Source organism: Nomascus leucogenys, chromosome 15, assembly GCF_006542625.1.
Source record: "Nomascus leucogenys isolate Asia chromosome 15, Asia_NLE_v1, whole genome shotgun sequence".
Classification (NCBI taxonomy): domain Eukaryota; kingdom Metazoa; phylum Chordata; class Mammalia; order Primates; family Hylobatidae; genus Nomascus; species Nomascus leucogenys.
In genome coordinates, this window is record NC_044395.1 from 41335349 (window position 1) to 41479144 (window position 143796).

General features: G+C 42.8%; 1 protein-coding gene and 1 pseudogene across 3 annotated transcripts; one reads left to right on the forward strand and one right to left on the reverse strand.

The window, feature by feature from the left end:
* Positions 1-34023: 34023 nt before the first annotated feature.
* SMCO4 (single-pass membrane protein with coiled-coil domains 4) lies at positions 34024-105173 on the forward strand. Of its 2 annotated transcripts, XM_003252990.2 has the most exons (3): positions 34024-34133; positions 84293-84369; positions 104386-105173. In XM_003252990.2, exon 3 carries the CDS (start codon positions 104467-104469, stop codon positions 104644-104646), a length of 180 nt encoding a protein of 59 aa, XP_003253038.2. In that variant the 5' UTR covers positions 34024-34133; positions 84293-84369; positions 104386-104466; the 3' UTR covers positions 104647-105173. The 2 variants fall into 2 exon arrangements, with proteins under 2 accessions (XP_003253038.2, XP_030685175.1); XM_030829315.1 differs by lacking the exons at positions 34024-34133; positions 84293-84369 and adding an exon at positions 104235-104285.
* Positions 41546-42310, reverse strand: LOC100589642 (annotated as a pseudogene). Its single transcript, XR_001113257.2, has one exon. The product of XR_001113257.2 is annotated as a signal recognition particle 14 kDa protein pseudogene (transcript).
* Positions 105174-143796: the final 38623 nt, after the last annotated feature.

The window sequence follows — 143796 nt, forward strand, 5'->3', positions numbered from 1 at the left end:
CTTCCACGCTGGAGTGCAGTGGTGTGATCTCAGCTTACTGCAACCTCTGCCTCCCAGGTTCAAGTGACTCTTATGACTCAGCCTCCTGGGTAGCTGGGATTACAGGCATGCAGCACCATGTCTGGCTAATTTTTCTATTTTTAGTAGAGATGGAATTTCACCATGTTGGCCACGCTGGTCTCCAACTCCTGACCTCAATTGATCTGCCTGACTCAACCTCGCAAAGTGCTGGGATTACAGGCATGAGCCACCACACCCAGCCTCATAGCAGCTTTATTTGTAATAGCCCCATATTGGAACCAACTAAAATATCCATCAGCAGGTGAATAAATAAATTAAACATGGCATATACACAAAAGGGAACATTACTTGGCAATACAAAGGCACAAACTACTGATAAAGACCAAAAAATTGATGAATTTCAAAAATATTATGCAGACATAATATTTTAACATAAAGGAAGGCAGACAAAAGGGTTCATACTGTACAATTCTATTTTTATGAAATTTTTATGAAATTTCAAAAAAGAAAAAAACTAAGTTATAATGACAGAAAACACATTAGTGGCTATCTGAATTTGGCAGAGTCAGAGAGTGGTTTACTGACTATAGAAGTCCTAGGATAACTTTTTGGATGATGGAAATATTCTGTATCTTGGTTGTGCTTACATGAATATATACATTTGCCCAAACTTACTGAACTGTATACTTAAAATAGGTGCATTTTTATTTTATGTAAAGTATATCTTTATAAAATTGATTTATCTGGCCAACTGGGATTTTAAAATGCGTTCAACTTTCTCCTTTTTGTTACTCCCTGCAACTAATCAATTATGAAATCTGCTTACTCGACTTCAAACATTTATCTCCAGTGAGTTTCTCTTGTCACCCTCTCAACTGCTCAGTGTTAGTTTAGGTCCCCAGCCCCTCTCCACTGTACCAGTCTGAGAACCTCTGGTCTTGCTCCCCTCCCCTACTCAACTCCAGCCAACATCTTCCTTCTCACCATTTCTATTCATACTCCCTTAATGAAATACTTCCATTGGCTGCCTTTTGTCCCTAGGTTGAGATACAGATTCCTTCCTTCAACAAATACTTGTTGGAAAGAGGCAGGCATTTGGCACATCGAGAAGAACCATTTCATAAATTGGTCCCTTTCAAGGCTCATCGTTAGTTACATTGAATTTTCACAACTCCTCATCTCTTATATGCTGTCTCTGTCACTGGTTTTACCTTTCTGTCTCTCTCTTCCCATTTATTTCTTTAGGTCTAGCTGAGATATTTCCTTCTCTGTGAAGATTTTACCAAGGACCCAGGCAGACATAGGGATCTCAGAACCTTTCATGTAACCCTAACATAGCATTGGTTGGTTATTGCTTCATTGTGTCTGTGAAGTCTGTTTCCTTTGTAGACTGTGTATGATTTGATGTTATGGACTCTGCCATGGTCATACCTGTGCCTCTAACAACTAATATGTTGGGGCTTAAAAATCTTTATTGAATTATGAGAATCAGACACATACATTGGCCATATTTCTATTGACGATGAAGTTAGCAATATAAATTCTCCTGTTAGAATTGTTTTCCTCTCCTATGCTCCCATATCTTTTATCAATGCCTCTCTTGTATCACTTATTATTCTTCCACTAGATTGTGAACCTAAGTTTTTTTTTGAAATATTTTAAGCACCTAGAAAAGTACTGTATAGGGAATAAAAAAAAAAAAAAACCTCCTAGGTACTCTCATTTTTGTCAAATCTTAGCATTTTTGCTTTGTTTGTTTCAGATGTTTTAAAAAAGTAAATGTAACATTTGTTTATACAGTGGAAGCCTCTTGGCACCCTTTCCCAATGCCATTCCCTTCCTCCCTTTTGAAGGCAAATCACTCTCCTAAGTTTGGTGTTTTTCATTTATTTGCATATTTTTATACCATGTATGTATGAATTCATAAACAATTCATGGTATTGCTTTATATATTTTAAAACTTCATACAAATAATATAATGCTGCAGATATTCTGCAATTTGATTTTTGTTTTGGCTCGACATTATATTTTTAGATTTATCCACGTTGATAGTTGTAACTATAATTTTTTTAAAATTTCAAGTTCCGGGGTATATATGCAGGATGTGAGAGTTAAATGTGTGCCATGGTGGTTTGCTTCACCTATCAATCGATCACCTAGGTATTAAGCCTAGCATGCATTAGCTATTTTTCCTGATGTTCTTCCTCCCCCATCCCTCCACCAACAGGCCCCTGTGTGTGTTGTCCCCCTCCCTGTGTCCATGTGTTCACATTGACTTGCAATTATGATTTAATGAGTAAGTTACAGCATGTACGCATGTATGAATATTCAACTAGATGTAGTCTGACTGTAAGCAGAGAACATGTTATGTAATGCAGTCAGGATTATTATAATTTGCCTGTCATAATACATGACATTCTTTTTTTGGCTACTGTGCAGAAGACCATGCCACAATATAGTACAGATGTTCCTGAAGTGACAATTCACTAAGAATCAGGGCTGGAAAACATTTTCAATAAGCTAGAGAGATGGACCAAATCTATGAATTTGAAATTTTACATGGACAAACATAAAACATGGCATTTGGGTACAAAAAATGTTCAATGTTACAAATATAGGATGGGGGAGACATGGCTTGCAAGCAGAACATGGGCCAGCCTCAGTGGCTCATGCCTGGAATCTCAGCACTTTGGGAGACTAGGATGCTTGTTTGAAGCCAGAAATTCGAGCCTGTAGTGAGCCATGATTGCCCCACTGCAGTCCAGCCTGGGTGACAGAGTGACACTCTGTCTCTAAAATAAAATAAAATAAAAAAGAAGCAGAACATGAACAGAAAGTGGACAAGATGGCAAGGATGGGAAAGGAAGCTCCCGTGGAGAGCCACTGGGATGGCGTCTCTAGAACCAAGATGTTGGGCTGTAGAGTGCGCTCCTCCAGGCTGCTTGGACTACGTCTGGGAGAGAGCCTTCAGTTTCTGAGTGTGGAGCTTGTTCACAGGAAAGTAATGAGAATGGTAGAAGAAAAAGGTAATGGTTCACTTCAGGAAGGGAGGTTGAGGCCAGTGGGATCGTGATGGTTGATTTCCATGACTGGAAGGGAATTCTCTGTGGCCCCAAGAGATATTGGACCAATCTTGCTCGTCTTCCTGAATTCCTTCCTCAGCAGCACATCCACTCTGTCCCACAAGCTGGAAGCCTGGGAGGGGTCCTCAACTCTCACTCATGTTCTTGTCTCCTACCTACCTGATGGTTTTTAAGTCCTGTGAGATCCACATTCTAAACATCATCTTACTTCACTCAGCAGCCTTTCTACAGTTCCTCCTACCATGAAAACTCTCTTCTGTTGATTTTGTGTGTTGCACGTTTCCCTAAGTTTCCCCCTACATCTAAGAATGCCAGGGCATGAGCGGATTTTTGGAGCTTGAAGTGTTTTTATTTTGGGAGGCTATCTTTAAAGGAACACAAAATTATAAATAAAAGGCCTTGGATGGGACTCATACAAGGTAGAGAATTATTTCGCAGCAAATCCACCTCAGGCTTTCTTTTCTTTCTTTCTTCTTTTTTTTTTTTAATGCCCATCTTCTTTTCCATTGCCATGGGGTGGAATTTCCTAAAGATACATCAAAGCCCTTTTCTCTTTGATGCTATATACTCCCGTGGCTTTGAAGATTTCCTTCCCATCTTACATGGCCATGACTGAGTGATGACTCCTGAGTCTGTATCTCAAGCTCCGGCCTCTTTGTCTTGTGCTTAGACAGTCATCTCCACTTGAGTATTGCAAAGGCACTGCAAACTTCCTGTGGCTTAGGCTGAATCATTTTCTTTCCCTTCACCTTCCGGTCCCTTTGTAGGGTTCTCATCTCACCAAATGACATCAGCATCTACCCAGTTCCAAAAGCTGGGCACCTGGGCACCATCCTTAACACCTCATCCTCCCCCGTGCTTATATCCAACTTATCTTCAGCCTTGTCACATTTACCTTAAATACCCCTTCTCATCATCTTCATTGTCACCATCCCTGGCCAAAGTAATGTCATATCTTGGCTAGACCACCACAATAGTCTTATTCCTTTTTTTTTTTTCCTTAAAGGTGTTGCTGTTAAAATCTTAATGTTTTAGTGACATTTTGGGTTCACAGCAAAATTGAGAGGAAGGTACAGGGAGTTCCCATATACCCCCAGTCCTTATACATGCGCATCTTCCCTATTATCAACATCCCCCACCAGAGTGCTACATTCGTTATAACTGATAAACCTACAATTGACTCATAATCTCCCAAGGTACATATTTATATTAGGATTCGTCCTTGCTGTGGTACATTCTACGGTTTGAGTGATATGTATCCACCTTATAGTATCATACTGGGTATTTTTACTGCCCTAAAAATCTTTTATGCTCTGCCTGTTCATCCCTTCCCTCTGACCTCAACCCTGATCTTTTTACTTTCTCTATAGTTTTGCCTTTTTCAGAATGTCATATAGCTGTAACCATCTAGTATACAGCCCTTCTAGATTAGTTTCTTTTTCTTAGTAATATGCATTTAAGTTCCTCCATGTCTTTTTTTTGGCTCGATAGCTTATTTTGATTTAGTGCTGAATAATGTTCCCTTGTCCAGATGCACCATAATTTGTTTATCCATTCACCTACTGAAAGACAATTTGGTTACTTCCAAGTTTTGGCAATTAAGAATAAAGCTGCTATAGATATCTGCAGACTGGTTTTTGTGTGGACATACGAATTCCACTCCTTCAGGTAGATACTAAGGCAGATACTCAGGTAGATACTTATCTCCTAGGTAGATAATATCTTAGGTAGTTAGTATCTCTTAGGTAGTAAGTAAGTAGATAGTATCTCTTATCTCTTAGGTAGATAGTATCACCTTACCTTAGGTAGATACTAAGGCCAGGAGTACAATTGCTGCATCATGTGATAAGAGTGTTTTAGTTTTATAAAGAACTACCAAACTGTAGTGGCTGCACCATTTTGCATTCCCACCAGCAATGAATGAGTTCTTTTTGTTCCACTTCCTCTCCAGCCTTTCATGTGGTCAGTCCCAATAATCTCCTAATTGGTCTTCCTACCAATATTATCTGACAGCGTCCCCTACCCATTCTCTTCTCTACATTGCTGTCAGACCATCTTTCCAAAAGGCATATCTGGTCACATCATCCCCTGCTTAGGACCCTCCAAAGCCTCTTATCATTCTTAAGACAAGGATCAAATCCTCAACTAGGCCTTTAAGGTCCTGCCTGATGTGGCTTGCCTGGCTCTCAACTGCCCTTTTACCATGCCACCTCTGCTCTCCAGCCACACCACCTCCTGTCCGTCCCTTCTGCAGCCCAGCCTTTGCCTGGAAATCTCTTCCTCAGCTGCCTCACTCCTGAGTCCTCGGTCTAGGTCAGGTTCCTTTATTATTCACTTTTTTTTTTTTTTTTTTTTTTTAAAAAGACGGAGTCTTGCTGTGTCTCCCAGGCTGGAGTGCAGTGGCGCAATCTCTGCTCACTGCAACCTCTGCCTCCTGGGTTCGAGCGATTCTCCTGCCTCAGCCTCCCCCCACCACACTCGGATAATTTTTTGTATTTTTTTTTTAGTAGAGATGGGGTTTCACTGTGTTAACCAGGATGGAGTCGATCTCCTGGCCTCGTGATCTACCTGCCTCAGCCTCCCAAAGTGCTGGCATTATAAGCATAAGCCACCGTGCCTGGCCTGTTCACTCTTAAAGAACCTTATTTCCCTCCTAAGTCTATTTATCCCTATTCAGTATTACCCATTCACTAGTGTCATTGATTTGATGGATTAATGGCTGGCTCTCAACTTGACTCTGAGTTTCATACAGGCTTGAACCATGCATACATGTCTCTGCTTGCTTTTCCATGTATCTGGACCTTGCTCATAGCAAATCCTCAATAAATATTTGTTAAAGAGTAAATGGACCCTTAGGAAATGGATTAATAAAAAAAAATCTATAAAACGATGCAAGCCTAGCCTCTAAGTCTTGGGTCAGAGAATCATTTACTTTGAGTGAATGAGATTCAAGGACACTATAAATTGCAGAGGCATTTGCCCTGTTAGGCCAGGAAACATATCTCTCTCTAAAGATTTTGACTTGCCAATTCCCAATACCCTATGTCGAAAGCCAGCTGGCTGCCCACACTTTTGAAAACACAGTGAGACATTAACCCTCAAAGGCAAAGTCCAAGGGCACAATTTTGCTGCAAGGGCTACCTGCCTGACTGCAGCTTTAATAGCTGATTCTCCAAATATTCACTGACGTCAGTGAGAGTTCTCTGTGCTCAGCGTGTCTGACTCAGCCTCCACAGTGCAATTTGGAGGGAAGAGTTTGACCTGAAGACATTTCACCTGCTACTTGTTTTAGGGTTTAAAGTGAAATGCAGCCTTTATGCCACCCCTCCAGCCTGCCCTGGTATGATTTAACTTTCATTTGCTAGTGGATTTGTATTTCCTTGTATTTTATTATTTAAGAACTATTAGATAAAAATCAGAATGCAGAGCTGAGGCTAGATCAGCTGAAAAATCAAGCTGAATCAAGTTCTTTTTAGTCTTTAGGCATAGTTAAAGACACAAGGAGAAATGTTTTGTTACTTTGAGATACAACAGAAGCTGGAGGATTTAGTGTTTTATGTTTTTTTTGTGTGTGTGTTTGTTATTAAAAATCCTTTCTAACTTTAAAAATAAAATGTGGGGCTGGGTGTGATTGCTCATGCTTCTAATGCCAGCACTTTGACAGGCTGAGGTGGGAGGATCACTTGAGGCCAGGAGTTCGAGACCGGCCTGGGCAATGTAGCAAGACCCTGTCGCTACTAAAAAATAATGTGTTAGTCTACAAGATGCCAGAAAATTCTCACCAATTTAACTAATCAGGGCATCATATAATGCAAAAACATGTTAATGGAAAAGATTTTCCTGCCAAGTGTTCATAAAAAGCAGTCAAGTGAAATCCAAAGTTTCACATGGGATTCTTTAAATATGATATAGCAAGATATTATGATGTTGTCAGAAGTGTTTGCAAAAGCCTCAGAATTAATTTTTCCCTTCTTAGTGCTCTCAAAGTGCCTTAGACACACCTCACTATAGTGCTTATTTGGGCATGACAATAAATTGTTGAGAGTCTCTGCTGAGATTGTGAGCCTTTGAGGACAGGGCACGTTTCTTAGCTATCTGTGATAGGTCTAGCTTTTATTATGGTGTGTGGCACATGGTAGTTGCAAAGAGAAAGGGAGCTAGAATCAGAGCTCTGCGCTCCGATCCTGCCCTCATATTTTCAAACTGTGGAAACCTCTGCAAGTTCCATTATTCTGTAAAAGGGGAATCACACTTCCTCACAGGGCCGCTGAGGGAGTGAAATGAGATATGTGTCCTGTATGTAGTAGGTACTAATAAATGTGATTGTCAAGGAATTAAGAACTACACCCTGAGATTGCATCCAGGTTCCACATTTGCTAGCTGTGTGACCTTGGGCAAGTCACCTAACCTCTCTGAGCCTTGGCTTCTTATCTATATAATAGGAATAATAACATCTATATCGCAGAGTTGTGGTGAGAAACAGATTTCAGACTTTTGTATTTAATGCATCCAAACCAAAGTCTAGTACTAACCTTTTATTTTTTTCAAGTAAGAATGTTCCAGAAAAGAAACTATCATCTACTATCACCATAAAAGAAAGAGTATCTAACACCAAAAAGTGAGAAAGATAAATTTCCTTAAACAGAAATATCTTTATAAAGAAAAATACTTTCCAATGTCTTTATTTTAGGCTGGTGAAAACTTTAGTCTTACACCAGCACCATCTGTGTCCAGACTCTTGAATCCATTAATAATGAAGATGAAATGAGATAATATATATAAATAGCTGAGTGTAGAACCTGGCACGCAGAAAACACTCAATAAATGTTAACTGCTACTATTTAATATTATTTTTGTCACGATTGCGTTGGTTAATTTTATGTGTCAACTTGTCTGGGCTAAGGGATGCCCAGATAGCTGGTAAAACATTATTTCTGAGTGTGTCTGATATGGTGTTTCTGGAAGAGAATAGTATTTTAATTAGTAGACTGAGTAAAGGAGATCGACCTTACCAACGCAGGAGGGCATTCTCCAATCTGTTGAGGGCCTGAAGAGAATATAAAAGTGGAGGAAGGACAGATTTGTTTTCTCTGCTTAGGTTGGGACATCCATCTTCTCCTGCCCTGGACATTGGCACTTCTGGTTCTTTGGCCTTTGGGCTGGAATTGACACCATTACCCCCTTATCTCAGTCCAAAGGCTGAAGTGCCAATGTACACTAAATTATACCACTGGCTTTCTTGGTTCTCCAGCTTATAGATGGCAGACTGTGGGACTTCTCAGCCTCCATAATCACATAAGTCAATTCCTGTAAATTTCCTATATATGTCCTATATATAGGATAGCTCTCTATATATCCTGGAGAATCCTAAATAATACAATCATCATAAGTTAAAATACTTAAATTTTCTATTAGAAAGTTTGATAAATGAATGAATGAAATGCCTGTTATATTTGTACTCAGTAGAGCTAAAGAATGAAAAGAGGTAACGATATGCATAACTGATCAGAGGTTTTGGGAATAACAATGTTACTGGCAAATATTCAAAACCAAATACAAGTGTTCACTGAGAACTTCCTGTATTTCAGGTGCTCCTCTTAGTATTTTACATAAATAATTTTATTTGTGCTTCATGAAAACTCCATTTATCCCATTTTTACAGATGAGGCAACTGAGGCACAGAGAGGTCATATAACTTACTCTAGGTTACCCATTAGTAAGTGTTGTGGCTGGGATTCCAACCCAGGCAATCAGACTCTATCACTTGGACTTCAATACCATGATATTCTGTCTCCTTATAGTAAAGATAAAATATATAATAAATTCTAATTTAAATGAATATATTATGTAAATAGGAAGAAGAAACAATAGACAATTGACAGGAAGGGCAATGGGTTGCCTCATTGAACTAGATTTGGGGCAACCTTAGAAAGGAGTCCCATAATCATATTCCTTTTTATGTAAAAATTTCATGCTCTAGAAATGTGTCAGCATTTAAGCGCAGTTGAAGAATTTGATGTGTCAAGGGTTGAGCACCTTGGCACATCACCTTTATTTTCTGCTTGGCTTCTCTTGTTTGGTTTTCTGAAGTGCAACATACTTTTGATAGTTTGGAAAGGGTGGGTGAAGGATGGGACTGAGGGGAAGAATGATGGTTTGGCTCTGAGCCTTGTTTTCAGCATTTTGAATTCATGCTATTGCAAAGACAGCAAGGGAAAACTGCTGGGTGGGCACCATATTCCAGCTGGAGTAGGGGTGACAGGCCAGGCAGGCAGCATTAGCTTTCTTGACACTAACTCACTTGGGTGGAGCCTAGGCTAATGAATCACTCGCTCCAGAAAGCAGCCACTGCTTCCTTGCTGTGCACCAGCTCCATGGTGCAGGCCAAAATCCAGCTCTGGCAATGAGCCTGTGCAGAATATAGTAAAATAAGAGGTCACATTTTCCCAGACTTCGCTGCCAAAACGTGCAAGTGCCCAGCTGAAATTGGCAGTAGTGGCCACCCAAACCTCCCTCCAGCCAAAAGCAGAGAAGCTGGCTTCTTGGAGATGGTTCAGCCACAGCCATGCCCTGGATCATTCCCAAGCCAACACTTCACAGCAGGGTCCCAGGAGGACCCGCCAAGGTCCTGGTGTCGCAGCAGGGGCTGCCAATGTGAGTTGCTCTTTTGAAGACCGGAGACCTCTCAGCTGGGTTGAGGCTAAGCCTCCGAGATTCACAGGATGCCAAATCACACAGGCCTTCCGTCTTCTCATTATTAATCTTGTTTCTTATTAACCCAAACAAATATTTTGGCCTTGGCTTCAGTGTTATTCAGGACAAAAATGATTATCCTTTTTGGGGTTCAAATTGATAGCATTTTCTTTGTTTCAGGTGCTGCCCCTAAGCTCTTTTTGTGAATTATCTGTCTCTCACAAGCACCCTTTGCAGGAAAAGACATGAAAGTGAAGAGAGATGAAATAACTCACCGAAGAGCACACAGTGAGCACACACATTGAGACCCCAGGTTAACTCCAAAGTCTAAGAGCTTTCACCACATATTGGTGCCTCTGTCTTGTGAGGGTTGTGAAAAGAATTATTATTTAAGTGTTCATGTCTCTATTTTCTTCCCAAATGGTTTCTATTAGGTTGGTGCAGAAGTAATGGTTTTGCCATTACTTTCAATGGCAAAAACCACAATTACTTCAATAGCTTCTTGAGGGAAAGGACCTAGCTCTAAAATAAATTAATGCCAGCCTGGCTCTAAAATCAATCAATCAATAAATAGTCACCCAGGCGGGAGTGCAGTGGTGTGGGACCATTTCTACTGTGGTGTTTCCATAGTATTCATTCATGCATTTGGGAAATATTTATTGAGCACTTATTATGTGCCAGGGACTATGCCAAGCATTTGCCAATGAAAAGGCAAAAAATCATTGGGCCTGCTCTTTGGGAGCTAGTAATCGTATGCAGGGTAATACCCAGGGAAGTCAATGAGTTATTACAAAATAACAAGGTCAACCCCACATAGGGTATGCCATTCTAGCAGTTCTTACCAGTTATTTATAGACTATTCACATATTTTATGTATTTATCTTGTATTTTATTCTAAATGCAATTAACAAGAATGTTCTCATAAAAATAGTTACATTAATCCAATGGTGGTGTGGCATAATGAGAAATATGTATTTGGTCTTTGCCCAGGGTTTCTGACACACAGCTCCCATATCCCTTGGAACCTCTGGAGTGATAGGAACATGTCTTGTTCTAATGAGATAACTCTTGGTAGGCTCCTGGATGGGGGTAGTCACCAGAAAGACCAAACCTTGATAAGCAGCCTGAAACTTTCAGCCCCAAACCCTAACCTCTGGGAAGGGGGAGAGAGGTTGGAGATTGAGTTAATCACCTCTATATGATGAAACGTCCATAAAAACTCCTAAACTTTGGGATTTGGAGAGCTTCCACATTGGTGAGCATGTTGAGGTACTGGGAGGGTTGTGCTCCTAGAGAGTGTATGGAAACTCTACCTGCTACCCTTCCTTTTTTGCTCCTCTGCATCTCCCATTTGGCTGCTTCTGAGTTGTAACCTTTATAATAAACTGATAAATGTAAGTAACATGACTTCCTGAGTTCTCTGAGTCATCCTAGCAAATTATCAAACCTGAGGAGGGGTCATGGGAACTCCTGATTTATAGCCAGTCAGTCAGAAGTACAGGTGCCGTGGGACCTGTGACTGGTGTCTGCAGTGCGAGTAGTACTGTGATGCTGAGCCTCTACCTTGTGGGATCTGACACTAACTCTGAGTAGTGTTGGAATTTAGTTGAATCATAGGACACTCAGTTGCTGCTCAGAAAATTAGAGAATTGATCACTGGAAGTGGAAAACACCACAGTGGGCTTCTTGAGAGAGCAACATAAATATGTTCATAACTAAACATGGGCATCAGAAAATATAAACATCTTCTGTGAAAATTGTGTAGCAGACTCAAAACACATAGATTTCATCTTTATGAACTATATCAAGGACAAAATAAAAGATGGATGTTTAAACATTTTGTGTTAAGTTCCTGTCCAGATTACTACAAAGGCCTCCCGACTATCTCCCCTTTTCTTCTGTACCCTGCTTTAATCCCCCTGCACAGAGCAGCCAGGTGATCTTTTAAAACAATACATCAGACCGTGTCCCTCACCAGCTAAAAGCCCATTAATAACTCAGGATTGTTGTTAGACTAAAACCCAAATTTCTTATCACGGGCTGCAGTGATCTACATGATCTATCTCCTATCTGTCCAAACTGATATGATGATGATGATGATGATGATGATGATGAAAAATAGACTGCATTTATTGAGCATCCACTAGGCACTTTATATGCTTTCTCTCATTTAATCTTTTTTAAAAAAAAATACCAACCAGAATTAGCTAGAATTTCATTTAATCTTTATGACAATCTTATCTCTCCTCCTCTCTAATTTATATGGCAGCCGTACTTTGCTCCTTTCTGTTCCAAATGCTTGCAGCGCTCTTTCCCACCCCCTGGGCCTTTGTACTTGCTGTCCCCTTGGCCTTGGAAATGCTAGCTCCAGCTCTTCTCACAGTTGGCTTGTGTGCACCCACCAGGTGTCAGCTCAAATATCACCTCTTTGGAGAGGCTGCCCTTGACTACCCAATCTAAGCAGCTTTCTCCAGTTATGATGTCCTTTTCTGCTGATGGGTTCTTGCTGATAATTTACTGGAGCCTTTCATGGTCATGTTTATGTCTTTTATTGTGCTTGTCTATTTCCCCATCTGGAATGTTTTGTAAGCTCTGTAATGGCATCTTCCTCACTACTGTCTTGTCTACTACACCAGTGCGTGGTATGTGCAAGGAATAGAGGCTCAATATGTATATGGCAAATGAGTTGATAAATGTATCTTATGAATATTAAGTAATAAATGCTAAAAAAAAAAAAAAAAACCAGCCCATACATTTCTTCTAAGTAATGACCATCTACTCAGGTCAGTATTTAATAATTTAGCAGGCCTGGATTTCTTTTTTTTTTTTTTTTTTTGAGATGGAGTTTTGCTCTGGTTGCCCAGCCTGGAGTGCAATGGTGCGATCTTGGCCCACTGCAACTTACACTCCTGGGTTCAAGCGATTCTCCTGCCTCAGCCTCCAGATTAGCTGGGATTACAGGCATGTGCCACTACGCCCAGCTAATTTTGTGTTTTTAGTAGAGATGGGGTTTCTCCATGTTGGTCAGGCTGGTCTCAAACTCCCGACCTCAGGTGATCCACCCGCCTTAGCCTCCCAAAATTCTGGGGTGATAGGCATGAGCCACCATGCCGGGCAAGCCTGGATTTTATATGGTCACTAGATGTGTGTGTATTTGTTGGTTAAGTGGTCATAAGAAAAGCAGGTCCAGGTGAGCCTTAGGGAAACCTACCTAGGTGTTTTAGATATGGCTGGATGATAAGGTGAGTACTAGCACACTGTTAGAACAGAGAGCTGTGGGAGGAAGGAGTGATGAGCTGTCTGGGGCTGTCAGAAAGGCTGATGATAATTCAGGCAGCAGGTGAATCCTCTTTGGGTGGGTAGTGGCTTGGTGTGGGTGGAGCTTGGGATAGATGGGATAAGGAGGGATGAGGAGTGGCAGAAGATGAGATTGAAGGTTAGACTGCAAACAATGGAGAAAGGTGGTGAGTGCTGTGCTAAGGAGGACAGATTTTGTGCTGGAAGCAATGGCCTTAGAAATGGGGAGGGGCTTAAAAAATCACGATTAGGTTGATGTCACATAAAAGAGGGGACTTGGATGGAGAAAGCAAATACTGCAGGCAAGACACGAGGCACTCCCTCCACTAAGGTAGTGCAGTCAGAATGAAGAGGATGCTGTGCACTGAGCTAATGCTCAGCATGTTTGTTCAATAATATCAAGTATTTAAAATATGCACATTTAAATATACAACACATTATACAAACTGGTTAAAGGAAAATTGATGTAGGTGATAGGATAGAGATAATCCCTTCTTAAACCCCAGCATGATTAATGCATAGACAAGCATCGCATGTCCCTAAACGAAGGATTGTAGATGCAATTTTTAGGTATGTCATAGGATTGAGAACTAAAAGGAGCTTCGGAGGAGACCTGTGCCCTTATTCTTTATTTTTACCTGCTTGGTCTTGCTGTTTCCATTAGGGGCTCTTTCAAGGTCCCCGACTCTGCCACATCTCCAGTTGTTTCCTCTTGCTGGTCCCTCAGTTCTTCGTTTTTCTCTTCCATCCCTGCTGTGTAAAATCATTTTTCTTGGCCGAGATACAGAGTCATGTCCAGTGCCTTCCTTAACTTTGTTCAGGTAAAATTAATTGCTGTGCTGTGTGCACCTGTGTTACTCACATTTAGGTCTATTATGTAAAACACATAAGGCACACTCACGTAATGATTAATGGTGTGGACTTTATAAAGCCAGGCTGCCAAGGTTTGTTTTGGGCTAAGTCACTGACCTGCTTTGTGCTTTAGTTTCCTCATCTGTAAAATGAAGATAATAATGGTATTATTACTAATAGTGTCTTAGTCTGATCTGGCTGATACCACAAAATATTATAGACTGGTGGCTTATAAACAACAGAAATTTATTTCTCACAGTTCTGAAGGCTGGGAAATCCAAGATCAAAGTGCCAGCAGATTTGATGTTTGGTGAGGAATTGCTTCCTCATAGATAGTCATCTTCTCACTTTTGCCTTCTCAAAAGCAGAAGGGGTAAGGGTCTCTCCCGGACCGCTTTCATAAGGGCACTAATTTCATTCATGAGCCATCATGACCTGATCATCTTCCCAAAGCCCCATCTCCTAAAGCCATAAGCTTGCCGGGTAGGATTTCCACATATGAGTCTGTGGGTGGGAGACACGAACAGTCGAATCATAGGAAATATTGTTTATTTCAGAGGGTTGTTGGAAGGACCTAATGAGCTAATACATGGAAAATGGAAGAACAATCCCTGGTACACAATATTCATTAAGTTTGTTTGCTGCTTTCTTGCTAGACTATGGGTTTCTGAGAATGGGGATGCAGGTCTTATTGATCCTGTAACTCTACAGCCTGGCCTGGCCCACTGTGGTCCTCAGGGATTGCTGCTGAATGAATGGATTGCACAGATGAGGAAACTGAGAAATATGTTCAGGGCCCCACTGGAGCATGCACCAAGGGCCTCGTGACCCCCAGGCCTGTGTTCCTAGGTCACCTATTGAATTGTTCACCGCTGAATGTGGAGTAAGAAATTCCGCTTATGTGCCTTTAGCAAGCAAGACTGGGTGCCTTTAAACTCACTTTTTATGTTGCCTTTTATGACATCTAGGAGAGGGACATTTATGGTTACAGAACATTAAAAGAAAAATAAATGCAAGTGTAAACTTCTGAAATTACTGTGATTTAGGGAATGATGGTATTTTTTCACACGTTTTATATAATGTGAGTGCATGCTATGGAATCATCTGAACAAAAGTTGTAAATAAACCTGAAGAGTACTCATTTTTAAGGTAGGATATGATAGAAGTATATGCTTATCTTTCAAATATTTATAAAATGTGTAATATTTCTAACAGTTTAAACATGAGATATTTCCACACAATATTTATTGCCTAAGACTTTGTGAAACAGAGGCATAGCCACGTTTTAGGGTCCTGATTTAGATCCCCTAATTCCCCAAGCATGCACACTAGGAAGAGGCAAGAAGGCAAGGGAGGGTCCAGTTTCTTGCCTCAGAATTAAGACCTGTTTGTCCTCTACCTGCAGGTATCTACCCTGCCCTGGCTATGGGTCCAGTTCTGATTTGGGGGGAATTTAAGGAGCCCTGATCTATTGCAAGTTATTCCTGCTGCTGGGCCCATTCTGATCTGAGTTCCAACTCCAGTTAAGGGAACCAATTTTTGATTGCTTGTCAATTGTCCTCTCTATGTCAGGCTTTTACATGCTTCATTTCATTTAACCCTCCTAATAATTTAACATGTGATGAAACAGATGCCCAGAGAGGGTAAGTGATTTGACCAAGCCACCCTGCAATGTAAATGGGGAACCAGGATTTTAAAACCTTGGTGCATGATGAAAACAACCCAAATGCTGATCAGCTGATGAATGGATAAACAAAATGTGATATATCCATACAATGGAATATTATGCAGCCATTAAAGAAATAAAGTAATGATACATGCTATGTATTAGTGAGGATTCTCAAAAAAAAAGAACCAATAGGATATATGTATGAGTGTGTGTATATATGTATACACACACGCACACACACAGAGATTTATTGTAAAGAATTGGAGGCCAGGTGTGGTGGCTCATGCCTGTAATCCCAGCACTTTGGGAGGCTGAGGTGGGCGGATCACTTGAGTGCAGGAGTTTGACACCAGCTTGGCCAATATGGTGAAACCTCGTCTCTACAAAAAAAATACAAAAATTAGCCAGGTGTGGTGGCGGGCACCTGTAATCCCAGCTACTCAGAAGGCTAAGGCAGGAGAATCGCTTGAACCCAGAAGGCAGAGGTTGCAGTGAGCCAAGATTGTGCCACTGCATTCCAGCCTGGGCAACAGAGCCAGACCCTGGCTCAAGAAAAAAAAAAACAAAAAACAAAACAAAACAAACAAACAAAAAATAATTGGCTCATGCAATTATGGAGGCTGAGAAGTCCCAAGATCTTCGGTTGACAAGCTGGAGAACCAGGAAAGTCTATGGTATAGTTTCAGTCCTAATCCAAAGGCCTGAGAACCAGGAGAGTCATTGGTGTAAGGTCTACTCTGAGTCCAACTCCAAAGGCAGAAGACCAATGCCTCACTGGAAGACATTCATACAGAGAGAGAACAAACCCTTTCTTACACAGCCTTTTTGTTCTATTCAAGCCTTTAATTGATTGCATGGGGCCCACCCACACTGGGGAGGGCAATCTGCTTTCTCAGGCCACCAATTCAGATGTTAATTTCATTCAGAGACACCCTCACAGACACACCCAGAATAACGTTTAACCAAATACCTGGCACTCCGTGGCCCAGTCAAATTGGCACATAAAATTGACCATCATATGCTATCACATGGATAAACCTCAGAAACATGCCATGAGAAAGACACCAGACATAAAAGGTCACATATTATATGATTCTATTTATATGAAATATCCAGGATAGGCAAATCCATAGAGACAGTGAGCAGATGAGTGGTTGCCAGTCAGGGACTGGTGGGGAGTGGGGAATGGAGAGCAACTGCTTAATGAGGGTGGAGTTTGCCTTTGCGGTGGTGAAAATGTTGTGGACCTGGATAGTGGTGATAGTTGCATAGCACTGTAAGTGTACTTAATGCCACTGAATTGTACACTTTATATTGGTTAAAATGGTAAGTTTTATGTTTACACATATTTTACCACAATAAAAACAGACAAATGGAAACCTATTACAGTTATCTTTGAAGACCTTGATTTTTCTCGTAAAACGGGATGTGCTTCTGCCTAGTTTCTGATTCTCAGTTCCTACCTGAGAACTGGATTTGTCAGTGGAGAAACCGTTCAGCCCCTTGGTCCCTCAGCTGCAGGGTTGCTGCTTTTTCGGAGCACTCCTCTGCTTCGTTTCCCTTCTGGCTTGGAGCTCTGTCCTTCAGGGAGAACCTGCAGTGGATGCCACTCATCCCCACTTCCTGCCCACTCGCAGCTCCTGGCTGCTGCTCCTTCATCTCTTGTGTGGCTCTGCCGATACCAGTCTAAACTCTAAACTCTCACCTTTGGCTTGGCATTGTAGTGGCTGGATTTCCATGGCCTGGTGCTGGGCCTCACCTGGGCTTAGCTCAACTCAGGGAGCTGGTCAGGCTGACCTTTGTCAACACATTCATGTCCACTTCCCCACTCACCTTCAGTCTTTTCCTCCTGTAGACACTTTCTTACTACTGTACCCTACTCCTGACTTATCTGTCCTGCCATTCTGACTCCCTGGACCTGTCAAACTGTCCACAGTGTGACAATTAGTCCTTTGCAGAAGTGGAATGAAGGCTACTCATTCAGGCTTCCTTGCCCTTCTCCAGTTGGGTCAGTCTTCCCAGAAAACATGTGGTCATTACCCATCCAACTCCTAGTTAATCTTCCCAGCATGTGCTTAGATTATGTTTACTCTCCTTCTCGAAAAACTTTACTGGCAATTATAGTGACATTTTCTATGCTTTACTGCTGCTCAGCATCTTCTGAAAGCCTTTCTACATTTAGGGAAATGTGCAATTCGGAGTCCTGCCTTCCCAAGGCAAATGCTAGAAACTCTTACCCAGCCTCCCTTGCAGCTGGAGCACAGGCCCAGGACCCTTGCTCTGCCCACAGACTGCTCTCAGTAGACTTAGGTTCAGAGGAGAGCACCAGGAAGCCACATGGAGTGGGATCCATTTTCTGGAAGTAGAGATGAGGTCTTGAGTCTAGTGCCTGGTGGTAGTAAATGTGGTCCTCCATGGAATTGGCACAGTGGGTGGATTAGCTGCTTGGTTTTCAAGTTTTGTTCTTTGCCCTCCCAGAGTTCCTGTAAATTACTCAATATCTCAATATTTTTACTCAAATTGTCCCCAGTTTTTCAGCTTTATTGACGTATAATTGACAAATAACAATAGTATATATTCTAGATATACAAGATGATGTTTTAATACAGGTATACATTGTGACATGATTACCAGAATCAGGCTAGTTAGCCCATCTGTCACATCACATAGTTACCTTTTTTTGGTGATGAGATTACTTAAGATCTACTCTCTTAGCAAATTGCAAGCACACAGTACATTATTATTAACTATAGTCACTATGCTGTATACTAGGTCTGCAGTATTTATTCTTCGTACAAGTACAAGTCTGTAATGTCTTTTAATTAATTTATTTTCTATTTAAACTCCCTGGAATGGTTGTTCGTAACTCAGAAGTCTTAAAGTACACAGTCCCTTTTGTCTTCTGATTAAGAGCAAATGTCTTCCCTTGCAGCTGAGGCTTTGCCTGTTGTGATGTCAGCTGTTTCTCCAGGCTTCACTCTTTTCATGTCTCTGTGATACAGCCAGAGGGTGTAGCTCCATCTCTCCTGATCAGAGGGGGCTCCCCATGTCTATGCCATGGTTCCTGCTGTCTACTCCACTTGGAACACACTCCCAGCTACACCTTTGTCACTAATATTCTACTCATCCAGTGTTTCTTTAGAGAAACACTCTAAATTTTTTTTTACGACACATCATACTTAAGCTCCCCCACCATAAAAATGTGTCCACTTTTTCTAGAGGGCAGAGGCTCTGTCTTAGTCATCCCTCAGAATTCAGCCGTGTGGCTTAACAAAATAACACTGTGATCCCTCAAGGTGGGCAATTGTGAAAGGATCCCTGTAACGGCCTAACACTTGTTCCTCCAACGTCACTTTCTTCTTGGGAATGTCTTCAATTGCTGCTTCCACTGCTGTCATGACCTTAGGTGGCATCAAAGTCCTTACCTTTCTACCCTAAGGATGGGCCAATTCTCTTCTTTTGGTATCTTTCAGAACAGCTGTGCTTAAATTAAAGCTTTGTGCTAATAGCATAGAATGATTCATAAAACTCTTGGGTGAATAAATGGTTGTTCTAATCACCTGCACCTGCCCATCCTTGGGGAGCCCCTCCAGATCTGCCTCCCTATCCAGCTTCAAATGGCAAGAGTCATTTTTCATTCCCCCTACCAGGTAGGACATTCAAGCCTTGCTAAACTTGTAGGAGCTTGAGCTCAAGAGAGCCATATCAGAGAAAGGAAGACATTCTTTCCTTACCCCTAAGTCCTGTCTTCTAATCCCTCACTTCTTCCAAGTTCCACTGTTTCTCAGGACCACCAACACCAGAAGTGTCCATTACTCTATATGTGACTCCATCTTCTGAACACAAGGATGTGGCTTCATTTTATTCCAAGACTCAAATGGGACAGATCCATTACAGGACAACTCAATTCAATATCTATGTAAGAGACACATATACATACAGCAGAGATATATAGGCAGTGCACAGTAGATGTATGGAGAATTGAATTAACCCAAACTTATCCTTCAATGATTGTAGTTATAGGAATTTCAACTTTATACATAAATATTGTACCTTTAAAATATTTTTATAAATTAACCTAATTTCTCCCATCTCACTGGGCTTGAAGCTGGGGAAGGGCTACTTAACCTAAGCCATTCTTGGACTTTCTCTGCCCCCTCCAAGCCCAGAATTTAGATCACAGTTCCAGGGTCATTCACATTCCCCAGAAATCTGATGTGGGGAGATGTCTCCCTTGTTACCAGGTCATCGGTTTACAGTTTTCTGCTGTCTACAGGGCTGTATTAGAACTAGTGCCTCTCTGTATCATTTCTTTTTCTTTTTCTTTTTTTTTTAGAGATAGGGTCTTTCTATGTTGTCCAGACTGGCAGTGGCTATTCACAGATGTGATCCCACTGTTGATCAGCATGGAGGTTTTGTCCTGCTCTGTTTCTGACCTGGATCACCCCCCTTAGGCATCCTGCTGGTCCCCTGCTCCTGGGAGGTCACCATGTTGATGTTGTATTTAGTGCAGACATCCCATTGGCATAGTGCATTACAGCCCAGATCTCCTGTGCTCAAGCAATCCTCCTGCCCCGCCTCCCGAGTAGCTGAGTCTACAGGTGCACAGCACTATGGCTGGCTCTGCAGATTTTATTTCATGCTTGAGACACAAAAATCTTTTACAAGGCTAACACAACTAGCTAGATTCAGAGACTGCCAGTGGGTGGAATGAAGCCCTAGATGTGTTTTTTTCACCAGCATAGTGTAAATTTTTTAAACAAAATTAATACACTCAGGACATAAAACCCCAGGTAGACATAGTCCTTACCAATCCCGCTTGCCTCTCTACCAGTTTTACTCATTTATTTGTTCATAATACCTTCTGATTCTTTGAAGGCATTTGAACATCTGAGCTTGCAACCTTTCCTCTCTGGAGTCATACACCCTCTTTCTTTTCTGCCTTGGCCTGGGGTTGGCTGTGTGGTCTTGGGAGGATCCTTTCTTCTTCCCAATGCCTTGATTCAAAGGCTCAAGTTACTCTATGAATTGCCTCTTTCTTTAACCTCCTTCATGAACTCTCTTAGGTCTTCAAAAGATAGAGGACTTTGGAAAACAAAGGCCTAGAGATATTACTGATTAATCCCTGATTTCTTCCCTGCCACATCCCTGAAAAAATAAGGCGCTTTTGGAAGTTGTGGGAGAAGACACGGTAGAAAAAAAGAGAAGAAAACATAAATTTTGTTGCAAAATATTAGCTAACCACATCATCTAAAACAAAGAAAAACTAAAATGTGAGGAATTTTGAACACAGAAGGAAAGAAGAAAACATTATAAGTTCAAAGGGACATGGTTGGGAACCTCTGGAGTCCTACAGTATCTGTCAAATTACATGATGCAGGCAACAGTGCTTTTCATCTGTGTCCCCCATCCCAAAGCCCCTGTCCTTTCCTGTGAGCACTTAATACCACTGAACCCCCTTTTCCTGCCAAAACAGTCCACATACTACCCCCTCGGCAGCTGTCACACACCTGGAGATAGGACACAACCTGCTCATTCTCTGAATAAGCTCCATACTTCATTGCCATGACTTTTCCCAAAGTCCCTGTCTGAAAAAAACAGTGTCATTAGACATGTAAAAGGAAAAAAGAACCTTCTGCATCTTCTAGCTAGAAAGGAAGCAGGCTGCATCTAGGGGAGATGATGCAGCAGGGAAGGAGCCCTGTGCAAGGCGGGGCTCTCTTGTGCAGGGCAGCCGCCTGGAGAGGATGACTGGGAGCCCCGTGAGACTTGTGTAGGCAATGTGGCAGGAGACAGGGGAGAAGTACAGAAACTGGGAAAAGGGATCAATGCTTTGGCCTGAAAAAAATCAATCTCTTGCTGATTGAGAGAATCAAGCAGTTTTGATCTCTCAATCCTACAGGGTACTTATAGCAAATACAGAAGGCATAAGACACAATTCCTGTCCTCAGGGAGTTTACTTTTTAATGGAGGAGGCCAGACAGACATTCCACACCAGGCAATACCTGGATATGTTCAAAGAGTAGTGGTGTAATAAGTGGAAATTCAGAGGATGGGGAGAGAACTGGGGTCTGAGAAAGCTTTTTGGAGAAGGGGAGACTTGAGCCAAACCTTGAGGATTGGGTGGGATTTGGAATGCAGAAAGGGGAGGCCCTTAGGTGGAGGGGCCCTGTGGGCAAGGTGTGACAGTCAGGGGACAGTGAGTAGGGGAGCCTGCCTGGCTGACACAAAGGAGTGAGTGGTAGAGAAAAGGTTGGAAAGGAACGAGAAACAGAAATGTGGTGAAAGCTTGACCAGTTGTGTGACTTTATATGATCTTTTGCCTTAGTGTCTTCATCCCTAAATGGCCGTAATAAGCCTAGTCGTGGTTTTCATGAAGTTAAATGGGGTGGTTGATATGAAAGCTTTCTATTGTGTGGGGCTTCAAAAAAGGTCAGTTCTCCCTTTCCAGACTGAGGCGCTTAGACAGTATCCTGTAGGCTGTGTGGTGCCAGCAGGGTTCGTGAGCAGGAAAAGGAACTTCAAAACCCTAGCAGAGAGAGAACGATGGAGGAGGACATGAGAGGGGCCGGTGGACAGCCAATCCAATCCTGCTGTGATGGAGGCTGGCAAGCTCTAATGGGATATGCTGAGGTCCTGGGTGGGGTCTATTACCGGAATGGGTAGCCCTTCAGTCATCTTTCAGATCCTGATTGAGGCTGTGAGATCATGTTTGAAATCTTTTCCTAAAAGCTCCACAGAGCCAGCAGGCAGTAGGGGGCTGCCAACCCCCAGATCCTCAAGTGGGAGCGGACTCTGGGATTGAAAGTGAGAGACTCTACCCTCCCTTATAAATCATTATTGCCAGCCAGTCTTCAGTCTGGCTGAAATTTAGTGGATATATTAAAAATGCATCCAGGCACAATAAAGCCTAGTTTGAGGTTTAAAATACAGCTTGTCAGATGAGTATTTAGTGGTGTGTTTTAATATGCATAAGTGCAAACCGGAATTTAATATGTAGGCTAAAGTACACATTAGCAATTTCATAAGTGATCTCAAATTGTAGCGTACACAAGCAACTTGATGGGAGGGTGGGTTGAGGGGGAAAAAGGGAAATAAAATACTGTTAAACTTTGGGATTATTTTTTTCTTTATTCCCCTAAGTAGGACTTTATATAATTCCCAGGTGAATTTGTTATGGAGTTGACTTTTATTTACTTATTTCTTATTTGTTTTTGTTTTATTGAGCTAATGAATGCTAATTCATAGAACATAAAATTAGCTTTTTTGCCATATATAATTCATTACCATCTAGTACCGTCACAGTGCTGTTCCATCATCACCTCTATCCATTTCCAACACATTTTCATCACCCCAAAAGGAAATCCTATACCCATTATGGGGTCAATCCCCCCATTAAGCCGTCACTCCCTGTTTCCCCCTCCACGCAGGCCCTTGCAAACACCAATCTGCTTTCTGCCTCTCTGGATCTGCCTATGCTGGATCTCTCTCTCTTTCTCTCCCTTTTTGTCTTGTTTTGTCCTATGGTTTGTATAAGTTTGTGTTTTTCTGGACTTAGGCAATGCTTGCTGCTTTGGAAGTATTCAGAAGTTGCAATGCTGGGAACCAAGATGTCAGGTTATTGAAAGGAGAGGAACTACCAGATAGAGCCTGGCTTTGTAGAGCAAATGAAGGTAAGGCTAGGAGGCTTGGTCCTACCAAGATTTTCCTAAGAGGGCTAGTGACTTTTTGGTATTATAGGCTCCTTGGCAGTCTGATGAAGCCCTTGGACTACTTAGAATAATGTTTTGAATAAACTAAAGCATACAGATTACCAAGGAAACCAGTTATGTTAAGATGCAACTTTAAAATATTAAAGTATCTGGTGATCAAGTAATATATATGCTTCTTTATTAACACATTGAATAACAAGATCTAGCTTGGGTCTACTAACACTGTAATTTTAAAGCAGTGAAAGGTATAAATTATGTTTTGAGATCTGCAACACTATAACATGATATGAAAATATCTGATTTCTACTGGTAGCAAAGTCATGGGAATTGCTAATAATACTGTGGTTTGTAACCAACATTCATAAATAAGCAAACATGAATGGAAGTTAGTACAAACAAAGATATAATTTTTCCCCATCCGAGTTTATACACAGACTTATTAAGAACTCCTGCTCTGGGATCAATTGTTTCTAATCCATTTTCAGCCATAGACCCCTTCGAGAATCTGATCAAAGCTGCCTGTAGACCATCTCACTGGGAAAATATACTCATCAGCAGATATAAAAATTATATCTTGTCTGTTGACCCCTGACACCCACCCATGAACCATGTCCAAGTCTCTGGACCTCAGATTAAGAACTTCAGTTTTAGATGTACTATCAGCCAAAAGCACTGTCCCATTTAGAATTCTTTGCCTGTAAATAACAGAAATGGACTTTGGAACTATGTGGTTTTAGAGGCTCTTTGTAGCAGAAGCTCTGGACAGTCTTGTCTACATCCTACGCCTGGAATGAGTAAGCTCCATCTGTGGCCAGGCCTTTGACGTTCTGGTCACTGTCGATACATCTGAATAGTCTAGCTTGGGTAGGACAATCCCTTCACTAGGGGAAAGCTGCACACCTTGATGAAATAACCCAACAGGCTGTATCTAATAAGGAAGAATAATTTCCTAAAAGGCATTTGAGGTGCTATTAGAGAAAAAAATTAAATTGATATGGACATGAGGTAGGCAAAAGAGAAAACAAATTCCTGTTAAAAGTAATAATGTGGGCCAGGTGCGGTGGCTCATGCCTGTAATCCCAGCACTTTGGGAGGCTGAGGTGGGCGGATCACCAGAGGTCAGGACTTTGGGACCAGCCTAACCGACATGGTGAAACCCTGTCTCTACTAAAAATACAAAAATTAGCTGGGCGTGTTAGCGGGTGCCTGTAATCCCAGCTACTCAGGAGGCTGAGGCAGGAGAATCGCTTGAAACCAGGAGACAGAGGTTGCAGTGAGCCGAGATCACGCCATTGTACTACAGCCTGGGGAACAAATTGAGACTCCGTCTCAAAAATGATAATAATAATAATAATAATAATGATAATGTGGCTGGGCACGGTGGCCTACACCTGTAATCCCAGCGCTTTGGGAGGCCTAGGTGGGTGGATCACCTGAGGCTGGGAGTTTGAAACCAGCCTGGCCAACAGGGTGAAACCCCATCTCTACTAAAAATACAAAAATTAGCTGGGTATGGTGGCACAAGCCTGTAATCCCAATTACTTGGAAAGCTGGAACCCCGGAGGAGGAGGTTACAGTGAGCTAAGATTGTGCCACTGCGCTTCAGCCTGAGCGACAGAATGAAACTGTCTCAAAAAAAAAAAAAAAAAGTAGTGATGAGTACTCACTTTTTTTAAAAAATTATAAAACATACTTTTTGGAAACATTTTAGTGTTTCCAAAGTCAGAATATGGCTGTATGGCTCTCAATATATGTAAACATTGAAAGCAGCCATTTTTTGCCCCTCGAAAAGTAAGCTGTTGTTCAATGACTGTTGCATCTTAGAGTTGAGGAGTCTCAGAACCTAGGAACTGTGTCCTTGACAAAGTAATCAAAGCGATACCAGATGGATTCCTTCAAGTTTCAGGAAGTACTTCTACACCAATGCTCTTCATACCATTTTCTTTCCATCTCTGCACTTCTAAAGCATGCTTACTTTGCCTAATTTGGCTCTTATTTCACATCAGATGTTTGGCACACTACTAAATGCTGAAAATTCAATCCCATTAAACAGGTGTTTGTTGAACAGTGGCTATGAATCGAGTTCTCTTGTAGACACCATGAGCATTAAAAAAGGAGAGTTAGATAGAGCCATCCGCTCTCCAGGCACTGACAGTTTAGGTGTAGAGACTGCATATGCACAGGAACTAGTAAAATACTCACCTGGAGTGCTCACCTAAGTGCTGCAGCTGAGGGGAGTCAGGAATTCAGAGAGCAGAGTGTGAGTTGGATAGAGAAGGAAGCCCCTGTGGAAGAAACTGGGGACTCCCTGTCTTGCCTCTGCACCTCTGGGGAGACAGGGCCCCAAGACTCCTCTCTGAAAGCAATGATGCACCAAGAAGTTGCACTTCTTGTTCTGGTCATTGTCCAAGACATAGAGAAGCCTTGGGTGAGGAGGACCACATCCCCAGGAGGTTCCTCACTGGGCCAATACGTGTTCATCTCTTTGGTCAAACTTTCAGATCACTTCCAGAAAGGTCTTCTCTGACCTTTCAATATAAAACTTGTTCTCTTTATAAAACTTTCTCATAGAACCTTGTTCTTTTTCTTCAGCACGCTTAACGTAATTTGTAAAATTTGTAATTATATATATTTTTTCTCTCCACTGTGTGTGAGTTTCTCTAGGGAAGGAAAGGAGTATATGTCTTTTTTGCTTTTATATTCACACAATTCGATAAATTGCCTGCATGTACTAGGTGTTCCGTAAATACATGTGAAGTGATTGAAGAGTTAAGTATAGACTAGAAACGTTCTCACTGTTTTCCAATAAAGATGAAGCTCCCTTGGGGAAAAAGACATAGTTGATAGGAAACACCTTTGATGTTAAAAAATGTGCCAGACCAAAAGGTACAGCTGGTATATGAGTCACTAATGAAGATCTTGTGGTTATAGGTCTGAAAGTTAAGGTAATTAAGCGTTATTTTTTACTTTGGGATTTAAAAATGATAGTGGGCTATTTACAGCCTATGGAATAAAAGTGGAGCTCCCTCACTCCCTTCTAAACACACCAACAGTTCCACTTTTGTTTTTTCTTCTCTGCCACATACTTTCCCTGAAAAAATAAAATAAAAATAAAAATAATTCAGGGTCTCGCTCTGTCACCCAGGCTGGGGTGCAATGGTGCGATAACAGCTCAGTGTAGCCTCAAATTCCTGAGCTCAGGTGCTCCTCCTGCCTCAGCTCCCCCAAGTAGCTGGGACTACTGGGGTGTGCCACCACGCCTGGCTATTTTTATTTTTTAATTTTTTAAAATTTTTTGTAGAGACGCGGTTTCACCATGTTGCCCAGGCTGATCTCGAACTCCTGAGCTCAAGCAGTCCTCCTACCTCAGCCTCTCAAATTGTTGAGATTACAGGCACGAGGCACCGTGCGTGACCGAGTTCCACCTCTAATGATACCCTGGGGAGTTGTGATTTTAGTGTGGTCTTACTTACTGAAGCAAAACTCCCCAAAATTCTGAAAGGAGTTAGAAGAGCATGAAGACAGGCATGTTAATGACGCTCTTATTTCTCTTGAAATAGAAACTTGACATTTGCCAGCAGGCAGAAAGTTGTGGAGAAATTTAAAGGGTTCACTGGTGTTCTTGGCTTGAGAGCATGCTTTGGTTGCCGGCAGCAGGGGTAGAGTAGGAATTCCTTCCCATTCTTTAGCTAGAGACTTAAATTTCCGAAAACGGGGCAGTAAGCTTGAAGATTTGGGTTGAACTTTTCAGTAGCACTCTGGTGCTTTTTTCAAACGAAAGCAGAGATCTTAAAACTTTTCCTTATATGGGATTTCACAGCTTTATGAAAATGGGCATGCTTACCTAATTTCCAAAAATAGGTATAATTTTGTTTGAAGTCTTTAAAAAAATTACTACCAGTGAGAAAAAGACACTTTTATTATAACACTTGATACTTCTGTCAATGTACAGGACTTAAAGCTCTACTGCTTCTTAAATCCAAGAAGCTGGTAGTTTTCCCTCTTAACTTAGGGAGGGTAAGTTTTACGTCTTGGCCAAACATGATGGTTTGTGTCTGTAATCACAGCACTTTGAGAGGCTGAGGTGGGAGGATCACTTGAGCCCAGGAGTTCAAGACCAGCCTGGGCAACATAGTGAGACCTTGCCTCAACATAAATAAATAAATAAATAAATAAACAAATTAGTTAAGCATGGTGGTGCATGCCTGTGGTCCAAGCTACTGGGGAGGCTGAGGCAGGAGGATCGTTTGAGCCCAGGAGGTTGAAGCTGCAGTGAGCTGTGATTGTGCCACTGCACTCCAGCCTGGGCAACACAGTGAGACCCTGACTGAAAAAAAATTTTTTTTTACCTCTTTCCTAGTTCTAGAAAAGTCTTTCCATAATGTTGGCTTCTGGGGATTCATATCAGATTTAACTTCAGGTAACACCAATCAAGCACCTGAACTATGACCAAAGAAGTTAAGGTTAATTAAGTATTTGAACTTTGTATTTAACCAGGCTTGGGGTGAATTGCTTAAATGTTCTAAGTCTTATTTTCTTTCTTCGTAAAACAGGGATTAAGAACAATATCTCCTCTTAGGGTTAAGTAGCTCTCCTACAGTGGAACAGTGTTGGGACACCCAAGGACTCTCCCTGCCATAAGTACACACACATGCATGTGAGTGTACACAGACACTCATGGCCACTGACCATGAGGCAGGGGAATAGAGTCTCAGGGCAGGAAAACTAAGGACTTCCTAGAAGCAAATCAAACGGAAAAACCCCAACTTTCTACGACCAAGTAAATAACTCTGTAACTCTACTTCAGCTATGACAGGAAATAGCCTCTTCATACGCATAGAGTGTACACCAAGTAAATAACTTTGCAACTTCACTTCAGCCTCTTTATTTATACAGGGTATACACACCAAGTAACCAGTGGGAAACCTCTAGAGGGTATTTAAGCCCCAGAAAATTCTGTACCCAGGGCCCTTGAGCCACCTGCTTGGGGCTGTTCCCACCCTGTAGAGTTTCATTTTCAATAAATTTCTGCTTTTGTTGCTTCACTCTTTCCCTGCTTTGTTTGTGTGTTTTCTCCTGTTCTTTGTTCAAATGCTTGAAATGCCAAGAACCTGGACCCTCCACTGGTAACAACCAGACCTCAAGTCCACATCTTCCTTGTGGACAGGACAGAACCAAGGCCCAGCTCCCTCCTGACCTGCAGCCACAGATGTGATTCTGGCAGTGAAGCCCCCTTAACCCCATGTTTTAACGACTGGAGTTAAATGACTGCCAAGTAGGTATGAGGCAGAAAAGGAAACAGGCTACATGATTAAAACACGAGAAACAATAAAACAACAACGGTTGATTTTCTGATGGGTCTGAAGCCTTTGCAGGGATCGCCCATGTCTCTGAGATTATGAAGTGGGAATTTCTGAGGCTTTCAGATTTCATAGACCAAAACCATTACAAAAACATTTTGGGAGCGGGAATGGAAACTGAGGTTGTCAATTTTTTATTTTGCCAGAAAATGACCAAAACAAAAACCCACATCCAAATGATTACAAATGTAATAATCATTGATACAAGCATTGCATACATTTAGCTTTACATTGCTCTGATTACTCTCATTTTACCTCTGAGTTGTGAAAAACCTGTCTGTGGGTTTGCAGCCATTGGCAGATGACTCTGAAACCTCTGCTACAGAGAATGCACAGCCAAGCATGAACAGCGGCCAAGGGAGTAGGTTTATGAACATACATTGCTGACTTCAGCTCCTGGCAGCTGCAGTCAAGCAGCAGTTTTGAGGGTTCCTACTTCTGCAAACATTCTGAGACATGCAGACCACCATTCTAGGCCTCCCCCTCTTACTTCATTACTTACATAATTTATCCCTCAAGGACAGTACAGCATAGCACAACACATGGCTTATCTCTGATGCACAAGGTTGTGTTTCTTCATTTATCCTGCACATGAGTTTTTGTCCTCTCCACAGCATCACAAAGGGACCCAGCAGAGAGAATCTTCCACAGCCTACGCTCATTATATTCTCTTTGTCTTTTCTCATTCTTCCTACAAAGTTAATATCACATGGATTAAGTCAGAAGACTCACAAGGCTTATATTATTCATTCATTTGTTCGCTCATTTATTGATTGATTTAATAAATATTTATTGAGTTCCTGTATGCACCAGGCTCCATGCTAGGTATTGAAGGTATAGTAGTGGGCAATCAAGTGCAGTCCCTTTTCTCACGGAGGGAGAATTCGAGAGACGCAAACACATGAGAATATGCAATTATAAAAATGTGATGAGAACAGTGAAAAAATAAATAAGGAGTGTCATGAAAGCGTGCAACAGAAGGGGTGGTTAAGAAAAGCTTCTCTGAGGCCGGGCGCGGTGGCTCACGCTTGTAATCCCAGCACTTTGGGAGGCTGAGGCGGGCGGATCACGAGGTCAGGAGATCGAGACCACGGTGAAACCCTGTCTCTACTAAAAATACAAAAAAAAAAATTAGCCGGGCATGGTGGTGGGCGCCTGTAGTCCCAGCTACTCGGAGAGGCTGAGGCAGGAGAATGGCGTGAACCCGGGAGGCGGAGCTTGCAGTGAGCCGAGATTTGCGCCACTGCACTCCAGCCTGGGCGACAGAGCGAGACTCCGTCTCAAAAAAAGAGAAAAGCTTCTCTGAGAAGATGACATTTAAGGCAAGGCCTGAGAGATTATGTAGTGGACATTCACTGGTTTTGTTATCCTCGATCAACTTTCCCTTCTTTGGTAACAACGCCCTGATGATTATGTTTGGGGGCTTTCATTCAAGGTGTCCCGTTCTTCTCTGGCTGAGGGTAGGCATGTGGCCAAGCTAACTAAGGCTGACTTTCTTCTAGGGTTTGGAGTCTTGAGTGGAGAGATGCAAAAACAGAAAAACCAAAGTGGCTTGTTCCACTGGTTGAGCCTCAACAAGGTGTCCGTTAGGAATCAAATCTCCATAAGATTCCTGAGCTCTTTGGTCTTTGAGCTTTCCAAAACTTGGCTGAAGAGACTGAGAGCTACCTCTAGGTCCACCAAATTTTTTTGTTTACATTATTTCCCAAATAATGTACCACAGAACTCTAATGGGTTCTGGAAACTGGGATTTAGCAAAGTGAAGAGTTTGGGAAAGAGCACGTCAATGAAAGGAACAGTCTGTGGAAAGGGCTTTCTGTGAAGTGGAGAAGGGCTTGCTGGTTTGGGGAACAGAAAGAAAGCCAGCTGGGCAAAGTGTGCTGAGTGAGGGGCAGAACAGTACCAGTATCTCTGGAGGGGCAAGCTGCACCAGACCTCATGGGGCCATATATAATAGTTTAGATTTTATCACCAGCACATAGGAAAGTTACAGACATATTTTGAGCATGGGAAGAATATTTTAAATAGCAACAAATGTCACAAAGGAAAAAGAGAAGAGTTCAACTAACAGCGTAAAGAACTGTGAATTGGTCATCCCAGTTCTGCTCTGAGCCAGCTCCAGGACCTTGGATATTTGTAAGGCTCTGATGATTTCTCTTAGCCCCAGTTTTCTCATCTGTAAAATGAGGTGGTGGGTTAGATGATCTCTAACTTCTTCTCTGACGTTTCGTGATCTATGATAAAACTATGCCACTAAATGTAATTGTCATTAAGGAGCTTACAATCAAGTGGGAGAGATAAACACACCCAACCTCTATGATACCTGCTGTTGGTGTTCCAGGGAGTTCTAACGTTTAAAGCTTTTGGCAGCTTACAACCTGATTTTGCCAGCCCATTGTTATGTTGATTGCAAAAGGATTTTAAACAGTACTAGGCTCAGTAATCAATTCAATGAAGAACTTTGAAAGAGGGTATTTACATGAAATGTGATGCTGTGCTAAGCTTAGATTTAGTGACTTCAACTGAATGCTTCATAACAGAAAACACTAGCGGGAGTACTGATTCTTGGGTGAATTTCATCTAGAACTTGTAACTGTAGGAGTGCCTATGAGTGATCTGTATGTCAGTTATCTATTACTGTATAACAAACCACCCCAACACTTAGTGATTTGAAACAACCACCACTTTATTTCTCACAATTCCTGGGTTGGCTGGATTATTTTTGGCTGGCTTTCCCTGGAGCTCACTCATGTGGCTGAGAGCTGGTGGGCTGCATAGCTGGGACGGCAAGGCTTTCTCTTCTCAGGGTCTTTCCTCTTCACGGAGGTTGGACCAGGTTTCCTCATGGCAGTCTCAGGGTAGCATTTCAAGAAAGCAAGGAGCAAGGCACAAGTGCACATTGAAAGCTCCTGTTTGTGTCATATTTGTTCATGTCCCAGTGGCTAAAGCAAGTCACAAGGCCAACTCCAGGGTCAATGTGGGAGGGACCTACAGAAGGACAACTCGGTAGGGGTGATTCATTAGAAGCCATTAGTGTAAAATGTGTAAGCTTTTCCTCTGAGACTTGCATTGCAAGATATGCAACTCTAACCTATAAAGGATGGCACTTTCTTTTTCTTTTCTCTCCCTCTTTTTTTGAGACAGAGTTTCGCTCTTGTTGCCCAGGCTGGAGTGCAGTGGCACGATCTCAGCTCACTGCAGCCTCCGCCTCCTGGGTTCAGGTGATCCTCCTGCCTCAGGCCTTCCAAGTAGCTGGGATTACAGGTGCCTGCCACCACGCCCAGCTATTTTTTGTATTTTTAGTAGAGATGGGGTTCATCGTGTTGGCCAGGTTGGTCCCGAACTCCTGACCTCAGGTGATCCACCCGCCTCGGCCTCCCAAAGTGCAGGGATTACAGGGGTGAGCCACCATGCCCAGCCAAGGATGGCACTTTCACAAAGACACAATATCTATGTTATTACTACTACAAGGGAGCATGTGGAGTCACCTTATTAAGGGACTGAGTCCTACATCAGTGGCTCTGCTTGCCCCATAAAATTATTCATTAATTTTTAGCAGTGGCCTTGGGAAGTTATGTACATAATATTTAGAGGAAAATGGCATTTACAATGATAATGAATTAAAGCAATTCACACGGCAGTACCATTGCCCCAATTTAAACCTTGAGGCTTGCTACTTTCATATTTAGCTGCATCCCATATGCTCCCAATCCCTTTGCCCTCGCGTGGAGCTACAGCTCAAACTCCTTTGAAGGCAGGAAACTTACCTCACACATGCGAGTTGCCCTCACTCTTTCAGCACATAGAACACTAAAAAGATGCTCCTTAAATACTTGCTAAATAAACTGATCAATAGTTGCCTTTTATTAAATATCTTTGTGTTTCAGGTATTTCCTTCACAGACCGGATCATGAATTATCTCCCAATGTGACAAGGTCTTATTCTCCACAGTTTACCATTGAGGGGACTGAGGTGCAGAAAGCCCAAGGTGTATGCAGCCCAGTCCCCTCTGATCCCACTCTACTGCATTGCTGCCTTTTGTATGCAGCAGGGACACTTCCTGTAAAAATGAAAAAAAGCCTCAAGTTGTTCGAGAGAGGGTCAGGAAGAAAACGGGAAGAGCCAGTAGACTGCAGGTGCTTTCAAAGGGCTCCCTGTTTTTGACGTCCCTAAAATAAAAACTTGTTAATTAAGAGATTGGCCACAGAAATTCAGGTGGAAAACCTGCAGAAGAGTGGGTTCCACAGTTCTTCAAAACAGAGTTAAAAAAACCCAAGACTTGTTAATTTTTACCGGTGGAGGGAAGAGGTTACAGGACTGGCCTTGCTCCCAGGGCTGGCCTTGCTGAGCAGGTGACAATACTACACATATAAAGGTTTTAAGGTTTGTCCTCAGGTGAAAAGGTAGTCAATATTTTACATTTTGAAGATAGTTTTTAAAATCAGCTACTGCATCAGTAGTAACACAAGAATAACTATCATTTACACACCACCGCACACATCGGGGCTGTGTAAAGAGCTTTACAGTGCACCATCTCAATTCTCGCAACTCTATGAAGTAGGTTTTATTATTCTTAATTTATACACGTGTTAACTGTGGCCCAGGGAGATGAGCTTTCCTGCGATTGCCCAGCTTTTAAGAGGTAGATCTCAAACCTAAATGTGTTTGACCAAAAGCCCTGAATAACATTTAGCTGTGGGCCTCTTGCGGATTTGGCGCTGGTCCGAGGTGGGGAATTGTGAATCCCGTTTATTTATGCTGAGCTGCGCACACGTATGCACGTGTAATTTACAAAAAAACAAATCCAGGTCAGGATCTCTGTCCGCTTGAGGTTTCAAAGCCTACTTGGGTAGACAGCGGTAAAAATCTCAACTCATTCATTTACTCATTTGTTCTCTTCACAAGTATTTATTGCGCACTTCAGTATTCCAGACAGGGCGCTAACCTTGCCCTGGAGGAGAGGATGGTGAACACAACAGACATAGCGTTTGCCCCCAACTATCCCCTTCCCGATTCTGCTATCTCACGGGCGAGGCGTTCAAAGAAGCAGGAAATATATCAACAAGGGGGTGACTTAAGCACCCGCCGCGCGGGAGCCGGAGGAAGCGCGCTGAGCCTGCAGAGGTGGTCAGGGCGAACTTCCTGGAGGCAGCGGCAGCAGCAGGCCGGGCGAGAACCCAGGTTGCTCGGAAGCGGCAGTCTGAGCCGGGGACAGGGAAGAGGGGGCGGGAGCCGAGGCCCGGGCGGGGGCAGACAGCGAGTTAGGGTTAGGACGGGAGGATTCGGCTTCCCGGCGGCAGAGGGCGCCTGGCGCTGCGGTCCGGCGCGCCAGAGCCGCCCGCGCGGGCGCCGAGAGGAGAAGCGAGGCGGGGAGCGCAAGCGGCGGCGGCCACTGCCACGTATTCCCGGCAGTGGTGGCGGCGGCGGCGGCGGCGCCCGCGGGCAGGTGGGCTGGGAGCGGCGCGGTGGCGGCGGGGCGGGCGAGCCGGCGGGCGGGCGGGGGGCACTGGGCACCGGGCGGGGGCGCGGCGCCGGGACAGCGCGGTTCCCGCCACACCGGCTCCGCCTCCGCGCAGTGCTGCCGACCCAGGCCCGGGCGCCCGGCGGGTCCCGAGCGCAACTCGGGCGGGCGGGGTTGGGGGCCTGAGGGACTCGAGCTCGCCAGCCCGTCGCGGCTCGAGACGCTGCATCCCGGTTGCTGCGGGGCCGGGGCTGGGAAAAGTTGGGGCGGACCGCGAGCCCGCGGGGCCGGGCGGGAAGTGCGGGTGCGGGGCGGACTCAGGGGCCAGGGGACGCAGTGCAAAGGGCTCGGGCCGGGGCGCCGGGAGGGCCCCGTACGGGAAGGCGGGAGACGCGGGTCCTTTGAGGACGCCGAGAAAGGGGTGCGCTCAGGGTCTCTGGGAGTGGACAAGAGTCCGGCGGGGGCCTTGCGGGTGAGAAGGGTCGGAGCCTGGGGGTCGCGGAGTAGAGGTGAGGCGGGGGCGGGATAGAGCCTTCCTCCTCCTCCGTTCTGTCGGGGCAGACCCTGAGACCGGGGGCAGGCTCTGAGCTGGGGACGCCTATGGCATCTGAAGACCCAGTGGGGAGTTCCTGTACGGGGTGGGTGGAGGAGGGAGCTGAGCGTTGCTTCCTCTGCCGCCGGGGCCGACTACCGCCCCTCCCCAGCGGCCAGATTCACCTCAGACTGCAGTGCTTTTGCCCTGAGGAAGTTGAGGAGGGACAGCTGAGCGGATGAGATGTTTGGGGTGTTCCGAGATGAGTGGGATTAGGCTGCATGGTATCACGACTATCTCCGGGAGCTGTCAGAAAACACTCCCATGTCCTCATACACCCACCCATCCACTCATCCAGTCAGTACTGCCAAGCTCCAGGCTCCCTTACTCTTTAAGTGACACCTCTAGGTCCCCAGAGCCCAACAGCGCATCTGCTCACAGCTTCGAGGGTGGCAAGGGTGGAAGACACGGCCTGCTAGTGTCTGCGTAGGTTGATGCTTTCAGAAACAAGTGGTTCTGGAGGTGCTGGATGCTTTATTAGAACAACCTATGTGGAGCCCGTTGACAATGCAGATGACTCATGTTGGCTTTTTTTTTTTCCCTTTACAAATAAACTTTGTATTCGACACCAGTATGCCTGGTCATTTGCAGCAGTGATACAGCAAGAGACCCATAGTGGGCTTCTTGAGCCCTTATTCTCGTCCTAGATGTGTTAGCAAGAAGTTTGACCTTGGATGAGTCACTTGCCCTCTCTGGACTTCTGTTTTCTTATCTGTCACGTGGGGTATAAAGAGGGAGCTCGACAGTAGACAGGAGTAGGTTTCTGAGGGACACAGTGAAATCTTTTTTCTTGTAAGGCTGGTCAGCCACACAAAATAAGCCTCAGCCTGTTCTTATAAAGAAATGAGGTTAGATTTAAAAGAAATTATGAGAAGCAAGGAATACTGCAAAAAGCAAAACGACAAAAAACTAATAGTAGTTGGTGCTAGATTTACAACATGAATACTGTTCTTATGCTTGCAGTTAGTGTACTTGGTTGTCCAGCTGTCTACTATAAAGTTGCTCGTTGTGCTTAGAAAATGTGTATTTCACCTGTGGACCCGAACTTTTTTTTATTTTTTAACCTTCAAGCTTGGAGTGGACGCTCAAGCTTGGAGTTGGATTGGTCCTGCTGGGGTTTGTCTGAAGAATATCCTCAGGGTCTCTCATTGCATAATATTATAGGTTTCCTTCTGTCTGACTGATGCTGGGGTCCTTGTACAACTGTGCTTCTGCCATCTTTTCCATTCTGGCTTGAGAAGTGGTGAGCTGGTTCCTCTTGCCTCTGGCATGTCCAGACTTCTCATTTCTTTTCAAATGAGTGTAGTAAAAGGCAAGCAGTGCATTAGATGCAGCACATTAAAAATTGCTCCAGGCAATCATCTGTGTCCCCTCCACCCCGCTCCTGTCCCCTAGACCCCCTGGGCAACTTCTCACTAGAACTTCCTGGTCATAAGCTGGCCTTGACATTTTGGATACTGAGGGCCATCACAGCATTGAAATGACTTGGCCAGGGTCACACCACACATTAATGATCAAGCCATAGTGCTGGAAGGAGAGGAATTTTGTGTGTGTGTGGTTTTTTTTTTTTTTTTTTGAGACAGAGTCTTGCTCTTTCGCCCAGGCTGGAGTGCAGTGGCACAATCTCGGCTCACTGCAAGCTCTGCCTCCCAGGTTCACGCCATTCTCCTGCCTCAGCCTCTCCGAGTAGCTGGGACTACAGGCGCCCGCCACCACGCCCGGCTAATTTTTTGTATTTTTTAGTAGAGACGGGGTTTCACCGTGGTCTCGATCTCCTGACCTTGTGATCCGCCCGCCTCGGCCTCCCAAAGTGCTGGGATTACAAGCGTGAGCCACTGCGCCCAGCCTTGTGTGTGTGTTTTATCATAACTGAATGTTCTTGTTCTTGTCCATTAGTAGCTTTCAAAATCCATATTGGGTTTGACCACATCATTTTCAGTAATCCTTTTTTGTCAGCTTTTTGGAAGCTGCAGTTAGTGGTTATCTCTGAGTTTGAGGTAGTGGTATTTTATTGTTACACAATTTTTTCCAAAAATTTTTTTAAACTCCTTTTCAGACCAGATGAGGTAGTGTTAAAAATGATATCTTCTCCAACAAGTAAAGGCTTGATTAATTAGGTTGAGTCTGTAAAATATCTAGTGTTTGTGTGTGTATAAATTTTACTTTGAGAAGTATTAATAAAAATCATAATCGTCACCATTTGAGCCCCTGCCATTGAGCAGGCATTGTGAGGTAGGAGTGAGCATCATTTTACAGGAGAGAAAACAAAGCCAAGAGACTCTGGTACAGCTGTCATGCATAAGTTACTGATGATCTTTCAGTCCATGTACCATTTTGTTAACAGTGGAGAAGGAATTCTCAGCTATCCTACAGGGTTGTGCTAGTTAAATGAGATACTGTATGTGAAGAGCAACAAGTAAACTATAACGGGCTCCCTAACCCAGCACATTTTAACATAAGCACTTGTGGACTCTGGAAGCAGTGTGGTGAAGTGGCAAGTTCAAGCGTCTTGGGAGTCTGGCAGGCCTGGGTGTAAATACTGAACCTGCTGCCTGACCTCTCTGAGCCTGGTTTCCACATGTGTAAAATCAGGATAATACTGTCTGTCTTATATTCAATGAAATGTACCCGCTAATTGCAGTGGGTGCTGAGTAAAGGTTGGCGTCCACTCCTTTCCCTTGCACACAGGTACTTGGGTCAATGGGATTGAGTAAGTCTTTCAGCAGTTGTCCTCAAGGGGGAAAAGGCTTAAAGTACTTTTTGTACTTATCAATGATTCTTCTAGCCTTTTTGCCTTCCCACCCTAAGCCCCAGCACATGCAATGAATATTCCAGGGCCTGTGATTGTCTTGTCCAAGGGAATTGAAAAAATCATAAGCCAGAAAGGACAGGTCTTTGATAGAAAGTTGAAAATGGATGTAGCTGGTTTCCCTTTGCCCATTTTGTGGCCTTCTTCCTTTTTTTTTTTTTTTTAAATTAATTTTGTTGGACAGGGAAAAGATAAAGAATTCAGGGGGTTCTAGCTGGAGGGGGGCCCTGGAAGAGCCTATAGTGTAGGGCAGCTAGAGGGAGGAGTGGGCTGGCTGACAGTCAAAGCTAGAGTTTGGTGTGGGGGAAATTTCTGTTAGATGCAGGATTTGGCTAAATATGGGACCAGTTTCCATCTAGTCCTTTAAGGCCCTCTTTTGGGACTTTGAAGTTTTTGTGCTCCAGGCAGATTTTGACTGGTTGTGGTGGCATCACAAATGAGTTTCCATAGTAAACTGTATGCTGAAAGGAAATAAAATTCCAAGAGGGTGTTTGTTGTGACTGATGCCAGAATTTCCTCTGAGAATTTTATTAACATTCAGTCTATGAAAGTACTTCTTAGTTCTCTGAAGATAATAATTAGGAAATAGTTTTTAAAAAGTAGAAGTGTCATCTTTGTGAGCTTTTGGAATGTCATCTTCCTAAATCTTTGGAGCAAATGAGCCTCAAAACATCACAGAGACTATATTTTCTTCCTAAATGTAATGTTTTCCTTCTCTTCCTGTTCCTTCTGTCCTCCCACATTATTTTGATAATGAGTTAATTTTGGTTTCCTTCACATTGTGGTGGCCTAATTTTTAAATTTATGACCCTTCATTTTTAGATCTTGCATGTATTTTTTTTTTTTACCCTTGAGTCAATTCTCAAGCATTATGAAGAGCTGGTATAGCAAGGTGGGAAAGAGAGAGGACCCTGGAGCTAGGTTGGTAAGATCTAGGCTCTTTAGAACTTGGATTCGGTCCTCACAGTAGCTCTGGGATGCTGATCATGCTATTCCCAACACATAGATGTGGAAATGGGTGCAGAAATACATGTGTGTTCACATAGCCAGCAAGTGGTTAATCTAAGTGTCACTGTAATGATCTGTAGGACTCCAAAGCCCGTGCTTCCAGCTGGAAAGGCAGGCAGGGGCCTTGCATGCTGTGCCAGGGTTGGGACTTAGTCCTATAGGCAGAGAGGGTCAGGTCTGTATTCTAGAAAGGTATCTCGGTGGCTGTCTGGAGTTTTGAAGGGAAGCAAGTAGAAATTAGAAGTAGAGAAACTAGTTCATTAAAGTAATATCTGAGAGATGATGAGGGCCTGAATGGAAGACATTAAGACAGTGGCAGTGGCGGCGGCGAAGAGGGGACTTGTTGGAATCCATAGAGCTTAGTGCCTTTGGATACTAGAATTGCAACATCCCTTCCCATTTCAGGTCTGATGCCCCAGGGATGGGTGTTGGAGATGCTGACTATGTGCAGGCTAAAAGCAATCTCTGCAGAAACCAAAAGTGCCTCCTTTGGTCTCTGCTAACAGCTAGAGAAAGGTGGCTGAGCACAGTCCGAAAGGGCCTTCCCTTCTCTGTTGCCTCCCAGCCGTATGATTCCTAACTTTCCAGGAGCGTCGCAGAGGATGGAAGTTGGATTCCTCAGACTGCATTTTGGGAAATGCTAGTTTGAGCAGTCAAGGTTAGAAGTGTGGAAGGGAAGACGCCTTCCTGGGGTATTGTCTGCATACCCCTCTTCTCTGGTGGCACAGGGGACCCACTGGGGTTTGGTCCTCAGTTTTGGCTGTTCCATAAGAGTTGATCTGCCCTAGATGGGGTTAACTTGTGGTCACCAAACTTGCAGGGGTTGACTGGGAAGCAGGAGTGGCAGTGAACATAATGGCCAGCCCCAAGAGGAGTCGAGGCCAGCCTCCTCTGACGGGTGCAGTCTCTGCGGGGCGCCAAGCCATGCTCAGGGGAGCGGGCATCAGAGCCCAAGGAGATGGTTGACTGGGGTCTGTATGTCCTGTCATTGGTAGGACTCACTGTTGCCACGTCAGGAATATACTGGTTTTGTGCCCTCTCCCCTAGTCAGTGCCAGACGTGGTAATAAACTTGCTTTTGGGCTTCCGTTGTTCCAAATTGTGCAACATCCCTGCCCTTCTGAGAGTTTATGCTGGCTCTGGTCAGGCCGGAGGTCAGGTGGTCAGATTCTGGCTTTATTTGGGCTGTGTTCTTGCTGCTAGGAGGAAGCCAGGTTACCTCTGTTGGACCTGCCTGCTCCCAGCATCTCCAGCCACAAGCTGTCTCTGTCGGTGAGTCACTCCATGCAAGAGTCTGCTCACCCACTTTCTGCTTGATGTTTACACCTTTCCCTCAAAGAGGGAACCTCTTCTCCTTGTTCTGAGGGCACTTCTCGGCAGTCCCCTAGAGTGTCCAGTTAGTTTCTTTTGTGGGGTAAGAGCCCGTGCCAGACAGGTACACGTTTTAATGGGAGAAGAGCATTTCTGCCTGTGGATATGAGCTGTCATGCCTACCTCTTGAACATTATGTCCTGAGCAAAGCCCTTTTCTCGTTCTTTTTGCTTCGTGTTTAGGTGCGTGTTTGGGTGTGTTTGCTTTAATTATTACTGGGAAGCAAAAAAGATATTTATCAAATGTTTAAATCTATAGCAGTGTCCCTGCAAGCAGAAAGAATAAGTATATATTTAGCCAGGATATCATTGATTTATCACCCTTTTTTCCATTTTGTTCCTGTTTTGTTGGCAGAACCACCTGATTTGTATACTGGTTCAGTTTGGATTTCAGTAGTGAATGTGAAAAGATTCCTGGGCTGTTTGCCTAAGTGGAGAGACTCGAATGAGTGGGCTTCAGGGCTGCCAGTCTTGGCTGTCCCTGCAATCCCAGGAGCCTGGCACATGGTGCCTTTGTCAGGAAGGTGGAGTTTGGCCAGGCCGTTTCTTTGGCTTTGCCTGGGAGCAGCTCTGTTGGTGACAGTGGAGGCCTCCCTCTGCCGTGGAAAAGGGAATTCTCTCTTGATTCTGGTTTTGGCTTATTTCTCATCCTATGGGGATGAAAGGGAGGAAGGCCCCAGAACTAGTGAGTTTTGGTGATGGGCAGGTTCAGGGTAGGACTGGTTTGCAGCTTCCACAGAGCTTTTACAGACATTTTCCTTGCATCCCACATTTTCCTTCTTCCCTGTTAGTCCCAATTCAGTCTGTCATCAGTACCGCAGAAATTGGCTTGAACTTTGTCAGTCTTGGGAAGACCTGGAAGTGCAGCATAGACACCTGTTCAAATTGGTGCAGCAATTCCACATCAGCATAAGTAGCTTGTTTTGGTGGTGGTGGTGGTTTTTTAATCAGTTTAGGTGCTTTTTTTCTGAAATCATGTAAGTAATATGCAGATGTATTCTCCTGCAGCCTGCCCTCGCATTTAAATAGTGCAGAAGGACACAGCAGACTCATCACATTCCCCTTCACCCAGCACCCCTCCCCAGGTGCCACCTCCTCCAGGTCCTCAGAGATAACCAGTGTTAGCAGTTGGATCCGTGTCCTCAAACTGTCAGCCTGTATACACAAATACGCTATGGTTTTCCTTCTTTTAGAAGCATAAATCTGATTGCATCATACTGCTTTTTTCACATAGTATATCTTCGAGAGCTTTTCATGCATGTAGCTCTTCTCTGTTCTTTTAATTTATTTGCCTACAAAATATTTTCTAGTGTAGGTTTGTCATAATTTATGAATTGGTCCCCTATTGATAGACATATAAACTAACTCATTAGTTTTGCTATTATATCTTCATTCATACATATTAGTATGCACATGTTTCTCTAGGAGTAGAATTGGCATGTCAAATGTTAAATTCATTTAAAATGTTACAGCAGTACCCATACTATGCTCTCAAGAGATGTGCTAGTTCCTGTTACCAGTAGTGTATGGGCTGCCATTCTCCTGGGTGAAAGAAATGGATCATTGTTCAGTAGGCATTTCGTTTATTATTGGTGAGGTTGTGAACCTCATCATTTGGCTTTTTTTTTTTTTTTGATAAACAGACATGTTTAATGATAGCTTGCTCTTCACAGAGATGTCTACAGAGACTTTTAATCTATAATCCAGGAGTGTATAACCGTGCAGCACAGACCAATTATCCAAATGCAAAATAAACTAGATTCTTACCACAACTATCCTATAAACACTGCAACTATTTTTTCCAAAAGGACCCTAATCTTAGGTGAAAACACCTACTGTGGGGGAACCAGAAACCTAGCTATGTGGCCAAAAGGAAAAAATAGCAATTCAGTGGTTAATTGGTGAAAGCAGGAAATGTATGCCTTTTACTGTGCTGCTGTTGCTGCTGCTGTTGCTGCTGTTGCTACTGCGGCAGGTGCTCCTGCTGCTGCTGCTGCTGCAGCTACTTTGGTCTTCTTAGTTTTGTTCTTTTTGTCTCTCTTCAGCCCATCCATGTTAGCTCTCAGGAGGTTTGAATAAGCCATCTGAAACTTACTCACTTCTTTGGAGCCCACCACAGTGCTGATCATCTTTTTCCCATCGGTAGCTCTTAACAGACACTTGTTGTCTGCAGGCTCAAAGCCCTCCACAGTACCTTTCTTTGGAATGGGTTTGGTTTGACCGTCATACTTCTTTAAGGTGATATAGATGCTGCCCGACATCTGGCACTTCTGGAAGAGTCTGGTCAGCTCCGTCAGGAACTGCTCGCTCTCCAACAACACCATCACAGCGATGCTGGCTCGACTCCCTCTGCTTAAGCCCCTAGCAATGAGAGCCGGTCATTTGGCTTCTTGATTCTTATTGCTGAGATTGTAGACATTAAGAGTGGTGGGTCCGTAGCAACTATAGAAGAGGAGGGAACCAAACCCTCAAGGACCATGGCTCAGCTCAGGGTGGTGTGAGCGTCATGCCACCAGTGGTGGCATCATGGTACCTGGAAGCAAGAGCTCCTGGTTTCACATTCTTTGTTTCTCCCGGATGCTAGGTATGGTAATAGGACATTTTAATTTTGGTGTAACTTGCCAGAGTATTTCTCCAAACCTTTCATCTGAGTAATCAAGGGTCCGTAAGTATTAAGATCAGTCTGTCCTGTGCTGCTGAGGCGTGGATTGGAGACTGGGGAGCGGCACTAGGAAGACACTTAAAGATTGTGTGCTGGAAAATCAGGCACTGTTGCTTCTGGAAAAGCCTCTAGGAATGTGGGGTAAAGCAGATCTTTTCTTCTAGTTGCATGTGATTATTCCCCCTTTCCTGGCTTGCTATGGGAATATTGTGGTGCTTTGACCCTTAGCAGGATGCTCTGGGGAGAAGTGATGACTTCTTAGAAGGTGTTTGAGGGTTGTGGCACAATGGGCTGGTAGAGAAGGCGTCTGGTGACTTCCATGAATAGGCTGATCCCGGGGCCCTCCCTGCAGGCTGGGCTGCCCAGTGGACACAGTGGGCTTCAGAAAGCCCTGGCTTACTGGACCACAGAGTCCTTTACCTATTGCTCAAAGGGGCAGAGAGCAGGAGTGGTGGAGGGGGAACACTTGGGAGACGAAGGGACTGCAGAGTTGAGCCACACTGGACTCAGCTCCCATTCAGCACCTTAAGGGTGTGTGACTTGAGCAGCTATCTCCCTGGGCCTCAGCTTTTCCCTGTAAGTTAGGAATAATAATTAGTACCTGCCTTACAGGGTTGTTGTGAAGATTAAAAGAATAATGTTTATAAATCTCTCAGCATATTACCTAATTAGTACTTGGTAATTTTAAGTAACTCCACCTATTTGTGTTCCCTTTTCCATATATATGTGGATCTCTCTCTCTCTCTCTCTCTGTATGTGTATATATATATATATATATATATATTTTTTTTTTTTTTTTTTTTTTTTTTTTTGAGATGGAGTCTCGTTTTGTCACTCAGGCTGGAGTACAGTGCCGCGATCTTAGCTCATTGCAACCTCTGCCTCCCAGGTTCAAGCAATTCTCCTGCCTCAGCCTCCCTAGTAGCTGGAATTACAGGTGTGTGCCACCACACCTGGCTAATTTTTGTATTTTTAGTAGAGATGGGGTTTCACTGTATTTGTTGGCCAGGCTGGTCTTGAACCCTTGACCTCAAGTGATCTGCCCACCTTGGCCTCCGAAAGTGTTGGGATTATAGGCGTGAGCCACCACACCCGGCTAATAACTGTTTTAAAATGAGTGACTACATATTACATTTGCATATTACATAAGTAGACTTAATCTGGTAACATTAAAGAGAAGAGGTCAGGAGATTAGTAGCTGTCGGGGCAGATGAGGGTGGGGGCTATGGGAATTAAAAGGGATGAAGGTGGGAGGCTTGGGTGGAGGCCTTAGGGGCGGCAGGAGAGTTGAGTTGGGATGTTCTCTTCCAATACCATTGCTCCTGCAGAAACCCCTCCTTTGTGCACACCAGAGCCCCACACGCAGAGGCCTTTTCTCTTTTTTTAGATAGACTGAGGGCTAGGGGATTGCTAGTGCAACTTCTACCCTTTATTTCGAGGTGGCTGAGTGAGGCCCTCAAAGCCAAAGTGTCTGCCTCAAGCTACACAGCTGGCCAGGACAGAGCACAAGTAGGCCCAGCTCTCTGTGCTCTGGGGAGTTGAGATTTCTTTCCCTTCTTCCCTGCACTGCCGTTTGTTGCTTATAGCCGGATGCAGGAAGGAGACATGGTGTTAGGCACTTTACAAAGATCTGCCGTTTACTTCTCCCAAGGTTCTTGTGAGATGAGGTTGAGATATGCATATTCTTCTATTCCTACAGTGCCAGCCACAGGTTGATGTCTGCTGGTTTCATTCCCCTGGTCACCTGTAATCAAGGGGAGAACAAAGACTGGATCCTGCTCCCTGTTTCCCACCATACCATGTATGTCGTTAGTTTTTCCTGCATGGAGCAGCTCTCCTGGGGACTGGTGTGGCAGTCAGTATTATTTATCGAATAAATGAGCAAGATCCAATTCAGTCTTTCCCTGGCTCTCATGTCTCTGAAGTGAGAACATTTGCCTCTCTGTTTGGCCCTCTGGGATTAGTATAGCACCCCTGCCTGCCTTTAAGCTTATCCTCCTTCACTCAGAATTCATTCAGGAAATACACTGTTCTAGGTGTTGGGGATTTTACACCGAACAGAAGGAGCCAAAATCCTGTTCTCATGGGGCCTATTTTCTAGTGAGGATGACAGACGATAGTGATTAAAATACACAACATGTTTATTAGGTTCCCAGGGCTGCTGTAACAAAGTGCCAGAAACTAAGTGGCTTAAACAGCAGGAGTATGTTTTCCCTTGGTTCTGGGGGCTCTGAGGGGAGTCTGTTCCATGCCTCCCTTCCAGCTTCTGGTGGTTGCCGGCTGTCCTTGGTATTCTTGGCTTGTGGGAGCATAGCTTCAGTCTCTGCCTCTGCTGTCTCGTGGCGTTCCCCTGTGTCTGTATATGAGTCAGGGTGCTCCAGAGAGACAGAACCAATAGGACATAGACAGATAGATGAGAGGGGATTTATTAGGGGAATTGGCTCACATGATTTTGGAGGCTGAGAAGTCCTGTGACAGGCCATCTGCAGGCTGGAGAACAAGGAAGGCTGGCAGTGGGACTCCGTCCAAGTCCAAAAGCCTCAGAACTAGGAAAGCTGATGGTGTAAGTCTCAGTTTGAGGTTGAAGACCTGAGAACCTGGGGGTCTGGGGGCAGATGTGCTGGTGCAAGTCTTTCTTACTCAGCTGACTGATTCAAATGCCAGTCTGTTCTGGAAACACCCAGATGATGTAGTACTTTACTAGCTATCTGGATATCTTTTAGTTCAGTCAAGTTGACATCTAAAATTAACCATTACGGTCTGTGTCTCTGTTTTCTTATAAGGACACTAGTCATTGGATTAGGGCCCACCCTAATCTAGTATGACTGTGTGAACTCTGAATATCTGAGACAGGTCTCAATCAGTTTAGAAGTTTATTTTGACATGCGCCTGTGACATGCACCTGTGACATAGCCTCAGAAGGTCCTGATGACAGGTGCCCAAGGGGGGTCTGAGCACAGCTTGGTTTTATACATTTCAGGGAGACATGAGACAATCAGTGTATGTAAGATGAACATTGGTTTGGTCCAGAATGGTGGGACAACTCGAAATGGGGCAGGGGCTTCCAGCTTATAGGTAGATAAGAGACAAATGGTTGCATTCTTTTGAGTTTCTGATTAGTCTCTGCAAAGAAAGCAAGCAGATATGCATTTATCTCAGTGAGCAGAGGAGCAACTTTGAATAGAAAGGGAGGCAGGTTAGCCCTAAGCTGTTCTCAGCTTGACTTTTCCCTTTAGCTTAGTGATTTGGGGGCCCCAAGATTTATTTTCCTTTCACAACTTCCTTTTTTTCAACTGTGGCAAAAAAACCCATAAAATTTACCATCTTAACCATTTTTAAGTGTACAATATATTAATGTTACCTGTCTGCACATTACTATGCACCAGTATGACCTCATTGTGTTAGAGTTCTCCAGAGAAACAGAACCAATAGGGTCATGTGTATGTATATAAAGAGATTCATTTTAAGGTGTTGGCTCACGTGGTTATGAAGGTTAAGAAGTCCTAAGAGCTGCAGTCAGCAAGTTTGAGACCCCAGAGAGCCAATGGTGTAAGTTCCAATCCAAGTACTGAGGCCTTGAGACCCAGGAGAGCCAATGGTGTCAGTTCCAATCCAGGTACTGAGACCTTGAGTCCCAGGAGAGCCAATGGTGTAAGTTCTAGTCCAAAAGCCAGCAGGCTTGAGACCCAAGAAGAGCCAGTTTCTCAGTTCAGGTCAGTCCAAAGGCAGAAAAGACCAATGTCCTAGCTCAAGCTTACATACACTGCAAGAGGAGTTCCCTCTTACTCAGGCTGTTTGTTCTGTTCAGATCTTCATTTGATTAGATGAAGTCCACCCAGATGAGGGAAGGCATTCTGCTTTATTCAGTCTACCCATTCAAATGTTAATTGTATCCAGAAAACACCCTCACAGACATACAAGGAATAATCTTTGGCCAAAAGTCTGGGCACCCATGGCCCAGTCAAGTTGACACATGAAATTAACCATCACACTCATCTTAAAATATTATATCTGCAAAGACCCTATTTCTAAATAAGCTCATATTCTGAGGTTCCAAGTGGACATGAGTTTTTTGGGACTCTGTTCTGTCCAGGTGGTATGTGAGATATTGGTGACTGCTGAAAAGCTGGAAGAGTCCCGCAGCAGAGGGGAAGGTGAGGTGGTCAAGGAGGGCTTTGCTGGAAGGAATGTGTGCACTTCGGGCTGGAGAAGGGGGAGAGAGGGAGGAGCTGCTGTGTGGAGGAAGAGGATCCTGTGTGAAGGGGACAGCACAGGCAGAGGCCCTCAAGTGTAGGGACAGTACAATTTGAGTTCATTGTGTCAGGGGAGGAAAGGGAGAGGTTGGGAGTAAGAAGAGGATGAGGATCAAGAGGTCCTTCTTTGCATGGACTGTGGCCTTTGCTCTAGTAAGATGGGAGCCACTGTTTTGCCTGTGAGCATGAATGAAAGCAGGTAGTGTGGGCCAGCTCATTGAGGACTTTTCTAAGTTCAGATGGATGTAGTTGAGCTGTGTGTGTGCCTAGATATTTTGCAGCAACTGTTTCTAGGCAGGTTTTTAAAAAATGTTAGTGCTGTACTGACCCTTGATCCACCACCCTTTCCTTTCTGTATGCTTTTCACCTACCCACCCACCGACACATAAACCACAAACACGAAGAAGAGAGCAAACAGACAAGGCTGTGGTGGTAGGAATTGCTAGGAAATTGTGTGCATAGCTGCCCTGCTGTGAGCTGCAGGGCCTCACACATGTGAACTGGTGGGCTCTTCCCCCCACGACCCCTTAAGCCCTGGGCCTGCCTGGTGAACGCCATGCCTGCCATTCAGGTGGTCTTTAACCTGGGTAGATTTAGAAAACACTGAGGTCAGTGTGCAAGCTATGTGGATTCTTCTGTGCTTCCAGGATTCTTCTGTGTATAAAATCACTATGCTGTGAAAAGAGTTGAGTCAGTTCCCCTGGTCAGCAGGCCACATTTGGCCTTGAAAACATAGGACAGGCAGGAACATCCAAGAAGACCTTTGGAGACAGTGAGTAGATGGCTGTGTGGTCTTGGTACGCAGGCCCAGGGCCCTCTGCTGCCAGCCTTGTTACTGGCTTACAAAGTGTTCACACATTGGTGTTCTCATTTGTCATAAAAACACTTCAGTCTGCAATCTGAGTATTGGTCATTAAAAAGAAGAAGGAACTCCAGGGGGAGGCTGGCCCTCAGCAGGCCTGGCCTGCTGGTCTGTGGCCTGTGCCGGTTCAGTTTGCCCAGTTACTGGGGGAATCACTACTTCAGATTCCTTGGCCTTGGAGTTAAAGGGAAATATCCTTATCTGGTTGACATTTAATTTCCTTTTTGCCTCCAAAGGAAGGGGCCTGGCCCTTGTGTAATGAGGGCTCTGGGGAAGTGGGCTATGAGGGGGCCTGATTTCAGACTCTCCTGCCTCCACTTACCAAGATAGTGCCAGAAGCAGCCTGCTTGGGGAGGTTATCTGGGAGGCCGATGTCATTGTGACCCCTCTGGGGAGCATCACTTTAGAAGATAATTATGTGTAAGTGGAGATGGAAATAGAATTCTCCAGTGCCAGGAGCAGCTGCTCTTCTGTAGTGTTTCAGGAGTTGCCTTTGGGGCCCCTCCTTCCTCCCAAACAAAACACACCCCTCCAAAATGAAAGTTGTGAAGACGATTCCTAGCTAGAAAAGTGAGTGTTACAAATGTGTTTTGTGAGTGTGTAATTCCAGAAGTTATTTTTAGGTTGTTCTTTCCTTAGCACATCAAAAGAGCTTCCTTAGAGGAACTGCCTTTTAAATTGCACAGCCTTTCTCTGCCAGAGTGCTACAGGAAGTTTTGACTCAGGTGGCGTTTCTTCAGAATCTGTGGAGGCAGGCTTTGCTTCCTTGTTATAGTTAGAACAGAAAGCCCTTGCCCAAGAGTGGGAGCCAGACAGGGCTCCATGTGTTCCCCTCCCATAAGACAGCCTCTTTGTCCTATGCCCAGGGGTGGCTTTTGTCTCCGCTGACATGGCCCCAGCATCTAGTAAATACGTACTTGTTGATGGACAGGATGTATTGGATGTGGGCCCTGACATCTTTGCTGGGCTCTTGAGTAGGCGGCAAGCTGTGATTTCACTTAGAACCCTGAGAAGTTGGTCTTCTGGTATCCAGATTGGGACTGGAACATTAAGTTCTGATTTCATCACTGCTGCCTTCAGTAAGTTACTTGCCTCCCTGGGCCTCAGTTCTCTCATCTTTTTTTTTTATTTCTTTTTATTTTTATTTTTTATTTTTTATTTTTTTTTATTTTTTATTTTTTTTTTATTATACTTTAGGGTTTTAGGGTACATGTGCACAATGTGCAGGTTTGTTACATATGTATCCATGTGCCATGTTGATTTCCTGCACCCATTAACTCGTCATTTAGCATTAGGTGTATCTCCTAATGCTGTCCCTCCCCCCTCCCCCCACCCCACAACAGTCCCCGGAGTGTGATGTTCCCCTTCCTCTGTCCATGAGTTCTCATTGTTCAATTCCCACCTATGAGTGAGAACATGCGGTGTTTGGTTTTTTGTACTTGCGATAGTTTACTGAGAATGATGTTTTCCAGTTTCATCCATGTCCCTACAAAGGACACGAACTCATCATTTTTTATGGCTGCATAGTATTCCATGGTGTATATGTGCCACATTTTCTTAATCCAGTCTATCGTTGTTGGACATTTGGGTTGGTTCCAACTCTTTGCTATTGTGAATAGTGCCGCAATAAACATACGTGTGCATGTGTCTTTATAGCAGCATGATTTATAGTCCTTTGGGTATATACCCAGTAATGGGATGGCTGGGTCAAATGGTATTTCTAGTTCGAGATCCCTGAGGAATCGCCACACTGACTTCCACAATGGTTGAACTAGTTTACAGTCCCACCAACAGTGTAAAGGTGTTCCTATTTCTCCACATCCTCTCCAGCACCTGTTGTTTCCTGATTTTTTAATGATGGCCATTCTAACTGGTGTGAGATGGTATCTCACTGTGGTTTTGATTTGCATTTCTCTGATGGCCAGTGATGATGAGCATTTCTTCATGTGTTTTCTGGCTGCATAAATGTCTTCTTTTGAGAAGTGTCTGTTCATGTCCTCTGCCCACTTTTTGATGGGGTTGTTTGTTTTTTTCTTGTAAATTTGTTTGAGTTCATTATAGATTCTGGATATTAGCCCTTTGTCAGATGAGTAGGTTGCAAAAATTTTCTCCCATTCTGTAGGTTGCCTGTTAATTCTGATGATAGTTTCTTTTGCTGTGCAGAAGCTCTTTAGTTTAATGAGATCCCATTTGTCGATTTTGGCTTTTGTTGCCATTGCTTTTGGTGTTTTAGACATGAAGTCCTTGCCCACGCCTATGTCCTGAATGGTATTGCCTAGGTTTTCTTGTAGGATTTTAATGGTTTTAGGTCTAACATATAAGTCTTTAATCCATCTTGAATTAATTTTTGTGTAAGGTGTAAGGAAGGGATCCAGTTGCAGCTTTCTACATATGGCTAGCCAGTTTTCCCAGCACCATTTATTAAATAGGGAATCCTTTCCCCATTTCTTGTTTTTGTCAGGTTTGTCAAAGATCAGATAGTTGTAGCTATGCGGCATCATTTCTGAGGGCTCTGTTCTGTTCCATTGATCTATGTCTCTGTTGTGGTACCAGTACCATGCTGTTTTGGTTACTGTACCCTTGTAGTATAGTTTAAAGTCAGGTAGCATGATGCCTCCAGCTTTGTTCTTTTGGCTTAGGATTGACTTGGCGATGCGGGCTCTTTTTTGGTTCCATATGAACTTTAAAGTAGTTTTTTCCAATTCTGTGAAGAAAGTCATTGGTAGCTTGATGGGGATGGCATTGAATCTATAAATTACCTTGGGCAGTATGGCCATTTTCACGATATTGATTCTTCCAACCCATGAGCATGGAATGTTCTTCCATTTGTTTGTATCCTCTTTTATTTCATTGAGCAGTGGTTTGTAGTTCTCCTTGAAGAGGTCCTTCACATCCCTTGTAAGTTGGATTCCTAGGTATTTTATTCTCTTTGAAGCAATTGTGAATGGGAGTTCACTCATGATTTGGCTCTCTGTTTGTCTGTTATTGGTGTACAAGAATGCTTGTGATTTTTGTACATTAATTTTCTATCCTGAGACTTGGCTGAAGTTGCTAATCAGCTTAAGGAGATTTTGGGCTGAGACAATGGGGTTTTCTAGATATACAATCATGTCATCTGCAAACAGGGACAATTTGACTTCCTCTTTTCCTAATTGAATACCTTTTATTTCCTTCTCCTGCCTGATTGCTCTGGCCAGAACTTCCAGCACTATGTTGAACAGGAGCGGTGAGAGAGGGCATCCCTGTCTTGTGCCAGTTTTCAGAGGGAATGCTTCCAGTTTTTGCCCATTCAGTATGATATTGGCTGTGGGTTTGTCGTAGATAGCTCTTATTATTTTGAGATACGTCCCATCAATACCTAATTTATTGAGAGTTTTTAGCATGAAGAGTTGTTGAATTTTGTCAAAGGCCTTTTCTGCATCTATTGAGATAATCATGTGGTTTTTGTCTTTGGTTCTGTTTATATGTTGGATTACATTTATTGATTTGCGTATGTTGAACCAGCCTTGCATCCCAGGGATGAAGCCCACTTGATCATGGTGGATAAGCTTTTTGATGTGCTGCTGGATTCGGTTTGCCAGTATTTTATTGAGGATGTTTGCATCAATGTTCATCAAGGATATTGGTCTGAAATTCTCTTTTTTGGTTATGTCTCTGCCAGGTTTTGGTATCAGGACGATGCTGGCTTCATAAAATGTGTTAGGGAGGATTCCCTCTTTTTCTATCGATTGGAATAGTTTCAGAAGGAATGGTACCAGTTCCTCCTTGTACCTCTGGTAGAATTCGGCTGTGAATCCATCAGGTCCTGGACTCTTTTTGGTTGGTAAGCTATTGATTATTGCCACAATTTCAGAACCTGTTATTGGTCTATTCAGAGATTCAACTTCTTCCTGGTTTAGTCTTGGGAGGGTGTATTTGTCGAGGAATTTATCCATTTCTTCTAGATTTTCTAGTTTATTTGCATAGAGGTGTTTGTAGTATTCTCTGATGGTAGATTGTATTTCTGTGGGATCGGTGGTGATATCCCCTTTTTCGTTTTTTATTGCATCTATTTGATTCTTCTCTCTTTTCTTCTTTATTAGTCTTGCTAGCGGTCCATCAATTTTGTTGATCTTTTCAAAAAACCAGCTCCTGGATTCATTAATTTTTTGAAGGGTTTTTTGTGTCTCTATTTCCTTCAGTTCTGCTCTGATTTTAGTTATTTTGTTAGGGAGTCAATTTTGGATCTTTCCTGCTTTCTCTTGTGGGCATTTAGTGCTATTAATTTCCCTCTACACACTGCTTTGAATGTGTCCCAGAGATTCTGGTATGTTGTGTCTTTGTTCTCGTTGGTTTCAAAGAACATCTTTATTTCTGCCTTCATTTCATTATGTACCCAATAGTCATTCAGGAGCAGGTTGTTCAGTTTCCATGTAGTAGAGCGGTTTTGAGTGAGTTTCTTAATCCTGAGTTCTAGTTTGATTGCACTGTGGTCTGAGAGACAGTTTGTTATAATTTCTGTTCTTTTACATTTGCTGAGGAGAGCTTTACTTCCAACTATGTGGTCAATTTTGGAATAGGTGTGGTGTGGTGCTGAAAAAAATGTATATTCTGTTGACTTGGGGTGGAGAGTTCTGTAGATGTCTATTAGGTCCACTTTATGTAGAGCTGAGTTCAATTCTTGGATATCCTTGTTAACTTTCTGTCTCGTTGATCTGTCTAATGCTGACAGTGGGGTGTTAAAATCTCCCATTATTATTGTGTGGGAGTTTAAGTCCCTTAGTAGGTCACTCAGGACTTGCTTTATGAATCTGGGTGCTCCTGTGTTGGGTGCATATATATTTAGGATAGTTAGCTCTTCTTGATGAATTGATCCCTTTAACATTATGTAATGGCCTTCTTTGTCTCTTTTGATCTTTGTTGGTTTAAAGTCTATTTTATCAGAGACTAGGATTGCAACCCCTGCCTTTTTTTGTTTTCCAGTTGCTTGATAGATCTTCCTCCATCCCTTTATTTTGAGTCTATGTGTGTCTCTGCATGTGAGATGGGTTTCCTGAATACAGCACACTGATGGGTCCTGACTCCTTATCCAGTTTGCCAGTCTGTGTCTTTTGATTGGAGCATTTAGCCCATTTACATTTAACGTTAATATTGTTATGTGTGAATCTGATCCTGTCATTATGATGTTAGTTGTTATTTTGCTCGTTAGTTGCTATAGTTTCTTCCTAGTCTCGATGGTCTTTACAATTTGGCATGTTTTTGCAGTGGCTGGTACCGGTTGTTCCTTTCCATGTTTAGTGCTTCCTTCAGGAGCTCTTTTAGGGCAGGCCTGGTGGTGACAAAATCACTCAGCGTTTGCTTGTCTGTAAAGTGTTTTATTTCTCCTTCACTTATGAAGCTTAGTTTGGCGGGATAGGAGATTCTGGGTTGAAAATTCTTTTCTTTAAGAATGTTGAATATTGGCCCCCACTCTCTTCTGGCTTGTAGAGTTTCTGCTGAGAGATCAGCTGTTAGTCTGATGGGCTTCCCTTTGTGGGTAACCCGACCTTTCTCTCTGGCTGCCCTTAACATTTTTTCTTTCATTTCAACTTTGGTGAATCTGACAATAATGTGTCTTGGAGTTGCCCTTCTCGAGGAGTATCTTTGTGGCGTTCTCTGTATTTCCTGAATCTGAATGCTGGCCTGCCTTGCTAGATTGGGGAAGTTCTCCTGGATAATATCTTGCAGAGTGTTTTCGAACTTGGTTCCATTCTCCCCATCATTTTCAGGTACACCAATCAGACGTAGGTTTGGTCTTTTCACATAGTCCCAAATTTCTTGGAGGCTTTGTTCATTTCTTTTTATCCTTTTTTCTCTAAACTTCCCTTCTCTTTTCATTTCATTCATTTCATCTTCCATCAGCGATACCCTTTCTTCCAGTTGATCGCATCTGCTACTGAGGCTTCTGCAATCTTCGCGTAGTTCTCGAAACTTGGCTTTCAGCTCCATCGGCTCCTTGAAGCCCTTCTCTCCATTGGTTATTCTAGTTATCCATTCTTCTAATTTTTTTTCAAAGTTTTTAACTTCTTTGCTGTTGTTTTGAATTTCCTCTCGTAGCTCAGAGTAGTTTGATCGTCTGAAGCCTTCTTCTCTCAACTCATCAAAGTCATCCTCCATCCAGCTTTGTTCCGTTGCTGGTGAGGAACTGCGTTCCTTTGGAGGAGGAGAGGTGCTCTGTTTTTTAGAGTTTCCAGTTTTTGTGTTCTGTTTTTTCCCCATCTTTGTGGTTTTATCTACTTTTTGTCTTTGATGATGGTGATGTACAGATGGGTTTTTGGTGTGGATGTCCTTTCTGTTTGTTAGTTTTCCTTCTACCAGACAGGACCCTCAGCTGCAGGTCTGTTGGAGTTTACTAGAGGTGCACTCCAGACCCTGTTTGGCTGGGTGTCAGCAGCGGTGGCTGCAGAACAGCAGATTTTCGTGAGACCACAAATTCAGCTGTCTGATAGTTACTCTGAAAGTTTTGTCTCAGAGAAGTACCGGGTTGAATGAGGTGTCAGTCTGTCCCTACTGGGGGGGTGCCTCCCAGTTAGGCTGCTCAAGGGTGAGAGACCCACTTTAGGAGGCAGTCTGACTGTTCTCAGATCTCCAGCTGCGTGCTGGCAGAACCACTACTCTCTTCAAAGCTGTCAGTCAGACAGGGACATTTAAGTCTGTGGAAGTTCTTGCAGAGTTTTTGTTTGTCTGTGCCCTGCCCCCAGAGGTGGAGCCTACAGAGGCAGGCAGGCCTCCTTGAGCTGTGGTGGGCTCCACCCAGTTCGAGCTTCCTGGCTGCTTTGTTTACCTAAGCAAGCCTGGGCAATGGCGGGCGCCCCTCCCCCAGCCTCGCTGCCGCCTCGCAGCTTGATCTCAGACTGCTGTGCTAGCAATTAGCGAGACTCCGTGGGCATAGGACCCTCCGAGCCAGGTGCGGGACACAATCTCCTAGTGTGCCGTTTTCCAGGCCCGTTGGAAAAGCGCAGTTAGGGTGGGACTGACCCGATATTCCAGGTGCCGTCTGCTTCCCCTTTCTTTGACTAGGAAAGGGAACTCCCTGACCCCTTGCGCTTCCCGAGTGAGTCAATGCCTCGCCCTGCTTCGGCTCGCGCACAGTGCGCTTCACCGACTGTCCTGCACCCACTGTTAGGCACTCCCTAGTGAGATGAAACCAGTACCTCAAGCAGAAATGCAGAAATCACCCGTCTTCTGTGTCGCTGGGGCTGGGAGCTGGAGACCGGAGCTGTTCCTATTCGGCCATCTTGGCTCCACCCCAGTTCTCTCATCTTTAACCTGGAGGGTTGGATGAAATGATTGGCATGGGTGTCTCCCTTCACCTCTCCACCCACTCTGGGCAGCCCCTTGCACCTGTCTCCCTGGTCACAGTGGCAGCTCCTGGAGGGTAGGCACAGGGAACATGAACTTTTTGTCCCAGCCAGCCTGACAAATACAGGGCTTCCCCAGAACTCAACATGCTTCAGCCCTGGCGCTCCCTGATGGCCCGTCTGGCCAGACCCCCAGAGTTCTTGCTTTCTGGGTCAACTTGGAGGGTGGAGGATTTGGCTAAATCTCCATTCTGGCTCTGGAGGCAGGTGTCTCCAGTTGCTCAACCTGATCTCCTTGTTCTTTTCTCAAGTTTCACACAACTCTTTATCCTTTCCTTGAACAAAGGCTTTTTATTTCTGGATGATGTTGTGAGAAGTTTTTGTATTTATAAGTAAGGCAGAAAAGAATGGATCATAAAAAGTTTGTATCAATTACATTCCAAATTTGTTAAGAAATATCTATGTGTAGTAAAAAGACCATAAAGTACTTTATTTTAGTGGTCATCTCTGTAGTGGTCATCTCTGGATTTTCATATTATAGGAGGGTTTTTTAAGCATTTTTTTTTACATTGAGCATGTACTGTCTTTATAACTATTAAAATTATGATTAATAATAAACAGCTATTAGGATTTAGTATGTGCCAGACAATGCAAGAACTTGCCATTATAGTATCTTATTTAATTCTCACTGTGAAGCTATGACATTCCTATTTTAAAAAAACAAAATATACTGGGTGTGGTGACTTGTACCTATAGGCCCAGCTACTCAGGAAGCTGAGTTGGGAAGATCACCTGAACCCAGGAGTTTGAGACCAGCCTGGGCTACATAGCAAAACCCACCCTGTTTCTTAAAAGCAAACAAATATTAACCTAATTTTTGTTATTGTGGTAAAATATACATAAAAGTTGCTTTTTTAGGCTGGTTGTGATGTCTCATGCCTATAATCCCAGCCTTTTGGGAGACTGAGGCAGGAGGATCACTTGAGCCTAGGAGTTGGAGACCAGCCTGGACGACATAGTGAGACCCCACCTCTACAAAAAATTTTTTTAAAAATTAGTTATGCGTGGTGGTGTGTGCCTGTAGTCCCAGCTACTTAAGAGGCTGAGTTGGGAAGATCGCTTGAGCCCAAGAGGCTGAAGTTGCAGTGAGCTGTGATCATGTCCCTGCACTCCAGCCTGGGTGACAGTGAGACCATGTCTCAAGGAAAAAAATTGCCTTTTCAACTATTTTTAAGTGTATAGTTTTGTGGCCTTAACCACATCCCCTGAGAGTTCTTTTTTTGGGGGGGACCCCTTATGTGATAAATGAGGACGCTGAGACTTACAGAAACAAAGCTACTTGCCCAAAGTCACAGAGCTAGTCAGCTTCAGAGGCAGGATTTGAAGCCAGAACTGGCATACTCAGAAAGGTCCCAGGTTCCTGGGATCTGTGGTATATAACAGTTGGAGTCCATGATCACTTTCCTGCCTCTGCCCACCATTTGACTGTAGAAAGCCATTTGCTAGCGTACGTCTCTTTTTTGAAACTCTAGGGGTTGGATTGTGTATGTTTGCCAGCGAGGTGGTGGTCAGCCCGACTTAGGGTGTGTGGCTGATGCAGGCGCTGCCTGTAGGTGGATGCCAAGGTTGGTTTGTGAGCTCTGTTGTCTCTTGAGAAGGTTGAAGAGTGGGCTGCTGTGCTGAGAGGGTTGTGTGTCGGAATTCTGTCTCTAGAAGGTCCTCAGCAGTGCAGTGGAAAGGGCAGTGGCCTAGAGCTCAGATATGTGGCCTTGTCAGGTTTGGGTTATTTTGGAGAACACACATTGAACTTGGGAATTAGTCTGTACTTTAGTCCTGATTGTGCCGTGTGGTAGACATACTTTGGCTTCCATTTCCTCATTTCTCAGTGAGTGATAAAAATGCCTGTTCTACCTGCCTCCCAGGATGGTGGTGATGATTAAATGTCATGATGCGGGGAAAAAGTGCTAAGGAAACTACAGGGCTCTCAAGGAAGTTTCTCTGATGAGAATTTTGAGTGTACAATGGTGCGTGAGAGGAGCAGCAGGTTTGCTTTATTTCGTTTTGTGTTTGGCACCAGCTTGTTTCCTGTACCATCACTTCGCTGGTGAAGTATAATGTTCCATTGTCTACCTAGTATTGTACTGCCTAGTGCTGAATGCTCTAGGATTTCACTGGAATTTGTCCCTGCCAAATTCCTTGGATTCACTCTCCCCAAAACTCTCATCTCTTTGGTGAAATGAGTTGTAATTTAGGAGATCATTCTGTAACTCTGCGGTGGTTGAAAGTACACAGCAACTTTCCCTGGTCTTGTCTGTCTTCCTAGTTTTTTTTTTTTTAGGAAATGTTTGTCTGTTTCTGTTCTCTAATCTTGAGCAGCCAAGCGTGTGAGTGGGCTGGAACCCGGTGGTCTGCCCCTGGGGAGGGGAGGGGGTCTCCCTTGGGTGGTGCTTGCTCTTCATTGGACCTTTTCTGTGCTTGATGCTTTGTAGAACATCAAGGTACAGTAGGCAGAATCCCTTGTTTTATGGGAAGATATGTATACTCAAACCAATGAGTGTTAGGGATAGACAGCTTGAGAAGTCCCTGTCATGAGAGGTGTAACCCTCAGTCCAAGTGGATGAAGATGGATTATTGGGGATAGTCAGGATAAACTGTTGGCAGGACTTGTGACTTTTTGCTTTTTTACAACTGTTTGAATCAGCTCTTTCCAAGCTGGGGTTTCTGTCCAGCTATCCTGAGATAATTTCTTGAGTCATCACTGTTGTAGTGCACGTTTCATCTGACAGGAAAGCAGGGGCCCATGCAGGGCTCTGCTGAAGTCAGCAGCCCTGTCTTGTTTTTTGGCTTTGAGAATGGTACTCGAAGACAAAGTAGGTCACAGATATCTATTTTGAACTGAGTATGACTGGGCTGCATGGACATTTAATTTCCGGATCCAATCCTGTTGGTCGTGTTTGCCCAGGAGCTTGGCAGCAAGCACTCTCTGGTTGGTCGTAGGGTGTATTTATAAAGTGGGAAGAGTCTGGAGACACTGCAGTTCTCTATTCCTGCAGGAGAGCCAGGAGTGGGTGGGCTTCAAAACCCTTTAGGAAAGGGGGGAGTGGAATTTTTCCGCCTCACTTCCTTAAATTTTCTGAAAATTGCTGATCCTCACTAACTTTATGGAACTTTTTTCTTTCAAGGAATCAAATTTAATTTTTACCCAATATTAGCTGGCCTCTGCTTCAAGTTGGATAATAGCTTCAGTTGCTGTGTGCCTTGCCTTTTATGCAGATTATCTCATTTAATCCTCACAGCAAGCTCAGAACGTGGTTATTATTTTCTCCATTTTACAGAGGAAAAAACCTGACAATCAGTGGTGCAGTAATTTGCTGACAGACCCAGTGTGTAAGTAGCAGGGCTTGAGATTCAAACGTAAGATCTTCTGATCAGAGTGTGGCCTTTTGCTGCATAGCACAGTGGTCTCAGGAGCCCTGGGAGAAGGTGTTCTGGCCACAGCTGGAAGTGGCATCAGGAGCCTGGGAGAGGGTGTTCTGGCCACAGCTGGGAGTGGCAGTAGTGGCTCCTTGGCCCATTGTGAGTTGAATGCAACCTTCCCCTGAGTAGAGGCCAGCTGTGGGTGTTGGAGATGTGGGCTGCCCAGCCCAGGGAAGCATCTGTCTTTGTGGAACTGGAGTTATGTTTTATGATGTCACTCTGGTATGACTGGATCACAGAATTCTGAGTTTATACCCTTTGTTGGATGTTTTCCTGTTTCACTATTTTTCTGTGGGTCCTTGCCCAAGACCTTGGATGAGTGCAGTAAGCAGGAGAGATCTGTGAGTTAAGATAGGTGGGGACCGCATTGGATGCACCACCTCCTCTGTGTGCACCAGCTGTTAACCCACCATTCCTCATCGTCAGTACTCCGTGCCTTCCCTGCATTTTGGAGGACTAAACACTTTTTTAGCGGGGAGTGTGTGTTTTGCCTTTCTCTTCAATTTGTCCCCATAAGCTACTTCCAGGGGCCTGGCAGTAATGCTGCTGCTCCAGGTCATTTGTGTTTGTTGAGTGTCAGAGTTTTCAGGACTTTGCCCAGAAAGTCTTGTCCAGTACTCCCAGGGAGTTGTCATCATCTCCATTTTACAGATGGAGATTCTTAAGGGAAGTCACTCTTAGGTAGCATACTTCTATACCATAGCTTCCCCTGTAAGTTTCATAAAACACAACCGAGGAGGTGTCTGTTTAAAATCAGCTTGTATTCCGAAAGTGGAAGAATGTCCTCTTCAAATGCCCTGGGGCTCGCGTACACAGTGGGGTTCTCTTCTCCGTCAGAAATGTGTGGGCCCATCCTAGGTTCCCTCCCAGCCGTTTCCTGGCTTTGTGAGCCTGAGCTGGTTACTGAACCTTTCTGAGTCTGTGTCCTATAAATTGGTGATGATAGTACAATCTAAAAGAGGCTGTGGTAAGATATATATGAGACAGTGTATGTGAGATCACCCAGGGCTCAATGTGTTGTAATTGCTTGTTTTTATTTTTCACCCAGGATGGCTTGAAGAAAACATGGATCTCAGCTACAGAGGCTGAGGCCTGAGAAACCCGCCTCCCCTGAAGGGCATTAGTAACTGATCTTCCCTGCACACTTCCTCCCCCAAAACAAGAGGGAGAGGATGAAGCTTAAAAACCCTATTTCAGCTAGAATCTTTCCAAGATTTTCTCATTCTTTTTGGTTTTGGAACGGGGTGCTGATATTTGCTTCATTTACTGGAAACCAAAACTAAGGAAGTCCATGTTAACCACACAGCCTCTCAGAAATGCCCAGTTAAAAATGAGGAAAGGCCAAAATACGATTTTTAGAAAGCGGGGTATTTTAAATGTACATATTGGACGTGTCAGCACTTTTAGCACGCACACTTTCACTGATTGTATAATTATCTTTAAAAGACTTAAAAAAACTAAATTTGAGGTTTTCTGGTCTCATTTCTTGTGGGGTCTTGCTCCGTTGCCCAGGCTGGAGTGCAGTGGCATGATCTCAGCTCACTGCAACCTCCGCCTCCCAGGCTCAGGTGATTCTCTTGTCTCTGCCTCCCGAATAGCTGGGACTTGTACAGGCACGTGCTATCATGTCCAGCTAATTTTTTATATTCTTGGTAGAGATAGGGTTTTGCCATGTTGCCCAGGCTGGTCTTGAACTCCTGAGCTCAAGCAATCCACCTGCCTTGGCCTCTCAGAGTGCTGGGATTACAGGCATGAGCCACTATGCCCGGTGTGGGCTCACCTCTTAAAAGACCTAATCAACGTCTAGTGGGTAAGTCTTACTTTTTGTTTTTTTTTTGAGACAGGGTCTCACTCTGTAACCCAGGCTGGAGTGCAGTGGCGTGATCACAGCTCATCTCCTGGGCTCAGGCAATTCTCCTGAGTAGCTGGGACAGGCAATCCTCCTACCTCGGCCTCCCAAAGTGCTGGGATTACAGGCATGAGCCACCGTGCTTGGCCAGCTCTTACATTTTTGGTCACTTAATGACAGGCCTTTTTTCCCTTCCCCTCTCTCTCCTTTCCACATTAGTTTTTATGTTTGAGCCTAGACAAGTATAGGGGAAATTCCACAGGAACCAGCAAAGTGACCTGCAATTTTTGATCTTTGGGGTTTCCAATTTTGTTTATTTGCTGTGTGATCTTGAGCAATTCTCTTACTTCAGGTCTCAAGGAACTTAGCGTCTCGTAGGGGAGATAGAACTGGAGTTGATAGCCCTCTTATTGCTGTGGCTACAGACAAGAATTTTTGTCCTCAGTGTGGTGGTAGTGGTTTTTAAGTCTTTATGCGTTATAAATTAGAAGTTTGCAAGGTGTGGTTTTTGACGCTGAGGGAATTGCAAATGGGATCAAGGACTAGACTTCCCTGCATGAGACACTCTCTCACCAGACTCCCAGACTTCTGTTATACCACCTGGTGCAGTCAGTTACAGTTACCTGTTTACCTGGCCACCTGCCCAGCTTAACAGCAAGCTCTGCAATGGCAGAGACTTGGCCTGTGCCCTGTTATATCTTAGGCATCTTATGTGTTGTACTTCCATGTGGAATACAATGGATGCCTACATAAAATATTTGAAGGATTTCTAATCACTTAACATGGTAGCAGGCCTAGGGGCGGAATTGGCTACCGCAGGTCCTCTGTTGCGTAAACTGGTCATGCCACATGACCAGACTTGTCTCCCTTCCCCCGAGGCCCACAGCCCCTCTGCTGAGAAAGACAGAACCAGTACCAGGTAGGTCCCTTGTAACAAGCCAGAGGGGTGAGTGGAATTATCTTCCGTTTTATAGACCAAGATCTGGAGAAGTCACATAGCTAACATGCCGGAGAGTCAGCATTTGAATGTGGGCCTGCAGGAGTCCGCTTTTTACACCCTTCACAAATCGGATATGCTGGTGCATCTGCCCCTGAGGACATATCCAGCGATACAAATCTTATTAACTTGATAGCCCAAGAAACTTAAACTAGGTCTGAGGAAGAACTTCCTGACATTTTGTTTTTGTTTTTGTTTTGTTTTAAAGTTTTTGCTAAAATGGGGCTAGAGTTGGGGCTTTTCAAACTGTTAATCACAATCCACAGTCACAGAATTGATTTAGTGGGTTGATACATTTTTAAATGTAATAGAACAGTGAAAAATAACAGTGTATGACACACAGTAAGGCTGTGTGTAGGTGCATCCCTCCCAGGCCATAATAGAAATACACTTCTGACTGTGGATCAATGATCAAAATATCTGAGAGAGAGATTATAGCTTCAATTGGTATTGGCTGGATTGCAAAGTCCTTGGCGGCAGGGATATTCTCTCTGTTATGTTCCCTTCATCCTTAGTCCAGTACTGAGTACTTAGCTGATTGGTTGGTCTGTCTGGGAGAATTTGTAACAGTTCACCCCTCAGACTGGAAGAATAGTCAGAATGATGTTAAGGACAATTTGCAGAATACTGTCTCTGCAAGGAAATGACAGGTATTCTTACCCTTGCTTTATGAATGAGGAAAGCAGAAAGACACCAAGGGTGATAGTTAAGAGCTTGGGCTCTAAAGTCTGAGAAACCTGTGTTTGAATTCTGTTTGTGCAATGTCATGGTTGTGTGACTTTGGGTAACTTTTTTAAGCCTCACTTTGTCCATCTTTAGGCAGGGTATGATGAGGGCACCTACCTCAGGTATTGTGACAATTAGATGAGTTAGCTCAAGTTTAGTGGCTTTAGCACAGTGCCTGGCATCTGATAAGCAGTTAGTAAGCATTATCTGCTGCCCTTCGTTTTATGATTAAGAGAGATTAAGTGACTCATGTTGGGTCCCAGGGCACCAGCTGGAGCCAGGCCCACTGCAGGAGCCCCTTCTAGAGTTGCAGATCTGTGATGGTTATTGATCTTGAGCTAAACTTGTAGCTCTAATCTGTGGTTTGGCTATGGCAGTGAAAGGAAGTGAATGTTGCGACAGAGCAGGTGTGTGCATACAAAGAGATGTCCTGGTTTTGCCAGTTAGAGAAAACAGTATCTTCCAGAGATATGGCTGCATGTGGCATCTGAGAATATAAATGACATTACTTAGGAAAGCCAGGTGCTTGTATTTTCATCAAAAACAAGTTTCCTAAAACTGAATATAGCAATGTATATTCTTAAACTTGTGGTTTTGTGTCTGGCACAGTGATAATTTTAGTGGAAACTCCAAGATTTGGTAAATACTGATTTCTGAAATCATTCACTGAGCCTAGCAGCACCACTGTGCACTTAGAATGAACTCCTTGAAAATATGTGACATGCTGAAGGTGCCAGGCCTGGACAGAAATCCCAAAGAGACTTGGTTTTGGCTTTAGCCCCTAATTTGCAAGTCTGGGTCTCTGTTCAGTTCTCTTTTCCAGGCTGGAGAGTCTTGAGTCTTCTTTCTCCTTAAAGTCAAAATAATTTTGTTCTTTATATCCCAAAGTGCTGATTATCTTTGTATCTTGATAGGAAAAGGTAGTATATATGAAAAATTACCTAATGGTCGAAACTTGCTGGTTTATACTTTAGTTGAAAGTAGCCTTTCTGCCTTGTTTGGAAGCAATATAGTTTAGGGATAGTTAAGTATAATGGTCAAGAGCAGAAACTTTTAGCTGGATTTAGGTTCCTGTCCTGCTTGTGCTTCCAACAAAGTGTTTGACTTTGGTGCCTTAACCCCTCTGCACCCCGTGTGTAAAGTGGGTTAATAAGAGAACTGCTACCTTGTAAGTTGTTGAGAGGATTAAACGGGGTAACATGTAAAACCCTCAATGCAATGTCTGCTCCTAAACTCTTCAGTAAATAAGAGCTGTTACCGTCATCATTGTAATCATCAGTATTATTAGTGGAAGGTCTTTCCAGGAGCCCAGAATTATAGACCTGGCTGTGCTGTTGCTAACAGTTGCCCTGGATATGTTGCTGAACTCCTAAACTTCAGGATTCTTTTCTCTGAAATGAGGGAGTTGTCCAGATGCCTCTAGTACAAACGTTCTGCCCCACCTGCAGCATGCTTTGTTTCTCATCAGGCCTGAGCGATGCCATCCGGGCTGCAAGGGTTTGAGTCCCCTTTTCCAGTAAGGACCTATAGTGGCTCTGCCAGATGTTGGCCCTGCTAACCTTTGCTTTTCTTTCCTTGATTTTATGTTCGTAGTGTAGCTTTCTTTTTCTGGCTCTGCCACATGACTCCTCATGGTTTTATATGTTTTTCTAGTGTATTCAGACTATAGGTCTGGCATTGGAGTTAAGTATCAGCTTGGGAGAGCTTCACACATAGGGGATATTACAAGTAAAGGTGAGCCCATCACTTTGCTGTTGACTTTTTAAATATGTTTGTGTTTGTAGCTGTCACATTCCCCAACCCAAGTACTGAGGACTGCCTATATCTGAGGCTGGCCATTGAGAGCCACTCATGAGAAAGGAATGGCTTTCCTGGATCCATAATAAGCTACCTTCTTGCTTTGTTTCCTTCCTTGCCTTGGTTTTATTCGAACTTTTAAAGAGCTCACCAGAGCTCATCTTGGTGTAATTTTACATTTTGCACATGCATCTTTGTTAGCCCCTACTTTTGCAAAAGATGGAGCTGTGGAGTTAATCTCTGGTCTGCCATTGATGTTTTAGGTTTATCTTGTTCTCTTGGACAGGCAGGCACAATGAATTAATTGAGTTGTTTTCAGCCCACTTCCTGCCTAATTGAACACCTGCCCAGTGAATGCTGCCAAGTCACTTGCCTATTACCTGATTTGCCAGCCATTCCTGTCATGTCAGTGTCTTGCTTGTATCCAAAGACTCAGTCTTGTCATTTGTAGTTCGCTTTCTGTGTTCTTCAGATAACTTTTTTTTCATGTAATTTAAAGGCACTCGTGCATCCTCTTTTGTTACAGTCCCTCTGCATTCCCATCTTGCCACTGTCCTCCCGGTTAAGATCATTACTGACTAGGCCTCATAAAAATGCTGAAACACCAGATGTAGGACAAGAGCATATGTGCACCCTGGGTTGGTTCTGATGATTGCGTATCTTTCCCTTGGTCCCAGGCTAAGTTTCCAGCAAGCCATTCTTAAAGTAGTGCTGACGGTTTAGAACTAATTAGAAATAGTCTTTTAAGGGTTGGGACAAAGATGGTTTTTAAAAGAGTGCTGGCATTTTTTGACATTAGAGACTTGTATCTTTCCAAAGAGAAGAGTGGTCTTACTAAAAGTGAGAACCAGGGCGGGAATTCAGCTTTCACTGATCACAGAAAGCCGCCCCTGTTAATGGCCTATGCTTGTCTTCTTGACTGTTTTCTTTGGTTGAAAAGTCTTATAGCCAGTCACATGGCTCCTAGTGGAGCCCTGGCTTAGGTGTGATTTTGTTGTTAAAAATATCCCGGAGATACAGCAACCCCTTCTTAGTTATTCGGTAGAATTACATGTCTTTTCTCTTAGCCTTTCAAAAACATAGAAGTGTACAGTTTGGATTTCTTCTGCCCAGATTTGAACTTATGCAAATGAGATGAGACTGGTTATCTCCTTTGATTTCATTGAGATTTGCATTTTGTTTTCAGTTTCCTTTTGGCTTTTCTTTGCAGAATTTCAAATTTTAAAAATATTTCAAAGGGCATGGCTCCTCAAAAAGTTAAACATAGAATTATCATAAGACCCAGCAACTCCATCCTAATTATATACTCAAAAGAATTGGATCAGGGACTTAAATCCTTGAGCCCAAATCTTCATGGCAGCACTATTAGTGACAGTCAAAAGGTAGAAGTAACTCATCCAGGTGTCCATCAGTAGATACATGGATAGACAAAATGTGGTATCTCCATATCTATACAATGGAATGTTGTTCAGCAATAAAAAGGAATGATGTACAGATGTATGCCACAACTTGCATAAACCGCAAGAACATGTTATTGGTAAGAGAAACCAAACACCAAAGGTCACATATTGTATGATTCCATTTATACAAATTATCCAGAATAGGTAAATCCAAATTATCCAGAATAGGTAAATCCATAGATACAGAAAAAGCAAAGTAGTGGTTGCCAGGGGCTGGAGGGAAGAGGGTGTGTGGATTGACTGCCAAGTGGATACTGATTTTCTTTTGGGTTGATGAAAATGTTTTGAAACTAGATAGAGGTGGCAGTTGCACAACATTGTGAGTGTCTACATGCCGTGAATTATGTACTTTAAAATGTCTGATATATGTTATATGCATTTCACTTCAATTAAAAACAATTTGGAGCGGCAGCATATGTGTTCTTGCGAAAGATGGCTTTTCCAGTGACACCATACAAGAGTTGTTGTCTAGCAAGGTACTTCAATGCGGGTAGGAGGAGTGTGGAGTCAGCCTGCTGGGACTGGGATCTTGGCTTGTCACTTGGCCTGGGGGCAAGTTAGCCTGGTGAGTTGCCTCCGCTTTCAGCCTGTTTTTTTCCTTCTGTAAAGAGTATAAAGGCATTACTTTCTAGGGTTGCTGTGAGAATCGGTGGAGATAATGGATACAAAGTGCTTGGTACACTGTAAGTGCTTAATAAATATTAACCTTTATCTGTTCTGTGGAAGGAGAAGAATAAAGTGGACTCAAGGAGAGAAGCAAAGTGCTGGAACTAGAGAAATTGGAGTTGATTTCAGCCATCTAGGTTTAGGTTAGACCTTTGAGAAGAATTTTAAAAATCTTGTTCTCTAGATTTCTTTTTAGAAGTTGCCATAACCATGTGCAGTCAGTGATGCTATTGGGAGCTGATTTCTACCAACTAAAGCAAAGAATATTTATAAAGCACTTAGAATAGTGCCTGCCAGACAGCAAGGGCTCAATTAAGTGCTTGATTAAATTAAAGAAGAAAAAACCAACTGGATTACGGCCGTCGTAAGGCAGCAGTAGGGTGACGGCCCCTGCCCACTTCCCTTCCTGAGCTCTCTGCTTCATGCTTGGGTGGTCTCATTCTGGAGCTGGTTTTGTGAGAGAGTGTTGAGCACACATCCATGGAGATGTGCCGGCATCTTTTGTTAGCCCTCTGGCATTTGTAGGAAACTCAGCTACTGGGGTCACCTTTGTAAATGTATTTTGTGTTTCTGATTCCTGCTTTCTTCCTTGGAAGAAAGGTCTTTATCATCACCTGGGCCCGGGTGAAACTTCCAGCTGAGTAGAGGACAAAGAAACCCAGGATCTAAGGAGAGGCTCCCATCATCCAGCTTTAAGGGAAGGTGGAAGGCAGAGGGCTATGAGGCAGGGAAGGCTAGTCTGACTTTCACTGGTAAAGAAATAGTTTTTGTTTCTTCTTAGCACACTATTGTAGAGATTTCTAATATTAGGATACTACTCGAATGTAAATGGGCATGTAGATCTCTCTGTCTTCTTTTTTTTTTTTTGACAGAGTCTTGCTTTGTCACCCAGGCTGGAGTGCAATGGCAAGATCTCGGGTCACAGCAACCTTTGCCTCCCGGGTTCAAGCGATTCTCCTGCCTCAGCCTCCTGAGTAGCTGGGACTACAGGCGTGCACCACCACACCTGGCTAATTTTTGTATTTTTAATAGAGATGGGGTTTCACCATGTTGGCTAGCTGGTCTCGAACTCCAGGCCTCAAGTGATCCGCCCGTCTTGGCATCCCAAAGTGCTGGGATTACAGGCATGAGCCACCACGTCCAGACGATCTCTCTCTTTTCTAATTCCATTTGCACTAAATGTCATTATGCACAATTAGCACCTTTTATATATTGGTGGTTCTTTACTGTTGGTACTTCACAATTTAGTGCCCAAATAATGTAAACTGTGGTATAGAAAGAAGCAAGATTATTGGACTTGGGATCTGAAGAACAGAGCTTAGCAGTTATGTGTACAGGATTTCTATTTACTTTATCTGCCTTATTCCCCTTCCTTCTTTTGAGACCAGCATCCTCCCTTCTTCATGGTTGTTACTTCTTCCTTATCCATTATTGGGACCTGCCAAGCATGCTTCTTGGTCCCCTGTGTTCTTGGTCTTGGTACAATTTTAATTATAATTAATTTTTTTAATTAAAATATCTTTTTTAGTAAAATGAATAATTTATTATGAGAACCAGAATGCCTCAAGAAAATCCAAGGCAGTAATTGCAGCCATGTAATAGGATGTTAAGATGGGGCCTTTCCCTGCCCCAAATGAATGTGAAGCAGCCTCCTGTGTAGAAATTACAAAGGAAAAACAGAACCAGTTTTACCGCATTTGGACCCCTTGCCAGGTCAAAACTATTAAAAGGGGGTCAGACTGGAGAGGGGAGAGGATTTGATGGATAGGTGTCTTTGGACAGAGCTGCTGCTGTGTTGCTGCCAATCCGCCCAGCATAGATAGGGCTGGGGAGAGGTACAGTGGCATAGTGCACATTTGTTCAAGCCTATCTCCCTGGAATTTTGAACTTGAGGCCCAAGAGCCTTTTCTTCTGGGGTGGCGGAGCCAGAGAAATGGGAGCGTGAAGCTGCAGTGACCCTGGTTTCCTGTCTGGAGGAGAAAGCTGGCTTGCTGTAGCTGGCTTGGAGTAGGAGGAACTTGTAGGCAGAGAGAAGCAGAGAAGGGAGTGTGTTCGCCTGGAAATTCCCTCCTGTCTGGCCTCTCTTCCTTATTGCAAATTTTCTTTTGCCAAGGTGTTTTGTTTTGTTACTTATAACCAAGGGTCCTGAGTAACAGACATGACCTTCATTAACTCATTGAACTTCCCTTACTCTAATTTTTTCCTCATGTATACAGTAGTATACAAGTAATTACCTCACAGTTACAGAGATGATCCAATAAAATAATGAACATGGAAGCTTGGGGGGACTGTAGCATAGGAGAAGTGGAGGCTTTAGCATTTTGTGATTATTTTACTAACTACCTGTCACTAATGATCTGATTGTTCTGAATATCATTGGTTTTCTTACCATACGTTAAACATTCTTTCAGAAACAAATGGTGCCAATAACATGCTCCACTTTTTAAAATCACAGAGTTGCTTGACCTGACCTGTGTATTTGTAGGAAATGAATGAATGGCTCTTGATAAATTGTGGCCTTTCCAAACCGAAAAAAAGCTTTCTCTGAGTTGAGTTTTAATTATATTTTGGGAAGCAGAGAGTACTGCCTCCAGGTCAGATGAGCTTTTCTTCGTGTTTCTGTGCCAGGGATAATGGTGCCAAAATTTTAGAGTAATGGTGCATTTATTTGGCCTTGGAGTTAAGTAGCCTTGGGTTTGAATGCCATTGTTGCCACTTATTTAATTATGTTGTCTCTTTGAGCCTCAGTCTTGAAGTCTGTAAAATGGGGATAATTACCCCAACCCTGCAGATGGAGGATTATAGGAGAGGATGTGTTTAAAGTCCTTAGCTATGTCTGGTATTTGGTAGATGCTGAAAAATGCAGCTGTTACTATTAAAAGCGATACCGTCAGTAAACCATTTGCAACTAAAGGGAATGAGGCTAGAAAATGTGAATGCCAAAATCAATTAATCAGCTATTAATTGAATATACTATTGAGTGCCTCCTCTGTGCAAGGGGTGGCAGTGGAGTGGATAAGAAGTTATGTAACACCATTCCTGTTTGTTTATTAGGGAAATAAATCATGTACGTGTGGAAAAAAGTAATACGTGAGGCAGCTGGGGTTTGGAGGGTGGCAGAGGATTGGAAATGGGGAGGCTTCTTGGAGGTGTAGAGCTGATGGAAAAATATAGCAAGGGAATTGATGTCAGGAATTAAACACTTAGGGTGATCTTTGGAAGAGACCAAATTTTATTTATATATATATACATAGCCTCATCCTGTTTTATTTTTCCTTTGTCTTCCTGATTCCTTCCCAGATCTGCTTAATGTTTCTGATCATTATATTGATGACCCATGCCCATTGCCCATTCCAGAGTTTAGCATTTTCTTTGCAGACTAATTTTTGCCATGAACCACTGGCCTACAGCCCTCAGTGATCAGAATTCTCCTAACAGATTCTGCATCCCTCCTCCCATTTTCCCCACTTTAATTTTCTGCACTGGAAATGGCCTTTTCAGGAGTTCCATCATGTGGAGTCATGATCATTCATTCAGCAGATGCTTGTTGAGCACCTACTACAGGCAGCACGCAGGGCAGTATGCAAAGGAGGTCTGGGGAATAAAGAGATTGATGAAACCAGGCGGTCCCTGCCCTGAAGCAGCTTGGTTAGTAGAGGAAACAGATGGGCAAATGGACTCTAATTAAATGTGATTAGTGCTTTATATTGGTCAGATAAGGAAAGACATTTGGCGGGAGCCCCAAATCCCAGAGTCCTCCCTCAGTCACTTGCTGCTGTGCTTGGTTCAGAAAGGCTGTCCCCCTCACGGAGCAGTCTGGGAAAATGCATTCCTTATTAATAACTACGATTCTGATGTGAAATCTCTCTGTATAGTACCTTGGTTGGGAAAGTGTGTAAGTGAAGGTTCCTTTTGTCACCTCCATCCAAATCCTCTTCCACTGAGGAGTCCAGTCTTCCTTCCTCTCACAGACAAACCTGCTCTTCCTCCTGGGCCCCCCATCTCAAAATTGGCACTGTCATCAATCCAGAGGCTTGAGAGCATCTTTGATACCTCCCTCTCCCTCATCACCTCTATCTGATCATCCACCAAGTCCTGACACCTCTATTGCCCTCTCTTCCATTGCTATCACCCAAGTCTAAGCCATCTCCAACTGCAGGTCATGACCCATGTTACCTCATTGTGAAATTAACTTAGTATTTTTCCCCCCGTCATTTAACAAAATAAAAAAAAAATAGTAGAATGGAAGACATTAGAGTAAATTACATGTAGTAAATATGAGTTTTATTTTGTGAAACTTGTGTTTGTGTATAATAGTTTCACATACAAAAAAAGGCCAACATTGCTAAGGTCTTCACATATATTGACTTATTTATCTCCCACAACAACCTATATAGTAAGTACCATTATGCTTATCCTTATTTTACAAAAGAGGGAACGGAAGCTCAGAGAATTTGAGAAGCTGGCCCAGGGTCACAGAGAATGCTAGTGTTCCAGCCCCCACACTGCAGCCACAATAGGCTTATAAAATGCAAGTTGGATGATTCTTCACTACTGATGGGTCCCATGCTCTTAGGAGAGTATAAAGTCTGGTCATAAGGCCCTGTGTAATCTGGTTTCCCCACACCTCTCTGGCCTGCTGACCGTCCTCTTGCCCCACTGCCTTTCGGCTTCTAGATGTGCCAGGCTTTGAAATACCTCAGGGCCTTTGCCTTTGGCCTTTCAGACTTAGTTAGGCCCCTTCATGACCTGCCCCCATAGTACCCTGTATTGCCCTGTATTGTACTGTAGTACCCTTTCACAGCACTTACTGGAGCCACCAAGATATACGGTCATTGCCTCACTTAATGACAGGGACACATCCTGAGAAATACATCATTAGGCAGTTTTGTTGCGTGAATATCGTAGAGTGTGCTTACACAAACCTAGATGGTATGGCCTACTACACACCTAGACAATGTGGTTATAGCCTATTGCTCCTAGGCTACAAACCTGTACAGCATGTTGCTATACTGGAAACTGTAGGCAGTTATAACACAATGGTAAACATTTGTGTATCTAAACATATAAAAGGTACAATAAAAATACAGTATAAAAGATTTGAAAAATGTATACCTGTATAGGGTACTTGCCGTGAATGGAGCTTGCAGGACTGGAAACTGCTTCGGGTGAGTCAGTGGCTGAGTGGTGAGTGAATGTGAAGGCCTGGGACATCATTGTACGCTCTTCGTGTGGCAGTGCAGTAGGTATGCTTACGCCAGCATCACCACAAACACGGAGTAATGCCTTGTGCTACGGTTTTATGATGGCCATGACATCATTAGACAATAGAAAGTTTTCAGCTTCATTATAATCTTAGAGGACTACTGTCATATATGCAGTCCTTTGTTGACCAGAACATCATTATGTGGTGCGTGACTGTACACTAAGTCCTCATTTAACCTCATACATGGGTTCTTGGAAACTATGACTTGAAGTGAAACCATGTATAATGAAACCAATTTTATGAAGGCTAATTGATATAAACAAGAGTTAAATTCCTATTGCATATTTCTGGCACAGAAATATCACCAAACTTCTAAATAAAGACCCCAAACACTTGTAATACTAAACACTGAAGTAAATGGGAGCTATACCTACATTTAAGAAAAATTAATAAGAACAAGTGAGATCACTATTGACCCAGTTTTTGGTGGATCAATGAGTGAGGGTGGTCTTGTTTACAAAATGAAAATTACCAGAGGCATCTCCTCCCACCATGCAGTTTAAAAACAATTACGAGTATGGCAGCTCACTGAGCACTTTCAGACCACATTGTTAATGTCCTGCATTTGTATGATTATACTTTATGAATTTTTGTTTGACAATAATTTGTATTCATTCATTTATCCATTTTCTAACCTGCTTATTCCAGTGTAGAGTAGCATATGGCTGGAGTCTCTCCCAGCAGCTCAGGACACAAGGTGATAAGTGCACCATGGGTAGGACACAGTCATCCCAAGGTGCGCTCACATCCACTCCGATGGGGACCATTAGACACACAAGTGCCTAACTTCAACATCTTTGGGATGTTCAAGTTAGGTATTTGTAGAGGATGTAAGAGGAAACCAGAGTACCTGGAGAAAACCCACACAGACGTGGAGAGAATGTGCAAACTCCACACAGACAGTGGCCCCAGCTGGGAATTGATTTCTTTTTTCTTTTTATCAACGTTATAATGCAATGATGCTATTTGAGGACCTGCTGTAGTTCCTTGCTGACTTCAGGGGCACAAAGGCTGGCCTGCATCCTCAGTCCCTAGGGCAGCGTCTGGCATGCCAATCAGGGAAAACCTAACTGGGTGTTTGATTAGCTATGGGAGGTGAAGGAAGGGAGGGGTCTCATTTTTGGCTGAATCGTCTATCCCTGTCAAAATAGTCCTTTCTGCTTCCTGTCTTACCTTTCTAGAAAGCATTTTTTTTAATTGGACATGTTTATTTCTGTGGGTGGGTCAAAATCTGTTGAGTGGGCTTTTTGTTTTTGTCTCATTTTGAGACGGAGTCTTGCTATGTCGCTCAGGCTGGAGTGCAGTGGTGTAATCTTGGTTCACTGCATCCTCTGCTTCCTGGGTTTAAGTGATTCTCCTGCCTCAGTCTCCCCAGTAGCTGGGTATACAGGTGCCTGCCACCATACTTGGCTAATTTTTGTATTTTTAGTAGAGATGGGGTTTCACCATGTTGGCCAAGCTAGTCTTGAACTCCTGACCTCAAGTGATCCACCCACCTCAGCCTCCCAAAGTGCTGGGATTACAGGCATGAGCCACTGCAATGGCCTGTTTTTGTCTTTTAATCTGTGGATCCCCAGTGTGCTGCTCTAACTAGATGAAGAGCTGCTGGCTTACATCTGTTGGGCAGGCCCTTAGTCCTTGTGGGCTGGGCAGTGTGGTAGTGAAGGAGTCCTGAGCCCCAGATCAAGAGGTAGAGGACCTGACTACACCACTTCTTTGGAATTCAGCCATGAGACAGCTTCCTGGTCCATAAAACGGTGGTGGGGTGCAGTGGGGTCGGGGGTGGGTGGTAACGGCATACAAGTCTACATCTGGGCTGCTTTTAACAATTGGGAGATAATAGTGTGTAAAAGGTCCCTGGCATGGCAGTGTTGGCTGTTCAGGAAAAGTGACTGTTTTTAAAAAATCTCTTCTTTCTTGGATCTCTTTGTGCTTGGCAGTGTGCCTTTCCACTTAGATCCAGGCCATGGTTGGTCAAGGGCAGTTTTTTCATCAGCAGAGTGACTGTAGCCCTAAGGTCAAAGCCATTCAAATTCTTTCTTACGTTCACACATTGGTGATTGTTGAAACCTTGACATTTGAGCTTGGAGAGCTTTCTGGCCTAGGCTAGTGCAATGATAACTGTAGGTCCCACTTTGGCCCTGCGGTCATAACTAGAGTGATACTAATTGCAGCTTTCATTTGTTGAGCATCTGCCCTTCGCCAGACCTGTACTCAGAGTCCATGATGCTCACACCAACCTTGTCAAGTAGGCGGTGGACTCCCCATTTTATGCAAGAGGAAACTGTAGTCCAGAGAGTTTGAGAAACTTGACACGATTTCCCGTTTCGAGTTCTCTATAGGACCTCCTTATAACTACTCTTTTAATTGCTTTTTTGGTTTTATTCCAATAGGTTTTTGGGGAAGGGGTAGTGTTTTATTATATGAATAAGTTCTCTAGTGGTGATTTCTGAGATTTTGGTGCACTGATCACCTGAGCAGTGTACACTGTACTCAGTGTGTAGCCTTTTATCCCACACTCTGCTCCCATCCTTTCCCTACCAAGTCCCCAAAGTCCACTCTTATGCAGCATTCTTATGCCTTTGCACCCATAGCTTAGCTCCCAATTATGAGTGAGAACATAGGGTGTTTGGTTTTCCATTCCTGAGTTACTTCACTTAGAATAATGGTCTCCAGTTCCATCCAGGTTGCTGTAAATGCCATTATTTCATTCTTTTTTATGACGGAGTAGTCTTTCGTGGTATATGTATAGCACAGTTTCTTTATCCACTCGTTGATTGATGGGCATTGGGCTGGTTCCATATTTTTACAAATGCGAATTGTGCTGCTGTAAACATGCATGTGCAAGTATCTTTTTCATATAATGACTTCTTTTCCTCTGGGTAGATACTGGGGTTGTGGGGTTGCTGGATAAAATGGTGGTCCTACTTTTAGTTCTTTAAGGAATCTCCACACTGTTTTCCATAGTGGTTGTACTAGTTTGCATTCCCATAATTGCTTTGACTTAGAAAATGATGGCTGTTTGTAAGCTCCTTGTGAGCAACTTTTTTTTTTTTTTTTCATTTTGAGTCAGGGTCTCATTCTGTTGCTTAGGCTAAAGTATAGCAGTGCAATCATAGCTCACTGCAGCCTTGAGCTTCTGGGTGCAAGCGATCCTCCTGCTTTGGCCTCCTGAGTATCTGAGACTATAGGCATATGCCACCATGCCCAGCTAACTTTTTTTTTTTTTTTTTGTAGAGACAGGGTTTCACCATGTTTCCCAGGCTGGTCTCAAACTCCTGGGCTGAGGTAAATTGCCTGCCTCCGCCTCCCAAAGTGTTGGGATTACAGGCATGGGCCACTGCACCTGGCCGTGAGCAATTTTTAATAGTTGTCTCTTGTCTCTTCTATATGGCCTCTGTTCTTGATTGGCATAACCCAGTTTTACCTAGATGAGGTCATTGCTCAGTGGGTCTGCTCATCCAGGCTCTGCAGAGGTCTACTTTGCTCTGGAAGTGTTTCCTGCTCCTTCTTTTCCCACCTCCAGTGGTGGAGTGCTTGCTGATTGGATAGAGTCCATGCTCTGGAAATAGAAACCGATTTTCTCTCCTCACTACTTTTTATCTCTAACTGCTTCTGTTCGTCTTTTCTGGGCTGCATTCATTTTCCCTCTTTACTGCTGTAGTTTATTGCTCTTTGCTGACTCCTTTATTTTTATTTTCCAGACTTGCCTGAAATGCATCTTGATTCTGGCATCTTTAGATGTTTAAAGCCCTGTACTTTGTTACTAATGATTTCCCTCATTTTGCAGAATTCCATTTGGTTGCAGTTCTATTTGGCAAGACCCTGCTTTTCTTCTTTCTTAAATCATTACATTTTAATATTCTTCTCTTCCTGCTCTTTTATAGAAATTTGTATTTCATTTTTTAGGTTGTAATAATGGACCTTCCGTGCCCTACAGTTTAACTTCTTATCATACTTACTTGTTTTCAGAATCATATGTTCTTGGAGCAGAGGCATTTTATGCTGTCCTTGCTTTTTCTAAAAGGCAAATCTGTCCATACCATTTTGGTACTCAACACCCTTCATAGACTCTTGAAGATCTGCTCTCAATGCCCCATCCCAGTGTTGGAGACCAGTGGTGTCCCCCTCCCTTCGCCTGCCCGCTACGACACTAGATCAGCAGTTCTCCAGAATTGGTTTCAGGACCCCTTTGCATAACTCTTAAAAATTAGTGAGATTCCCCAAAGAGCTTTTGTTTATATAGATTGTATCTAGCAATATTTACTGTGTTAGAAATTAAAATTAAAGAAATTAAAAAATATTTATAAACTTGTTTAAATATAACAATAAACCCATTATATGATATATGATAACATAAAGTAACATTTTTAATGAAAAATAAATATTTCCAAAGCACAAACATTTAGTGAGAAGAGTGACATTGTTTTACTTTTTCCCAAATCTCTTTAACGTCTGTCTTAATGGAAGACAGCTAGAGTCTCATAAATGCTTTTGCATTCATTCTGTTGCAGTATGTTGTGTTGGTTGAACTATATGGAGAAAATCCAGCCTTACACAGACATGTAGTTAGAAAAGGGAGGAGTGTTTTAATAGCCCTTTCAGTTAATTGTGGATAGTCTTTGAAACTATATCAGAACTTGACCAGCTGTAAAGGTTTGTTGCAACATAGAATCTGAAACCAATCAATGAACTTTTCATAATGCTGTTACATTAAAGTCCATTGTCCTATCACATCCGTTGAAAGGATCTTTTACACATCATTTTGTAACATCATGCATCATTAGTCATTTGGAAAATATCAAAATATCATATTTAATACCACCATTTAGAAAAATATCAACATGTCACATTTGTTAATGTCATTGCCATTCTCATCTGAAAAGTCTTTAAGTATTGAGATGCTCTAAAGCTGAAAATACTAGATACAAGCTTTCCAAAGTTTTGTTTGTTTGTTTTGAGATAGAGTCTATCCCCCAGGCTGAAGTGCAGTGCCATGATCTCAGCTCACTGCACCCTCCACTTCCCGGGTTCAATGATTCTCATGCCTCAGCCTCCCGAGTAACTGGGATTACTGACACCCACCACCACGCTTATTTTTGTATTTTTAGTAGAGAGGGGGTTTCACCATGTTGGCCAGGCTGGCCTTGAACTCCTGACCTCAGGTGATCTGCCCGCCTCAGCCTCCCAAAGTGCTGGGATTACATGTGTGAGCCACCGCACCCGGCCCCGAAGTTTTAATTTTTGCTTGAACGCCCAAAATTTGTCTTTAGCAACAAATACCGTCAGTTTTCCTTGAAATAACAGGCTCACTGTATTTATTTTTGACAAAGTGTCTGTAAATACCCAAATCTGAGTAATCATAGTTTTTCTCAGTCATTCTTTCAAGGAAAGATGGTGTTCTGTGAAAAACAGTGGCTAAGCTTGCAGCTTAGTCACACAAGTACTTTTTCTTCCCGAAGACAACCACTGCACTCTGGCCTGCAGCGGAAGTGCTGAATGAGTGCGCTTAACATTTTGTTACATGGGATATTAAAAAGATGTGTACTCAAGAATCAATATTTAATGAAATTAATAATTTTACTGCTTCATCAAGGACACGCTTAGCTAAAATTGACTTAAAAAATAGCTGTGTGTGGCCGGGCGCCGTGGCTTACGCCTGTAATCCCAGCACTTTGGGAGGCCGAGGCGGGTGGATCATGAGGTCAGGAGATCGAGACCATCCTGGCTAACATGGTGAAAACCTGTCTCTACTAAAAAAAATACAAAAAAATAGCTGGGTGTGGTGGCGGGTGCCTGTAGTCCCAGCTACTTGGGAGGCTGAGGCAGGAGAATGGTGTGAACCTGGGAGGCGGAGGTTGCAGTGAGCCGAGATGGCGCCACTGCACTCCAGCCTGGCGACAGAGCGAGACTCCGTCTCCAAAAAAAAAAAAAAAAAGCTGTGTGTGTGGCAGTAGAGATATAATGACCACTGATACAGTGAGATGCCACTGCCTTGATTTATGCTAAGCTACCAGTTGTTTTACCTGCTATTGCTTTTGCACCAGCAATGTAAGTGTCAACACAGTTGAAGATAGTTTTGACCTGGCGGGACTCCCAGAAAGGTTCTTGGGCCACACTTCAAAAACCAATGGGTAAGAGTAAACTGCCCATCATTCATCTGCATGCTCTAGATTCTCTTGCTTTCCATGTCTTGGCTCCATGCCCCCTCTACTCGGAACATTCATCTTCACCACCAGCCCTCCCTCCCTGTGTGTGTGTGCATATTCACACATATTTATACATCTGCACATGTATAGGTGGGTATGTGTGTATAAATGCACACGTGTGTATATTCAGCATTTCTGGTTATAATCGTGTTGCAATGATCTCATCCAGTAGACTGTAGACTGGGCCAGGTTTCATATTTATCTTGGTGGGCAGGAGCACCAAGTACCATGTCTGGCACAGCTAATCACTCATTAAATGTTAGCTATTTTCATCATCATCATCATCAACATCATCATTGCAAGGGCTTAATACATTTTTCTTTTTTAACAAATGAAGAGTTTAGGTTAGTATTTCCCATGGTTTCCTTAGAACATTGGTTCTCTGTGATATCAGTAAGTGTTGATGAACGGGCATCTGTGATCAGCTAGATTTAGGAATGCTCAAATACATTTTTGATTGAAGGATTTTCAGGATCCTTTGTTGTATAAGGTGTATATTGTGAATCTTTAAGGGGAATGGGAGGCTATAGAATGTAGCATTTCCAAAGCTGAATAACTTGTGAGCCTTCTTTTTTTTTGGCATAAGTCATAAAATTAGGTTTCTTGGAATTTTCTTTGGGAAATAATCACATAGTCTGGCCTTTTCATTTTTACAGATGAGGAAACTGATGACCTATATTCATTCTTGCATTAATTTATACCTCAGATATGTAATGAGTACTTCTTAAAGTTAGACACTGCTAGGTTGGGTAATACAATAGCAAGTGAAAAAAAACAGAGGTGGGGAAAGTATTAATTATACTTTTTATATGGAGTAGATGATTAAGTGGGAGGTACAGACATTAATGAAGTAGTTACTGAAATTAGAACTGTTATGTGAATGGTGTGTAGGAAAGTAGACAGTGCTAAATCATTTGTTTTTTGTTTTACTCGTTTTCAAAGCTCTGCCAGGCCCATTTAGGTCTTCCTCTCAACGTTTTGCCACTGCTGGCAGCTCTGTGATCCAGACTGCTGAAGATCAGTAAAGATGTCCATTTGCCCAGCTGCATCATCTGAGAATGTAGCATGTTGAAGACATGTTGTAGCATGTTGAAGACATCTGTTTCAGCATGAAACAACTTTCTCTTAGTGCCTCATGTTTAATAGGTACTTCTACATATTGATAGACTGCATGAAGAATGCATAAACATACTTAGAAAAACCTAGACTGAAGGACAAACCCTACACTGTGGTTTCCTCACCCACTGCCCTAACTCACTGTGCTGTACAGGGAGACTGAATAAAATCATTTCACATGCATTTCCTGCACCCCCGTGCTCTGACCTGGCCACATTTTGGAGGGATCCAGTGACTCTTCCCTTCCCCACCATGCATCTTTCTGTTTTGATCCAGTACTGCCCACACATTGGGGAAAATGTTAATATACTATTTGTATGAATATATTTAATCAAAGGACATGATGTTGATACAGTAAAATTGGCCTGTGGTCTGGTGGCTGCCTGGGCAGATGATAGCAGGAGGGTTTTGCGACAGAATAGCCTTGGAGTCAGGACTTTTGTAAGAAGATTAGGTCAGTGTTTGATTTGATGTTTCATTCTGTGAAGTCACCTACAGAGAAATCAAACATTTACATGTTTATTAACTGGTGCTTTTGGTTTTGGCATGTGGCCACAGGCTTTGGGCTGGATGAGCTCTGGGAATGCATAAAAATCTCTCATTCCCTCTCTTGTATGGGTAGATAAGCAGGAAAATATTTACCTTTTCAGGTTATCCTCTTCAAAGAAGCCTGAAACTTCTTCAGCCACATCATGTTCCTGCCAGAGTCTGAAAACCAACAGGCTTTCAAGAGACCAAGGGTTGAGTGGAGTCGTTTAGGGAATGGCATGTATCCAGGTTGCTAAATTTTTTGGTGTTGGCTCTGAGATTGAATTAGGGAAATTCCCATGGAGTTTTGGACCTCTTGATTTCTAATCTTCTTTGATTAAGTTGGAGTTACAGCAATATCATGGATTCCTACTTTTAAAATAACTTTTTCTTTGTAAAAATAATTCAGACTAATTGTAGAAATTTGGGTAAATAGCAGAAGGCATAATGCTGAAAATTACCCATAATCCTTCTTCAGAGATAATCACTATAAACATTTTGTTTTATTTGCATGTATTTTTATATGCATAATTAAGATCATTGTGTATACATTTTGGTTTCTTCTTACTCCATTTAACATATGAATACTTTTTTTGGTGTTGAGAGCAACATGGACTTGTATTAGTTTCTTGTTGCTGCTATAATACATTTCCACAAACTGAGTGGCTTAAAATAACAAATATAGTCTCATAGTTTTGGAGGCCACAAGTCTGAAATCAAGGTATGGGCAGGACCGTGCTCCATGTGCGCAGACTGTAGGGGAGAATCCATTCCACTCCTTGCTCTCCCAGCCTCTGGTGCTGCCGGCATTCCTTGGCATGTGGTCTTGTCATTCGTATATCTGCCTCAGTTTTCACAGTGTGTGTCTGTGTGTTTGTGTGTGTGTAATGTACCTTTCTTATAAGGGCATGTGAATTTAGATCCAATCCAGATAATCAAGAATACAGCTTTATCTCACAATTCTTGACTTAATCACGTCTACAAAGACCATTTTTCCACATAAGATAACATTTCCAGGTTTCAGGGTTGGGACCTGATATGGTTTGGTTGTGTCACCACCCAAATCTCGTCTTGAATTGTAGCTCCCATAATTCCCATGTTTGTGGGAGGGAACTGTTGGGAGATAATTGAATCATGGGGGCAGTTTTCCCCATACTGTTCTTGTGGTAATAAATAAGTCTCACAAGATCTGATAGTTTTATAAGGGAAACCCCTTTCTCTTGGTTCTCCTTATCTCTTGTCTGCCACTATGTAAGACACGCCTTTTGCCTTTCACCATGGTTGGGGAGGCCTCACAATGGAACTATGAGTCCATTAAACCTCTTTTTCTTTATAAATTACCCAGTCTCGGGTATGTCTTTATCAGCAGCGTGAAAATGGACTGATACAGGACCTGACCTCTCTGGGGCCATTATTCAGCCTTCTGCAGGGTTCTAGACAATGGACTCTGGAGCCAGACTGTAGGGGATCTAATCTTAAGCAAGTGCCTTAACTCTCAGTACCTCTTCTTTCCGATCTGTAAAATGGGAATAATGGTACCTGCCTCCTTGAGTTGGTATACAAATTACAAAGATTAACATATACAGAACACCTAAAAAGCTCAGATTAGTGGCTGGCCTGTGTAAGGAGTAGCTGTTATTATTGTAGTTGTTATTTTTATTAACAATTCTTTGTTAGATGTCATTTTTAATGGCTGCGTAAGAGTTTTTAAATGAATCTACCATAATTTGTCTAATTATATCCTTTTGTTGGATAAGTTTCTTTTTCATTTTTTATCTCAGGTATGATGTTGCCATGTAGCATTAAGTTTTGTTCCACTTTATTCCTTAGTGTAGAGTTCTGGAAATGGAATTACAATGTCAAAGGGTGTGTATAGTTTTAAGCCACTTAATGAGAATTTGTTAAATTGCTTTCCAGAAAGTTGAATGATGAGAGTACCTGTTTTACCATGGCCATACCTGTTATCGCATGTTACCATTTTCAATACTCTGAGGTCCTTTGACATAGTCTGCCCTTTAAGCCTGAAATGTACAGCATAGGGACCCTACACTTTGTGTTTCATTCAGTGAGGAGTATTCTGACCATGCAAGAAAACCTCTAACACAAAATGAAATCCTTGCTTTGTGAAGTCACCCAAGTGCCTTCTTCATTCTGTTATGAAGCCTGGAAACTTGCTGGTGTTTTTGAGGTTAGGGGGAGGGCTGTTGGGGGAAAGGTTGTTAGTAGCAGGGTAATGCTAGGTTTACAGGGACTTCAATAGCATAGTTTTGCTTCTGTTCTCAAATGTGGACATTTAAAACTGAGCATTTGATGGGATGAGGGAGGTACATTTGAACAGAAAACAGATTAATGTAATCACTTTACAACTAAGGCCATGTGAGGGACAGGAGTATGGGGTGGGGAAGGGGTAGCTCCTGCATTGCCTGCTAGATTATGTGGGAGATCAGCCGTGGGAAAGGCTAAGGGAACAGTTTGCATCTGCACTTTGCCCCCCGGGTCACCTGCTAGCCTGCTCTCCTTTCTTGGTGGTGCCCATTGCAGTCTGGTCCTGTGCAGCCCAGGCCTCTGGGCCATAGAGAGGCATAGCAGGGGTTCCGAGTGTGTGTGCTCAAGAGAACCTGCTACATTTGACGTCGTCTGGTCCATTGCTGTTCAGGCTATTTAGAAACAGGGTGGCTGTGTTTCCCCAGTGGAAAGGTACAGTATACAACATGTGCAGCAGGTCATGCACAAATTCAACAATACCCAAACCCACTGTAGTTGGCTAAATGGTGGCCCCAAAGATGTGCTTAGATTGGAACATCGATGGAACCTATAAATGTTACCTTAATTGGAAAAAGGGGCTTTGCAGATGTGACTAAGTAAGGATCTTGAGATGAGATAATCCTGGATTATTTGGTAGGCCCTAAGTGCCATCACAGATATTCTTATAAGAGAGAAGCAGAGGGAGATTTGACACAGAAGAGAAGGCAGTGTGCCAAGAGGAGAAGGCATCTGTCAAGATGGAGGCAGAGGTAGGAATGATGTGGCCACAAGCCAGGGAATGCCAAGCCACCAGAAGCTGGAAGCGGTGACGAACGAGTTCTCCCCTACGGCTTCCAGAGGGAGCATGGCATTGCCTGTTCCTTCATTTCAGACTTCTGACCTTCAGAACTAATACATTTCTTGTTTTAAGCCATCCAGTGATAATTATGGCAGCCTCAGGAAACTCATATACTAGTCTGTGCCCTGTCCAAGACACTTCCGCTGTTTATGTGCTTGGCTCTGTCGCAGTATTATATTGCTAGAAAAGCTTCTGAGCGCTTACTCCCAATTTCTGTATTTATCTGTTCATGACCCAGCAGCAGAGTTGGCACTGGTTTGCAGAACTCCTGTTGAGTACCACTGATCTAGTCTCCATCATTTTATGAATGAAGAAACTGAGGCCCAGTGAGAGGAAGTGCTGTAGGTCTGGGACGAGCAGCAGGTGCCTTTGCTCCTTGGAATATTTAGACAGGGCCAGATCTGGGGAGAGCAGATAGCAGAGTTGCCCTTCGGGGGCCCGCTGGTGTCCCTGTCGCTGTTCTGTACCTTGTTAGGTGAAAGCTGATGCTCCAGTGAGCCCCTAGAGCGACAAGCTGCTCAGAAGGCCTAGAAACTAGGGCAAACTGGTAGAGCCTTTGCTGCAGCTACTGAGCCAACAGCAGCAGACAAAGAACCCTGTCAAGGGTAGAGGTCACGGCTTGCTGATGACTTAATTTCCAGCTAACTCCTTCAGTCTTTATAGACCCTCTAACTCAGGTCATATTTTTCCTCTGGAGCCCAATTTTAACTTTCCATATTTTCAGAATGGCAATTATCTCTTAGAGAATGGGGACTAGACTACATGCTGCTTTGATAAAGTCCAAACTCCTTTACTTGGCATTCATGACTCCTGAATAACCAACTCCCTTCCCCTTTCCAGTTCTGTGTCCCATCCCTCCCTTTTACATACCTTAATCTCTGGACTTCACCAAAATCAGTGCTCCGTAGTAGAAAAGGCTACAAGACATTAGGTTCTTAAATCCCTACAGTAGGTAAGTTCGTGATTGCCCAACTCAGGAACTAATGGAAAAATACGGCGAGGATAGAGGTTGGGCATACATCTGTGAAGCTCTTGGGGGCATAAAAAAACAACTGTTTACATTTACTGCAAGAGAATATAAAGGCAGCACAGCAGCCAGTACCAAGCACTAACATGAACAAAGTCATCTGAGACCATCTGGCCCAGTGGAGCAACCAGATGCCTATAGCCACATACATAAGCCAGGCAAGACCAGAAGAAAAAGCCCAGCTGAAACTCAGCACTGATTGCTGACCCACCATACCTTGAAATAAAATGTTGGTTTGAAACAAAACAAGAATCACAGTAAACCAAGATTTATCTTTACGTATTTTAGTAATGATAGGCATTGTGCCATTACTCAATTATGTCTTGTTTGTTATGGACACTTTTTGGAGTCTCCCACCTTTTTACTTTCAATGGAACTCTTATTTATTTTGCTTTGTGGGTAATACCCATACTAAATCTCCTTTCCCCCAGTATTTGGGCCTCCAACTTAATATTTAATGCCACTGAGGTTTTGAGTTAATTTGTTGGCTGTCGTTTGTGGCTCTCACACATCTCTCTTTCGCCTCTGATGTTATGGGACAGTAGTTCGGATACCTGGGTCACTTTCTCATCATCTTTTATTTTTCCCAAGGCTTTGGTTTAAAAGCCTGTGTTCCTTCACCTTCCACGTTCGTTTCTTTTTCTAGCCCCAAACCTGTATCCTTCATTTTTAAATCAGTGATTTTTGATTGCAGGGAACAGCCATGCTCTCATGGCAGCTTAAGTTAGCAGCGAGTTTGTTGTAGAAATCCCAGAAATACAGGAAGCAAAGCTTGACTGCCTGCTGGGCACAGGAGTGGGAAGGCCCCTCTAACTCCACACAGGGGCTGCGTGGTCCTGTCCATCATGCACATGCACACATGTGCCAGTGTATCTGTCTGCTTGCCCTTCTGGAGCAGAGTGGTGACAAGTGTCTATCCCTAAGCCAGTTGGGAGAGGGGAACCGTGTGACTGCCCTCTCAGCATGGGCTGAGGGGGTCCCAAAAAAGGAGTCTGTGGAGGGATACCTCCCCAGCACCTATTATACCCTTTCTTCTAATTTCTCAACAGGAATAACTCAAGTCACCTGTACTGGAAATCAGTTTGCTGAAATTATTCAATCAACGATTCTTGAAGTTGAAGAAAAGGTAAACATTATTTTATAAGGGAAACTCATTGTCTGGGGAGAGGTTACTGTCCCTGTCATTCCTCCCATATGCCCAGTTTTGTGTGTAATATTTTACCCCTTCTCTCTGCCTGGCCAAGTTCCTCTTCATCCCTCAAGATTTTATCAAATGCCACCTTTGTCCTTTGTGGAGGATCTCCTCCAGGCTGGGGGTGATTTCTCTTGCTGTTGAACCCCCACGACACTTTCTCCTTCCTGTGACATTTGTGTTCTCATTCGCCCTTCCCCTGATGGTCTCACCCTTCCTTTCTTGGCCGGTCGGGTAGAGGTCTGTGACATAACCCCCATCATAGTACTTACTTCCACACTTTATTCTCGTTGCCTGTTTTTGTGTTTTCCCCAGTAAGCTCCTTGAGGGCGCATCTGAATTGTGCCTGGGACACAGTCGGTACTCCATAAATGTTTCTCGAATGACTCATGAAGGAGCCTCCCTGCAAGAGGCCTGCTCCTGTGTGGACCCGTGTCGTACCCCCACCACGCCTCCCTTACTGGGCCTGTACTAGAAATCATTCTTAAATACATTATGATCTTTGAGCATTCATCCGAAATTCCTGATTTTCTCCAGGTGTCCTTTGGCTATTGGTGAAATGAAGCTAATAGCAAAGCTTTTGTATCTGATTCTTTTTTTTCACATTTGATTTTGGGCCCATGTTAAGAGCAGGAATCCAGAAGCGGGGAGGGAGGTGACAGGCAGAGCTGGATGCCAGTGGTCTCCGGAGCACGGCTCCCCAGCCCCCTTCAGCCTCTTGTGGCGGGTGTGAGTGGGGGTTGTGTGTCGGGGGGGTTTAGGTCTTGCTGTGGTTGTGGCCCCTCCTATCTGCTGCGCAGGTGGATCACCTTCTCCATCTGTGCCTTGCTCTCAACTGCTTCACTCAGTGACTTTGTGTCTTAACCCACCTCCCTGCCCCCAACCTTTGTCCTTTAAGTGAACAAGTCGGCAGGTTCCTTTACTCAAACTGTTTACCGTAACTGCTGAAGATCCCAGAAAAGTTTCTCATTAATTTTATGAGTTTATACATCATAGCCAGAGGGACAAAGCATAGATTGTGGGTGTTCCCAGAGATACAAATTTCTAGAGATTGTTTTGCATATTCATTTGCACATTGTTGTCTGGGTTTGACATGTGTATTGGGCTTCAGTGTGAGGCTTTTAATATGTATATCCTGTTATCAATTAAAAAATTATCCAAGTGGTTGAATCCTGTGAGACTTCGCAAGTGTGTGCAAATCAAGTATACTTGACTTTTCAACCTCTTCGTTCAATGTAACTTTTATACAAAATAAATCATCAATTGACAGTTCTCAAAAAAAAGAAAATCAGTTTAGTTGGTCACCATCATCTTGGAAGACTTGACTCAGCCCTTTCTGCCTAACAGTAACCAGCAATTGTCTCTCACATTTGTAGAGTGCTTTCTCTTTTGCAAGGTGCTTTGACACACATTGGCAGATTTTCTTCTCCCACCGATCCTGGGAAGCAGGCAGAGGCAAGTGGTAACTTCTCATTTTCAAAGTTGGGAAATAAGCTCAGAAGTTCAATGTCTTGCATAACATCATGAACCGATGTGAATGGGGTTCAGTTCCCCCGCCGCCCCGCATCTGATCTTGGTCCCTCCCTTTGGAAGCCATGGCAAACTAACAGTGTCACAGAACCGTCTCTTCCCTCTCTTCCCTACCCTCAGTGTTCCTTTGAGGGAGAGGAGTCTTGACCTTCTATTGAGAGTCTGACCCTGGTACTCCCTCCACCCTCAGCCAGGCAGCTTTCTTGAAAAAGCAGGTATGTTCCTCCTGAGACCTTCCAGTCAGTCTTGAAAGTTTTGTTTTTGTTAAGGCTAATTTAAATACAAGAAATTTAATTAGTTTACATGAATGCTGCATTGTCTTACTCTGATAAACTGGAAGACACTAACGGGTTTGATCAGCTTAATTCAGCTGTATCTGATGATGTTCTTTCGCTTCCTTCTCTTTTAAATCATTGCAAATGGTTTCTATCAATCAAGGCGGTGGAGCACAGTGCCATGTGGAATTGTTTAGTTAACTGATTTTTTAAAAATTGCTCAACTTTTAATGAAAGAGTGGATTGTCAAGTGACATTTTGATTTGTCCTTTGATGAGGAAATGGGAAAATAGAGCCATCATAATAAAAAACCAGCTTCTATTCTAGAAGGGGGCTATTAACTTAAGAGCAGGATATGATTTCAGTGAATTGTTGTTTTCCTAAAACAGGCCACTGTCTCTGGTCTTTTTATGTTGAGAGACCTTCCTCTGATACTCCCTTAGATTAACATTTTCCTATGGGAAACTCTAACCTGTAATCCCCCAAACAGGTTACTCCCCATAGTGTAAGCGTTGGGGCCCAAGACCAGATACCAACACCCTTTTACTGGGACTCTGAAACATCAGTATCGAGAAATCTGCAAGCCTATTGTGATGCTTGTAATAGAAGGAAACAGGCTTCACATTTTGCTTTTAGTTGTGGCATGATGCAAGCACCATTTTACTGTTAAGGTTATTGTTTTCTTAACCCCAAAGCTGGATCTGCATTAGTGAGGATCCTCTTAGAGGCTACCCTCGTGTGTCCTGGCTGAGTGGGGTTCCAGGTGCTTCTCAGTGCTTGTGCCCACCTTGAATTGGCACAGTGGCAGGACCTCCGACACCATGAGAGGATGGACAGGGGTCACCTCTGAGGCTGGCCCCAGGACTCCTCTGTGTTCTATAGCATTCTTACACCCTTTATGGCAGTTAGCAAACTTGGTATCTCATGGGCACCTCAAGCTTACTGTGTCCAGATTTTAACTCTTGGTCTACTTCTACCATAGTCCCTTTCTAGGCCTCCTCCCTTCCCCCATCTTATTAAGGTACGTAGTTGTTAACTCACTTTGTCAAGCCAGAAACTGGGACTTCATTTGTTAATACTCATCTTTTTCTTCCTCCAAATCACCAAATCCTAATGATGCCTCTCCTAAAGTAGATCTTGAGTTCATCCATGGCCTTCCTGTATCCGCCCCCAAGTCCAAGCCAACATCATCCTTTGCCAGGTAACTGCTAAAGCCTTTTAACTGGCTGCCCTGCCTGCTTCCCCTTTTCTTCTATTCCTCTCATCACTTTGGACCCAGAGCAATCTTTAAAAATTCTTGTCAAATCATTTCATTCCCTTGCTTGAAACCTGTTGGTGACCTCATCCTGCACTTGATGAAACACATAAGCCCAGTGCAGCCCATGGAGTGGACTGCACTGTCTGGGCCCCAGGCCTGGCTACAGAGGCACAGCATTGTTGGCACCATGTTGTTGTAGCTTGTGAGACATTCTCGCCTTCACTCTTGACTTCCTTGGAAGATTGCAGTGACTTCAGTTTTCCAAACTCAATAAAATAACTCAGGCTCTCAAAGGTGTACTTAGAATGAATATTGTGTTCTGGGAAATGGAACAAGGAGTGATTTGTTCCTCCAAACACCAGAATAACAACTCCTAGAACACAGAAGTGGACCACTATTTCATTTGGAACCTTAATAAGTTAATAGCCAATAAGTAATCAACTGAAATTGCATACTCCTTGCTACTCCCCAAGCAACTTCCCCACCCCCCACCCACATATTTTGACATAAAAATGTGCAACAGCATTTTAGCTCAGGAAATCTTGAATGAAACTTGGTTCTAGGTTGGTACAAGAAAAGACTGGCATTCTATTATACAAGGGAAAAAGAAAGCTAAATATTAGCATACAGCTTTCCTTTTTAAATAGGTTTCTCCTATCTTGAAGCCGATTTGTTTTCCTTAGTCTCGAGCTTTACTCCTGTGTGTGTGTGTGCGTGTGCTGCCGTGCACACATCTGAAAAGCACGTACCTGAGTTTCATCTTAGGCATGATACTCTACATTCTCAGCCTTCCCCAAGGTAATTAATGGTAATACTGAAACTCCAGCTGGATGTTTGGTACACTGTGGCCTGATGAGTTACAGCAAAAATTGTAATGGGAATACCAGCAAAGGTGATTTTAATAGTGTGATGAGCGTGTGATAGAGTTTATTACCCAGAGTCATGGGAACACAGAGATGGCCCCTCACTCACCCTGGGGAGTGGAAAGTCATGTGACCCTTGAGATGGGTCTTAAAAGAGATGCCAAATACCAAGTGCTTATTACTTTTTTGCCAAGCAGAAGGAATGCTTGGGAGAACAGGGGTGCAAAGGGCATTTCAGACAGTTGCATGGATAAAGGCCTGGGAGGTCAGCAAGGGCGTGGCATGCCAGAGAACCCCAAGGAGGGTCGCTGCTGTGATGGAGGGCATGGTGGGGTGGGAGTTGAGTGCAAAAGGTGGGCAGGAGCCATATCATGCAGGTCCTTCCTTGGGGACCAGGTTAAGCAAGGGATTTGGATTTTATTCTAAAGGCAGTGGAATGCCACTGTAGAATTAAATACTAGAGAGTTACTGGATCAGGTTTGTCTTTTACAATAGGGATTCTGTAGGCATGGTCTGTACTAAGACTTCTCCTGAAAGTCAGTGATCTGATTCAGATATGCAAGTCCTTTTATTAGTTCTAATGGGTGTGAGACTTAAAATTCCACAGACTTGCACATTTTAGGTGTGACTGTAGGCTGGACGTTGCTAAGTGACATGTGATTGGTGTTAAGTTAGTACCCTGCTGGAGTTTCTGGATGATCGTACTCCCCTGGGTTGCCATGCTCAGCAGTGGTGCATTCCAGGTGCCTGCTGAGCATGGACACAGGCAGTTGGATTCCTGCTGGTTTGGAAATGGCACTCTGACAGTGCAGCGTCAGTGAGGTCTTGAATTTCTGACAGCAACTAAAAGTTGCTGGGAATCTAGAGGTCTAATTATACTGTTAACTTGGCTTTCTTATTATTTGGTTAACATGATTTAGTTGGTTGTTAACCCTGCACTATGAAGTGATGCATATTTATGCTAGGAATGTGTTTTGGCTTCAAAGTTTAGGATAACTAGACTTTAAGACAGGTATGAAGTTTAGATGCATCATCTATATCCCCTTGCAAAAGATGTCTCTGTCTCCCACATTTGCGTCTCTGGTGATTCTTCAGTGTTATTACCATGTTATTTTTTCCTGCTAAGGGGAAAATACGTGCGATGAGCAAGGGTGGCATCCCTTGCCTTGCCTCCATGTGGTTTCGAAAGGACTCAGGAGTGTTTGCATTACTTAAGGCTTGAGAAAGCAGTAAGGTGAAGGCAGAGAAACAGTGGAGGAGGCTATCACAATTTCCTCATCAACAAAGATGAGGGCTGTGGGGAAGGAGAGAGGGGTATGTTTGAGAGATGTTTAGGATAAGGGAGAACAATCTGATGTAGGGAATGACAGAGAGGGGTGGTGTCTAAGAGATCCCCAAACTTCTGGCTTGGGCAGCATTGGCGAGAGGGACAGTCTTGTATCATCCAGCAAGTACGTAAAGCAGGCCAAGATGAGGAGGCTTGGAAGTGGGCAAGAGTGTGGCTTGTTCTCCCACTATGTGCAGACAGAACAGCCGTGCATGATGCAATGTCAGAGGTCAGGGTTGGGCTCAGCATAGAGGTGTTGAAAGCCAGGTCCTATCTGCACCCTGTTTTGTTGACAGTGGGGAACCCATGAACACATTCTAGTTAGATGACTAAGATCAGACATGGGTTTCTGTGAAATCATTCCCTGGAAATTGAGGAATCAGGAGGATGGAGGAAGGGAGGCATCTGGGTGGAGATGCTGAGGACTCGGTGATGGCAGGGAGAACATACAGGCATGGGTGTGCGTGCAGTGTCTGCAGCTTCTATTTTATTTGGGGGTGGGGTGTGATACAGATTCTAGAGTCAACACAGAGGAGAATGAGCAGCCCTTGGTAAGCTATTAACCAGGAGCAGGTGGGGGCAGGGTGGGGAAGGTGGAGTAGAAGGTGACTGGGAGAGCTCTCCTCTGTTCTGGTGCCCAGGCCTGCCTTAGTTAACAGTGGACCCACAGTGGCCTGAGTGGACCTAAGACTGGAGCTGGTCTGACACTTGCTGACCTGGAGGCTTCTGTGCAGTTTGCAGTTGGGCCAATGGCAAGATCAATAAACCTTGTCTTCAGTGTTCAAAAGCCTTCTTGTTCTGTGCCATTGCCGAAACCATTCTCATTGACTGGTAAGTCAGCTTAAGGTTCAGCAAAAAGGAGGACATTTAAATTAAAGATCAAATATTTATCACTTTGATAGTGACTAATGCAACTTCAGCAGCTCAAGTTCATTTTCTGATGGGGTCATTCCCTTTCTCCTACCCTAAAATAGACTCCCAGGAGACTCTGGAGAACATTGACACACCACTATGTAAATATTTGATAGCAGCTTAGCTTACTGCCTTTCTTTTGCAAAATATTTGAATTTTGTCAGGAATCAAAGGTCTGCAGTGAAGCACACATGGTAAGCATTGAGACGTGCACAGTGTGTTTGCAGAATCCCTTTTGGACCGGCCGTCTCAGCTCCTTGGCTAGTCCCTTGCTCATCGTTCATCAACTCGTTCTGCTCTGGTCGCCCTGGCCCCTTGCTACCCCTTAAAACCTTCAGGCTGCTCCTGCCTTGTGGCCTTTACCCTCCATGCCCTTCCCTGTCACCCTTTTCTTTGAGGTCTCCTTGGGGCTTGCTCCAGCCTTTGCTGCAGGCCCCTGCTCTCCAGTCAGAGAGGCAGTCCCTTGTAATGCTCTGTGTTAAATCACGTCCCCCACCCTGTCACCTTACACTCTTTTGTCTTTCTTCATAGCACTTTGTTCCTTGACATATTACACTTTTATTTGTTTATTTTTTATCTCCCTCAATTGGAATGTGAGTTCCATGAGACCAGGACCTTTGTTTTCATTATTCTGTCCTGTCACCAGGACATTACCCAGCGCATCGAGTCTGCCTTGTATTTGGTGAATCAATGAATGATCAGATGGACCGGTCAATCAGTTTGTATATTCACAACAGTTAGTCAGCATGTGGCAGGTGGTAGGTGCTCAGGAAGTGTTTGAAAGAATGAATTGGTGAGTGAGTGAATGAATCTGTGCATGGTTAGTTGCCAACACTGGTGCTCAGCAACTGTTAGCTGGATAAATGAACGGATGCTGGAGCTTTCTCGCCTGTCTCTGGTGCTAGTCCTCAGCTTCTTTATTGGGGGAAGGCCCGGATGCACTACCTTTGGTGTGTGCTCTTGTTCCTGTTTGATAAATTCAGTTAGTCCCTCATTCTTTCCGTTTGTCTGCCATCAGCCCAGGCTCTGTAATTAACTTACTGTAATTTAGCTGAGAGGTGAATTTTTCATTTTAAAGATGTTATAAACAACTGGTGCTTGTGCATCTTGGTCTTTGATGAAGTTCATGCCTAAAAGAACATGAGGGCTGTGTTATGTGTCTAGGAGAGAAGGGGCTGTTAGCCCACACTTGGCCATAAAAACATGGGGACAGGCTGGCAAGTTCTGGCAAAGTTGTGTTTCTCTAGCTTCAGTGCACCAGCATGCCAGCATGGAGGCCAAGGATCAGGGTCAGTGTGGTCATCTTCCTCAAGGGTCACATTTAACCCAAAGATTTGGGAGAAATAACATTTTAAAATTTTGCAACCAATACTGATATTTGTTAAAGGAGAATTCAATATCGCTTAGTAGTTAAGAGCAGGCTGTGGAACCGGACTGCCTAGGTTTGACTCTGTCTCACCCCTTACTTGCCTAGTGGTCTTGAGCAAGTTACATAATCTCAAAACTCATTTCTCACTTCTAAGGTGGGAGCCTGTGATGCAGTAGAGCCAACAGCATGGGGATGTCAGGGATCAGTGAGAGCCACGGAAGGCTTTATCACAGTGTGTGCACGTTGTAAGTAAACAACAAGGCGGATGTTACATGTGATCACTTTATGTTTTAAGATAACAGAGGAGCCAAATAAAATTCTATTCTTACCCTGGCCGTGCCCTAACATGGCCTCCAGGGATGGGCATTCATTTACTTCTGCATATTTCAGATGGGCAAGTTAGGAGAAGCACTGTCTTAACAAAACCCAGTGCACACCATTGGATGGCTTGCATGCTTTCTCAGGAATTCTTCCCTAGCCTTGCCTTGGAGTTGAGCTGCCATTAAGGAAGTGATGAATTAGCCATGCTTACTTTTAGTACCTGCTGTTTTAAAGTACCTAATTGAATAGCAAATGAAGTTGAGGGAACCTACAGGTTTGGATAAAGAACTGCCATCTAAGGAATGACGGTATATAGAGGAGCTTGTAATTTGAGCATTTTCACACACATTGCTTGCATTTCATTCTTATAACCACCTATTCATCAAGGTAGAGAAGACTGTCAGAATGGAAAGAGACTTCAGTAACTGTTGGGTCCATCTCTTTGATATGATTTCTGAAGTCCCTTCTTCAGCATCCTATTCATCTTTCAGACCCTGCTTGGTTTCTCCAAGCAGGAAGAAAGAGCATTCCCTGCCCCAAAGGCAGTTCAGTCTGGCTCCCCATAATTTCTACACATTGGTTTAAGTTCTGTCTTTTAGAGCCGCAGCTAAATCTAGCACTTCTTCAACCTGTAATTTATGCCCTTTTAATATACAGACCTCTGGAGCTAGTGTTTCCACAACCTCACCTGAGCCATTTAACCATTGTGATTTAACCATTAAATACATGAAGTCTGCGGGAGGCAGCCTTGACTGGTAGGTCGGCTTAGTCCAGTGGACTTAAGCTACAGGTCTCAACTCATTGATTGATTGTGAAATCTCTTTTGTGGATCGCAACCAGCATTTTTTTAATGAAATGAAATATCAGAGTATATAAACATACATACTTTCTAAAACTCTGATTTCAGTTTGTGTTGCATGTGCTGCTGTTGTATTCTTTCTGCACATCATAAGCATTTCAAAAGCCATTGTTTTGGACCCTCTTACAGGAATTTCAAGTTACTTCATTTTTACTTAGTTATCATCTTTATCCTTTTAATGGTTGAATTTGCTTCAGGTCAACTAGTTAAAGACATAGTAGCTGTGTTTCAGGTTGCTGATGGCTATTAATTTAACTCTGATTGCTCTGTAAAGAAGAGCATTTCCTGGCTGGCCAGGGTTAAATAACAAGATCTGTTCAAAAGCTCCGCTTCCTCCTTTTTCCTTACTCCGGCTTCAGTGAGAGAATTTGGTTGTGAGCAAATCCTCTAGGATTTCGTGCAATCTTAGGTCCTGTCCTTAAAAGGCAGCCTTTCCTCAAGGCAGGAGGAGCCTCCTTTGCTGCTGGCTCTGGGAAGGAGCTTTTGAGGACAAGCCTGCACTTACATGGGCTGCTTTGGTCTCTAGACTGCCCTGAGTCTGAAAGTATTCTCACGAACAAGAGAGGCACCTTATCACAACTTGGTGTGAGGGATGTGACAATACCTCCAACTGGAAAGGGAGGGATGTGGTTTAGTTGAAAGAGCAGAGCTGAGAGTCTAGCATTGTTTTCTGGTCCTGAACTCTGCATTGGGGATGGAGGGGGAGAGGTGTGGGGGGACAGGTGAGGGACAGCTGTGGAGAGAAGGGGCTCCTTGGACACATGACTTAAGCTCTTTAAACAACGGTCGGATTTCAGGTTCAGGGCCTATGCCAGGGACTTTTCTTTTGTAATCTCATTTCATCCTCACATTGTCTTTCTCTTACTTTGTCATACTGGCCTGATGAAACCCCATCCCTGGTTAAATTGAACCTCCTACTTTTTCTATGCCTACACCTGTGCTCTTGGTGCCACCCTGAACTTCCTGCTTCAAGCTGTGTGGCCCCCAACTGCAGTGGGCCCCCAGCTGGTGGCAGGTCACGCCACTCCTCCCATTCAGTCATCGCCTCCTGGATAGCTGTTCGTGGCTTCTCTCTCTTCAGACTCCAACATCTCCCTCCTCTCCCTGCCTCCTAAGCAGATGCTCTTCTTCCAGGAATTATTTTTCATACATAATTATTTTGTCATTATTCCTTATGATGATGATGACAGCTAATGCTTATATTATACCTACTATGTACCAGTCACTATTGTATATCAGTTTTCTAGGTCCAATTATTAGCCCCATTTTTCAGGTGAGACATCTGAGGCACAGAAAGATTAAGTAACCTGCCTGAGGTTGCAGGGCCTATAAACGGCGGAACTAGGATTTCAGGCCAGCGCTGCCTCCGAGTCTTCCCTGTGCTCTTGTTTACTGCAGTCTGGAGAAGAGTTGCCCTCACCTTCTTCCGTCTGCCTGCTGCCACCCTCCCTCAGACTTACTCCGATTTTGCCCTGATCTTGCCCCTGACCCCTCTTCACCAAAACTGCTCTGCAAGTCATGGAGGACCTGCATATGGCCAGACCAGATGGCCAGCTCCCCCTTCCTCAGGACACCTTCTTCATTTGCCTTCCAAGCCACCATCTTCTTCTTGGTTTTCTTCTTGACTCCCTTTTCAGTCTTTTCCTGCTTCCTCTTCAACTCCCCCCAGGTCTAGACTTTGGATTGCTCCAGGGCTCAGTCCCCTACTCTGCACACACTCCACTTCCCGGCTTTAAGGGCCCACAGCTCCCAGGGTCCTGTCTCCAGCCCGTTCTCCCTGCTTTGCAGGCCCATGCCTCCAGCTGCCTTTTTGTGCCTCTACTAGGGATGGCTGATAAATTGTCAAACTCCAGCTCTCCCTACCCACCTCACACCCCATTGCAACTTCCCACCTCCCTCAGTGGCAACACCATTCTTCCAGTTGCACAGGCCTGAGAACCTTCAGTCTGTTTTCTTTTTTCCCACTCCATTTCCAATCTTGGTAAATTGTGTGGCTCTGCCTTCAGAGTGTGCTTGGTATCAGACCACTTTGTGCCACATCTACCCCTATCCTGGAACATTAGGTTTTACCTGAATAATTCATTAGCATCTTCACTGATTTCCTTGCCTTAGCCCTTTCATGGCTGCAGTCAGTTGTCCACACAGAGTTCTTTTAAAATGTAAGCAGCACCCTCCTGTGGTCCTATTTTGACCTCTGCTGCTCCCTCTCTGACCCTTCAGCTCTCCCTTTGCTTCCTCTGGACTTGCTGGCCCCTGCATGCTTCGCAGACATGCAAGGGATGCCCTGCCTGAGGGTCTGTGCACGGGTCCTGCCCTGCCTGGAAGATCTTCCCCCTGCACAGGTCCCTTCAAGTCTCTGGTCCAGTGTCACTTTCTCATGAAGCCTTCCCTGATCAGTTACTCTAAATTTACAGCCTCTGCGCCTCCAGCAGCACGTAGCATCATCTGACACATGCTCTATCCATTTGTTAGTTGTCTGTCTCTCCACATTCCCTGTGAATGAAGACAGCTTCATTACCTGAAGGCAACATTTTTGCTTGTTTTGTTCATAGCTGCATCCTCAACATTGTCCCCTGACATACAGGGTATGCTTAAAAAATATTTGAATGATAGATACTTTTATCTTTGTTCGACAATATAGTAATTGAGGGTCTTAAGAGGTTAAGTTACTTGCCCAGGATCACAGACCCTAGAATTGCCAGGATGGGACTGAAACCCTGACATGCACTTAACTTACTGTGTGCTGCTTTTTCTTGTTAACTAAGGACAATAATACATAACACAGTTACTTTGAGGATGAAATGAATAATGCACAGAAAAGCACTTTATTAATCCAAGTGTGCCAAAAAAAATGTGACTTATCTAATTTATTGAGAATGCTAGCTTTCATGTCTCTGTCATTCGGCAACCCACTCAAAGATTCTTTTGTGTTTCTGGATTTTTATTTGGGAGTAGCCAATGCTGCTGCCACTGCTGCCAAATAACATTTTCTTCTTTTTTCTGCCCTTGGTGTGAGAAGTGTGTGTGTGTATCTTTTATCTGTCTGTAGCTATGATCCCTCCTCCCCCCCATATACCCACTGGCCTTCAGGTCAAGAGCTTTCCTGACCCCTGTGGCCTGTTGGCAGCAGGGAGCAGTGGAGCTGGCACCTGTGTGGCTGTCATTGTTTGTTTATGTATATGTTCCTGGGGCAGACGCTTATGTTATCAGCAGGTGCTTTGCGGGTGTCCGGAGTCCCATCTTGCACAATTCTCCTGGCAGCCTGTCTGCCCCCTACCCCCACTCTGCAGCAGACTGGAGTGAAGTGATCACAGGCCCATTATGGCTAAATACCAGGGACATAAAACGAAGCAAGCACACTTGATGAACCGCAGAGCTGCTGCTCTCAAGTGCAGAATTTATGTCTCCCTGAACCCAGGGCAGCTTCCCTGGGCTTATAGCATAAAGCATAGAGCAGTTTGGCCCTTCTAATGCCTCATGTTTTAATAACGACACAGCTACAAGAAGAGATGGTGGAGCTTTCCCCATATATACCCTTCTCGTGTTGTTTATTCATTTGTGTTCCTGATTTTGAAGTGGGAGAAACATGCAGCCACTTCTTAGGGAGCACCTTAAACTGTTTTTTCTGAAGACAGGAGAGCTTTGACACTTTAGAAAAGGAGAACAGCATTGAGAATAGTCTAGTGGTTGGATGTCTGGGCCTGGTTACTGTTCTCACATGGGTTGTACAGTGGGATGTAATGGGCATTAGTGTACAGGGACTTAGCATGGACTCCAGGTCTGGTCAAGCTGTTCTTGGCAGGCACCCCTTCAATAGCCTGTGACATCCTTGGCTCCCTCCATGCTGTTGGCCCTGGGCAGTGTAGGGGTGGGTGGAGAGATGCACTTTTCCTGGGGGCCTTCAGAGCAGCCTGGCCCACACTGAAAACTCAAGCAGGATGTGGTGCATCTTTTAACCCAGAATGACTGTCCAGCCGCCATGTAGCGGCACCTTCCAGGCATCAGGGCTAGCCTGATTGTAAGCAACAGACTTTACCTGCTGCCAAATGAGACACCAAGAAGGCTTGTGTTCCTCTCACAACCCTCCCTGTGTCATCAGCTTCCAGAGCTGACGAGCAGGAACCAGGCTTGGACTCTTGATCTGTGTCCCATTGGTCCACATGCCTTGTAGGGGATAGCCTGGCCTCCCTGGAAGCAGCTGCGTGGAGTGGGAGGAACACAGTTTCTGAGCCAGAAAGAGCTTGATTGGAATCCCAGCTGCACTATTGACTTTCTAACCACCTGGGGCCTGCTCTAAGCCTCAGTTCCCTTGTCTGCAAAATAGGGATGAAGGCTGCTGTGAGGCTTGCGTGTTTGTGGAGGGCTTTAGTGCAGTCGCTTGATAGGTATTGAGCATTCAGGAAGCAGTAGCTGCTGTTCTTATTTGTAGGGTGGTTGAGAGGCACTGGGTGGGCTTTGGAATCAGGTCTCAGTTCAAATCCTCATTCGGTTGGTCATTCATTAAATACTTAATGAGTACTTATTGCAGGTTTTATAGTGGAGTTGAGATTGTGCTTGTTCCCAGCAGTTTTTGATGTTGGACAATAGCGTACTTTACTGAATCCCAGTTTCATCATTTAAATGGGGGTAAAAATTCCAATCTTGTATGATTGTGGTGGGAATGAAATAAGTATTTATAAATGGCAGCTAGCTAGCTTATTATTACAGAATTTTCTATTCTAACTCAATGGTTAGTTGCCTAAGATGAACTACTTGTCTTAAAATATTCCGGCTTTGATATTCAGTCCAGCAGATGTTTGTTGAGCACCTGTTATATAAAAGGCATCATGCCAGCCCAGGAGAATATTATTACCAGCAAGGCACATTTGCAGTCCCTGAGAAGTGGAGACATCAGAGGCCCAGCCAGCTAGGCAGTAGCTGCCAGTCAGTGCTGCAGTAAAGGTATAAACCAAGTCCTGAGATAGCACCGAGGAGGACGCTGTTGCTTCTGCATGGAGGAGCTGGCAAAGGCCACATGTGATGGTTGTCCAAAGATGAGAGATTGCTCAGGCAGGTGACAGTGCGAGGGAAAAGGGCATTCCAGCATAGATGTTCCATCAGCAAAGGCATGGAGGTGAGAGTCCACAGGGAGGCTCAGGTGTGATGGTAATAGTGGGTCATTTGGGTGTGGTGAGGCTGGAAAGAATGAATGGGGCTGGGCTGTGAAGGCTTAGGGAGTTCTCAGCCTTGTGGGCTGAGCCTATGATGTGGAAAGCTTACAGGAGGGCAGGGTGAGCCCCTGACTGCATGGGGCAAGCTGTCTGGTAAAAGTATAATGCCAGCTACTCATGGAATTTAAAACTTTTCTAGTAGCCACATGAAAACAGAAAAGAAAACAGGTGAAATCGATTTTAATAATTGATTTTATTTAACCCAGTATATTCAAAACATTATTTCAACATGTAATCAGCATACATAACTTTTAATGAGCTATTTGTCATTCTTTCTTTTGGTACTAAGCCTTCAAAATCTTGTGTGTATTTTATACCACAGCACAGCTGATTTTGGACCACAGCCATATTGTAGATGTTCGACACGTGGCCGGTGGCTGCTGCATTGGCTGCACAGGGTTAGCAGGTCTGGGGTGATGAGAGTTGAAAGTGATCTTCCTTGTCCTAGACCTTCCCCTGAGAGCCTGAACCAGCCTTCTCCCATCAAACCTTTGAACAGACCTGCCCAACAGCTAATTGGTACCTCAGGGAAAAGAGAAAACCTGGGGGATTTTGTCATCCATGGGTCATATGGTGCAAAAAAATAAAAAAAAGTAGAATTCCCTGGTGTTTCCCAGATTCATATACATCTCCACGGGACAGACCTCGCTGGACAACAAGTTACTGTGTACGATCTATTGAGCCTCTGGTATGGCCTGTTCATCCACTGCATACTTCAGATAATACATTATTTCTAATTTTTCGATGTCTGCAAAACAGATTTCTCACTCATTTTTACAGAGGAGGAGAGTTGGGACATGAGAGGTTTAGTACCTTGTCCAAGATTGTTTAACCAGACGGGGCAGAGCTAAGGCACAAACCTGACTTCAAACCTGCGTTCCTACCTTTCCTTAATAGGATCTAACACTCTGTGTACATTATAATCTCCAAATCGGAGAAAAGTACATATAAGAAGTTAGCATGTGTGCATACATGCGTATCTATATACATAAGTAGGAAAAGATGGGAAAGTTATAATCACAGAAAAAACAATCACAACAGTTCTGTGCTGAAGAATGCGTCCCTGCTTTCCTCCTCTCTGCCTCTGGTCTCCTGCCCACACGTACTGGGGACCATTTGGAGTGTCCCCATGCCGACCGGTTGCCGTGGGTGTGTGCTGGTGGGGGGTAGGAGCATAGCAGGTGGAGTTTCATTAGAATTCGTAGAACTCAGGCATTTGTGAAGTTTCCCTTTCCCTGGCTAGGGAAGCTAGAGGCCGTGGGGCACTGGCATTTGAGAAGCTGGAGGCTGCAGCGTCCATCCTGCCTGAGCTGCTTGCTGGGCAGAAGCCAGGCTGAATGTGTGAGCTTCATTTATTTCTCTCTTCAAGGGGCTGCTGAACCATGATGGGGGCACAAAGTGGGTGAAGGGCGGGAAGATAAGTGGGGTGCACCCAGGAAGGTGGGGACTGTCCAGGCTTCAGAGTCACAGATGTGGGTTTGACCTTTGACTCTGCCAGTCCTTTTGTGTCAGTGACAGGGCCTTGGATTCCTCCTTGTGAAACTGGAGCAGTCATTTTAGGCAGAGCTCTTTCCAGTGTAAGGGACAGAGACCCCTTGGAGCCAGCCAAAGTTGAAAGAGGCGTTCATCACATAGAGACACGTCGGGGTACCCTTAGGACAGGAACCTGTGTAGAGCTGGCCTCACAGGGGACTCAACTAGAAGGAGGAGAGTGTGGAGGCTTCTCTTGCAGCCTCTCAGGGGTGCTCCCTCCACCCCCAGGCCTCTCTCCCGCCTGGCTTCCCTGGTGACTACATCTGTGTGATTGTCCAACTTCAGTGTCCGTTCATGTCTCTTAGATTCTTGAAGTAGAGGCCGGTTGGCCCAGCGTCTCCTTTAGGCAAGCCCACATTTCAGAGGTCCTAGCAGATGTACTTGAGCCAGCCCTGGCCCAGGAGGCCACCCGATGCAGCCCCTGGGCCCAGAGCCATGGTGAGGCGGTCCTCAGCCCAGAGGGAGGCAGGCATGGACAGTGCTCTGTGGTGGCCTTTCCACCCTCCAAAAGTGATTGCTTCTTGATTTCTCTTTCCCTGAGCCTGCCTCCCAACTTCCCAGACTTTAAGCTGAAACCTTCTCCTATTTCACTGAAAAAAACAGAAGCCTTTAGTCCCCCAACCCTCACAGTACGGAGCCACCCCTCACCCCCAGTGCCATCTTCCTACCCTCCTCTTGTTGAGTTCGAAGGGTCCTTTGCCTCTCGAAGGCAGGTCTGTCCATTCGGCTTCTCGTCTTGCTCCTACAGAGACCTCTTCTTTTTGCAGTGCCAGGGTTTTCTCCCATTCTATTAGACCCCTCAAACGTCATTCTCTAGTTTCTCTTATTATTTAAAGAAAAAGAAAGAAAAACGATTTTGGCCAGACACATTCTTCCCACAGAACTTCAAAGCAGTTTTCTGCCCTGGTGCTGTTTGGCGTGCTGGCATGCAGACCCGTCATCACAAGCTACCAGAAGACAGAGGGGCTTGCAGCAGTGTCAGCCAGCTCTGCACTGAGCACGTGCCACTGACAGTTTTTCCTTGGCCAAATATTCCCGAGGAAGGAAGCAGTGCATTCGCTTATGTTCTGGCACAAGTGCCTCTGTCTTCTGACAGTTGACCTTCTTGACTGTCTTGGTCCCCACGACAGCACGTCCTCTTTTGCCTCACTCCTCTTCTCTGAGTACCCCATGCTTACTCTTCCCCTTCCTGCCCGCTCTTCCCCTTCCTGCGCTGTAGCTGTCAGGGTGAAAGGGCTCAGTCCTGGGCCCTTTCTCTGCCTGCCTTGGACATGATCTCTCTTAATCCAATAGTTGATGACTTCCAAATACAGATCTTCAGCCCAGACCCAGCTCCTGACTCATTTATCCAGTTGCCTCCTTGATATTATTTCCATGACGATGTCTAAGAAGCATCCTCACACGCAGAGCACTCGATGCACTTTTTGAGCCCGCCCTTCCCCAGTGCCCATGCCCTGCCTGGCTCAGGCCACTCTGCCCTCTGCCTGGTGCTCTTCCTAGCTTTTTTCCTGGCTGGTCCCTTGTCACCATAGGGTCCCCTCCCCAGTCGTTATCTCAGAGATGCTTTCCCTTGCTGCCCCAGCTCACAGGTGAGTGAGAGCAGAGACGCCGCTCCTCCCTGAAGCCTGATGAAGTACCCAGGATTCAGATGGGTATGTTTGCCCTTTAAATCCTGACCAGACCAGCCCCGGCCCCAGCAGCTTGAGGCTTTTTTTCCATGCCTCCAGGAACTTCTGAATGCATCTTACAAATGTTGAGAACTGGTCATTGTGGAGGCTGGGGCCTTTGAATGTCAACTACACCTGTGTGGGTGGATGCAGACAGCAGCATGAAGTGCAGGAGGGAAGTCAGGCCCAGCACTGCTAGCCAGACAGCCAGGGCAAGGCTAGCCTCAGGCCCGGGGTGCCACCTGCCAGTCCTGTGAGGAATTTGGGAGATAGCAGCGGGCTCCGACAGGCCATTAGCTCCACAAGGAAATGACCACGAATCAGAGTGCTGCTAATGGCTTGTTTCTTTTTAAACAATTTTTTTGAGGCCGTGTCAGAGAGAATGGGCTGCCGTTTGCAGCTTTGAACAGGAATTCTGTCCATTGCTCTGTTAGAAGCCATGGGGTATTTACAAACTGGGTGACTGTTGGCAAGACATTTTTCCCCTTTGCTCCTTGGTTTCCTCCCTTCCGTGATGGGGATTATAAACGCTGTCTGTCTGACTCACAAGGCCGTTGGGGTGTGTTCCAGATGTTGGTATGTCAGCTAGCATGAATTCAGCGCCCGCTCTGTGCCGAGCCCTGAGTTATACAGCTTCTTATTCCATCCTCACCACGGTCCCGCGAAGGTGGTCATCACTCAAGGCCGCAGTCAGGCTTAGAGGAGCTCAGTGCACCCATCCCTGGGCCGCCCACGGGTGTGGGTGGAGATGTCTCACCCCGCCTGTACCGTGTCACTGCGGGCGGGCAGAGCTCTGCGTACAGATGCATTTGTTTTCCAGATTCTCACAGTCATCCTTTAAGACAAGCTGTTCTCATTGTTCAGATGATGGCATGGAGGCCTAGTGGAGTTAAGTGACTTGCTCAAAGCCATTTAGCCTGTAAGTGATTCGTCCTGGATTTTAAGGCAAGTCTGCCGGGAAGTCCTTTGGAAGACTTGAAAAGGAGAATTGGTAAAGCCAGGGGTTCCTATACCTTTCAGGCCTTAAGAAAGTAATAGTAGGTTTTTTTTTTTTTTCTCTCTGTTCCTAATTTCACGAAGGAAATTATACATTTGCCCAAATGGCCCTTCCCTTAATATTTGCTGAACCTTAATGTTTGCTTTTGATGGCATTATGCCATCCTAGCACGATAATATTTGTCATCTCATACCTTAGGAAACTCTGCTTGATTTTGAATGATACAAAAAGGTTTTGGGGTCTAAATGGAATGAGAGGAATGGTAAGAGATTAAGGATCCCTCATAAAAACAGGGTGTTATCAAAAAGACCTTTCCCAACTCTGAGTCCACATTCTGCCACCTCGGTCACTTAGGTGTAAATGTCATCTTCCTCAAGATGATGACAGGCCACCCACTACCCTGGGACAAAACAGGGAAGACAGTATACAGCATAGGTACCTCTGCTAGAGGAACATTGGTATACAGTGCTCTTCTACTTCCAAGAACCCCTCACTCCATGCTATTCTCCCACAATATTGTAATGGACATCTGCCTTTGATATATCCCTGCCTGATACCCATCCCTGCTTCTTCACTGTGTTTGGAAAATACTCTTCCTGCTGTACAAATTGGAAGGCTAGGCTGTGGGCATATGGGCCTGGGCTTGGCTAGTCACACATGCATGGGAGCTGGTGATGCAGAATGCTGGGGGGTGGTGAGTTCATCTGGAGACTGTGCCAGCAGCCACATCTAGTTTTTGGGGGTGGTCATGGTGGTTCGGCACCTCCTGCTCCAGTGCCTGTGTTCAGTGCTGACAGCGGTGATGCAGGCTCTGGCATCCTCACACTGGGAGTGTGAGTTGGGCTCCAGTTATGGCAGCACAGCATAATGTCCTGCCCATTTTCTGAGCCTGGTTCTTTGGCTTTTCTGGGAATCAGTGAGATGCCAAAGGCCTTTGAGTAAACTTGATTTAAATCAGCTGAAGTCTGTTTCATCTGCTTAAAGCTAAGAAGCCGACTTTTAAAGAGATGTTCCTCTGTAGTTATCCAAACATTTGTATTCATTCCTCAAGCCCCTGAAAGTTCTACTTCACCTGTTAGGCACCTCCGTGAGCTACAGAATTAACAGGAGAATCCCAGGTTGAGTGGGTGGCAGGACTGTGGGCTCAGCCATCTCCCTTCATTGTTATTGTGACCCAGGTCTCCATCATGCCCCCTAGACTGTGACCTCTGTGGGGACACAACTGAGTCCTTCATCTCTATCCTCAGCTCCTTGAGCAATGCTTGGCACACGGTGGGTGCTTGGGAAGGTTTGGATGAATGGGCCAAGGAACCAACAAAGAGATGAGAGAAGTTGATGCCTGTGGGCTCTCTGCAGCCTTAATGAGGCTGGCCTGGCTTGGGCAGGAAGGGGGCTACGTGCCTGGAGACTGCAGGCTGCCTGCAGTTCCATGCTGGAGATGGGCTGCAGAGATCATGGAATTTAGAGCAGGAAAGCAAGTAGCTAGAGCCATGAAAGGGAGAGCCGCTCCTCTGAGTGGAGGCGGCGTAGTTGTTGCTTTCCAATCCTTTCACCTCATGGCACATACAGAACACAGTATTATTTGTCTGGTACCCAGGGCTTTGTCCAGCTGGCACTGGAGCAGAGGCCTCTCTCACAGCACACCGGTGGCCCAGTGCCCACTACTTAGAGCGCTGATCCCAAGAGAACTTAGAGCCTGGTGTGGCCTCTGTTCTTAGCCCTTTGTCATGTAAGTTGCAGATATTTTTCCTAGTTGTGTATTTGCCTTTATGATTTATTTTTTCTTCCACTTGGTTTATTCTTGACCATCACAGTTGTTCTCTCTACAGGAGGTTCCAGACTTGACAAGAGGAGTGTGGCCTTTCCTGGAATCCCTGTGGACACACCCTCCTAGCATCCTCCAGGGAAAGATGCGGCAGCTCAAAGGGAAGCCCAAGAAGGAGACCTCCAAGGACAAGAAGGAGCGGAAGCAAGCCATGCAGGAGGCCCGGCAGCAGATCACCACAGTGGTGCTGCCCACGCTGGCCGTGGTTGTGCTCTTGATCGTGGTGTTTGTGTACGTGGCCACGCGCCCCACCATCACTGAGTGAGCCCTGCAGCCGGCCGCGGACCCCATCGGCTAGGAGAGGAGGCACAGGAGGGGGATGCAAACAAAAAATGGCTTTCATATTCAGAGATGTTCATGTTGCTGAGCTGTAAGCAGGAGCACCCTGTCTTCTCTGCTCTTTGACTTGATTAAAGTATCTCTGCTTTCTTGGGAGGGAATAGGGGATGTTTTATCAGTGAATGTGCCATACACCTTATGGTCCACTTCATGTGCCTTTCAGACTTCAAAGCACGCGCGTGCGCATTGTGTGTGTGTGTGTGTGTGCGTGCTTCTTTTTCTCTCCTAAGAATCGATAAGTAGCTCCACCTGAAGAGGGGCGGAACCTCTGGGTCAGGAAGCAGCTGGAATCCACACTCACCTCATTCCCATTGTTTGGATCATGCCTCTTTCCAACACGTGTTCACAATCTCCAAAGGGACTGTATTTCTTCTCTGTGCTTAATGTGATTTGAAATATGTTGAATCAAAGTGAAATATTTATTTTTTGAATAAAGGAGATAATAGCCTTAAACTGGATGCTTACCATGTTTTGCAAGGAGGTGCTGTCTGTGGGTCTCCCCCTGCCCACGGGTCTGCCCCTCTTCCCTCCCCTTCCCTTTCTCCTGTGGCTGTCTCCACCTTCCCCAGCACTCCCTCTGCTCATCGTTTCTGAGTAAAATTATGCTTTTTGACCGATAATTTTAAGATGGAGAGGGACAGAAAGGGCGCATTAATTGGCTTGCTTAGAAAGTGAGAGTTCTAATTAGGCTGTGACCACAGGTGCTTTTTACACCAGTTAGTTTTTCCTACTTTAACTTGGTATGTTTGTGCAAACAGCAATACAGAGTGGTCCTGGAAGTAAAGGTCAGGCTTGGTTTTGTTCTTAGCTGAAAGGATGCAAATTGTTGGCATTCCAGCTGAGTTTTCAATGCAAATTGGCTGGAATGGTTGCCTCATTTTATTCTAACAGCACTGCTCATGCGGTCCTGCTTCCTGATGGAGCAGCCTCTTTTTGGAAGTCAGATTCATGGTTACTGTTCTGAGGATGTCTGTTCTCCTGTCATTGCTGATTATGGAGATTTGTGGGGAGAGAAGCGCTTTTCCTAATCCCCGTGGCTGCGCGACTCGCTCACGGATGGCAGAGGCTGTTAGTGGAGATTTGGGGCCCCTTGGAGTGAGTCTCTCAGGAAGACGAAGCAGCTATTGAAAGGAAGGACTTCTCTGGCTGATGCCTGGAGAGCCTGGACTCGGCAGGCTGACAGAGCTCTGCGGCCCTGCTCTGTGAGCTGGTCTCAGAGAGACCTGGTGTCTCCTCATGCTCACTCAAGGGCCAATGGCCCTGGAAAGAGATTCGCTAAAATACTTGCCAAATTCAGAGGCTGCTAGCATCAAATTCCTCTGAGGTTTCTGTTTTCCTACCCTTTATTTGGTTCTGTTATGAACTTCAGTGCTTGCTGATCTGAGAAAGACTGCAGGCCACTGTCCCAAGGACTTTCTCATTCAGGGGCTGGAGGGTGGAGGAAGGTGTCTGCGGCCATTCCTGCTCCTCACAGCGGCTGCTGTGCGGCTGGTGAGTCCCCTTCCCAGGGCAGATGCTGTGAGGATGGAGCAAGGACAGCCCGTCCACTCCAGCAGAAAGACCCCAGTCTGCATGTCTTGCAATTACCTGATCAGCATTTAGTTCCCAGTCTACCACTCAGAATTGCAGATTACTTAAGCCCACTGAACTTCAGTTTCCCTGTCTGTAAAGAACTGGTAAAGTCACTTTTAGGAAGGTGAGCCCTAGTAGAAAATAAGGCTTTTAGAACAAACTTGGGTTTTGATGCAGATTTTGCTGCTGGAACCCCTCTGAGTCCACTTAGAGGTTATCTTGCTTCATAGGATTGTGGGGAGGGTTAAGTTGAAATAGTGTATTTGTAAAGCCAAATCTAGCGCCTGGGGCTTAGTTACTCATAGTTACTGTGTAAACAATAGTAGCTTGATATTTTACATATATTTATTTCTCACACAGCCTCATGAGGTAGGTACGATTATTACTCAATCTTACACATGAGAAAGCTGAGGCAGGCCAGGAAACCTGTCCATGTCACACAGCTAGTGAGTGGAGGAGCCCTGGTTTGTTTATTCTTAAGCTTTTGTTACGGTACATTTTAAACATACACAAAAATAGATGCAGCATGCCTCAGGTCCCTGTTGACCATTCTTCAGCAAACCCCACTGGCTGCTCCTGCCCATCCATCTGCACTGCCCCCACATCCAGACACCCTCATGTGCACACATTCCTTGGACTGTTTGGAGCAAAACAGGAGATGGGATTTTAAACCCAGGCAGCCTGGCTCCAGAGTCCATGTTCTTCTTCATTAAAATCTGTTGCCTTTCTATAAATAATTTTTTCTACTTCCCTGGTCTAAAGAAACCTTGCCTGCCCAGGGTATTCGAATAGCCTTCACCTGGTCATGGTGAACAGCCTTTGATGCCATTTTAGACAAATGGCCTGTGAGTTTGGCCTGCCCTGTGGGCACTAACTCCACCCAGCCTCTGGTCTATTGCTCAGTGAAAGAGGAGCCTCACCTGGTAGCTGTAAGAGAGTCTTTTCCACGGGCTCCTTACTTAAAACATTTCAGTGTTCTTGCTCAGGAGATTTTGTGTATGATGTAAAAAGAATATAATCTTTGGGAAACTGACATATCTGAATTCTACCTCTGCCGCTTTCTAGCTGGGTGACGTTACTCAGGCCCCATGACCTGAGCCGCACTTGCCCCACATCTGTGAAGTAAGGTTTACTCTCTAGGGGATGTTGGGAGGATATATTGAAATATGAAAATGGCATACTTTGTGCCTAGTACATTATGGAGGCCCCATAAATGGCCATTCCCTTTTCGTCAGTGTGTTCAAAAACTGGGAATATAAATGAAGGCCTGCTCCCCAAGGCTTTACTGGCCAAACGGACATGCCACACAGTGTAATAGATCCTTTAGGTGCTTGTGGCTCTATTTTCACCACTGTTTTCCTCTTTGTTGTCCATCAGGAGGCCTAGTTGGTTTGAACTGGACCTTCAGAAGGCAACTACTAGACAGGCTTGGTGAAGGCAGGCTGAAAATGGACCTTTAAAAGATAACAATTTTGATGTGAGTGGCCTGGCAGGGACCAGATGCCAATTTACTGTGGACTTGCTGGGTGGAATTTTAACAATTCTTAGGGGAAATAGTACTCTCATGTGGGTATACTTGGTAATGATTTGAGACACCAGGTTCCAAATTATTTCCAGCTATTCAATGGCTTCAAGGCAATACTGAATTATTTATTAGGAGTTTCACAGAAAGTCATGCTGGGGTTCCTGCAGTAGAATCTAGGACTCTTGGCTTTCAGAGTCCTCATTACCAAGCCTAATGTTTCTTGAAGAGCATATTCTGAAAGAAGAATCGAGTTGGAAACAAGAATAGAAACCATTGTCATTGATTTAAAAGGTGGCATTTGATGTATTTTTTTTTTAAAGTCCTGATACCAAGATGTGTTTGTGTATTCATTTTCTGGCCAATGAAAATCTTGGTGATTATCATTGTCATTATGGAGGATATGAGACTGAGAGAAGAAGGATCTAGACCCAGTCTGCCACTCAGAGTGTGACACTGGCCAGGCACCTCATATAGGTGTGTTGGACCATAGAATCTCCTGAGAGCTCTTGTATCCCAGAGATTCTGTGAACATGGAGTTAACAAAATACTTAATGTGAATGAATAGATTTACTTGGAGCTCAGAGAACCAACGGCACCTGGTCTAAGAGGTCTGAGGATAGAAGCTACAAGGTAGCCTGTGTATCTCCTTGTGATCCTCCCAGAGCTCTATAAATGCAGCGGTTGCTACCAACTGATCATGAATCTAAACCTATAAAGGTTAAGTTCAGTTTGATTTGTCCTGAGGCCACCAGCTATGAGTTTTCCTGGTCAGCTCAAGGACAGAGCAAGTATGCACCCGTCCATCCTTCATGTGTCCTTCACGAGATAAGATAGGGAACCTGCAGCCAGGCTCGTCTGTGAACTGGAGATGGTTAAGACATTGCCATAGGTCGCTAGGAAAATTCGAGAGATGATTGTCCTTCCCTCTTCCCCAAAAGGATCTCACACCATTAATTACTTGTCAGAGGTAGAAAAATCAGGAAATCTTTTGAAATTATGGCCCTCACGGTTTTTTTTTTTGGAAGTCTACTATCACATTCCCTATAGTTCTGCCTTGAAAATATCCCCTACAGGATATTTTTCAAAGATGTCTGCCTTTGAATGTATTTGAAACTGTCTAATTCTGTGTTCTGTACAATATTTGCCACAGACTTTTGCTTAAACATTAGAAATGAGATACAGAATTTTGGGATCAAGAAGATACATGAATAGCTTCCTCTAAATCTTTTGAGAGTATCTGTACCAGAATTGCAGAAGGGTTTGTACGTCTTCTGGATCCGTGTCCCCCTTCCTCCATGCTTCAGATATCAGGCAGAGCAACTGTGCCTCTACACAGCAAACCTCTTAATCTATCAGGCCTAATTTTTTCTTATGAATCATGTACTTCAGTAGGCAGTCTTCTGGGTATTTTCTCATTACAAGGCAAATGTCCCTGACTTCAGTGTATTTCAGTCTTGTCATTGTTATCTCCCTGCCTCCCAGTTCTTTGGAAAGGAGCCAGTCTTTTAAAAAAGCTTTTAGTCCCTTGAACTATTGAGTGACAACTTAAGGAATGTGGAGCTGAGAGAGGATTTGGATGCTCAGTAATGTCATGGTTAAGGGTCTCTCTCCTTCCCTTGTGTTCACTTCCCCATTGTTTCGTAAAAGTTGTCTGCTTTTGAACTTTCCCACAAGGAAACTTTCATCCAACCTTTGAATATTCCCTTTCCAATTGAAACAGGCACAACTGGTCACATGTGGATCACCCCAGCTTTTTCAGAAACCGTATTAAGTCATTTGGGATCAGACTTAACTTCAAAGGCACCAACAAGTTTGGGTTAGAATAAATTAAGAAGGCCCATTATGAACTCCTTTTGCAGACTCCTCCACCTTGAAATTTCTCTGTCTCCACCTGATTCTGTCGAAGGTCTGCCCATCTGTTTCCTCCACCCCAATTCTCCAGAGACATTGAAATTCCCCTATCTCACACAGTCCTTCCAGATTGGATTTTAAAAGATGTAACAATGTCTAGAAAGACATATTTAAAGCAAAAATGTATAAAACATTGAAAACAAAAAAAAAGGAAGGCAAATATGAACAAAAGCTATGGCAACAGTTTTAACGTCAGCAAGAGAAATATAAGGTGAACATGCCATGGCGGCAAAGGATGACATATACTAGTACTCTATATTTATTTATTTATTTATTTATTTATTTATTTATTTATTTTTGTGACGGAGTCTCACTCTGTTGCCCAGGCTAGAGTACAGTGGCGTGATCTCAGCTCACTGCCAGCTCCACCTCCCGGGTTCATGCCATTCTCCTGCCTCAGCCTCCCGAGTAGCTGGGACTACAGGCACCCGCCACCACACCCGGCTAATTTTTTGTGTGTGTGTGTGTATTTTTAGTAGAGACGGGGTTTCACTGTGTTAGCCAGGATGGTCTCGATCTCCTGACTTCGTGATCCACCCGCCTCGGCCTCCCAAAGTGCTGGGATTACAGGCGTGAGCCACCGCACCTGGCCGACATATACTAGTACTCTAATAAAAAAAGATTATGATCATGAATGTGTATGTTAATATAGCTTCAAAATATATAAAGCAAGTGACTATTGACAGGACCACGAGAAGAAATACATCACAATTTTAGTTGTTTTTAAGGTAGCACTTTTAGACGTTGATAGATCAAGCAGACGAAAGGAGCAAATATATAGATTTGAACAGTAATATGAATAAGCTTGATATGGTATATAAAACAATCCTTTTACTCAATGGAGAATATAATTTTTTAAGAGTGCACATGAAAAACGTTAATAAAAATTGGCTTATTTTTCAACTTTGATGGAAAATAACCCACAGATTCAAGAAATTCAACAAGCTCTAAGTAGGGTAAACAAAGAAAACCACACCTATGTGTGTCAGAGTCAAATTACTGAAAACCAAAAATAAATAGTGGTGGGCATGGAAATCTAGCCTCAACCTTCTCTACCATTTAGCACTTGAGCAATGCCTACAAAGTTCTCAGGGGGAAAAGACCAACCCAAGAGCTCTTTTGTATGTTTCCTTTGTATAATATGTTGCTGATTTAACTATTTTCAGTGTAACAACTATGTGCCAGGTACTGTTCTTGGTACTGGGAGATACATCAGTGAGAAAAATGTAAAATATTCCTGTCTTTATTAAATAGTGTACATTTTAGTAGGGAAACACATCAAACTAACATGTATAACTGCAATACATAAGCATTTCTAAACATGGAAAAATTAGGGACTATTTCTCATAAGTATTTTATGAAGAAACCATAAGAGCATAGTGTCCAAACAAGAGAAATGGAGAAGCTACAGCAAAATAATTTGCTATAGGATTACGATAAAATCAACTGTGCAAACTATGGTTTCGGAAATGTTATAACAAGTTGGAAGTGAGAAGACATGAGGTGGCATAAGTATTCTTTCTTGCTCTTTTAATGTTAGGACTTTAAATTATTTAAAGCTGATAATATACTTTGAAGGGTAAGGGTAAGTACTGAAAGAATAAATAGAAATAATATAACCAGCTTATTTGGTGGAGGAGCAGTATGAAGTGAAGCACGCTATTTTATTGTTGCTTAGGTATGGTGTCAGTACATAGGAATTAAGGAAGTAGAGGATTAACGAATAAAGGTGCTAGACGAAAACATGATAGAGAATTCTGTATCGCTGGTCTGGGCAATGATTTTTTTGGATATGAGCCCAAAAGCACAGACAACGAAGGCAAAAATAGACAAATGGGATTACATCGAACAAAAAAGCTTCTGACCCAAGGAAACAATCAACAGAGTGAAGACACATCCTACAGAATGGTTAAAAAAAAAAGTGCAAACTATGCATTTGACAGGGGCTTAATATCCAAAATATATACAGGGAGATGGTTAATGGGTACCCCCCCAAAAATAGAATGAATAAGATCTGCTATTTGATAGCACAATAGGGTGACTATAGTCAATAATGTATATTAAAATAATGAATGTAGTTGGATTGTAACTCAAAGGATAAATGCTTGAGGGGGAATGGATACCCCATGCTCCATGATGTGCTTATTTGACATTGCATGCCTGTATCAAAACATCTCATGTACCCCATAAATATGTACACCTACTATATAATCATGTAAATGTTTAAGAAAAACCCGAAACCCCAAATATATATATTTATATATGGAACTCAATAGTAAGAAAACAAATTAGAAAATGAGCAAAAGACCTGAATAGACATTTCTCAAAAGATGTACAAATGGGCAACAGGTATATGAAAAAATGTTCAACCTCACTAATCAGGGAAATGCAAATTAAAACCACAATATCACCCTTGTACCTGTTAGAATGGCTATTATCAAAATGACAAAAAAATAAGTATTGGAGAGGATGTGGAGAAGGGAACACCTGCATACTACTTGTGGGAATGTAAATTAGTGCAGTCATGGAAAATATGGAGGTTCCCCAAGACATTAAAAGTAGAATTACCATGTGATCTACCAATCTCACTACTGGGTACATAGTTAAAGGAAATGAAATCAGTATGTCAAAGAGATATCTGTACTCCTATATTCATTGCAGCACTATTCACAATAGCCAAGATATGGAACCAACCTAAGTGTCCATCAGTGGATAAATGGATAAAGAAAAAGGTATATACGCAATGGAATACTGTTCAGCCTTTAAAAGGATGGAAATTCTGTCATCTATGACAATATGGATGAACCTGGAAGGGTTTATGTTAAATGAAATAAGCCAGGCACAGAAAGATAAATACTGCATGATTTCACTTACATGTGTAATCTGAAAAGGTTGAACTCATAGAACAGTTGCAGGGGCTGGATGGAAGGGGGTTTGAGAGCTACTGGTCAACAATACAAAATTTCAGTGAGGAGGAATAAGTTCAAGAAATCATGTAGTACAGCATAATGACTATAGTTAATGTATTCTTGAAAATTACTAAGAGTAGATTTTAAGTATTCTCATCACAAAATGACAACTATATGAGGTAATGCATATGTTAATTAGCTCCATTTAGCCATTCCACAACGTATACATATTCAAAACAACATATACATGATAATTATACACAATTTTTATCAATTAAAAAGTTAAAAACCAACAGATTCTGGAGAGGCCTTGGAGAAATGGGAACGCTTATACGCTATTGGTGGGAATGTAAATTAGTTCAGCCACTGTGGAAAGCAGTTAGGAGATTTCTCAAAGAATTTAAAACAGAGTTAACATTTGACCCGCCATCCCATTACTGGGTATATACCCAAAGGAAAATAGACCACTATACCAAAAGGACACATGCACACATGTTCACTGCCATGCTATTCTCAATAGCAAAGATGGGAAATCAACTTAGATGCCCATCAGTGCGAACTGGATAAAGAAAATGTGATACATGGAATACTATGCAGCCTAACGAATGAAATAATGTCTTTTTGTAGCAACACTGATGGAGCTGGAAGCCATAATCCTAACTGATGCAGGAACAGAAAACCAAATACCCCATGTTGTCACTTACAAGTGAGAGCTAAACATTGAGCACCCATGGACATAAACATGGGAACAATAGATACTGGGGGCTACTAGAGGGGGGAAGGAGGGAGAGGTGTGTAGGTTGAAAAACTTACCAGGTACTGTGCTCACTACCTGGGTGCAATATACCCATGTAACAAACCTGCATAGGTACTCACTGTATCGAAAATAAAAGCTGAAATTAAAAGGAAAAATCAGGAAATTGTAGGAAATATATAATGATCATTTGAAAAATGAAAAGCCTTTCCTGACAAAAAACAAGAGAAAAAATAATAAAGTAGCCATTAGGAACGACTAAGACAAAAGCTTATAAAATCATGACAGCACACACGAGTGAAGGAAACAAGCTATTCAGCTTCTATATACATTGGAAGTTACATATATTGGAAGTTATATATACATTGGAAGTTATTTTGAACCATTGATGGAAATAGTGTAATGCAAAATATGATGACAGAAGCAAGACCAAACATAGCTATCAAATCTGAGAAAATGGCATGAATATACTTATTTAAAGAAAAAAGACTTAAATTGGAATATAAAGGAAAACCTAATGCACATCTTATAAAAAAGATACACCTTAAAGTGACTCAAAGCAGTTGAAAATAAAAAGATGGACAAAAGTATATCAGTGATGCATCTAGAAAAACGTAATACCATTAGAGGAGAGCTCAGATGAAAATTCATAGCTTTAAACAGGTATCTACGAACAGGAAATTGTCAGGAAAACAAAGAGGAAGCAGTGGTTACAACTTTACTATTAAATAAAGTTGGGAGCAAAAAACATAAAAGAGATAAAGGGCACTTTATGATGTGAAGTATATAATTTATAATGAAGATCTAGAAATTATGAATATGTACAAAATGACCAAATTTATCTTAACAGAAATTATAGGAAATACAAAGTGATAGACAGAAATGTATTAGTAACTGGAGACTTTGAGTCTTCTAAATCCTTATCTTTTATTTGAGCAAGTAAATAAAAGATAAGCATTTAGAAGACAAAATATATCTGACTCATACATATCAAACTATTCCTAGAAACAGAGGCTATGTATTTTTTTTCAAGTTTCAGAAACATTTATGAAAATTACTTACTGGCCTGGTGTGGTGCCTCACACCTGTTATCCCAGCACTTTGGGAGGCCGAGGTGGGTGGATCACGAGGTCAGGAGTTCAAGACCAGTCTGGCCAACATAGTGAAACCCTGTCTCTACTAAAAGTACAAAAATTAGCCAGGTGTGGTGGTGTGCTCCTGTAATCCCAGCTACTTGGGAGGCTGAGGCAGGAGAATTGCCTGAACCCGGGAGGTAGAGGTTGCAGTGAGCTGAGATTGTGGCACTGCACTCCAGCCTGGGTGACAGTGTGAGACTCTGTCTCAAAAAAAAAAAAAAAAATTACCTGATATATGTTTACCTCCTCTAAATCCTGAGCTCCAGGAGATTCAAAAAGAACTTGTCTGTCTAGTTAACCCCATTTTCCTAGAGCTAAAAGAGAATATCAATAAATATTTTTTAGAAAGTAAAAGAGCAGATAATTCACAAAAGAAAAATGCAAATGACCAGTATGCTCATGAAAAAAAAAAAGCACAACTCTGTAAACAAAAATTTCTGTTCAAGTAACAATAGAATATCATTTTACCTATCAAATCGGCAAAGCTTTTAAAAAGCAGCATGCTCTAAATCCTTTGCTTTATACATAAATACATATGTAGATAATTTGTCAACTTTCCAAAATGTTGAGCTGAAAAAATGTGAAGAGTTCTTCCCAATTCCCATTACTCTCGTGCAAACTTCCAAGTCAGCCATGGCCTGTGAGGAAATGCATTACTTTGTGTTATGTCCCATCCTAACTTCCCCTGGATTTGTGAGTAGCTTATACCTAAGCAGGGTGACATGTCCTCCGGATAGACTCACCACATGGGCCGACCCACCCTGAACTGGGTCCCAGGAGCTCTGCTTAGCTGCTCTTGCCCATCATTGTCCATCTGCCCCACTGCACTGCTGTACCCTGAGGAAATATCTCCCTGAGGCTCTTATTTAGTCTACTGCTGATACATAAATTTGCTGCATGGATCCCAGACCATATTTACGTAGCAATTAAGGTCTATATTTCATGGTTAGATTTTCGGACTATCTTAAAAAACCTATTTGAATTTTAGAACATTAGAGATGAAAAATTTCTTAGAGTTTACTGGCTAGATCTCCTACCACTTCCTGGAGCATCCTGATAGATTCTGATTAAGTATCTAGCATTAGGAGAGCCTAGAACTGGAGAAGATAGGCCCGAAATACTGGTGTTAAAAAATAAAACAAAATAACAGAAGAAAATGGATTTTGAAGAAAATTCCATATCCAAATAAGGATATCTTGTACTTTCTCCTTCAAGTTAGGCTTGGGATTTGGCCCCTGCCTTAGAGTCTTTCTCATTACCTATAGTAATGATAAGAATTAATCCTAGCTACAATCAGAATAACTTGAGTCCATGTGCATGAAGCAGGCTTGGGAGAGGAGCCTATGTCCCAGCTCTTAACTGGATAAGAATGATGACAAACTCAGGGAGGCTGAGGCAGGAGAATTGCTTGAACCCAGGAAGCAGAGGCTGCAGTGAACCAAGATTGCACCACTGCACTCCAGCCTGGGCCACAGAGTGAGACTTTGTCTCAAAAAAAAGAAAGATGCTGACAAACTCAGATGTCATGTTAAACCCTTACAACCACAATTCCTATGTGTTGGCTCAGGCTGAATAAAGACTTCTGGTTAATGATGGTGAGTTGAATACATGCTCCCTCCTAAAGGTAAAGCCATAGTAAAGTAAAAGGAAAAAAGACATACATTCCTAGTGAAGCAGGATATTTCCCTATCCCCTTTGCAAGACTCATGACAGGGGTGCCTCGTTTACTCAGCCCGCTGCTCTCAACTCCTCACAGGAGGGAGCGCATCAGCAAATGAGGTGGGAACTGGAGTGTGTGAGTGTTGGAACTGGTTGGCTGCCTCGGCACTGGCAGGAGAGAACTCCATGCAGGCCCTTGTGGCAGTGTCTAGGTTGGGGTACCTGTAAACCCCCGAGCCCCAGAGGGCATGTTACAGTGCTCTTTTAGCTCTGCCATCTGCAGATGGCTTAAGTGTTAACAGCTCAGTGGGCCCTTTGCCTCATCACATGAGGTGGCTGCCCTCCACCAGCAAGGGCAAAGGGCCAGCGTGACAGCCTTTTTTATCTGCACTCATGGCTCCTGAGCTCTTGTGCGGTGTCCAGGAAAAATGAGGTTGCATGGGCGAATTGAAGGATGGTAAATGTGGGGGATTTTTGCTGATGAAAGTGGCTCTCAGTGAGAAGGGGAGCCGAAATGGGGTGGGAAGTTAATCTTCCTCTGAAGTCTGGCTGTCTCCAGCTGGATTCTTCTCTGAAGTTATGCCGTTAAGCTGTCCGTCTAAAGTCAAGCTGCTTCTCTCTGACATCCAGCTGTAGTCCTGACATCCAGCTGTAGTCCTGACGTCCAGCTACTTCTCTGCTGGCTGAGTCTGGGGTCTTTATAGGCACAGGATGGGGAGGGGTGGGGCCATGGGTAGTTTACAAAAAGGCAACATTTGAGCAGGAAAACAGGGATAGAAGTTCTCATTTTGGGCCATGGTTTCAGGCTTTTCAGCTTGAGGGTGGGGTTTTTGCCAGGGACCTGCCCTTTCTTGCCTAGAATTTCTCTGCCTCCTGTCCCTATCACTAGCATGAAGAGAAAGGGAGCAGAGGTAAGAGCAGCTCCATTTTGAAAAATGGAAAGCAAAGGGATGAGTGGTAACTGCCTTAGCAGACCTGAGAACAATGAGTTATAGTTGGCAGTGAAAGCATCTCAAAATCAGTCTGACTGTCACTGCAGATCCTCACAAAGCTCAGGAATGGGTATACCCAGGTTATTCTGGAAGTGACTGTGAAGGTAAAGCTAGAAGAAGGATTGGTAGAAAGTCAGTCTAAGAACTCATTAAACTACCAGATTCTTTCCCCAACCGTGACAGAAGGCAGGTGATTCATTCCAAGAGAGAGTCGAACACAGAGTCTCTTGGCTGAAGGCACCAGGTACAGCTGAAGGAAGAGGTCTTGTACTAAAAATATAGGCTCAAGTAATATACATATCGAATGCTGAGATCCTCAACCTTTTTTTTCCACCTGGACCCCCAGAATGTGGCAAGGAAGAGTATACCCTTCAGACAGAAAAGTAGAAGCAGCCCCTCTGAGAAATGTAACAGATCCAAGAGAAAAGACCTAAGGACACTAATATTGAGGGCTACCCAAAGAAATCTATTTAGATTCACCTGCAGTAAAGCTCCAGGTTAGTAAAATTCCACTGAGCCCACCCATGGGCACAGAGATTTTTAGTGTCCCACTTTAAATACAAGCAGATGGCTAAGGATCATGATATATTTTTTAAAAGACAGAAGCCAACATAAGGAAACATTAAATAGCAATGCAAAGGAAACAGACCATACTGAATGACTGAATGATGATTGCTGTTTGGATCAAAATAAACTTCCTAATGTGAATGTGAATATATATGTTTTAAATATGGTTTAAAATTTGTTTTTCTGCTGCACAGTGGCCAAAACAGATTGTGAATGGAAGGGCTAAGAAAGTTAAAACGAATATATACAATTCAAACCGAACTCCTATTCAAAGAACAGTCATATTTTGTGGGCTGCAACACATTTGAATAAAACACACCAGCTTCCATGGTACAGTGAGAATCCAGGATGTAGTATATGGAAGCATATAACTGGAGAAGATGAACTCATGGTGCTGATATTAAAACAAGACAAAGATGGTTTTGAAGATTCCAAATCTAGAGGTTATATACCCACTGCTCTTATCCCCTCCCAATTAGGATTGGGATGGACATTGTCCCTGTAGAAAAACCACTATTGCAATTATAAGAACCAAATGACTGAAAACACATTTTAGGACCTCTCTGTTTGGAACTCTGTAGTTTTAGCATTTAAAACACCATTGAATGAACATACAGTGTTTCTTGGTGTTTGCACCAAACTCTATAAACTACTACAGCCTGTGGGCCAAATCTAGCCTGCCACCTGCTTTTGAACAGATGGAAAGCTAAGAATAGTTATTTTTAAAAAATAAGCTTTTTGAAATAACTGTATTTTCACATGCAGTTGTAGGAAGTAATACAGATAGATCCTGTATACCCTTTACCTAGTCCCCCCCATGTTAACTTCTTCAAACCTATAGTACAGTATCTTAGTATGATCAGCACATTGACATTGATGCAGCCAAGATACAGAACAGATCGTCACAGGGACTTCTCAGCTTCCCTTTTTATAGCCACATCCCCTGCCCTCATGCTCCCACTCGCTCTGTAGCCCCTGGTAACCACTAATCTGGTCTCTATTTCCATAATTTGTCATTTCAAGAATGTCATATAAATGGTAGAGTACAGAATGGAACCTTCTGAGATTGACCTCTTTTTGCTCAGCATAATGCTCTGCAGAGTCCTCCAGGTTTTGCAGGAAGCAATCGGTTTCTGTTTTTTCTATTGCTGAGTAGTATTCCATGGTATGGAGGTACCACTTTTTTTTTAACCATTCACCTGTTGAAGGATATCTATGCTATTTCTAGTTCTAGTTTTTGGCTATTATGAATAAAGCTGCTCTGAGCATTCACATATAGGTTTTTTGGTGAACATAAGTATTTACTTCTCTGGGATAAATTTTGAAGAGTTCATATGCTGGGTTGTATGGTAGTTGCATGAAACTGCCCAACTATTTTCCAGAGGAGTGGTACCACTGTGCATTCCACCAGCAATGTGATCAGTTTCTCTGTGTTCTTGCCAGTATTTAGGGTTGTCACTATTTTTTATTTTTAGCTACTCTGATAAGTGTGTAGTGATAACTTACTGTGGCTTAATTTGCATTTCCCTAATGGCTAATACTGTTGAACACCTTTTCATGAGCTTACTGGCCACGTATCTATTCTCTTCAGTGCAGTGCATCTCACATCTTTCCTCCATATTCTAATTGGATCCTTCAGTATTTTTTCTGTTCAGTTTTGAGAGATCTTTATACATTCTAGATGTTAGTCCCCTGTCAGATATGTGGTTTGCAAATAATTTCTCCCAGTAGCTTTTCTTTTCACCCTCTTAACAGACTTTTTTTTAAAGTTACCTAGTTCAATTTATTTGTGGCTCCACTAGCAAAAGTATTTTTTTTTATTATCCTTTAAATCCTAGGGTACATGTGCACAATGTGCAGGTTTGATACAGAGGTATGCATGTGCTATGTTGTTTTGCTGCACCCATCAACTCATCATTTACATTGGGTATTTCTTCTAATGCTATCCCTCCCCCAGCTCCCCACCCCATGACATGCCCCAGTGTGTGATGTTCCCCATTCTGTGTCCAAGTGATCTCATTGTTCATTTCCCACCTATGAGTGAGAACATGCAGTGTTTGGTTTTCTGTCCTTGTGGTAGTTTGCTGAGAATGATGGTTTTCAGCTTTATCCATCTCCCTGCAAAGGACAGGAACTCATCCTTTTTTGTGGCTGCATAGTATTCCATGGTATATATGTGCCACATTTTCTTTATCCAGTTTATCTTTAATGGACATTTGGGTTGGTTCCAAGTCTTTGCTATTGTGAATAGTGCTGCAATAAACATAGGTGTGCATGTGTCTTTATAGCAGCATGATTTATAATCCTTTGGGTATATACCCAGTAATGGGATGGCTGGGTCAAATGGTATTTCTAGTTCTAGATCCTTGAGGAATCGCCACACTGTCTTCCACAATGATTGAACTAATTTACACTCCCAAAAACAGTGTAAAAGCATTCCTATTTCTCCACATCCATGCCAGCATCTGTTGTTTCCTGACTTTTTAATGATTGCCATTCTAACTGGCGTGAGATGGTATCTCATTGTGGTTTTGATTTGCATTTCTCTGATGACCAGTGATGGTGAGCATTTTTTCATGTGTCTGTTGGCTGCATAGATATCTTCTTTTGAGAAGTGTCTGTTCATATCCTTTGCCCACTTTTTGATAGGGTTGTTTGTTTTTTTCTTGTAAATTTGTGTAGATTCTGGAGGAAATTAGCCTTTTGTCAGATGGGTAGATTGCAAAAATTTTCTCGCATTCTATAGGTTGCCTGTTCACTCTGATGATAGTATCTTTTGCTGTGCAGAAGCTCTTTAGTTTAATTAGATCCCATTTTTCTATTTTGGCTTTCGATGTCATTGCTTTTGGTGCTTTAGTCATGAAGTCCTTGCCCATGCCTATGTCTTGAATGGTATTGCCTAGGTTTTCTTCTAGGATTTTTATGGTTTTTGGTCTAACATTTAAGTCTTTAATCCATCTTGAATTAATTTTTGTATAAGGTGTAAGGAAGAGATCCAGTTTCAGCTTTCTACATATGGCTAGCCAGTTTTCCCAGCACCACTTATTAAATAGGGAATCCTTTCCCCATTGCTTGTTTTTGTCAGGTTTGTCAAAGATCAGATGGTTGTAGATGTGTGGTGTTACTTCTGAGGACTCTGTTCTGTTCCATTGGTCTATATATCTGTTTTGTTACCAGTACCATGCTGTTTTGGTTACTGTAGCCTTGTGGTATAGTTTGAAGTCAGGTAGTGTGATGCCTCCAGCTTTGTTCTTTTTGCTTAGGATTGTCTTGGCGATGCGGGCTCTTTTTTGGTTGCATATGAACTTTAAGGTAGTTTTTTTCAATTCTGTGAAGAAAGTAATTGGTAGCTTGATGGGGATGGCATTTAATCTATAGATTACTTTGAGCAGTGTGGCCATTTTCATGATATTGATTCTTCCTATCCATGAGCATGGAATATTCCTCCGTTTGTTTGTGTCCTCTTTTATTTTGTTGAGCAGTGGTTTGTAGTTCTCCTTGAAGAAATCCTTCATATCCCTTGTAAGTTGAATTCCTAGGTATTTTATTGTCTTTGAAGCAATTGTGAATGGGAGTTCCCTCATGATTTAACTCTCTGTTTGTCCGTTATTGGTGTATAGGAATGCTTGTGACTTTTGCACATTGATTTTCTATCCTGAGACTTGCTGAAGTTGTTTATCAGCTGAAGGAGATTTTGGGCTGAGACGATGGGGTTTTCTAAATATACATCATGTCATCTGCAAACAGGGACAATTTGACTTCCTCATCTCTTAATTGAATACCTTTTATTTCTTTCTCTTGCCTGATTGCCATGGCCAGAACTTCCAACACTATGTTGAATAGGAGTGGTGAGAGAGGCCATCCCTGTCTTGTGCCAGTTTTCAGAGGGAATGCTTCCAGTTTTTGCCCATTTAGTATGATATTGGCTGTGGGTTTGTCATAAATAGCTCTCATTATTTTGAAATATGTTCCATCAATACCAAGTTTGTTGAGAGTTTTTAGCATGAAGGGCTGTTGAATTTGTCAAAGGCCTTTTCTGCATCTATTGAGATAATCATGTGGTTTTTGTCTTTGGTTCTGTTTATGTCATGGATTACATTTACTGATTTGTGTATGTTGAACCAGCTGTGCATCCCAGGGATGAAGCCGACTTGATTGTGGTGGATAAGCTTTTTGGTGTGCTGCTGGATTCAGTTTGCCAGTATTTTATTGAGGATTTTTGCATCGATGTTCATCAGGGATATTGGTCTAAAATTCTCTTTTTTTGTTGTGTCTCTGCCAGGCTTTGGTGTCAGGATGATGTTGGCCTCATAAAATGAGTTAGGGAGGATTCCCTCTTTTTCTATTGATTGGAATAGTTTCAGAAGGAATGCTACCAGCTCTTCTTTGTACCTCTGATAGAATTCGGCTGTGAATGTGTCTGATCCTGGACTTTTTTTGGTTGGTAGGCTATTAATTATTGCCTCAATTTCAGAGCCTGTTATTGGTCTATTCAGAGATTCAACTTCTTCCTGGTTTAGTCTTGGGAGGGTGTATGTGGCTAGGAATTTATTTATTTCTTCTAGATTTTCTAATTTATTTGCATAGAGGTGTTTATAGTATTCTCTGATTGTAGTTTGTATTTCTGTGGGATCGGTGGTGATATCCCCTTTATCATTTTTTATTGCATCTATTTGATTCTTCTCTCTTTTCTTCTTTATTGGTCTTGCTAGTGGTCTTTCAATTTTGTTGATCTTTTCAAAAAACCAGCTCCTGGATTCATTGATTTTTTGAAGGGTTTTTTGTGCCTCTATCTCCTTCAGTTCTGTTCTGATCTTAGTTATTTCTTGCCTTCTGCTAGCTTTTGAATTTGTTTGCTCTTGCTTCTCTAGTTCTTTTAATTGTGTTGTTAGGTTGTCGATTATAGATCTTTCCTGCTTTCTCTTGTGGGCATTTAGTGCTATAAATTTCCCTCTATACACTGCTTTAAATGTGTCCCAGAGATTCTGGTACGTTATGTCTTTGTTCTCATTGGTTTCAAAGAACATCTTTATTTCTCCCTTCATTTCATTTTTTACCCAGTAGTCATTCAGGAGCAAGTTGTTCAGTTTCCATGTAGTTGTGCAGTTTTGAGGGAGTTTCTTAATCCTGAGTTCTAATTTGATTGCACTGTGGTCTGAGAGACAGTTTGTTGTGATTTCTGTTCTTTTACATTTGCTGAGGAGTGCTTTACTTCCAATTATGTGGTCAATTTTAGAATAAGTGTGATGTGGTGCTGAGAAGAATATATATTCTTTTGATTTGGGCTGGAGAGTTCTGTAGATGTCTATTAGGTCTGCTTGTTGCAGAGCTGAATTCAGGTCCTGAATATCCTTGTTAACCTTCTGTCTCGTTGATCTGTCTAACGTTGACAGTGGGGTGTTAAAGTCTCCCATTATTATTGTGTGGGAGTCTAAGTCTCTTTGTAGGTCTCTAAGGGCTTGCTTTATGAATCTGGGTGCTCCTGTATTGGATGCATATATACTTAGGATAGTTAGTTCTTCTTGTTGAATTGATCCCTTTACCATTATCTAATGGCCTTCTTTGTCTCTTTTGATCTTTGTTGGTTTAAAATCTGTTTTATCAGAGACTAGGATTGCAACCCTTCGTTTTTTTTGCTTTCCGTTTGCTTGGTAGATGTTCCTCCATCCCTTTATTTTGAGCCCATGTGTGTCTTTGCATATGAGATGGGTCTCCTGAATACAGTACACTGATGGGTCTTGAATCTTTATCCAATTTGCCAGTCTGTGTCTTTTAATTGGGGCATTTAACCCATTTACGTTTAAGGTTAATATTGTTATGTGTGAATTTGTTCCTGTCATTATGATGTTTGCTGGTTATTCTGCCCATTAATTGATGCAGTTTCTTCACAGCATCAATGGTCTTTACAATTTGGCCTGTTTTTGCAGTGGTTGGTACTGGTTGTTTCTTTCCATGTTTAGTGCTTCCTTCAGGAGCTCTTGTTAGGCAGGCCTGGTGGTGACAAAATCTCTCAGCATTTGCTTGTCTGTAAAGGATTTTATTTCGCTTTCACTTATGAAGCTTAGTTTGGCTGGACATGAAATTCTGGGTTGAAAATCCTTTTCTTTAAGAATGTTGAATATTTGCCCCCACTCTCTTCTGGCTTGTAGAGTTTCTGCTGAGAGATCTGCTGTTAGTCTGATGGGCTTCCCTTTGTGGGTAACCCAACCTTTCTCTCTGGCTGCCCTTAGCATTTTTTCCTTCATTTCAACCTTGGTGAATCTCTCAATTATGTGTCTTGGGGTTGCTCTTCTCAAGGAGTATCTTTGTGGTGTTCTCTTTTTTTCCTGAATTTGAATGTTGGCCTCTCTTGCTAGATTGGGGAAGTTCTCCTAGATCATATCCTGAAGAGTGTTTTCCAACTTGGTTCCATTCTCCCCATCACTTTCAGGTACACCAGTCAAACGTAGATTTGGTCTTTTCACATAGTCCCATATTTATTGGAGGCTTTGTTCATTTCTTTTCACTCTTTTTTCTCCAATCTTGTCTTGTCGCTTTATTTCATTAATTTGATCTTCAGTCATTGATACCCTTTCTTCCGCTTGATCGCATCAGCTATTGAAGCTTGTGCATGCGTCACGAAGTTCTCACACCATGGTTTTCAGCTCCATCAGGTAATTTAAGGTCTTCTCTACACTGTTTATTCTAGTTAGCTATTCATCCAATCTTTTTTCAAGGTTTTTAGCTTCCTTGCGATGGGTTTGGACATCCTTTTTTAGCTCGGAGATGTTTGTTATTGCCGACCTTCTGAAGCCTACTTCTGTCAACTCGTTAAAGTCATTCTCCATCCATCTTCATCCCGTTGCTGACGAGGAGTTGCAATCCTTTGCAGGAGAAGAGGTGCTCTGATTTTTAGAATTTTCAGCTTTTCTGCTCTCATTTCTCCCCATCTTTGTGGTTTTATCTACATTTGGTCTTTGACGTTGGTGACCTACAGATGGGGTTTTGGTGTGGATGACCTTTTTGTTGATGTTGATGCTATTCCTTTCTGTTTGTTAGTTTTCCTTCTAACAGTCAGGTCCCTCAGCTGCAGGTCTGTTGGAGTTTGCTGGAGGTCCGCTCCAGACTCTGTTTGCCTTTGTATCACCAGTGGAGGCTGCAGAACAGCAAGTATTGCAGAACAGCAAAAATTGCTGCCTGATCCTTCATATAGAAACTTCATCCCAGAGGGGGCAGCCGGCTATATGAGGTGTCTGTCAGTCCCTACTTGGACGCATCTCCCAGTTAGGCTACATGGGGGTCACGGACCCACTTGAGGAGGCAGTCTGTCCATTCTCAGAGCTCAAAAGCCATGCTCGGAGAACCACTGCTCTCTTCAGAGCTGTCAGACAGGGACATTTAAGTCTGCAGAAGTCATCTGCTGCCTTTTGTTCAGCTATGCCCTGCCCACAGAGGTGGAGTCTAGAGGCAGTAGGCCTTGTTGAGCTTCCGTGAGCTCTGCCCAGTTCAAGCTTTCCAGCCACTTTGTTTACCTCCTCAAGCGTCAGCCATGGTGGACGCCCCTCCCCCAGCCAGGCTGCCATCTTGCAGATCGATCTCAGACTGCTGTGCTAGCAGTGAGCAAGGCTCTGTGGGAGGGGGAGCTGCTGAGTCAGGCACAGGAAAGAATCATCTTGTCTGCCTGTTGCTAAGACCTTGGGAAAAGCACAGCATTTGGGTGGGAGTGTCCCGATTTTCCAGGTAGTCTGTCACAGCTTCCCTTGGCTAGGAAAGGGAAACCCCCCACCCTGCTTCAGCTCACCTTCTGTGGGCTGCACCCACTGTCCAACCAGTCCCAGTGAGATGTACCAGGTACCTCAGTTGTAAATGCAGAAATCACCCGTCTTCTGCATCGATCACGCTGGGAGCTGCAGACTGGAGCTCTTCCTATTCGGCCGTCTTGGAACCCAAAGCCTAGACTTTTTATCAGAGCAAAAGTGTTTGGTTTTTACGACTTTCAATTTAATTTTTCCATTCATGGATTGTGCTTTTCTGTCACATCTAAGAACTCTTTGCCTAGCTCTAGGTCCCACAGCTTTTATCCTATGTATTCACCCTTAAAGTTTCATAGTTTTACATTTAAGTGCATGATCCATTTTTGTATAATTAATTTTATAATTTATTAATTAAAAAATGATAATTTTTATAGAAAGTATGAGACGTAAGGTTCATATTTTTGCCTTTGGATATCCAATTGCTTCAGCATAGTTTATTGAATACCTATCATTTCTCCATTGAAGTCTTCTTGTACATTTGTCAAAAATCAGTTAGGCATACTTGTGTGGGTCCACTTCTGAGTTCTTCATTGATATCACACAGACTTCATTGCTTTCCCTATATATTGTCTCAAATTGAGTAGACTGAATCCTTTATTGTTTTTCAAAATTGTTGTAGATATTCTAGTTTGTTTACTATATAAAATTTAGAATAACCTTGTCTGTGTGTAACAAAAAGTCTTGGCATTTAAGAGGAATTGCATTAAATCTGTTTATCAATTTCTACACCTGTATATTTGAGACCTTTACTATGTCAAGTCTTCTAATTGATGGTACGTCTTTCATTTTAAAAAGTCTTTGATTTCTTTCATCAGCATTTAGCAGTTTTCAGCATACAAATCATGCATGTGTTTTGTTTAGATTTACACCTAGGTATTTAATTTAGTGATTGTAAATGTTATCAGATTTTTAATCTCAACGTCCATGTGTTTATTGCTGGTATATATACAATTGATTTTTGTGTGTTTATCTTGTGTCCTGCGAGATTGCTGGGCTCTCTTATCAGTTCTAGAAGTTTTTTGTAGATTCCTTGGGACCTTCTACTAGACGATCATTTTACTAGAAAATAGGGAAAGTTTTATGTCTTCCTTTCTGATTTATGTACCTTTTATTTTTTGTCACTTATCACACTGGCTAGAACTTCTAGCACTATGTTGAATAAGAAGGGTGAGAATGGACATCTTTGCCTTGTTCCTGATCTTTTTTTTTTAAGACGGAGTCTCACTCTGTCACCAGGCTGGAGTGCAGTGGTGTGATCTCAGCTCACTGCAACCTCCACCTCCTGGGTTCAAGCGATTCTCCTGCCTCAGCATCCTGAGTAGCTGGGATTACAGGCGCACGCCACCGTGCCCGGCTAATTTTTGTATTTTTAGTAGAGACAAGGTTTCACCAAGTTGGCCAGGATGGTCTTGATCTCTTGACCTCGTGATCCGCCCACCTCGGCTTCCCAAAGTGCTGGGATTACAGGCCTTGTTCCTGATCTTAAGGGGAAAACATTCTGCCTTTTACCATTAAGTAAAATGTGATCTATAGGTTTTTGTAAACATTCTTTATCAAGTTCCCTTTTGTTCCTATTTTTCTGAAATTTTTTTTTTAAATCATGAAAGAGTGTTTAATTTTTGTCAAATGCTTTTTCTGCATTAATTCATATGATCATGTGAATTTTTTTCTTTAGTCTTCTCATGTCTTTAGGTGGATTACATTATTTCACTTTTGAACCAGCCTTGCATCTCTGGAATAAATCTCAATCATGGTATATATATATATTTTGTTAAGGATTTTTGCATGTATATTCATAAGAATTTTTTGTTTGTAGTTTGCTATGTCCTTGTCTCATTTTGCTATTATGGGAATATTATTTTCAAATGAATTGGGAAATGTTTTCTTTCCTATTTCCTAAAAGAGATTTGTGAAATTCATTTTTTTTTTTTTTCTTAACTTTTGCTAGAATTTTCTGATGAAATCATTTGGACCTAGAGATTTCTTTTTTGGTAACTTAAAAATTATGAATTCAATTTCCTCAGTAGTTTAGGGCTATTTAAATTTACTAGTTTCCTATTGAGTGAATTGTAATAATTTGTGTTTTTTGAGAACTTGGTCCATTTCAAATAAGTTGTCAAATAAATATTTGTGTTCATAGCAGTTCTGTATCCTTTTGCTTTTTACAAAGTCTGCAGTGAGATCCTCTGTTTCATTCCTGATAATGGTAATTTGTATTTTCTTCCTTTTTTTGTCAGTCTTGCTAGAGATTTGTCGATTTTATTTTTTTCAAAGAGCCAGCTCTTTATTTCATTGATTTTCTCAATTTTTCTGATTTCCATTTTATTGATTTTTGCTCTTTATTATCTCTTCCTTCTGCTTGCTTTGGGTTTATTTTGGTCTTTTTTATCCCCTAGGTTCTTGAGATGGGAACTTAGATGATTTGAGACTTTTCTGCTTTTCTAATGTATGCATTTAGTGCTATTAATTTCCCTCTTAGCACTGCTTTAGCTTGGAACCAGAAGGGTCCTTTTTTTTAAGTGATTTAATCATTTTATTTATTTTATTGATTCTCTTCAAGGATCTTCATTTCATTTTATTCAGTTTTCTGGATTTTGATAATACAATGAGATATAAATTATTGCTCCCCCAAACACAAAAAAAATAACAAAAATTCTAATGAGTATTCTACTCCCTTAGCTCTTTTTTTTTTTTTTAATACTTTAAGTTCTGGGATACATGTGCAGAATGTGCAGGTTTGTTACATAGGTATACACGTGCTGTGGTGGTTTGCTGCACCTATCGACCCGTTATCTACATTAGGTATTTCTCCTAGTGCTATCCCTCCCCTAGCCCCACCAACCCCCTAACAGGCCCTGGTGTGTGATGTTCGCCTCCCTGTTTCCATGTGTTCTCGTTCAGTTCCCACTTATGAGTGAGAACCTGCAGTGTTTGGTTTTCTGTTCCTGTGTTAGTTTGCTGAGAATGATGGTTTCCAGCTTCATCCATGTCCCTGCAAAGGACATGAACTCATCCTTTTTTATGGCTGCATAGTATTCCATGGTGTATATGTGCCCCATTTTCTTTATCCAGTCTATCATTGATGGACATTTGGGTTGGTTCCAAGTCTTTGATATTGTGAATAGTGCTGCAATAAACATATGTTTGCATGTGTCTTTATAGTAGAATGATTTCTAATCCTTTGGGTTTATGCCCAGTAATGGGATTGCTAAGTCAAATGGTATTTCTAGTTCTAGATCCTTGAGGAATCGCCACACTGTCTTCCACAATGGTTGAACTAATTTACACTCCTACCAATGGGGTAAAATTGTTCCTGTTTCTCCATATCCTCGCCAGCATCTTTTGTTTCCTGACTTTTTAATGATCACTATTCTAACTGGCATGAGATGGTATCTCATTGTGGTTTTGATTTGCATTTCTCTAATGACCAGTGATGATGAGCTTTTTTTCATATTTACTGGCTGCATAAATGTCTTCTTTTGAGAAGTGTCTGTTCATATCCTTTGCCCACTTTTTGATGGGGTTGTTTGTTTTTTTTCTTGTAAATTTGTTTAAGTTCCTTGTAGATTCTGGATATTAGCCCTTTGTCAGACAGATAGATTGCAAAAATTTTCTCCCATTCTGTAGATTGCCTGTTCACTCTGATGACAGTTTCTTTTGCTGTGCAGAAGCTCTTTAATTAGATCCCATTTGTGAATTTTGGCTTTTGTTGCCATTGCTCTTGGTGTTTCAGTCTTGAAATCTTTGCCCATGCCTATGTCCTGAATGGTATTGCCTCGGTTTTCTTCTAGGGCTTTTATGGTTTTAGGTCTTACATTTAAGTCTTTAATCCATCTTAGGTTAATTTTTGCATAAGGTGTAAGAAAGGGGTCCAGTTTCAGTTTCTGCAGAAGGGTCCTTTTTACCTCTAAGCTCAGGTAAATATCCTGACTCTCCACCAGGCCTCCACTGTCCCACCCTAGGGGTGAGGGGTAGAGTTGCCTGTTCCTGCCTTGTATGAGATACCCACATAATCTGCACTGATGCTGCCGAGGTGTACATTGCATCACCTGCTGGCATGGATGAGAGTTCTTTTGCCCTACTCAGCCCTCTGCGATGCCACTTTGCTATGTATTTGAAGAGAGGGCAGAAGTCTAGGCTCTCCCTCTGCCTTTGCTGGTGTGGGTGTTAGTGTGGCCAACAGCTTTTTTTGGGGTGGTTGGCTGGATTTTAGTGGTTCTTATCTGAAAGTTTTCTGTCTGGCTGTGCTGCCCCTTTCTCGGTCCTTGCCAAGAGAGCAGGCTTTTGATGGGGCCTTTTCTGTCTGTGCCTGTTGCCAGCTTGTTCAGCTCTAAGTCTGGGATGTATGAGTGTAGTAGTTTCCTAGGGCAGCTGTAACAAAGTGCTGCACATTGGGTGTTTCAAACAACAGAAATGTATTGCTTTGCAGTTCTGGAGGCTGGAAGTCCAAAGTCAACGTGTCAGTAGATTAGTTCCTCTTGATTGCTGTGAGGGAGAATCTGTTCCAGACCTCTCTCCCAGCTGCTGGTGGTTGGCTGGTGATCTTTGATGCTTCTTGACTTGTGGAAGTATCACCTTGATGTTTACCTTTACATTCACATGGTGTTCTCCCTGGTTGCATCTGTGTCTAAATATCCCCCTCTTGTAAGGACACCAGTCAGAATGGACTAAGGGTCCACTCTACTCCAAAATGACCTCATTTTAGTAACTAATACATCTGCAGTGACCCTGTTTCCACATAAGGACATATTCTAAGGCACTAGGGGTTAAGACAGAAACATATGAATTTTGGGAGAACACAATTCAAGCCATAATTATGAGGCAAAAAGAAAATCCAGGAAACTCACTAGCTTGTTTTTTTGCTCCTGAGGGTTCTAGCCAGTCTTCCTTCTCTCTCTATCTTTCAGTCATCTTGTGTTTATTTCATATATAAGTCCAGAGATCTTAGTTGTACTTAGCAGGAAGAATAAGTGTATGTGTGTTGGGGGGTAAATACAACTTGAGAAAATGTGGCCTAAGATGGAACAGAGAAACATGAAAGAAAGGCACTTGTATCATGAGTTCTATGCCACAGTTTTGATTATGTTTGTCCCATAGCCTGTTCATGACTTTATGAAGCCCTGGGACAGATATAATCAAAAGCATTACCTGCTTCCCATCCTTATCCTATCTTCGGGAGCAGGTACACTATTTGCAGGGCCCAGTGCAAAATAAAAATGCAGGGACCTGGCTTTGAAAATTATTAAGTTCAAGATGTCAAGAGCAGAGCACTCAACCAAGCCCTTCTGAGCACAAGGGCCCTTCTGAGCACAATAACCTGTGTCACATGCCTGTGAAGTCAACCCCTCCTATCCCTGATGCTAACTGCTATTGAGCCTCTAAAACTCAGCTAGACATTTCCTTGGGGAGCCTTTTTTAGATAACTCCTATTTTCCACCCTCTCCTAATACACACAGTGCCACCTGCCCCCTCAATTTGGGTTAGGTATCTTCGTTTGAGCTTCCATAATGCTGTGCACATGTTTTTAATATTGCATGTTGTTTTTTAATGATCTGTATAGGTGTCTGACACTCATTTGGCAACTTTTTGAGAGCATGAATTGTTTTTTACTCGACTTCATACCTCTAAAACCTAGCACAGCCTGGCTTGCAATAGACAGTCAAGAAATGCTTTTTGACTTGACTGCTGAACTGAGTGAAAGAAATGGCAAACTAATGAGGTGAACCTGTTCCAACTTCATCTCCTCCACCTCCATCCAACATGAAAGTGTTGCTACAAACTCTGTAAAGCTGACAACTTAAGACCATCTTTAAAATTATTTAAAACTTATTTGTGAATATCTAAGTAGAAAACAGCTATGTTGACTGGTAAACTAACCAATGAACATAACATTGGAAAACACTATCCATGTTTATTCAGGATTGTGGGCTCTCATCTAGCATCTGGGCCAATGCCTGACCCTTGGTGGGTTCTCAGTGAATTCTGTGGAATGAATGATGAGCCAGGTAGCAAGCACATGAGAACATCCGTTTACTTAGCTTCTTCATCCTTCACTTCTTTTCCAACTCATCTTTTATGGTCCAACTCAAAAGCCAGCTTCTGGGTTAATCTCACTCTCATCTGAGAATTTTTAAATCTTTATATATCTAAAGTTTTATTCTCCCCAAACTTTGGGTGCCTCATACATTTATCATACTATCTTCAATAAAATAAATGTATTTTCTCCAAAATAAAGCTATTACGTTTGGCCATTAAATCCTATCTATTCTTAAGTACTCATATTTGCAATATTAAAAATAATGACTGACTGATATATGTTTGTTTTCCAAGCTCTGGGACTGTTCTTGATTCATGTTTTATTGATTGTTTTCAGGGTTTTGTATATATATATTTATTTATGTATATACGTATATATGCACATAAGTGAATACACACACGCATATGGATATATACTCTCCCCAAATTCTTGGGTGCAACTCTTGTTAATATAAAAACTTTGATTATAAAGTAAACTTTATATATAGCAAACATTTTATCTGAAGCCAAAGAACTGTTTTAGTTTGATTACTCATAATTTTATCTATCAAAATTCCTTGGTAATGATTCATGAAATAATTTATCACAACCAAGGGATATATTTAGGATTAGAAAAGGTTTCAGCTCAATCAGCACTGACTTTTGGAAGATTTTCCTCAAGCTGATGAAAAGGAAGAATTTCCAAACTGCAATGTTGTTTTTATAACCAACAAACTAAACAAAACCAAAGGAAATCATACCAAAATGGGAAGAATGATAGCTCAGTTCTTTTCTATTTTATCAATTTAATGTATACAATTTTGTAATGAAGGGAGATCTGTCGTGCATACCTCAAGTACAAAAAAGTCTGTTGGCATTATGTTACATAATAATTTTTTTAGGCAAGTGCTATGATGTGTTTGTGTTACCCCAAAATTCATATGTTGAAATGTAATCTCCAGTGCAATGTTACTAAGAGATGGGGTCTTTAGGAGGTGACTAGATCATAAGGACTGATTAGTGACCCTATAAAAAGGGGCCTTAAGGAGCTTGTTTGTCCCTTCTGCCATGAGGACATAGCTAGAAGGTGTCATCTATAAGGAAGGGCCTTTCATGAGACACCAAATCTGCTGGTGCCTTGATCTTGGACTTCCCAGCCTCTAGAACTGTAAGCAACAATTTTCTGTTTATAAATTACTCACTCTAAGGTATTTTGTTATAGCAGCCTTAACAGACTGAGGCAGCAGGTCACCACACCTGATAAAAGACACATTGACCAGATAAGTGAAAAGCTTAATTCTTCATTTTATTTATTTATTTATTTATTTATTTATTTAGAGACAAAGTCTTGCTGTGTCACCAGGCTGGAGTGCAGTGGCATGATCTCAGCTCACTGCAACCTCTGCCTCCCAGGTTCAAGCAATTCTCCTGCCTCAGCCTCCCGGGTAGCTGGGACTACAGGCATGCACCACCATGCCCAGCTAATGTTTGTATTTTTAATACAGACGGGGCTTCACCCTGTTGGCCACTTGACCTAGTGATCCACCTACCTTGGCGTCCCCAAGTGCTAGGATTACAGGCATGAGCCACTGCGCCCAGCCTAATTTTTCATTTTATGTGAAACCCACAGAGCCGGTAAGTTTGATCTTGGATGGGTTCCTCCTGTTGGGGGAGCAGCCGTTTCATTTCTGTGTGAGTAAACAACATTTGGGAAGTCAACGCATCTGAGCTCCTCTTATTTAGCAGAGGTCTTGGTCACTGGTTGTCAGCAGTAAATATCAAAACAAGTGTGGTTCATTGCAAACCACACCTTGGTCCTTTGGCATTTTGTTTTTCCTTTCTTTGGCAGGCAAGGGAGAAAAACGTGTCCATCTGAATTAAGTACAGCCCTTATCATTGGGGGCTTTCCCAGGAGGCTGGGGCTCCTAAGGCAGCAATTCTCAAGGGGGCTTTCAAGTGAGGAGAACTCTGGTCTTTGGGCAGAAGCAGGTTTGGGTTTTGTTAGCTTCCCTGTTGCCAGCATTTGGAACTCCCAGGAAGCACAAGTCATTGAGGAAAAAAAAAAAAAAAAAAAACTTGAACTAGGACACCCACAAAAGAAGGTTGTTTTTGGTGGCAGCCTTGGTGGTGCAGGGAGGAGTCACCTTTTCCTTCAAGAAGCCCTATGTCTGCTAGAGGCAGTGTGGCCTGGTGGAAGCAGCACAGATGTTAGCACTCCACAGACTGGCCATTTTCCAGATATTTGATCTTGGAATACTATCACTCAGTCTTTTAAGTCTCAAAATAAAATAAGCCTAATTCTTACTTTCAAGGTTATTATAAAGGTTAAATCAAGTTTAAAAGACACAGATCACCAAAATGGACCCAAGAAGATAAAGAAAATCTGAACAGAGCTATAACAAGGAAAGATATTAAGTAATAATTAAAATTTTCCCACTAAGAAAAGCCCGGACCAGATAGCTTCACTAGTGAATTTCATTGTCATTTAAATAAATAATACAAACTCTTCTAGAAAACAGAGGAGTAGGGAAAACTTCCCTATTCACTCTATGAGGCAAAAATTACCCAGATACCGAAGCCAGACAAAGATATGACAAGAAAACTAGAGACCAATATCCCTCATGTATATAGACACAATTCTCAACAAAATATAAGCAGACCAAATCCAGCAACATATGAAAAGAATTATACATCATGATCAAGTAGGATTTATCCCAAAAATATAAGATTGGTTTATCCCTTTTAAAAGTTAATATAGTATACTATATTAATAAACAACAAAAACCCCACGATCATCTCAGCAGACCCAGAAAAAGCATTTAACACAATCTAATGGCCAATCATAAAAACTCTCAATAAACTAGGACTATATGAGAACTTCCACAACTTGATAAAAAGCATCTACAAAAAACCTATAGCTAACATCATAATTAATGATGAAAGACCAAAAGCTTTCTCTTAAGATCAAGAACAAGGCAAACATGTCTGCTCTCGCGACTTCTATTTAACATTGTACTGGAGTTTCTAGCTAGTGCAGTCAGGTAAGGAAAAGAAAGAAAACGCGCCCAGAATGGAAAGGAAGAAGTAAAAAAGCTGTCTTTATGTAAAGACAACATGACCCTGTATGCAGAAAATTCCTAGGAGCGTGCACGCGCGCGCACACACACACACACGTACACACACACACACACCCCTACTAGAATAAATGAGCTCAGCTGGGTCACAGGATACAAAACTAGTATACAAAAATCTATTGTATTTCTATATACTAACCATGAACAATCCAATAATGAAATTAAGAAAACAATTCATTTGTAACAGCATCAAATCAAATAAAATATTTAGGAATAAATTTAACAAAAGAAGCATAATATTGTACATTGAAAACCAAAACATTTCTAAGAGAAATTAAAGAAGAACTAAATAATGGAAAAAATGTGAAATTTCATGTTTACAGATTGGAAGACTCAATATTAGTAAGATGGCAATACTGCCCAAACTGAGATTCAATATAGGTCATTTTGGAGAGGTTTGCCATCTTAATCTCCATAGAAATCTCAGCAGGCTTACTATTATTATTATTACTTTTTTTTTTTTTTTACAAAAGTTGACAAGCTGACAAGCTGATCAAACTACCCAAAATAGCCAAAATCATTTTGAAAGTTGGAGGACTTACACTTCCCAATATTAAAACTTCTGGCAAAGCTACAATAAGTACGATTGTGTGGTACTGGCATAAGGAATAACATATAGGTCAATGGAAGAGAATTAAAAGTCCAGAAATAAACCCTTATGTTTATATCCAACTGATTTTTCAACAAAGGTGCCAAGACAATTTAAAGGGGAAAAAGAATGTTTTTTTTTAAATGTATGGTGCTGGGACAATTAGATATCCACATGTAAAATGATGAATCTAGACCCTATCACCATACAAAAATGTTAACTCAAAATGGACTCTAGATCTAATGTAAAACTTAAAACTATAACAATTTTAGAAGAAAATATAAAGGATAACTTTGTGACTTGGATTGGGCAAATATTTCTTAGATATGATGCTAAAAGCATAATTCGTAAAACAAAAAAACCAATGAAGTGTACTTTATCAAAATTTAAAACTTATTTGCTTCAAAAGACACCATTAAGAAAATGACAAGTCACAGACTGGGAGAAAATATATGCAAATCTTATATCTGATAAGGGATTAATATCTAATATATAAAGAATTTTTATAACTCAACAAGAGAAATAAAATTATAAAATTGGCAAAAGATTTAAATAGACATATCACTGAAGAATAGATGTGGATGGTCAGTAAGCACACATAATGATGCTCAACATCATTAGCCACTAGAGAAATGAAAATTAAAACCAGAATGAAATATTCTTTTATACACACTAAAAATTTCTTTTCAAAGTTAAACATAAATATACCATGTAACTCAGAAATTCTACTCCTAGGAAATGATTCAATAGATATGAAAACATATGTCCCCATGGAGACTTGTGTATTCATAACAGCTTTATTCATAATAGCCCTAAACTGGAAGCAATTCAAATGTCCATCAACTGGTGAAATAGATAAATGAAACATGGTTTATTCATACAACAGAATACTGCTGAGCAATAAAAAAAGAACAAGATACTGATATACGCTACAATACAAATCTTGAGAACATTATGCTAAGATTAAAAAAAACCCACATATGAATTCATTTATGTAAAATGTCCAGGTAAATCTGTAGAGACAGAAAGTAGTTTAGTAGCTGCCTGGGGTTGGGCATAGGAACAGGGAGTGGCTAAAAACAGGCATCAGGGATCTTTTTGGAGTGAAGGTAATGTTCTAAAATTGAGTTGTGGCAATGGCTACACAACTCTATAAACTTAGTAAAAATCATTGAAATACACCTTTTAAATGGGTGAGTTTTATGGTGTGTAATTATTTTTAAGAAAACTGTTAATGATTGAGTTTAACTTATGTATGGTGGCTGTCACATGGTCCTCAAAAAATGATAGTATTGTTCCTCGAGGATGTGCTTTGTCTTCGGAGTTCAGAACTAATGCCTCAGAGGGCAAGGATGGCAAATGCTAACAGCTAGCATGTACTGAGTACTGACTGTGCCAAGCTCCGTGCTAACCACATTATGTACATTACATCCTCTAATCCTCACAACAATCCTCCGAGGTAGGTAGTATTATTATGCCTGTTCTATAGATAAGGAAATGGAAGCTTTGTTAAGGTCACTGCGCCAAGGCATGGAGAACCTTGTCTCCAACAGGTCTAACTTGTCCTATTGTATGGAGCACCTTTAAGACCTAAACATTTCTAGTCCGGTTCTGGGGTCAGCGAGGTAGCTCTGAGGATCCCCTTAGTTCTTTGCTTGGCCCTGCTGAAGCCTTCCCTGTTTGAAACTCTGCTTTTGGTGTGGAGGTTATAACCAGTATCCATGAAACAGTTTCTGCAGGAAAATGTATTCTGTACTAAGGTAATAACCAAGCAAATCTGCCTGTCCTTCAGGCCCCCTCCACAACATCTAGGGAAGCTACTCCATGGCCATGCCTTTGGCCTATGGTGAGCAGAAGGGGAAGAGAGGGGAATAGAGATGGGGAGTAGAGAGGGCAGGTTGGCCTCACTATCTCCTTTCAACATTCAACAAGGACTCCTTGCCTTTTATCTTGATTACAGTATATCAATGTTGGACTTCAGTATATGATTCCTTTTGAACACTGAATCCTGTTCTTAAGCAAAACATATCGAAAACCACAATTTTAAGAAAGTTAGTATCAAGTGGAGTGCGGAAATAGTAATTTAAAAGAAGTCTGTATATGGACTTAAGTATTAATAGTCCATAGGGGCAAATTTACCTTTAGTTCTGGACATAGTCCAAACTCATGCTGTCTTGACTCTGCTAAGTTCTGAGACTATTGTAGCCTAGATCTTTATTTCAACAAACAATTTTCAATTGTATCTTTACCCTGAAGAGAATGAAATGTCATTCTGACTTAGGGGATTATCAAGATATATATATTTAAACTTTTTCATTGTTTGTATTAGGGATATTAAGGTTTCCAAATTTGTTTATGGAATGCCTTTTTCTTAAACATACTTCTTCCTATTTTCTAAAGATAACACTGAAAAATATTTTCCTCATGTCTAGGCTAGCAATTACTAAATAATTTGAAGGTATCATAATTTTATTATTTTTCCACATGGAGATTTTGTGAGTAGACTAATGGCTTTGGACCTTCTGATGTTTTGCCATCAAACCTTGCTTCTGTGGATGCAGCTTTGTTCGCCATCTGCTTGTTTACAAGAAGTGATACTGGGAAGTAATAAGAGCTAGAGCCAGGAATCAGAAGACCAGGGGTTTCCCTTCTGACTCTCCCATTTACCATGATTCTGAGTAAGTTTCTTAACAGCTCTGATTCCCAGGGACAAGGATATCAGGCTTGCTGACCTCACAGGCTCATTTTGAGTTTAAATGAATAATCCTATGGGAAGATGTTGTGGACAGAATGTGTGTGCCCACCCAAAATTTATAGAGTCATGCACTGCATAATAATATTTCAATGGGCCTAATATATGATGGTGTTCCCATAATATTATAATTCCATATTTTACTCTACCTTTTCTATATTTAGATACACAAATACTTACCATTGTGTTACAATTACCTACAGCATTCAGTACAGTAACACGCTGTACAGGTTTGTAGCCTAGGAGCAATAGGCTATGCCATATAGCCTAGGTGTGTAGTAGTTGTGCCATCTAGGTTTGTATAAGTGCACTCTATGATGTTTGCACAATGTAATTGCCTAACAAAACATTTCTCAGAATATATCCCTGTCATTGATACATGACTGTATTGAAATCTTAACCTTCAATGTGATGGTATTAGGAAATTGGGCCTTTAGGAGGTAATTACATCATGAGGGTAGAACCTTCATGAATGGGATTACAGCCTTATAAGGAAGAAACGAGAAGTTGCTTCCAAGATGGCCTAATAGGAACAGCTCTGGTCTGCAGCACCCAGCGAGATCAATGAAGAAGACTGGTGATTTCTGCATTTACAACTGAGGTACCTGGTTCATCTCACTGAGACTGGTTGGACAGTAGGTGTGGCCCACGGAGGGCGAGCTGAAGCAGGGCGGGGTGTCGCCTCACCCAGGAAGTGCCAGGGGTTGGGGGATTTCCCTTTCCTAACCAAGGGAAGCTGTGAGTGACTGTACCTGGAAGAACAGTAAACTCCTGCCCAAATACTGCACTTTCCCACAGTCTTCACAACCGGCAGACCAAGAAATTCCCTCCCCTGCCTGGCTTGGCAGCTCCCACGCCCACAGAGCATTGCTCACTGCTAGCGCAGCAGTCTGAGATAGACCTGCCATGCTGCAGCTTGGTGGGGGGAGGGGCGTCCACCATTGATGAGGCTTGAGTAGGTGGTTTTATGCTCACAGTGTAAACAGAGAGGCTGGGAAGCCTGAACTGGGCGGAGCCCACCACAGCTCAGCAAGGCCTACTGCCTCTCTAGATTCCACCTCTATGGGCAGGGCATATCAGAACAAAAGGCAGCCAACAGCCTTGGCTGACCTAAACGTCCCTGTCTGACAGCTCTGAAGAGAGCAGTGGTTCTCTCAGTATGGCGTTCGATCTCTGAGAACGGACAGACTGCCTCCTCAAGTGGGTCCCTGAACCCCATGTAGCCTGACTGGGAGACACCTCCCAGTTGGGGCCGACAGACACCTCATACAGGCAGGTGCCCCTCTGGGATGAAGCTTCTAGAGGAAGGATCAGGCAGCAATATTTGCTGTTCTGCACCCTCCACTGGTGATACCCAGGCAAACAGGGTCTGGAGTGGACCTCCAGCAAAATCCAACAGACCTGCAGCTGAGGGGCCCTACTATTAGAAGGAAAACTAACAAACAGAAAGGAATAGCATCAGCATCAACAAAAAGCACATCCACACCAAAACCCCATCTGTAGGTCACCAACATCAAGGACCAAAGGTAGATAAAACCACGAAGATGGGGAGAAATCAGAGCAGAAAAGCTGAAAATTCCAAAAACTGGAGCACCTCTTTTCCTCCAAAGGAGTGCAGCTCCTCGCCAGCAAAGGAACAAAACTGGACAGAGAATGAGTTTGACAAGTTGACAGAAGTAGGCTTCAGAAGGTCGGTAATAACAAACTTTTCCGAGCTAAAGGAGCATGTTCTAACCCATGCAAGGAAGTTAAAAACCTTGAAAAAAGGTTAGACGAATGGCTAACTAGAATAAACAGTGTAGAGAAGACCTTAAATGACCTGATGGAGCTGAAAACCACAGCATGAGAACTTCGTGATGCATGCACAAGCTTTAATAGCCAATTCGATCAAGTGGAAGAAAGGATATCAGTGATTGAAGGTCAAATTAATGAAATAAAGCGAGAAGACAAGATTAGAGAAAAAAGAGTGAAAAGAAATGAACAAAGCCTCCACGAAATATGGGACTATGTGAAAAGACCAAATCTACATTTGATTGGTGTTCCTGAAAGTGACAGGGAGAATGGATCCAAGTTAGAAAACACTCTTCAGGATATTATCCAGGAGAACTTCCCAAATCTAGCAAGGCAGGCCAAAATTCAAATTCAGGAAATACAGAGAACACTACAAAGATGCTCCTCAAGAAGAGCAACCCCAGGACACATAATTGCCAGATTCACCAAGGTTGAAATGAAGGAAAAAATGCTAAGGGCAGCCAGAGAGAAAGGTCGGGTTACCCACAAAGGGAAGCCCATAAGACTAACAGCGGATCTCTCAGCAGAAACCCTGCAAGCCAGAAGAAAGTGGGGGCCAATATTCAACATTCTTATAGAAAAGACTTTTCAACCCAAAATTTCATATCCAGCCAAACTAAGCTTCATAAGTGAAAGCGAAATAAAATCCTTTACAGACAAGCAAATGCTGAGAGATTTTGTCACCACCAGGCTTGCCTTACAAGAGCTCCTGAAGGAAGCACTAAACATGGAAAGGAACAACAGGTACCAGCCACTGCAAAAACATGCCAAATTGTAAAGACCATTGACACTATGAAGAAACTGCATCAATTAATGGGCAGAACAACCAGCAAACATCATAATGACAGGATCAAATTCACACATAACAATATTAATCTTAAATGTAAATAGGCTAAATGCCCCAATTAAAAGACACAGACTGGCAAATTGGATAAAGAGTCAAGACTCATTGGTGTGCAGTATTCAGGAGACCCATCTCACATGCAAAGACATACATAGGCTCAAAATAAAGGGATGGAGGAAGATCTACCAAGCAAATGGAAAGCAAAAAAAAAGCAGGGGTTGCAATCCTAGTCTCTGATAAAACATACTTTAAACCAACAAAGATCAAAAGAGACAAAGAAGGCCATTACATATTGGTAAAGGGATCAATTCAACAAGAAGAACTAACCATCCTAAATATATATGCACCCAATACAGGAGCACCCAGATTCATAAAGCAAGTCCTTAGAGACCTACAAAGAGACTGAGACTGCCACACAATAATAATGGGAGACCTTAACACCCCATTGTCAATATTAGACAGATCAATGAGACAGAAAATTAACAAGGATATCCAGGACTTGAACTCAGCTCTGGACCAAGTGGACCTAATACACATCTATAGAACTCTCCACCCCAAATCAACAGAATATACATTCTTCTCAGCACCACATCACACTTATTCTAAAATTGACCACATAATTGGAAGTAAAATACTCCTCAGCAAATGCAAAAGAACAGGTATCACAACAAACTGTCTTTCAGACCACAGTGCAATCAAATTAGAACTCAGGATTAAGAAACTCACTCAAAACCGCACAACTACATGGAAACTGAACAACCTGCTCCTGAATGACTACTGGGTAAAAAATGAAATGAAGGCAGAAATAAAGATGTTCTTTGAAACCAATGAGAACAAAGACACAATGTACCAGAATCTCTGGAACACATTTAAAGCATTGTGTAGAGGGAAATTTATAGCACTAAATGCCCACAAGGGAAAGCAGGAAAGATCTAACATCAACACCCTAACATCACAATTAAAAGAACTACAGAAGCAAGAGCAAACAAATTCAAAAGCTAGCAGAAGGCAAGAAATAACTAAGATCAGAGCAGAACTGAAGGAGATAGAGACACAAAAAACTCTTCAAAAAAATCAATGAATCCAGGGGCTGGTTTTTTGAAAAAAATCAACAAAATAGAGCACTAGCAAAACTAATAAAGAAGAAAAAAGAGAAGAATCAAATAGATGCAATAAAAAATGATAAAGGGGATATCACCACCGATCCCACAGAAATATGAACTACAATCAGAGAATACTATAAACACCTTTATACAAATAAACTAGAAATTCTAGAAGAAATGGATAAATTCCTGGACACATACACCCTCCCAAGACTATAGCAGGAAGAAGTTGAATCTCTGAATAGACCAATAACAGGTTCTGAAATTGAGGAAATAATTAATAGCCTACCAACCAAAAAAAGTCCAGGACCAGACGGATTCACAGCTGAATTCTACCAGAGGTATAAAGAGGAGCTGGTACCATTCCTTCTGAAACTATTCCAATCAATAGAAAAAGAGGGAATTCTCCCTAACTCATTTTATGAGGCCAGCATTATCCCGATACCACAGCCTGGCAGAGACACAACAAAAAAAGAAAATTTTAGGCCAATATCCCTGATGAACATCGATGTGAAAATCCTCAATAAAATACTGGCAAACCAAATCAAGCAATACATCAAAAAGCTTATCCACCACGATCAAGGGCTGCAAAGCTGGTTCGACATATGCCAATCAATAAACGTAATCCATCATATAAACAGAACCAACGACAAAAACCACATGATTATCTCAATAGATGCAGAAAAGGTCTTTGACAATATTCAACAGAGCTTTAATGCTAAGAACTCTCAATAAACTTGGTATTGATCGAACATATCTCAAAATAATAAGAGCTATCTATGACAAACCCACAGCCAATATCATACTGAATGGGCAAAAACTGGAAGCATTCCCTTTGAAAACTGCCACAAGACAAGGATGCCCTCTCTCACCACTCCTATTCAACATAGTGTTGGAAGTTCTGGCCAGGGCAATCAGGCAAGAGAGAGACATAACGGGTATTCAATTAGGAAAAGAGGAAGTCAAATTGTCCCTGTTTGCAGATGACATGATTTATATTTAGGAAACCCCATCGTCTCAGCCTAAAATCTCCTAAAGCTGATGAGCAACTTCAGCAAATTTCAGGATACAAAATCAATGTGCAAAAATCACAAGCATTCTTATACACCAATAACAGACAAACAGAGAGCCAAATCATGAGTGAACTCCCATTCCCAATTACTACAAAGAGAATAAAATACCTAGGAATCCAACTTACAAGGGATGTGAAGGACCTCTTCAAGGGGAACTACAAACCACTGCTCAATGAAATAAAAGAGGACACAAACAAATGGAAGAACATTCCATGCTCATGGGTTGGAAGAATCAATATTGTGAAAATGGCCATACTGCCCAAGGTAATTTATAGATTCAATGCCATCCCCATCAAGCTACCAATGACTTTCTTCCAGAATTGGAAAAAACTACTTTAAAGTTCAAATGGAACCCAAAAAGAGCCTGCATAGCCAAGATAATCCTAAGCCAAAAGAACAAAGCTGGAGGCATCATGCTACCTGACTTCAAACTATACTGCAAGGCTACAGTAACCAAAACAGCATGGTACTGGTAACAAAACAGATATACAGACCAATGGAACAGAACAGAGGCCTCAGAAATAACACCACACATCTACAACCATCCGATCTTTGACAAACCTGACAAAAACAAGCAATGGGGAAAGGATTCCCTATTTAATAAATGGTGCTGGGAAAACTAGCTAGCCATATGTACAAAACTAAAAGTGGATCCCTTCCTTACACCTTATATAAAAATTAACTCAAGGTGGATTAAAGACTTAAATGTTAGACCTAAAACCATAAAAACCCTAGAAGAAAACCTAGGCAATACCATTCAGGACATAGGCATGGGCAAAGACACCAAAAACAATGGCAACAAAAGCCAAAATAGAGAAATGGGATCTAATTAAACTAAAGAGCTTCTGCACAGCAAAAGAAACTGTTGTCAGAGTGAACAGGCAACCTACAGAATGGGAGAAAATTTTTGCAATGTACCCATCTGACAAAGGGCTAATATCCAGAATCTACAAAGAA

Excerpts from the sequence above, each read along its gene's own strand:
- SMCO4 (XM_003252990.2), top strand. The coding sequence starts at position 104,467 with ATGCGGCAGCTCAAAGGGAAGCCCAAGAAGGAGACCTCCAAGGACAAG.